General features: G+C 35.4%; 4 protein-coding genes and 1 non-coding gene across 5 annotated transcripts; 3 read left to right on the top strand and 2 right to left on the bottom strand.

Annotated features, from left to right (window-relative positions):
- Window positions 1-7,009: 7,009 nt before the first annotated feature.
- LOC141483540 (C-type lectin mosGCTL-1-like) lies at window positions 7,010-9,563 on the top strand. Its single transcript, XM_074178212.1, has 3 exons — window positions 7,010-7,103; window positions 7,166-7,274; window positions 9,204-9,563. Exons 1-3 carry the CDS (start codon window positions 7,086-7,088, stop codon window positions 9,446-9,448), a joined length of 372 nt encoding a protein of 123 aa, XP_074034313.1. The 5' UTR covers window positions 7,010-7,085; the 3' UTR covers window positions 9,449-9,563.
- A 7,853-nt stretch (window positions 9,564-17,416) lies between these two features.
- Window positions 17,417-101,705, bottom strand: LOC111504682 (uncharacterized). Its single transcript, XM_074178373.1, has 10 exons — window positions 101,563-101,705; window positions 81,774-81,802; window positions 76,583-76,685; window positions 62,468-62,958; window positions 58,594-58,702; window positions 30,471-30,800; window positions 24,611-24,769; window positions 22,631-22,674; window positions 22,467-22,575; window positions 17,417-17,835 (listed from the first exon to the last, which is right to left on the bottom strand). Exons 1-10 carry the CDS (start codon window positions 101,639-101,641, stop codon window positions 17,615-17,617), a joined length of 1,674 nt encoding a protein of 557 aa, XP_074034474.1. The 5' UTR covers window positions 101,642-101,705; the 3' UTR covers window positions 17,417-17,614.
- On the top strand, window positions 25,230-25,336 carry LOC111504684 (U6 spliceosomal RNA). The gene has a single exon (XR_002722038.2). It is a non-coding gene; the product is annotated as a U6 spliceosomal RNA (small nuclear RNA).
- On the top strand, window positions 48,353-51,110 carry LOC141483608 (uncharacterized). Its single transcript, XM_074178371.1, has 2 exons — window positions 48,353-51,012; window positions 51,069-51,110. Exon 1 carries the CDS (start codon window positions 48,430-48,432, stop codon window positions 49,666-49,668), a length of 1,239 nt encoding a protein of 412 aa, XP_074034472.1. The 5' UTR covers window positions 48,353-48,429; the 3' UTR covers window positions 49,669-51,012; window positions 51,069-51,110.
- Window positions 101,706-114,552: 12,847 nt separating the features above from the next.
- LOC141483530 (uncharacterized) lies at window positions 114,553-117,790 on the bottom strand. Its single transcript, XM_074178206.1, has 2 exons — window positions 116,547-117,790; window positions 114,553-114,577 (listed from the first exon to the last, which is right to left on the bottom strand). The coding sequence occupies exons 1-2, from the start codon at window positions 117,788-117,790 to the stop codon at window positions 114,553-114,555; spliced, it is 1,269 nt and encodes a 422-aa protein (XP_074034307.1).
- Window positions 117,791-144,179: the final 26,389 nt, after the last annotated feature.

The raw sequence follows: 144,179 nt of genomic DNA on the forward strand, positions 1-144,179 counted from the left end.
TCCATTATGATGATACACCGTGTCACAAAAAAAACGAAGGCAAAATTGCATGAAGTGCAAACTACAGGAAAAACAGTATAGACACTTACTTAGTACGGTGACTTTTTGAGTAATTGAATGGAACTGTTTCCAAAAGTGAAGCAGCGGTTGATAGAAAATCGAAGGCTTTTTCCAATGAGGTATCGCTCGATCCTCGTGTTTATTTTGAAAAATTTTGGGATTGGGGAAGATTCCACGATACTTTTTCTCAAATTTCTTCTACTTCACTGAAACATCATTTATATTTTCTCGTGTCTGCCTATCATTATTTTTTTTTTGTATTAAGTGTTGAAAAAAGAGAGTAAGTTGTATAAACCACTAATTTGTTCAGATTCAAATGTCTCAGAGATCAGAATGATGATAGATATTTTCACATCGGACGATTGACGATCGGCAGATCGTGGTTTCGATTCCCGCCTTGATCAGACATTTTTCTCAAGAGAATGTATCTGGTTGAAGCGGGGATGATTCTGCAACCGTGTTAGGAATCACACGTTAAAAGGTAAGACCTCGTTAGTCCTCAGCTCGCACAAGTTCCTCAATTTCTGAGAGTTGTCGTTCGTATGGTGGCGACAGCTGATTAACGGAAATACAGATTTTAAAACAGATTCTTTTTTTACACAACGACACAATATTCAATATTGAAAATATATAGAATCGGCACGTTTGCCTCTCCATGCTTTACAGAATTACTTTCAATGCATTTCTTGAAATTATCTGCTGAATTCAAGTTGAATTTGTTTTCAAGTGTTTCATTATTTAGACAAGCGATCAAGTTTTTATTCGAATAACGATAATTATCAAGCTTAAAAGGCTGTTGTGTTTCTGAGTATTAAAAAAATGTATTTCTATGATAACTCCCACTTAAACACCGTTTCACTTATCATTCCGTTTCAAAGCTGTGGGTGCACCAAGCAGTAGGAGTATACAGAATGGTCCAACGAAAAGTATGCACCTTGCTCTTCTCCTTTTTTTGTAACTTAACGCAAAAATTCTCGGACAGGTCAATTTTGCTTTTGAGGGGGACACATTTCAGATGTATTTTTCTACCTGTGCCTTCAACCCCCTAGCGAGGATGAGTAACAACCCTGAAATTTCAAATGGAAAGTGGGATCGATTGATACATCATTTGAAAGGGCACAAAATTATCTTTCCAATGATACCTAATTTGTTGTATTTCACTCAAACATGTAGGTATTATGAAGAAAAACAACTACAACCCAGTACTTTGAAATGTCTAATTGACTTAGTAGAATCCTACTTCAGCAAGTGCTGAAAATGTGACCCATTTGCTTACATATAATGATACAGATTTTGTTCAAATCTATTGTTAACATTCTGAAGCATATCAGGTGTAATTCGTTGGCGAAGATCTTCTATGGAATCGGGCTGCGTAGCAAAACATTTATTTTTCAAATGTCCCCAAAGGAAAAAGTCTTAAGGCAATAAATCAGGTGACCTGGCAGGCCATTCGATGGGGCCTCTCCTTCCAATCCACCGTCTGCTGGAAATGAAGCAGATCATCATTATGATTATGGTTATTTTCAATTATTTCTGTTATGAGAGGATCAATTGTATCTTCAAGCATGTTCAGGTAGACCTCACCAGTTAAATTCCCAGGATTGAATAGTGGCCCTACGATATGACTAACTAATATGCCACACCTGACATTGATTTTTTGAGGGTACTGGGTATGAACCTCTCGGAATAAGTGTGGATTACTATCATCCCAGTAACGGCAATTAATTATGCCTATTCACAGCTCCATTAAAAAAAATGTACTCTCATGGAAAAGCATGTGTTGAATGATAGGTGCGGATCATCAATTAGTAGCTGGCTCAGTTGTTCACAAAATTGCGGCCTCTCATCAGGATCATCTTCATTGAGTTCCTGTACTAATTCAATTTTGTACGGATGAAATTTATAGGCTTTTAATATCCGTATTATGGACGAACGGGAGACACCTGAGGCTGCAGCAAGCTGACGGGTACATTGAGTATGATCCAATTCAACATGTCTCAAAACAGCGACTTCCACTGCTTCATTTCTGATCGGTTTCCGTGGCTGGTGTTTCACATTACAGACACATTATCGACAAACTTTTGGACTAACATGGCAACGTACGAATCATTCACATTTTTTCCGGGATGACTGTTATCAAAGAGGCGAGCAGTAAGTCTTGCACAACTATTATGTTGATAATAAAGTTCAACAATTTCAACTCGTTCAGGAATGGAATAAACCATTTTTACAGTAAAGTTGAAATAATTTCAAAAGCAACCGAACTGAATCAATGAACGTTTGCCTAAATTATGTTTGTACACTTATCTGTTGTTGTTAATTGAACCAAAAAACGCACGAGAGAAATTGAGGAATGTAGTAGTGATATAACTATTCAAGTAAATACAACAAATTAGGTATCATTAAAAAGAGAATTTTGTGCCCTTTCCATTTGAAATTTTAGGGTTGTTACTCACCCTCGCTAGGGGGTTGAAGGTAGAAAAATACATCTAAAATGTGTCCCCCTCAAAAGCAAAATTGACCTGTCCGAGCATTTTTGCGTTAAGTTACAAAAAAAGGAGAAAAGCAAGGTGCATACTTTTCGTTGGACCACTCGATATAAATTCGAATTATCATTTCATACGACACAGTGCTCTGAAATGCATTTCATTTCCCAATATTTTGCTCCATTGTTAACTACAGTTTGTTTTATTTTGGCAATAGGTAGTTTTGAAGTAGCATCTCGTGAAAGTGAGTATTGATGTTTTCGAAATGTAGTGGTGGATGAAAATATTCAATTATCAAGAACATATAACGAAAAATATTGGAACAATTTTTGGTTTGCAAAAATGTTTTGCATTTTTTTCATCTTATATACCAAATACAAAAATCAAAATGAAGCTTCTTCCATCCGGCATATTATCAAAAATCAAACCAGAATTGATTCGATTGATATATTTCTTTGCAAATATTCTGTAGTGTTGCTTGACTAACTGAATATATTTTAATAATTGTTCACGTAGTCTCCTTCAAATTATCCAAACGTGAATTGATCAATCAAAAGTATTCAATTATTGAGAAATTTTTGAGCTGCTTCAAAATAATCTAACTAATCCGATATGAACAAATAAACTGAATTTGTTCAAATATTATAGAAATCTTTTGGCCTCCATTTTATCAATATTGATAAAGCAAGAATCAAGAAATGAAAAACATGAATGACATTTGTTGTAATGATTTCAAGTAATTATGATGCATTGTTTGGAACCTTTGGTGTAGTAATGAATATTACTAAACACCAAATCGTTATTTGTAAACCTCGACATGTATTTCGATCACCAAGTGATCATCTTCAAAGAGGAAGATTGAAACTTTTTCAGTTTCAGTTTAGTTTTAATCAAAGAGGAAGATTAAAACTGTTTTAGTTTTAGTTTAGTTTTAATCTTCCTCTTTGAAGATGATCACTTGGTGATCGAAACACGTGTCGAGGTGTTAAAAATAACGATTTGATGTTGGGAAAAAACTCTAGTAATATTCATTTCAAGTAATCTCAAACCAAAGGTTAGTTTTTCAGATCAGATTTTGTTTAGGAAACTATAATAGATTTATTTCAGGAGTAACAACTTTAATTCGCGAATGGACGTAATTTGCCTTATCCTCGAGGTGCCTACTATACGGTAGAAACGGTACAATATATTTGTTTGAGATTATGGCTTTGGGTAATCAACTCATTGCGTCAGTCAGCAGAACCCAATTGAATGATTTAAAAATTGGTGACAAATTACTTTATTAAAGTTCATTTTTGTTATAATTATGTACATTTATAGTATAGTTACATTATTACAATTATCTAATGATATTTCGCCGTCGATGTGGGAGGAAGACGGTCTTATTCCGTTTTGTTTAGAATTCGGAACAGTGGGAAACAAATGTTTTCAACACTATGTATGAGTAGATTTGATGTGTTTGTCATGGATACCATAAAATGATCTACATAACTTCTGGCCACGGTCTTACTTTTCCAGCCAGCGCTTTAATGCCATTAGATCACCCCACCATCAACTAGGATGGTTTTGGGTGATCTTCTGAAGCAGTGTTCAGTATATGTTTCTGAATTTTACAAATGTAAAAGTTTGGCAATTATTGTTTGGTTGGTCACCCAACAACCTAACAGTCCAACAACCTAACGAGTGAATTTCCCATTTTGATGATTGAAAAAATTTGGTAGCTGTCAACATTTTATGGTCTTAGGTTCATGTATTTTTTACGAATATATTATAGAAATTGACAAAAACAATAAATGACATTTCGGTTTTAGTTTTTGTGTCCGGTACTTTGATGTATAGCTCTTGGCCCATACCTTTAATATCTATCTATCTATTTGCATATCTTTCAGTTCTTTTTTTTTCGGCATGCTTCAGAAATAGTGATAATCATTGTAACCTAGAAATAAATTCAAATTGTTATATCATTTCATTTTACCACTACTCTCCGAGAAATATTACTAATATATAATTATATCATTCACGTAAAAAAACTTCTAGGGTAAATTTCCGTTATGAGGGCACCCGGCGATTTTGAAAAAATGTTTGAGTGTACTTACCTATTTCGATGCGTAGATTACGAATCCGAAAAAAAAAGAGGCGCTCTCCCTTTTTTACAAAGTTACAGCCCTTCAAAGTTGAGAAAAGGGCGACTTTTCAGCCTTCTTTTTCACAAAATAAACTATTTACAAACACAAGTATTTATTCACTAGGTCACCTTTACACCTTATTCCTCCTTCTTTGACACTTTTCACTTCAATAATCAACATTTTTCCAATAAAAATATTAAAAAATATGTTGGAAGCCATGGAAATTACCAAATGAATTAAAAACCAGAAATAGGTACCCCTAAACGAGCAACTCGATTTATGTAGGTCTCCACTCTTGAATTTATGAGTTTAACAACCACTATAATCTTCAATGTTGAATTTTAAAGTTGTCACCCTGGTTCGTTTGAAAACCTCTCCTTACATCTCACCTAAAAACTCCCGATATAACCGAGTTTTCAAATTTCATATTATATATAAATAAAATTAACTAGTGGTAATTAGATGAAAGTGTCGTTATCTAATTACTAATTATATCAATTGAATTTAGAAGCTTCATAGATAGCTGCTCATCTTCAGCTTTTGGTATCTGGTATCAGAAAATTCGATTCTCAGGCTTTCAGGGCCTTCTGTTGTACAAAGTGGGGAAACTTCTGTTTTCAAATTAGATAGATGAACACTGATGGCTGTGTCTGAAGGTCAAATTTAATGACAATGTCAAAGGTGAAAACCGCATATCGATATCTATCATCTATTTTTTTCATAAGACTTTGAAACGGATACTTTGATCAAGTAGACTTTGGACGATGCAGCAATGAAACAAAATGCAAATCTTTACTGGTAGCTGTTAAATTTTGATTTGAGCAGTAAAGACGCTCTTCAATTATTGTATCACGAGAGGTATCCAGAGGGAGGACAAACTTTTAGAGACATTTTCTCACATTGAGACAAAATCTAATTGATGGTGGTCAATTTGTAAAAAAATACCAAAATTATATGAATCAAATAGAGATAAGGAGTTAGGAGAAATTGTCGTTTTAGGAGCTGTTGAAAATGATCCAAAAAAATTAACGTTCAACAACTCAGACTAGGAGATTTTGAACTGGGTCCTGGCAAGTTGTAACCAGAAGTGTTATTTTTCATTTAATTGTATTGGGACAGACGAAGTTCATGTGAGCAGTGCCGGCATTTTCAACCGCTACAATAATTAACAATTATTATACTTGGGCACAACATAATCCTCATTCTGTTGTGGAGTAGAGAAGTCAAGGAAGATTTGGATTTAGTGTGTGGTGAGGTGTTGTCAGGGGTAGAGTTATCGGCCTGTTCATTTATAATGGTACTCTCATATCTCAGAGGTATTCAGACATTTTAAGACAAACTATTGAACCCCTTGTTGATGAATTGCCACTAATGGAGCTCAAAAAAATATATTTTCAACAAGACTGAGCTTTATCTCACAACACTGCATTTGTCACAAGTTTTTCGGCTGCAAATTTCAGTAACCAAGAATCCAACTGTTAGCCGGCCAAGTCACCGGACCTGATACCTTTGGATTGTAACCTCTGGGGAAGGTTGGAAAATCTCATTTGTAAATTGCCTACCAATTCTAGATACGAATTGAAAGCGGCAGTGATGCAAATTTTTGTCTCTCACTCCTATTGAAACAATTAATTCGAAAAAAAACGTTCAGAAAAGGTGTCGCCTGTGTGTAGGAGAAGCTAGCAGACATTTCAAATACCTTCTCTAAAAAATATATTTCATTGTTTATTCTTTATCATTATTATTATACTATACTATTATTCTATAAATTGTTATCAGTTTTATTGAAACTATGTCTTTCAATTACTGCTGTGAAAAGCATTCTCAACGTTTGATAGCTACTACTGAACTATTTCTTTCTCTTTTATCGCAGAAAATAACTCTAGCAAAACATCAAGTGAGCTACATTTTTGGAAAGGTGATTTTAATTGCAGGAAATTTGCAGGAATATACAGGGTATCTTTTCGAAAAAAGCAGTTTTTCGTCAATACATATTTATATCTCATTTAAAAAAAATTGAATGCTACACAAAAAACCGTTTTGTAAAAGTTAATTTTTGACAGAATAAAAGTTACAGCAACTTTTTATAAATGCACTTTTTCGTAAAACATGTTGTAACTCAAAAACGATGATAGATATCAATATGCAGGTTTCACCATTGAGTTTGTTATAAAATTTGACCCTCAGACATTGCCATTAATTTTCATCTATCTCGTTTGAAAACAGGAGTTTTCCTTTGGAAGTGTCCAATTTGGCACACTCTGTGCAATCATATACAATTCCATAAAAATTTTGAAAAACACTCAATTCTTACATTGATTGTCATGTTACAGATAATGGCTGGGAAAAGATTTTCGAAAACCAACAATCATCTGTCATACCTCTCCATCGCTATGGAGAAAAAAGCTATTATATGGGTACAAACTTCTACGTAAGTGAAAACTAATTATACTTATACTTGCTAGAAAAGTTATTGAAAATCACTCGTTTCAGGCAACATATCTCGAAGCTCTCACGTTTTGTAGACAAATTCACATGAATCTTTTGTCAATACGTTTTGAGGAAGAAAACGAGAGAATTTATAAATATATCAGAGAAGCCAGTAAGTAACAGATATTGTTAATGTTGGATGAAAATCATTCGCGGGAGAAACTGAATTTGTTGACTTCTTTGGATACTTCTGGGTATTTTTTATATTTAAAAAAAGGGAACAAAACAAAAATCGACAGTTTTTGGCTTTCTACTACTCCATCTTGATATAGAAAAATCTGTGAATCTTCCAAAGAAAGGAAGCAAGTAATCAATTTTAAAAAGAAGTAACTCTATACATAGATGTGTAGATCATGCAAAGAAGTAACTATCAGACATGAATCTGGAAGAAAAAGCATTTCTGAAACAGTTACTTTCATATAAACAATGAATTACACGAAAGATTATTTCGGAACAAATACTTTTATATGAACACTGAATTATAAAGAAAACACTTTTTTCTACTCAGTTTGTATTCCAAACATTCGTTATGAAATTAAATCAGATATCATTCACAGGGTTTCTACACTATATAATAAATTATAATTGAAATTTCACTAACATGGAACACTGTCATGCTCACTGGTAGACATCGATGTTTCGCCGTAAGACACTTGCTCTTCAGTACCAATCATTTACATGATCTACACATCTATGTATACAGTTACTTCTTTTTACAATTGATTACTTCCTTCCTTTCTTTGGAAGGTTCCCACATTTTTCTATATCAAGATGCAGTAGTAGAAAGCCAAAAACTTTCTTTCCAAAAAAATTAGTCACTCCTAAAAATATAACCCTTTCAAATTAAAAAAATTTACAGTTTTGATTTTTTTTCGTATATTTTGAAAACGCCTCATTATGTTTTCGATTTCAGCACACTGTTTGAATGACTTTCGAAATATGCAACATTTCTGTGATTTGACCAAAATCAAGATGAATTCGAGAATATAGTTGTCTTTCGACCAGATGCGCACCACATGTTTTTAGCCCTGTAGGTGTTTTTTGGATCAGACATACCGAGGCATGTGGATTGTAAGAGACGTTCCGTTAGAAGGGCCTGCTCGTTCACCAGATGTGACGCCTCACAATTTTTTTCTTCGGTGTTATATCAGATGGAAAGTTTATGCTACACTTTCTGGGCAATACGGTAACTCAGAGACAGAATTGCCGGAAAATGTGCTAGTATTTCCCCAGAAACTTTCCAAAATGTTAGAAAGGAGTTCGAGAATATACTGTTTCACTATATGGAAGTTCAAGGAGGAAATTTTGATCATTTGCTCAATTGATTTTTTATCTATAAGATAAATAATAATAAACATTTATTTCAAAAAATCTGTCCCAAAAATAGTCCCAAATAACTCCGCAAGCGGTTGTCAAAATTTAAAATGAAAGTCGTTGTATAGAGAATTGAAATACTTTCCATACAAAATATCACCACACCTCCTTTTCTATTTCAACAAAAAGTACCGAAAGTTGTATTTATTGTATTCATTTGAAAATGTCCTTCGAGGGTGAAACTGCAGTAACGTTACTTCTCTTTTTTCATGGTGATCTGCAACCACGTAGTAACGGCTACATCCATCAATCAATTGAAAGGAGACCATTTAGCATATATCTAATTCCAACACCAACTTTGCTCAGTTTTCTGACTCAAATGTGTACCATGAAAAGTGAGAAATAAAACTTTCTGTTTTTTCACCACTTTTATGGTCGTATGAGGACATTTTCAAACAATTTAATGTAATTATTCGAGAATGTCTTTATAGGATAAAACTGCAGTAACAACATGAGTTACGAATAAAAGTAGTGAAAAAACATAGAAAGTTTCATTTCTCATTTTTCATGATGATCTTCTACCACGTAGTAACGGCTGCATCCATCAATTTATCAAACGTGTATCTTTGGCGACTGTACTGAATCAATACCAAAAAAGATATTTCACTCACTCCTTATACAGAAATATTTCAATGCTTGAACTCTGAATGATTTTCAATGATTTTAGGCAAAGGAACCGAATACTGGACAGCTGATACTCGGTTAGTTGATGGATTCAACTTTCTATGGCTACCCTATGGAGAACCCGTCAACTACACCAAATGGTCGAATGGGCAGCCTTCTGATGTGAATGAGAAGTGTTTACAATTGTGGGTGATAGGAGATCGCCTAAAATGGAATGATAGGCCCTGTGATATCAGATTCAATTTCATTTGTGACAGATTTGACTGTGAAACCGCAGCATCAGTGTAGATCACAATAATCGAAATTCAATATTGAAATCAGCTGATTTATTCTTTTTAATGAAAATATACTGTTATTTCTTCACTATATCTCACAAAAAGTAATTGCGTTTTGTTCAATAATGCATGAGATTTTGCTAATTCTGTGAAATAAAAATATCTATAGTTTCCCTTTCCTTTTTTTTCAAAAAATTGGGGCATTATATTCTTTTTGCCAGCCACTGACGCTAGTAATATTTGAACCATGTGATTTTTAGTCAACACAAACCTTCAAAAGACAAGGAAACAACAAGTTTGTTTCACAGCTGTCGGACTACCAGTTTGTGAGATAGAATATTTTGAATATTTATGCATGAATATTTAGGTATGCGAAAGCTCTGTTCAAAGAGGGTGCCGCGCGAGCCCACAATTAACCAAAAACAACACCGAATTGATGATTCTGAGCAGTGTTTGAAGCTGTTCCATCATAAAAACCTCAATTTATGCGTCGATATATGACAATTAATGAAACATGGCTCCGTCATTCCACGCCAGAATCAATACGATCGTCATCTGAGTAGACTGCACATGGTAAACCGACTCCAAAGCGTGCAAAGACGCAACAGGCGGCTGGTAAGGTTATGGTATCAGTATTTTCGGAAGCGAATGGTATAATACTCATCGCCCTTTTTGAAAACGGGAAAACGAAAAACCATCAACCGCGACTATTACATAATGTTATTGAAGCGTTTGAAGAGCGAAATCGCGAAAAAAACAGCCCTATCTGAAGAAAAAGGAGTGTCGTTCCATGAAGATACCGTGACACAAATCAATGAGAACAATTACGAAATTGTATGAATTGGGCTTCGAATTGCTTCTGCATCCACCGTATTCTTCAGATCTGACCTCCAGCGAGTTTTTCCTGTTCTCAGACCTCAAGGGAAAGCTTTTTACAGAAATTCAGCGCCGACGAAAAAGTAATTGTCGAAACTGAAGACTACTTTGAGGCAAGACAAATCGTATTATGAAAATGATATCGAAAAATTTTATGACCCCTATAATTATTATATCGGCCTAGAAGGCAACTATTGTGAGTAATTGAATCAAATTTGATGAATTTTTTTTCTATGTTAGCCTACGAACTTTTCAGCAAACTGTTATGTATCATCACCATCGTAGAAATTCTTACTATTGATACGGCGTTTTCGAACTATTTTTTCTAGCGTTAAATAAGTATTCTCATAATAGTTTATATCCTGATTTTTGTCATCTGATGATCAGTCGAACACTGATAATAATAATATAATGCTTTTCAATTTGTTTGTTGCACTGCAAATCATTATGAATGGAATGTCATTATCCACTCAATTTGACATTCAATTTACGTTTAACTATTCCACATAAATTATTTCCGTTACTAACAATCGTACGTTAAAATTCAAGACCTCTTCAATCGTCAGTTCAATAAGTTTCCACTTATGAGAGTTGTTGTTCGTAGAAGAACGACAGCTGGTTGATGGAATAACAGATTTCAATAGTTTTTTTAACATAAATCATTTAGCTCAGTAATTTTACATTCAACATGGTGCGAACTACACATACTTTAATCACGTTTATAACTTTTTTGTTTACTATCTCCCTGAAAGCATGTCTTGAAGTCAGCCGTTGATCTTTTCCTGAAAATTTTTCTTTTGAGAAAGTTTATATTAGTCTCCTCCTTGCTCGTGTACCCAAAACTGGTTATCTTGGATTTAGTTACATCTAAGATTTCCTAGTAGCAACATGTAAGTCAATTGGAATTCTCCAGCACTTCAAATGATTTACTGCACAAGGAATTCGACAGTGAAATACTCACTTGACAATTAGAATTGTTTTCTGAGTACTTCAAATACGTGAACAATATTATATAGAAAAATCCCAATAGTCAGAAAATAATGCGAACCTTTATTTTCTTGAGCCTCCTTTTATATAAGAAATCATGTAGCGATTGAGCTAATGAAAACTATGACAATCTGCAGATACATATAGTTATAAAATGGAACTCATAATTATATCTTGAATTAGCGACCGCCCCCGGGTTCAATGCTGATACTAAATATACTACAGAAATTTTTCATATACAAAGTTCACAGTTTTTTGTCAGTAAACAATGCAAACATGCTTACTTTAGAGGTTACTGTCAAAATAGTAACATATAATTGGCCCGGTTTCATCGCTGTAAAACTTTATTTTGATGGCTCAGCCTACAAATTTTTCATCATAGTTTGGAGGAAATAATCCATGCGAAAAACGTTAAGTTCCTCATCGATAACTGGTTTGAGATGAAGAATATGTTTAAAACATATTTAAAATATGTTTTTTCGCTAACCAACTGTTGCACCCCTACGAATAAAAAAACAGCCTGCGGCTCATATCACCGACTAACACTTCGGTCGATTGAGTTTTTTTTTCAAGGACAAAACACAAACACTACAGGAAAATCCTTAAGGCACTCTCAGAGCGAGCGGTGCCTGTGCGAAAGTAGCGATTTACATTAAATTTGAATCGCTGGAGATTAAATCCATTTGGAAAAACGTTCTCAGGAAGTTTATTTCACATAAACGCAACTCTCCAGGTGAAAGAGTTCTTCAACAGTAAAGTTCGACATGTACTGATTTGAACCTCAAAACGATAAGCAGCCACAGTCCGTTGCGAATTTCTAATATGTACCGCTCTTGGTGGAATCAAATGTGACAAGTCACTTGAACACTTCACGTGAGAGTATCTATAAAAGAGAGACCAATCTCCAACCTTTCTTCGATGTTCCATGCTATCAAGGTTGCACGTGATGTTCGCGTCTCCAATCAGGCGGATGGCTCTTTTCTGGATGGAGTCCAGCAACTTCAGAGTATGCTTGGGGGACAGAGCTCCATACATAAGAACAATACTTCAAAGCTTTATAAAGCATCAAAAGTTGATGACAGAAAGCGGGATTGTCTGACCTGACATCATTATATCCGGTTCGGAGACATTTATATTTTTGGAGGAAACCGATGCCTGGGTTTTTGTGGCATTAAATTGAACGTGGTGACTTTCACCCCAATTCGAAATCACTTCTAGATCTGTTTGAATCTGTTCAAAATCTGTTTTTCTGTTAACCAGCTGTTGCTCCCTTACAAACGACAACCCTCAGGAGTCGAAACATGTGATAGCTAAGGATTAACGAGGTCTTATCTCTTAACGTGTGATTCCTAACACGGGTTGGATGATAGCAAATGCAAATCGATAATTCAGACTAGGGCTTGAACCACCGATCAACACGGCAGTCAATTTGAGTGAGTGAACAAAGCACCTGCGTCGAACCGCCTGGCCACCGACCGACCGATCCCCATTAACATATGCAACCTCCTGCTGCCAGTGAAGCTGTACCTCCGTAGCCGATGTCCTAGAATCCAAATGGAATAACGAGACAAGTGTGCTGTCTTCAGCAAAGAAATATATTGGATTCTTGGTTTTTTTCAATAAGTCGTTGATATACAATAAAGAGAGGGTTGGAGACAATATGGATCCCTTGGAAACACCAGAGTTGTTGGTGAAAGTATTCGAGAGATATCCATCGACAGCCACTTGCAGATAACGTTCTCTCAGGAAGCCGAAGAGAATATACAAAAACGATCTGACAAGCCATATTATCGAAGTTTGGCCAGCAAACCCTCTTGCCAAACACGGTCAAAGGCCCAGCTTTGGGATTCTTCATGTTTGTCGATTGCGTTATTCCAAATATGGGTGACATACGATAGAAGGTCCCATGTATTCTTTGTTTCCGAAAGACATATTGATGATCGCTCAAGATGTTGAAGCCTTCCACATATTTGAGGATATGGTGGTTCACGACTTTCTCCATGATTTTTGATATCACTGATAGCAAAGCGACTGTTCTATAATCATTTGGAAGATTTTTTTGCCCTTTTTGGGAATAGGCTGAACGCGAGCAATCTTCCAACAAGAAAGAAAATCCCCTTTCTGGTAAGACACTTTTTTAGTATGATGATGAGCACTTCATCAGGGCCTTGTTGATATTGAGCAAAATTAGCCAGACTAGACGCTGTCAAAAAGCAATTTCCGGCATTGTGGATTCTGGTGTGGAAATAGTGGGTGGTGCTTTTCCCAGAAAATCGACTGTGGAGTGGGACGTAAATTGTACAGCTAGTAAATATGCGTTTTCTATGGCTCTTGCTGCAATTGAATCATCCACTTGTGTCAGTGGTGGAATTGTGGATTTTGTAAAGTTCTGATTACGGCTTCAGCTATCGACCAGAAGGATCTAGACCCGTTGGGATTGGCAAACAGTTCTCTGACTGTGAACTTCTTTGCTTTCCCTTATCCTAAGTTTGCAGCTGTCGTGAGCATTGACAAAACCTAGTTCGATTTTCGGCACTGAGGTTTTTGCGCCACTACCTGTAGGCGAGATATTTGGAGGCGCAATTGCTCGCAATTTTTATTGAACGATGATTTGTCGTTTGAAGGACGTTTCATTGAAAAACGAATATATGCATCCTTAGATGATAGAATAACTTCCGTGATTTTATAAGCACAAGTTGATGAATGTTTAAAGCTGAAACAAACATCTAACCACGGAAAATTTCAGAAATGGTCTTGAAGATCCTCCCATTCAGCTGATCTGTACTGCCAAACTGCGCGGCTTAGATTGTTCACCAATATTAAACGGTAATTCACTCAACACTGAAATGAGTTTGTGTTCAGAAGATCCCAATGAAGACATTAAGGTGACTGTAAATTTCTGGATTGGTTGTTAGGTATAGCATTCATAATCTGAGTACGTCCGCTGATTAATGCGAAAGCCTCAGCTTCACGACCTTGTTCGTCGTTGAGTCATCCGATATTGTGGACATTGAAATCACCGAATATAGAAATTTCGGCACTGGGATGATTGATTTGCAGAAAGTCAATGGTGTTTGCAAGTGAAAAGAATAGTGCCCTATATTGTGTATCGCTAGGTGATCGATAAACGCAGCATATAAATTTGGTGATCTTCTGAGATATTATTGCGAACCAAATAACATCAATGTTTTGGGGTTCCAGCAAATCCTCTCGTTGACAGCAGAGATCGCTTCTGCCAAAAAAATATTCCAGAGTTACGTTTGAATCGGGAGAGGAAATCATAGCCACCAGGATATAGAAAATTGACGGGGTCTGTTGAAGCACTGATTTTGGTTTCTGTAAGTACAAGAATATGAGGAATATTTGATTGCAGATGCACTGAGTTTATATTTGAGTTGAGTCCTCTGATGTTGCAGAAATCGTTTTTAAAGTGGCTAGTGGGTCTCTTAGCAACTGCAGTTACCATGCTATTTCCCTGTGGACTGATGTTAGGAAGATCCTGCTGACTGTCAGAAATAGTGGTTTTCGAATAACTTCTGCAGGATGATGCCCTTGAATCAGCCCCCACCCGGAGATACGATTGGGGAGCTATTTTACCTCCGGAGTATTTCGACCCTAGGGGCGCCATCATGCATTTTTCCTTATATTTCCACTCTTGAAACCAGAAACAGCGGCACAGCAACGAATTTTTTGGCAATAAAATGAAATATTTTTTTTCAACCCCTTAGCTGCAACCCTCCTCAATTTTTTTTTCAAATGCAAGCCTATGTCGTGCATGGGCTCATTTGAAAGCTCGTAAAAATGGAATATGACCATACCCTTTATTTTTTTTACTCATGCGGTTACCACGAAATGAGAAAAAACTCTTTTAAAACCAAAAAAGTTGGAAATACATAATTAGTGCTATCTACGGATGATTAACGTTGCAAAAAACAAATAAGTGGTGATGTTCATTGCTCAACAATTGGTAAGGATCACCAGTACCTACTTTCTAAAAGTTTACAAATCTTAAGAACAGACCAACCGGGCCAGGCACCACAACAAATTTTATTGATTTATATGTAAAACTGATAACCTAATGTAGCATCAACATTCTGTGGATTTTATTTTTTCACCAATAACTTACACATAAAATTAGTTCCATCCCAAGCAATTGTTGACCAGTGTACCTCAAAAAGAGAAAAAGGTTGTTGCATTTTTTTGTACCAAAATGAATGCCTTGATAAGAACTATCGTCTTGACTCAGTTTTAAAATTGTGGCATTTCTGGGTGAAATTGAAAATATGTATGTTTAATTTATTAATTGAGTACTTTCAAAGTGTTCTTTCTTAATTTACTGAACAAAAATTGTATTGTCAGAGAGGCAGCGTATCGAAGTCTTGATATTGTTGGGATGTGGAGATAGAATGCGGAGTCAAAGTGAGGTGTGTACTTTATTTAATGCAAAATCACATTTCCCAGGCTACTGTGAGTAAGAACTTACACAAATTTGAAGAACATGGTACAGTGAAGGACTTGCCCAGTGGCCGGCCACATGTTTTAGATAAAGATCAAAAATTGGACATTGCCGTATCTCTGCAGGAAGATCCACATTTGTCAACGGTTTCATTAGCCCAAAACAATCCTGCGTCTAGACGTACGATTGGGAGGTTTTTGAAAACCGAAAAATACCACCCATATAAGGTATGTCTTGTCCAAGAGCTCTTGGAAGATGACTATGACAGGCGTTTGCAATTTTGTGAGGAATGAGGATGTGACGAGAATAATGGGTTTCCACTCAACATACTCTTTTCGGACGAAGCTACTTTTTATTTACATGGAGTAGTTAACAGGCACAACTATCGATTCTGGAGTCAGGAAAACCCACACTGGATATGCGAAGCTGGTACGCAGCGTCCTCAGAAAGTAAATGTATGGGCAGGCATCATCAACAACAGAATATTAGGGCCATACTTTTTTGAGGGAAACCTTATAGCTACACGCTACTTAGACTTTTTACGCTTTGAATTAGTCCCTGCTTTTGCTGTTATGTTTCCCAATAAAGCAGATCCAGATATCCCCAATACCAATGCCAGATATTCTCTGACATTGGTATCAATGTCAGAGAATATCTCGATGACATATTTTCAGGACACTGGATTGGCCGCCAAGATCCCCAGACTCAACGCCATTAGTTTATTTTCATGGGGGATAAATGAAAGACAAGGTTTATCAAAATAGGCTGGCTAATATTGAAGATCTAAAAAGCAGAATTAGAGTGGAATTCGGAATTCCGTAGACGAGTTTTACCATCGCCTAGGAGTCTGCCAAGTAGAGGGTGGAGGCCAATTTCAGCATCTGTTACATTAATTCACCCGTATATAGCACTAAGTTTCGTTGTAACCACAAAAAAAATTAAGAGTATGGTCAGAATACATTTTTACGAGGTTTTCAATGAGTCCATACACGACATAGGTTTGCATTGAAAAAAAGTTGGGGAGGGTTGCAGCTAAGGGGTTGAAAAAAAATTTCATTTTAGTGCCAAAAAATGCATACAACGTGAAATCAACTGACGTATTTCAGCGTTTTTTCCCTAAAATACTGGTTAAAAAGATATTAATTTTATTCCGGACTTTTGCGCACCCCTGTATTCCTGCCTTGTTATAAGTAGCTATAATCAGTTGATAATTCAAACGAATGAACTGAAACTCCTCAATGATTTTGTTAAACACAATAAATTCATTCATTAGTAATATCATATTCGACAAGTAACAGTCTCATAAATGAACTCCAACAGAGTTAGAGAACTCCAACGTCGTAAGAGAAGTGCAAAGACTCCATGTCTTTCGAAGATATCAACTACTTGTGAGAAACTTTCTCCAAATGAACAACAATCTCCAAAATGAGAAATACATTTGAAACTGACGGCTCTACTGAATTATCATATTGTGAGTTTGTTGGACGTCATACTATTTCACTTCCTTCACAATTTACACAACACTAACATTTGATGCTGACGGCTGTTTTGACATACTGTGTCGAAACAAACAGCTGAAATTAATTTAACATATTAGAAGCCGAATGTGTGGAACAATATTTCACTCACTGATACCAACTAGTCGATTCCTTGAAAAATAAATAATGGTAAATAATTTTAATCACTTCAGACGAAAATTTCAGCAATATTTCTTGAATCAATAAACGTAACAGTAGGTATTTACATAAAAAAAATCTTTCTCAAGCGAAAAGTTTTTTGGATTCAATTTATATAAATTCAATGAAAAACAGTTCAAGATTATATTAAATCATACGAATTCATTTTGATCATCTCCATGTTCTAATCCAAACTTTCGCATATTACAGGGTTTTTGTCAATGCAATCTTGATCATTCCATCTGGCTTTGTTCCATGGTATGTATATTTCCAGGCACGATTCGTTTCCATTTTTATTATCAGGTTGTCCTTTAGCCCAGTTTTGGTAAGACATCTCTTCTTTTTCATTCCAGTACCAAATACCGTCAGCAAGATATCCAGAGGTCCAGTAAAAATGGTCTATATCTAGAAAAAAATCGATGACACTGATTTAAAACATGCATGTACATTTTTGTTGGAGACATACAGATATGCATCCATAAAATGAAAAAACACAAAATATTCCATTCATCTGAAGTGACATTTTGAATTTCTAGATGTACACTATCTTGAAAATGGCCACTCGAACGGTTTGAATAACATGAATCAGTAACTAAATGGTGAAGCTGTTATCTGATAATACAATAAATGAAGTACGTATGTTCAAAACATTAGGTGAACGTTCTAATTGTTTGTATATTCGGGGAATTTCTGCTATCGAAAATAAATGGATCACAGAATTTGCATCAAATTTTGTATGAAAATGGAGAAACACTTGAAATGTTGACAGTATACGATGATTGTACTCTGAGTCAGAAACGTATTTACAACTAGTAGAGGCTTTACACAGAAAGTCGGGAAGATGTGAATGACGACGCTCACCCTAAACGCCCCAGCACATCAACAACCGATGAAAATATTGAGAAAGTGAGGAAAATTGTTACGGAGAATCGTCGAATCACTATTAGAGAAGTTACTGAGGATATCCGTTGGCTCATTTCATGCAATTTTTTCGTACATTTCGGACATGAAGCATGTGACAGCAAAGTTCATTCTAAGATTGCTGAATTTTGACCAAGAAAACCATCGTATGAGTATCGCTCACCAATTGTTGAATGACGTCAACGTCAATCCAGATTTGCTTGAAAGGGTCATAATTGGTGATGAATAATGGATATATGGTTATGAACAAAGTCCAATCGTCACAAGGAAAGAGCCCAAGAGTGCCAAGACCAAAAAAAAGCATGCAAAGGTCGATCAAAGGTTTTGCTCTCTGTTTACTTCGATTACCGTGGTGTAGTGCATCAGGAGTTCATGTCACATGGTCGTACGGTCAATAAGAAGAATCATCATGAAGTTATGCGCCGAGGGGGGCTACTTTGAAGGGAGCAAAATAGAAATCGTGAATGAAAATATATTGTTTGAGAAAAATGCCAATTTAATTATTATTCAACAGACCTCGTATAGTAGATATTAGTGTCTTGGATGAAGAGTTGATACAGTGTATCAATTTGTAGTTATGAAATTCGAGTAGTTCGGATTGGAAAATCATTATCTTATCGAAGAAAATTTGAGTTAATCAAATTTAGTACATATTTACATAGCTTGAATATTGTACACAATATTATGCCAAATGTTTATTCAATAACATTTATTGAAACGAAAATAAATGAAGTAGTGATACAGAAAGAAAAAGCACATGTTCTCACAAAAAATAATGTAAAAATTTAAAAGTATAAATGAAAATAATTTAGGAATTCATGATCTACACCAGCTTTATACGTATATTTGAACTTTCATTCATATGTTCTAATTCACATCTGTCATTATTGTTCACCATATTCTGTACTGTTGCAATATTTCTGAACAAGGACTTACCCTATAGAATAGACAGCAATTCTACAAAAGTGCAGTCATCAAGGACCATATTAAGAACAAAACATTGAATGAAATATAAGACTTTCAATTACTCTACGTATATGGTGAGTGAATGATGAATGTTATGACCGATAGTTCAGTTTGTAATGTTGTTTGTTCACTGATTCATGTTCATGATATCTTTATTTATTTTTCCATTTCAATTGACATCACACACAAAACGCCTTAACTTAGTTTATTATTTCAGTTTTTTTGTCATACACAAGCTGAGTGATGAACTAATGGAATGGGAAATAGTACAGTTACTAACTTCGAAATTGTACAACTGATTCTTTTTATATATTTTTTCTGTCGATTAAAGTTCAGGTTGAATAATGCGATCCTTTTATTTATTGAGCCTTATTGATATAGCGATCAAACTAATTAAAACTGTGACAATCTGAAGTTACATATAAACATGAAACTAGTTGAGATCAGAATGTGGGAGGACGTCCCTATCACTATGTTACTTCTCTATGGCTTCTTCTTCTTTATTAAAAAGCTGTGATTCTTTAAATTAATTCAAAAGAAAATGTAGTGAATATATTTCAAGTAATAGTCATCAATAATTCGTCTTGTTTTCTAGTTTCTTGTTTTTGAAATGTGACTTGTCTCTATTTTTATATTTTTTTGTTTTGTATTTTATAAGTGACTGACTTGACTATGAAGAGCATTATTTGCTAACGAAGAGTAATAATATAATATATCAATTACTAGTTGTTGTCCGCGACTTCGCGTAGAATTTGGTTTGTCACATTGAGTTTCGTGACAGACCATTTTAAACAAATAGTTACCATATTTTATTATCAACCCAAATCTTCAGGTTTACAAATTCAAAACTGACGTAATTCAATACAATCTTTGAACCCCTATTTTTCCCCCTTGGAGGTGAAAATTTCTGATACCCTTTCTTTATGGTTATTTACGCTATACAAAAAACCTACCTGCATTTGAAGATTCTAGGTTCACTAGCTACGGCTGTACGTTAATATAAGAGCAAACAACAGCTAAGGATTCACTTTAAAAATACAGTAACTGAAAAAATATGCCAACTGCACTAAGTAATGAATAGCTTCGATAATCAAATTATGTTACCTATTAAGAAATTCGCAAAACTAACATAACCGTCAACGACGTCTACCCTCACACGTCTGCCCGCGTTCAGGTCGCGTTCTCGGCGATGGCGCTTGCGCATGTTTTGCCGTCGTCTTATAGTAGACGTGACGCATAGTGCCTTACTGCGTTGCGCCAGGTTAATCTTAACGTGATTAGTTTCAAACGATTCTTCCAAATTACTTAATGTAAAAGATAAAGTGTGTGTATATTAAATACTTGATAGGAAAATTGTGTCAAATTTTATAAGAATTTGACAGATATTTTAAAATGTGAATTGTAAAAAAAGTATTCAATTTAAATGTATTCATAGCTCAGTATTTTCCATATAGTGTCTACCATATAAGAGGTAGATATATAATATCGTGGACTTTTATGCAGAACGGTTTAAGATAAACAATCTTATGGTACGGTATGTAACTCCAACGGCATAGGCAACGCATGCCAAGATAGCTCTCAGGTAGCAAGAATTTTTCCGATTTACTTAATACTTATCGTTATATTATGTCCCAAATTACACAAAACCTTCGTAAATTGTAGCCTATATGTTATCCTGATGTATAAGCTGTATTTATGAAAAGTTTTATTTAAATCCGTTCAGACGTTTAGGCGTGAAAGAGTAGACGGACCTACAGCTGCCGGACTGAGTCATGTCCGGTGAGAAGCCCCTTCAATACATTAAGTACGTATGTACAATTTCTCCCACCGGCCCATTACTCAGTGCGGTAGCTGTACATACATCCATCTTCACAAACTTTCACATTTATATTAGTATAGATAGATTAGATTTTAACAATTAAGAAAATGCTTGTTTCAAAATGTTTGTTCGTTTGTCTCCATGTCTCAATAAATATTAATTCTACTATGTCGTGATATATTCTGATCGATAGAGAGTTTTATACTCGATACATAGATTCCGGAGACCAACAGTAATCCAGGACAAGGATTTGAAGACCCTGATAGAGACTAACCCATCACAAATTGTATGTGGGTTGACGAATGAACTGGACGTCAGCTCTCATGTGGTTTTCAATGGTTTGAAACGTATTGGAAAGGTCGAAAAGTTCGAAAATTGGATGCCCCGTGATTTGAACGATCGTCAGAAATTCGAAGTATGTTCTTCTTTGGAACGGATTGTCACTTGTGATTTAAAGCTGATCCTTGACGACAATAGCAGATGTTCAGGACAGTGGTTGGACATCGATGAGCTACGCAGGTGCTTCTCGAAGGCGAAAACCAATCAAAAAGAGACCACGGTTACTGTATGGTGGTCAGCGGCTGATGTGATTCACTATAACTTTCTATAACCGGGCCAAATCATCACAGCAGAGTCCTATCGTGAGAAAATTGCGTCAACAGCAGCAGCTCACCTACCATACTGCCCAGAACTCTCGCCAACCGACTTACATCTTTTCAAGGACTTCGATAAAGGTAAAACCTTCGACAATCAGGAACAGGCAAAAACCGCCTCCGACGATTTCATCGAATCCCGAGCTCACAATTTTTAAGCTGACGGAATTATTCGACTTGTGTTACAAAAGTACACTGATTCAAATGTCACTTATTTCGGACGAGTATCTACTGAGATATTACAGTGTGAATTAGATTCATAAAAACTTCTAAAACAACACAATAATATATAGCTGAGATGACATTATTTGACTGTCATTCAACACTGTGGTGGCATGATAAAATATTCTTTTTTTTTCAAACATTCAACAAAGCATCCTGAATGCAGCAATTCTTAGATACGGCCGCTGGTCAGTTTATATAAAATGTCATACATGCATGTTTATGAAAATAAATATTTGAGTGATGATGAAAGAATCTTCATTCATTTAATTATGTTTATGTATGGGATCATTACACGGGGTACGAAAACTCCAACAATTATATTCCATAATTCTCTATAAGATATCGAACTTACTATTCAAATTCTTACTGGGACACAAATTCCAACTATTACAAACGCGAATTATCACATGAAATAACAGAAAATACAATTGGAAACTTTATTTTTTTCTTACTCCTTTTTAACATTTCCTCTTCGATCTTCATCTGTTCCTTTTCATCTTGGATGGAAAGAAGCTGCATTGAACGTTCATTGCAGAATTCCATTGCTCCATTATAATTTAACTAAAAATGAAAATTGATAATGTTTATTTTCTACAGAAAATGGCTATTAACAAACCTCAGGCTTTATTTGGAAGAGGTAGGTCTTTGGACAGCTGAAACCTATAATAGTTGCAGATATAATAATTTATGTTTTTAAAAATGTATAAACATGTGAATTACTTTTTTGGGAAAGAAAGTTTTTGGCTTTCTACTACTCCATCTTGATACAAAAAAGAAGGATGAGGGAGTCTTTGGGAGACTCCCTCATTATCAAAAGCACTTTCCCCACTGTCGATAAAATTCGAGACATCTGCAAAAGATTATCTCTGAAGACAGTTGAAAATATGTAATGGAATTAGCCCATTAGCCGATTTGGAAAATTATTCGGCAAACAATAAACATCAAACTGAAATTATTCGACCAAAACTGCTTATTCATGAATTTTCAGTGTTTCAAATGCAGTTCCAAACATCATAACCACTTCAAGAAGACTGAATGAACTTTCAAATCAGAAAATTTGATTTATCAAATCGAGTTGTAATAATTACAATCCTTTCATCATGTCTTAAACAACGAACACATCCTTGATCCTGCCTTGGTTCTATTACAGAGTGGGAAGACTATCATCTTCAATCAAAACTAGTTGTCTTACTTTCAGGTTTTCTCCATTCCAACTCCGATATCTGGCAATTTGAATATTTCGCTATGCAGAACACTTTCATGTGAACAATTGATTACACTGATGAAAACATACTTTCGAAACAACTACTTTCATATGAACATTGAATTATAGAAAAATCACTTTTTTCCATTCAGTTTGTACTCTAAACTTCCGTTATAGAACTTAAATGGACATCATTCATAGAAACACTACACAATATAATGTACGAAAGTAATAATAAAACATTTCACTAACATGGAACACTATCATTCTCAATGGCGGACTTCGGAGTTTCGGAAGGAGGAATTTGTCTTATCGTCTCATAAACACCAATCTGTATAACACTCAATTCATTCATAATATCACGCCTTTATATTGGAGATGAGTTAAATCGACTCGTGTCACGATGACAATACGTAATGACATTAATACCCTCATTTGATATAATTTCAGTTTACCACATTTTTAAAGTGATAACTTCTTATGGGAGGGTAAACCGCTTTGTAACGTAACGCATCAGTATGTCTGGCTTCCCTTTCTCCTCACTGTTGTATATTATAATCATGTAAGGTAAGCTGAAAAGTACCAAACCTTTAGTATTGAGAAAACATTGGAATACGAGTTTGGAGAACTGTCGGTTTACTGTCAAATAAAAAATAAAGTTGTAATGTGAGATAATTCTTTGTAAGAAAGTTTAATCTAAAAGTATTTGTTCTGTATCCGAAAATACATAACACTCACTTTATCGCGACGGAGAAGTATCTCGCGTGGGCACGAGATACTTGATCAGTCGTGCTGGAGTAGTGTCGTGAGTAATATGTCACCTCATCGTAACATATCGAACTATTGGAGCCAAGTCTACCAATGAGAATGGAGTTATTATTACCTAGAAATGGTATTCTCTCTCTCTCTCTCTCTCTCTCTCTCTTATTGTATGAAACGTAGCTTAAAAATGATGACAGGTACTAATTTTGTCTATGTACATTATTAGTATCATTATTTATTCCTAGAAAAGTAACAATTAGCTTATGCAGTAGCTATAATATATGTAGATACATATACAAAATGATCAATAAAAGATTTTGTTAATAAATAACCTTTTCCTACGATATCATATTGATACACATGATATTTTAAGTAATAACCTAAGCTTTTCTGAAATTAAACAATTTCAATATTGAATACTTTAACTTAGATTAGTTTAAGTTATCACTTTTATCGGAGACACGAGACGCACAAGTTTTTTGTATAAAGATGACGAAGTTGAAAGCCAAAACCAGTATTTCCCAAAAAGACCAATTACTTTAACCATCTCATCTGTGGTCATTCTGGCTACATTAGTGACGTCTATTAATTACTTGTGAGACTATTCTACACCAGAGAAAATTAACCCACCTTTTTCTGTTGTCTTCATAATAACGAAATCGATACCATTAAAGTTCTCTGGTTGGAAATTTGAAGGAATAACGAGATGTTCACTGACGTCTGTAACATCCTTCGAGAAATATTTAGTCTGGAAGAGTACTATCGTAGAATGGTCCGATTTATTGTTTCCTGAAAATAACAAGTAACAAAAATCGTCAACAAGAAAGCTTACGATTACGATTTGGTAGAAATATAAGAAAAAAGGCAATATTAAAATTTTATAACTAGGTATGTGGAACAAAAAATACAAGCGTACCGTTCCATGTAACATTGAAAGTGAAACAACCGGAAAATGCTTTGGGCCTTTTGTTTGTCAGATCAGTGCATAAATATCTAATATCCTTGGTATATTAATAACTATTTTCATGAGAAAAATTCATAATGGAAGATTCAATATACGAATATTAATGCTAAACGAGGCTCCCAAAGGCAGTCTGTTGCGAAGCCAAATTTCCATATTAACCATTTGGTAATATGAAACCACACTCATTGAGTGTGGTTGTCAAAATGTCTCAGAAGCAGAATGATTCAAGGGTTTCATTTAACAAGTATTCTTCAGAGTATTCTATAAATATATTCTATTAGTATTGTACTCGCTTCGGCGGTGCATATACTGAAATTGGAATGATACAGAGTAGATTAGTATGGCCCCTGCGCAAGGATGACACGCAAAATCGTGAAGCTTTCCACAATTAAATATTTTCGTTCTGGTTCTGCTGGTGGTTTAAATTCTTTCCGCCCTAGCAACATGCAAGACCTCATTAGTCACAGCTCTGGAAATTCAGGACAGAAATTTCTTCTGTTATAAAATTGTAACTTCATTTTAACTGATAGAGTTACTCCAGAAATCTGTCCTATACTTTTTGATCCTTCACTGTGTCCTCTTCGGAAAAAGAATGGAGGAGTAAGACTGATTGTTGTCGGTACCTTTTATCGTAGATAGGTAGCAAAACTTGGTGGTATGAGGATCAAAGACGAACTAGGATCAATGTTACGTCCACTACAGTTTGGTTACGGTACTGCAGGTGGATGTGAAGCTGTAGCTCATGCTGCTCGTAGATATATCAATCTTCATCCAAATCCCGATTCAAAAATTTTCCTGAAAATAAATTTCAAAAATGCCTTCGACGTGACTGATAGAAACATCATGCTTCGTAAGGTTAAAGATTCGTTTCCAGTATTATACTCCTTCTTGAGTCAGTGTTATAAATCAGCTTCCTATTTGAGTTTTGGTGAACATCTGATTCTGTCTGAGAGAGGTGTTCAACAAGGTGATCCTTTAGGATCTGCTCTTTTCTGTCTGACTATCAACGAAGTCACTCAAAACTTATCATCTAAATTCAGTTGTTGGTATTTGGACGATGGCTCAATCGCTGGCGATGAAAACATTATTTCAAAGGATTTACAAAAAATCATGGATTATTCAAAATATATTGGACTTGAACTGAATTTTGATAAATGCGAGTTGATTACTCTTTCAATTCTGAATAATATTTCCGAATCCATCATTTTGAAATCGGCTCCTGGTATAAAAATTTTGGAAAAGTCTAAATAGAGTCTTCTGGGTGCTCCTCTTTCTGAAGATTCACTTTCATAACATCTTCGAGAAAAATGGGGATCACTGAAATCGCTGACCACCAGATTGAATGAACTTCCTTAACACGTTGCATTTTTTCTTTTCGAAAATTGTTTGGTGGTTCCAAAACTCATGTAAGCCCTAAGATGTTCCCCCACTTGGTCAAGTCAGTTAGAGTTTGACAAATTTGATGATTTACTCCGCAACACGACGGAATATGTTACAAACAATCTATTCAATAATTATTCATGGCTCAAAGCAACGGTTCCTGTAAACCTTGGCGAACTAGGGCTACGTTCGGCTTCTTCCGTAGCTTTACCAGCATTTCTGTCGTCAGTCAATAGTGTTTCTGATCTTATCGATCCCGTCCTTCCTTCCATATTTATCGATATCAACGACGTTTTTATGCTGAAACTGAATCACTTTGGCATGCCGCAACTAATATTGCTCCTCCTACAGATAAAAAGAAAATACAAAGTTCATGGGACCGACCTCTTCTGAACATTATAACTGATAAACTTCTGAAATCTACAATTGTATATGATAAGACTCGTCTGAAAGCAGCAATGATCAAGGAATCGGGTGCTTTGCTGACTGCTTCACCTATTGCATCTCTTGGAACACTATTAGAGGATGAATCTTTCAGAATAGCAGTAGGACTTAGGATGAGTTTATCTAATTTGTGTGCCTCATACTTGTGCTGCTGGAACCGCACATTGTCTGGCGAAAAATTGAGACGAAAAAAATACCAAAATCTTGGTAACAACTAAATGTTCCATCCAGTAGTGGTTGAAATTTTTGATGTTAATGGCCCGGAATCTCTCTAATTCGTTCATGAATTTAGAATAGGGCAACCAACGAAAGATCACCGTCCGTCCTCTTTTTTGATAGAAATAATTACTATTGCTATTCAACGTGGAAATGCTGCTTCCGTTCTTGCAACTATTCCTCTGTCACATAGTTTTGATGTGATCATGCATTGCCCTTATTTCAGTACGGAACTAAAATCTCTTTGAAACAAGCCGAAATATGTGAATATTTATCAGTGTCCTATCAAGATTAATTCGCAAGTGATTGATCCACCTTCTTCTTTTTCAGTGCGGTCAATGGACTTAGGTCATTATTGCCCCCCAAATATGAGTTGCAGTCCTCGTGGTTCTAGTTCCCTTTCAGTGGAAGAGCTTAATGAAGGAAGAGCCAAACTGATTCCTCTACAAAACCCTTCATCACTTGGAAGGATCGATTGCAGCTTGAGAAATGGTTCTGATACAGATTTTGTGAAATATGTTTTTCCTTACGAATCAGTAGACAGTTGTCCTGAAAATCATGAGAAGAAATTTGGGTTAGATAATTTAGGAAACACTTGCTACATGAATAGCATTTTACAAGTGTTGTTCATGACGACGAATTTCAAAAAAGTGGTTTTAATGTTGAACGAGAATGTTTACAACTGTTTGAGGATTTGAAGAAATTAATATTTATTTTGTTTCCTTTTTCAATGTTTTTTGTTACGCCAATGTTTATTGATATAATTGAAAAACGTCACGTAATTGTCAAACAATTAATTTCGAATTGTACAACATTTAGGAAATAAAAACAGTTTTAGAAGCTATAAGCAGCCCAGTTTCTTAGTAGAACAACGTAAGCGGTTCAGACTTTAGTTTCAATAACATAATTTGGTAGCAAAACGTGGTAACCGCAATAAAAAACATAACACCTACTTATTCACCAAATTCAAACAGCTCTTCATGCAGCTGCAGGTTTGTAAGCGATTTCCTGGAGTCTTTGAAATCCACTAGATACTCGTTAGGACAACAAGAGGATTGTTCCGAATTATCGGGGTTCTTGTTGAATACTTTTCGTGAGCAAGAAAATAGCAGAATCAATACTCCTGACCGCTCTGGAATGAATGATTCCGTACAGTCTATCTCGTCTTGTGTTTGTAAATCTTTTGCTGGAAAAATCCTCACTTGTTTACTTTGTAGTAAATGTTCAAGAAGTAGCAAAAACGCATGTGAATTTCTGGAACTTCGACTACCGTTTCCTAATATGACTAATAACCAGTCCCTGCAAAGCTTATTGTTAAATCACCTGAAAATGGATGATGATGATCGAATGTATTGCCAAACATGCGCCAAACTAACTGACTGTTATAAGAAAACAAGTTTAGCTGAGGCACCAGTCAATCTAATAATAACACTGATGATCTTCAAACATGACTCAACCTCTGACGGAAGCAGCAAACTCTTACGAAGGTTCGAAATAGATGAACACTTCAACCTAGCAGACCACTATAATAATCTTCATGCAATCATTGTTCACTGTAGTTCTGGCGTTGAATCTGATCATTATTACGCCTTGGTCAAAGACGAAACGGACTGGTTTAAGTTTGACAATAGTCGTGTCACTAAGTGTTTTGGCGATGTATTTAATTTATTGGAGCTTCTGGAGACACCCTATATTTTGTTTTATGAGACAGAGGGCATTGGCAGATCAAGATCTTCAGATGATGTGGTGCTGCAAGTTTTTCCGGGTTTTCCTACAGCTGAAAAAGGAAATGTGCCACTGGAATCAATGAAGTCGTCCCGAAGCGCCAATTAATTTTTGTTGTTGTTTTTATAATTTCATGATTTGTATTTTGGAAGAGTTTTAAATAATTATTTTTTAATGATCTATATGTATCTTCAATTTTTTCAAAATTATCAAGTACTTTCAGAATTATTGCAAACATTGAAATAAAATAAAAAAATAATTATGATTACAGAAATTTGTTAAAACACATTCAAAATCTAATAAGTAATACTCTTCATTTATTGATAATGTATTGAAAAAACATCAATATCAAGTAACTAGTTTAGTAATCCAATAATGTTTCTGAAGAATCATTAGTTGTGTAACAGGATACATTTTTCTTTAAAAAATGATTGTTTTCTTGCCGACGTTTCAAATTCAATTGAAATCTTCTTCAGAGCTCTGAAGTGCATCACCTTGATGGAACAGCATTTTCGTTTCTGTTGAAAAAATGTGTAGAAATCTGTTTTTCAGTTAACCAGATGTCGCCCTCCTACGAACGACAACTCTCAAAAGTCGAAATTTGTACGTGCTAAGAACAAATAAGGCCTTTTTGTGATATCGTCCTTCAAATGCTCCAGTACCGCTATGTAATACTGGCTATTGAGGTTTTTTTCCTTTTCAAAATAGTCGATGAATATTATACAATGCGCATCCCAAAATACTAATACCATAACCTTACCAACCGACTTTTGCGTTTTGCACGCTTTGGAATCGATTCACCACGTGCAGTTCCTCAGATGAAGATCGTTTCGATTCTGCTGTGAAATGATTTATCGATGTTCCATCCATTGTCTTTTTTATGGCTAAACAGCTTCAAACACTACTCACAATCATCGTTGTTGTTTTTGGTCGATTGTAAGCTCCCACAGAGCTTTCACATACACAAATATTCATGCACGATACGTTCAACGCGTTCTTTTGATATCTCCGGAGCCTTAGCTATCTCGATCAACTTCACTTTTCCGGACTTTTTTTGTTTTCGTCGGTAACATAGTTTTTAGGACGTCCATTGCGTGAATCGTCCTCGGTGTTCATTTCACCTCAGTTAAACTCAGCAAACAACTTCTCAACGGTTGATTTTCCTTGTTGTCAAAGTCTGAAAGTGGTTTTTCTAGCCAAGCCTCTCCCTCAACAGTATTTTTTTCAGCACGAAATTCTTTTTTATCCATTTTCTCCAAACTAACAAAAGTTGCTACACTCAAAATGGTCTATGTCACAAACGAATAGTCCGATAGCTGTGAAATTTGTACACGTGTCCTTTGAAGGTTAGGATTAACTAAAAATCATATGAATTTCATACTGAAAGCTCCACTTGTGTATTAGCTTACGAACTTTTCAGCCCATCTAATATACGGCTCATATTATCACGGTGACAAATAAGAGGTTCTAAAGGTGCCGCCTATGTTCTGAAAGCATAATATGAGTTTTAATTCCAGAAATGAGCCTCTGAAAGTTTTTTAATTTTTGACTGGCCATTCTTATGGAAGTGAAATCAACTGACATTGATTCGTGAAAAAAGTATTCACCATACAAAAATTGAAATTTGGCTCGTGTAGGTACAAATTATAAAATTTTACCTCATTTGTTGAACTGGTTGTTGATAATTACTTTTTTAATCATTTTGAAAATATGACAGTTATTTCGTATTTTTTTATTTTTATATCACTTAGGTATACTCACCATCCATACCAATGTGTACTGATATACTAGGTGTTTGAGCTACATTGATACTGTAATTCTTGAATATCAGCTCTTTGTCGACAAAGACTTCAACAGTTGGAAAATTGTCTTTTGGAATTACCACACTTTCACAAATATATGGAAGTTTTGCCTCACATATGTTATCGTTCCAATACCCAGTCTTCCATATTTCCATGCAGTATTCATTGCCTTGGTCGTTATTTGGTTCTCCTGTGAACCAATGAAGGTAACTAAATTTTTCCGAGTCCGACCAACGCCAAGTCTTGTGATTGGCTATTTTATTTCCTGATGTCCAGTAAATTTCATGTTCTGTAAGAATTACAAAATTGTTCGTGAAATGCCTCATACCATCTCAATCAACAATCAATAATAATAAACTATATAAACATTACTATCGATATTTCCAACAAAGTTGCTCAATGTCTAAACACAATCGAAGTCAGATGCAAATAAAACGCTTCAATATTACCAGTAGTTCAAAAAATAAGACATGTCTGATCTTGAGGTGTTGGGAGTGGAATTTCTGTTTTTACAAGCTTATAATCACTGATAGTTTTGACTTTCGTGAAACCTGACAAAATGAAATAGACATCAGTTCATTAAGAAAGTATTATCAACTATACCGTATCTAGGTCTGAACTGTTTCCGCTCCTGATATGTACTAGATTCTTCGATATACCAGATACGTTATAACCTTTGCTTTCATAGGTCTCATTTATTTTGTACATCAATATAACAAGAAAAATGTCTTCCAGAGACATATTTCAGATTGATCAAGATTATTGTCCCTTGTATAAAGGAAAACACGCTTCAATTATTTCATACCATAATAGAGGATGCGTCGTTTTCATGATATTGAAAATTGAAATGAATTGCTTTCTGATCGTCATTCCACCCAATATTCTGAATCAATGTTCATTTCATCATCATCAAAATAAAAATAAATCTACAGAGCTGAAAAGTGGCATTCCTAATTCAAATTTCTCAGCAAAGTAGTATCAAATATTGGACAAAAGTCACTTTCTGGGAATTCTCACCTTTCCCAGCAGCAGAAGATTTTGAAGAAGAAGTATCATTGGTGAAATGCATATCCAGATTCGTTCGTGAACTCGATAATGAATGAGATAGAAAACAATGAGTTTTCAACAACCAAATGACTTTACGTACAGCAACACCAATTCAATAGCCACTAACTCACTCAAAACCCAAGCACTATCTGAAAGAGTATCACGAAAAATTGCATTTATGACAAACTTTGTTCTCACAGTGAATTTTATATTGAAATCCATTGAAATTGCGTAAAAGTAAATATAGAGATCACGTCAGAAATAGACAATCAACGGGACCAGAACTTTCCGAACACGTTTTGAAATTAGTATACCAACGTCTAGACCAAAATCTCTTTTTTATAAAAAATATGTCGATGACATTATCATATCCCTTCCTCAAGATGGAACATCTGAGATTGTGGACATCTTCAACAGTTATGACCCTTACATACAGTTCACCATCGAACCTGAGAACAACGAATAATGAGCTCATTTCCTTGACACGAAGGTTATCAGAACACCAGATAACACTCTACTCATAGATTGGTATCGCAAGCCTATCAGTTCTGGTAGGTTCTTGAACTATTGGTCATACCACAAGCAGTCAACGAAAATTAATTTGGGCAAATAAATGAAAAACCGCATTCTGCAGATTTCCGATCCTACTTTTCATAAAAAGAAATTAAATATACTTTTCCAATTATTTATTAATAACTCCTACCCGGATCCTCTACGTAAGAAGATTGTATTCAGTACGTCAACCATTGACGTTCAAATCAACAATAACAACCAGTTGGATATAAATCCTTTAAAGTCTGACAATATCACAATTGGGGCTGAGCCACCTCCAATTCCTATACTTTTCTCGTCTTTACTATACATATGTGATATGACACCCAAGTTATTCAGAATTTTCAAAGATTTGAATGTAAAAATAGCTTTTAGAACCATACTCACCATACTCTGAAAATATTGCGTTAAAACAGCTCTAAAATGTATTGAATGTACGAAATGTGAGGCGGTAGCTCATCCAAGCTGTGCCAAGAGAATAAAAAATGTAATTTTGTGTGAAGATGGTATGATCTGCTGCCAAGTGAGTGAAGGTGAATATGATATGAACTGTAACCCTAACCAATTTGAACAACTAATCTCGTCGGTGAGTGATGTTAATTTGAATTCAATTTGCTCTAACGAGATTGAAAATATGAAGGAAAACACATTGAAAAATGAAATACAGTATATCAAAATTATCATCAAACATAAAGATTTCATGAACTACATGAAAAAATCATGTTGCTGCAAGAAATGAAGTATGAACAGATAAAAAGTGTAAACAATGCTTCTCCTGCCTGCCCTTTTTCGGAACCCGAGTCCAGTGCTGTTAAATCGGGAGTGTCTACGCGTCCGACTCCGAGTTCAAACAAAACAAGAAAATAAAGTGAACACAACAATGGTCATAATCGAGAATTAGGACCAAAACAACAACAAATTACATCAAAACAAGTTTGTTCTGCCATCTTAGAGGCAAAGTCTACCACAACAATGACGAGTCTTCAAAATGTGAATCCTATCGATAATGAACATGAAGACAGTGAAGGCTGGCAACAAGTCCAACATAGAAGAAAACGCAGATACCTGGTAGGTCGAACTGAACAAGATTGGGTGGTGGGAACAGTTCCAAGATTTGTGTCTCTCCATGTAACTGGGCTGAAACCAAATACTAATTTTGATGAACTGAAAAACTTTCTGCAAACAAATCTTCCAGGTGTGAGGCCCATCCTTCTAAAAGGCCCGACATATATGCATTTGCAAAAGTTACAATCAATCGTGAGCAGTTGAACAAGGCATGGAGACGAGAAGTGTGGCCAAATGGAGCATTGGTATCTTTTTTTGCCAGGAAGAGGATGCAAGTAACACAAGAGGATCCTCTACATCAAATACCCATCTAATTCAAAAAATAAACTATGAAACAAACCTAAGTATAAAAACGTCAAATAAATCTACCCGCAACTGTGATAGGACAAAGGCTAATACCACAATCAACCGTGGATCTCTTACCCGTGATCTAAATCATGATGCTGAATTTGTTAAAAACTCAACATATGTCACTAAGAAAAATGTGAAGCAAAAGACTTTCCTCTCCTGCTACTACCAGAATGTGGGAGGTTAAAAGTCTAGTCTTCAAAATTTTAAAAAATTCGTCCTTTAAAGTAATTATGATGTAATAATATTATCAGAAACTTGGTTATCTGATGATATAAGTATAATAGAATCATTAGTTCAAGGTTACTCTATCTTGTATCTTCCGCTCATTCCAGTGAGAAAAAAGGAGGTGGGGTATTAATAGCTATTGAAATTATTTTGAACCCAAAATTTATTGTGACGAACGTTAACTTGGAGCTGTGTTTTGTGCAGATAGTATATGGTATCAGCAAAATCATTATTGGTGGTATCTACATCCCTCCAAACTCCACTGTAGATAAATATTTGGTACATGCGGAAGAAGTTGAAAAATTAATGCAAAACCATGTTAACCACAATTTTTTTAATTTCTGGTGATTATAACCTACCACAGGATGTGTGGTCCAATGGTAATCTTGGAGTTACTGCTCAGTGTCCTATAAGTTTATCGGCTTTAACTTTATGGGAATATTTCAGTTTCTTAAATCTGTTTCAACACAACGGTTTTCGCAATAGTCGTAATATTCTACTTGATCTGATTTTTTCTAATCTGGAATCAGTTACGGTTACAACTATTGATCTGTTACATCATAATAGCATACACCATACTTCCTGTTTTTTCTATATACCTACAAGTAATCTTGACAACATATTAGTAACTGAAGAAGTTGTTTTTGATTTCAAAAATGGAGATTATAATTCAATTAACTACCACTTATCCATGATTGAATGGGATAATTACTTGAATATGAATGACATTAATACTTCCATTGCCCAATTGTGCGATATACATATGGTGAATGAATGTCATTACGATGTCATCGATGACATACGCAGATCAAGCTTATTCCGTGACATTAAAAATCGTAATTCATGAATGAATTGTGTGTATTTTCTATAATGTTATCCAATTTGGTACTGAAGAGCCTTGGGGCAAGTGTCCTAAGGCGAAACATCGATGTATACCAGTGAGGATGACAGTTTTCCATGTGAGTGCAATTTGTTACCATTCATTCAAAGTAGAACAAAGTATAATTCAGTGTTCATATAGAAGTATTTGTTTCGAAAGTTTTTTTATATGAAAGTAGCTGTTTCAGGAGAACTTTCTTTCAGTTTGTGTCTGAAAGTTACTTCTTTGCATGATCTACACACCCATGTATTGAGTTACTTATTTTCAAATTGATTACTTCCTTCCGTTCTTTGGAAGATTCCCTCATCCTTTTTTTGTATCAAGATGGAGTAGTAGAAAGCCAAAAACTTTCTTTCCCAGAAACTATTTGCTTTAATGCACACCTACATTCCTACTGAAATTCTGAAACCAAATCCAAAGTTTCCATGTTGGTATAACCCGGAGCTAAAAAGCAGCATATAAAAAAAATTGCCCATGAATCCTTTGAACATTCGAGTAATCATGAGGATTATATTAATTTTTCAAATCTACGAATTGAGTGTAAATTGCTTTCCAAGGAGTGCTACCACCTCCATTTATGCGAAATAGAAGAAAGCTTAGCAGCTGATAGTAAGTCCTTTTGGCGTTTCGCTAATGAAAAATCAAGAAACAATTTCCCAAATGAAATGTACTTGCATAATAAAATAAGTAAGAGTGGTTCTGACATGGCTCATTTATTTGCTGAACATTTATCATCTGTATACGTTAAATCAGATACTCATTTTTCGGATGTAAAGTATCATTGTAATGTTAATGTCAATAAGTGTAAAGTATCATTGAGTGAAGTGTTTGATAAAATTTCAAACCTGAAAGATTGTTTGCTGTGGTCCTGATAGAATCCCTTCATACTTTTTAAAAAGGTGAATATATTCTGTGAGTATTCCAATACATTCAATTTTTAATATGTCCCTAGATCAAGGTATTTTTCCAGATTTTTGGAAATATAGCTTTATAAGACTAATCTTCAACAAAGTTTGTATTGAGGATATCTCAAATTATAGGGGTATTTGTTTACAGTCTTGCTTGCCTAAAATGCTGGACTCTTTTGTCACAGACTATCTATTATGGGAGTGAAAAATGTCAGTTATTGATCAGCAGCATCAATTTAGCAAGGGGAGATTCACAGTCACCAGCTTACTAACTTTTCAAAATACAATATCAAATGCTTTCGAGAGGGGGTGTCGAGTTCACTCTATATACACTGACTTCTCGAAGGCATTTGATAGAGTAAATGAACTATTAATTACTAAACTGAAGGCATATGGCATCACTGGCAATCTACTGAACTGGCTCCATAGCTTCTTAACGGGTAGGTATCAATGGGTTAAAATTAGCGATTACACTTCAGATAGTATTGAAGTTCATTCTGGGGTTCCCCCGAGAAGTCACTGTGGCCCCCTACTTTTCAACCTATTTGTCAATGACATTGCCCTAAGTATTGAGTTTTCTCAAATTGTACTATTTGCTGATGATTTAAAAATATTTAAAGTTATTGAAAATGAATTAATTGTCATCAACTTCAGAGTGATATCAATAACCTTGTACATTGGTGATGCAATTCCAACGGAATGGATCTGAACCTCAATAAATGCTTCTTTATAAATCACAATAGAAATCATACTTCCATAGACTTTTCATACTCTATCAATTCATTAGACCTAGAACGGGTATCTCAAATGAAAGACTTGGGGGTTTTATTGGATGATAAACTATCGTTTTCTCAACACATTATAATGATCTCCCTGAAAGCACGCAAGATGCTAGGTTACATCAAGAGAGTATATCCACAGACCTTTCATTCAATGCCTTTAAAGTTCTCTACTGTGCATTCGTCCGTTCAATCTTGGAATATGCGTCGGTGGTATGGAACCCTCACTATCAAACTTATATTAATATGCAGGAAACGGTTCAACACAAAGTTTTAAGATCTTCTGCATACAAATTAGGAATCAATGTAGACAATTATGACTATGATTATCCAGCCCTATGTTCATCTTTGAACATAACTTTTCTGGTGAACAGAAGAATAGAAATTGACTTATGCTTTTTGTTCAAGTTGCTAGCTGGTGAAGTTTATTCACCAGATCTCTTGTTTCACATTGATTTTAAAATTAACACCTCTGGTATAATATGTCAAATAACACCTTTCATAATAAACACCATTACCGTAACTATAGATTCCACAGCCCTTTATCAACAGTGGTAAGGAATGCAATTAAAGTAGATTTGAACTACTTCGGCATACCCTATTCTACTTTCAGACGAGAATTAAAAAATATAAAAGATAAAGGCATACACTTGGCCTTATGATGCTGTTTGAATGAGTGATCTCCTTATTCTCTTAAGAGTATATTAATGTGCAGTGAATGAATATTTTATATGTATGTGTGTATTTATGTATTTATCTATATATAAGTATATACACTTTATTTTCATTCTTTTTATTTTTATATTTTATAAGACCACAATTAAAAATGAATGTATATAGCTTTCCTCTGTAGTAAAATTATCAAATCATCTAAAAGAACAATTCGTTCAATTCTATACGTGATAGTAAAATTATGTTTTGTAGGTATACATATTCAGGGCCGCAAATTTTATATCAATGCTATAATGCTATAATGGACATTCCGTAAATAAATAAATAGATAAATAAATAAATAAATAGAACAGCAGATGTCTCTGATCACACTTGCACCATAAACAATAACGATTTTTAGTAAAATTTCAATGTAATTTTCTTCTTTGTATCCTGTGTTGAGTCAACCTCTTTTAATTAGTGACTTGTTTATTGTATTGACATGTTTCAATTGTTCAAAGATAACATTCTTTTCGTCACGGCCAACCTCACTAACAGTAAGTGTGACCTTTCATATTAATATTATCATTTTCCAGCAGCGTGACTGCATTAAGCCACCGGTAGACAGCTGTTTCAGCCTATTGGGCATCGTCAGTACCGGGCAGGCGGTCCTCGATTGGACAACTTGGCAAGTTGACTTGGGTGTCACACAAATAGGTGGTTTCACTTATGTTTCACTTGCGTTTACGCAGTTATTTTCATCAAGTACTTTTCTGGTTTTTCACATTTTGTCTTCAATCGAGGACCGCCTGCCCGGTACTGACGATGCCCAATAGGCTGAAACAGCTGTCTACCGGTGGCTCTTAAATTGAAATCAATATGGGAATTGTAATATACTGAACTCAATAATTTGATGGAACTCAGAATATTCACATCTAATAATAATATAAATATTCGTTCTGGAATAAAAAAACAAGATGTTTTACTTTTCATATTCTATTTCCCACTGACTGGAATGTCAATATAAAAAATATATACAAAAAAAAGTAGTTTAACATTCCCGTAAAAAAATATACCACCGCTCGATGTACATACAGAGTGTATCTATAATGAATATCTTACATCTCCTCCCTTAAAAAAAAAATAAAAAGTTGTATTTCATTATTATTAAAAAAAAAATGTATTGATAAGTTAATCTATCTGGAGGTTTAATTAATCGTCTTGGTCTACTGCTAACTAAATTGTCACTATTTAAAGAAACAGTTGGTTGTCCGTCATTTGAACTATGTTCCTCATTTTTAATATTTTCTGTTATAGAAGACGAACGAAAATGAAATTTTTTTATTTGGTTTAAATGACGTCTCCACTGTACATTACCTAAATCTGGCACTCGTACTACATATATTGTTTTGCCAATTTTCTTTACAATTTCCCCTTTTATCCACTCTCTCGAGTTTTGTTTTCGGTAATCCCGCACTGTCACTTCTTCCCCGGGTTCGAACACCAAAAATCTCTTACCATTATGATACATTTTTTGATTATATTGTGCCACTGACACTCGATTTCTTATCTCTGTTTGATCTTTCGGTAACAAGATATCAAAACGAGTTCGCAAATCACGACCTAATAACATTTTCGCCGGACTCTCTTGGGTAGTGCAATGCGAAGTTGTTCGATAATCGAATAAAAAATTGTTCAATGCCAAGTTAATGCAAATATTCCTATTTTTGCCGAAAGCATTTCTCAGTACATTTTTCACTGTTTTGACGGCATTTTCCGCCGCTCCGTTAGAGGAAGGGTGAAAAGGAGGACTCGTGCTATGCGTAATTTGATTTTTCGACAGAAAATTTTTAAATTCTACCGAACAAAAAGTAGTACCATTATCAGTTACTATTTGGTTAGGAAGTCCAAAACGGGCAAAACAAGATCTTAATATTTCAATTGTCAATTTCGAAGTAATCAAAGTCATAGGAAAAACTTCGATCCATTTACTAAAAGCATCTAAAATGATTAAAAATTGTTTACCTAGAAAAGGTCCCATAAAATCTAGGTGGATTCTAGACCAAGGTTTGTTAGGAAATGGCCAATGGTGTAATTTTGCTTTATCGGGAGATTTTTTATTTAATAAGCAACTTTCGCAAGATTTACAAATTTCTTCAATTTTGTGATCCAGGCCAGGCCACCAAAAATATGAACGAGCGGGGCTCTTCATTTTAATGATGCCCATATGGGATAAATGAAGACTTCTTAAAACATCTGCCTGTAAACTTGCTGGAATGATTACACGATTATTCCACAACAAACAATTTGATTCAATGCTTAAGTCGTTTCGAATTTTGTAATAACTTCGCAAACGTTCATCTGAATTTTGCCAAATCCCACCTTCTCTGATTTTTTTAATAACTAAAGATAAAATTTCATCCTTGGCCGTGGCTTCTGAAACTATCTTAAAGTCAATTTGAAAATGTTCATTCCCCAAAAAATATGTCACGTAATTTAACTCTACCTCCTCAACAGAGGATTCTTCTATGCTTTGAGGAAGTCTTGATAAAACATCCGCCTTGTTTTCCTCGGACTGAACTACTTCTATATTATATTGATAAGCCGATAATAAAAGTGCCCACCTGCGCAGTCTATTGGCTGCCAACTGGGGTATACTTTTATTTGGATGTAAAATATATGACAATGGCTTGTTGTCTATAACTAAGGTAAAAAATCTTCCCCATAGGAAATTATGGAATTTACATAATCCAAAAATTATCGCTAATGCTTCTTTTTCTAAGGTACAATATTTTTTTTCCCTTTCTAATAATGTTCTTGAAGCATACGCGATGACTTTTTCAACACCATCAGACATTACATGTGTTATCAATGCTCCCACCCCATAGTCACTTGCTTCCGTAATAAGGCGCAAGGGTAGTTCCTGTTGATAATGTACCAAAACTGGTGTCGAAGACAAAATATTTTTTACTTTTATGAATGCAGATTCACAGTCCTCCGACCACTCCCATTTTGTTCTTTCTTTTAAGAGATTATATAATGGATGCAACAATGTTGACAAACTTGCCATAATAGTTTATCAAACCTAAGAAAGATCTTAATGTGGTTAGGTCGGTAGGCCTAGGCGCATTCTGAATAGCAAAAATTTTTGTTTCAGATGTATGTAAACCTTCTTGATCAATATCATAGCCCAAATAGGTAATTTTTGGTTTAAAAAACTGACATTTGCCTAAAGCAAGTTTTAATCCTGCTTCTTGGAGTCTGGATAATACTAATTCTAAATGAAATAAATGTTCATGTCTGTCTTTTCCAGTAACTAAAATATCGTCCAAAAAACAAACTACACCACTAAGACCTTGCAGAAGTGTTTCTAGAATTTTCTGGAATTTTGCCGGAAGACTCGCTATTCCAAAAGGAGCACGGTTGTACCGGAACAATCCTTTATGAGTCGAAATTGTCATGATTTCCCTGGATTTTTCATCCAAACTAACTTGTTGGTATGCATTAAAGAGATCAAGTTTAGTGAAATGCACACCACCTTGTAACTGAACAAATAAATCGTCTATTTTGGGTAACGGGTAAGAATCGACCTCAATAAACGGATTAACAGTGACTTTAAAGTCTCCACAGAGACGCACAGAACCGTCTTTTTTCAAAACAGGAACAATGGGTGTTTCCCATTCCGAAAAATCAATCGGTTGTATAACACCCAAGCTCAATAAGCGTTCTAGTTCTTTCTCCACTTTTTCTCGCATTGCAAATGACAATGGTCGTGCTCTGAAAAATTTAGGAGGTGTAGATTCCGATTTCAATCTGATTGAAATTCTGCCTTTTTTAAAATTACCCAGTCCCGGTGAAAATAAATTATTATATTTATTCAATAAAAAATTTAAATCTTTGGGGAGGTCTACTCCTTCTAAATTATAAACTGATAGATCAAACAGATTAAAGAAATCGCGCCCCAGTAAAGGTGGACCCCCATTTTTTATTATGAAAAAATTCAAAGTGGCAAATTTTTCCTTATATTTAATATTACATGTTATGAAACTTAAAGGAAATATTTTTTGACCATTATACAGACTAAATACTTTTTCTGTATTTTCAATGGATTTGCCGATGAAATTTTGTTGATAAAATGTTTCAGATATTACGCTATAACTAGCACCTGTATCTAAATTAAAAGTAAATTTTTTATTATCTATGAATAAATCAACCAGTACTGGATCAGTTTTACCATCGACATTAAATAAAGAAAATTCTTCTGATTCTAAAAAATTATTCCCGGCCGATGATTTGTTTAAAGATTTTTTATTTGGACACAATGGGGCTAGATGGCCCTTTTTATTGCAATAATGGCAATAGCAATCTCTAAAAAAACACTTATCTGATACATGATTTCGACGGCCGCAAACAGTACATTTGGAAAGTTTACTCCCTCCTGCTGCTTGAACTTTTTTTCTTCCTCCGCTGGAACTGTTGACCTCACCTGTTTGTGGCCCAGCTGACTTAGACGTGGAAGGGCGAGCATGCGCGGAATTTTTCGTTGCCTTGAAATAAATTTCCGGTTCCTTCTTTACAGCACTAAAGCAAGATGGCTTACTAGCACTTTTTGAACAAGCAATTTCCACTACCGATGAAAATGACACCGTAGCTTTTTCTTCAAACAACCTATCTTTCACATGTCCGTTTTCGTAACCTATTACAAAACGGTTCACTAACGCGTTTTCAATTTCCACAGCACCTCCGAACTCACATTTGGACACTAAACTTCGCAAACGGGCTGCCCATTCTCTTGGGGTTTCGTTTGTTTTCCTTGACTCGAAAAATTTTTCTCGAAAAGAAAACACCGATGCTACTGACTGAAAATGTCCATCCATCATTTTTAATATTTCCGCATAGGACTTTTTTCGGGCTCCGCAGGAATGCACATATCATACAATAACTTATAAGCCTCTTCATTTAAAAGACTCAAAAGTATGGCACGTTTACGATCCTCTTCAATGATCGAATTTGCCGTAAAATAGTTTTGCAAACGTTTTTTTATAAATCGACCAGTCCGACACTGAAAATAAAAACTCCTGAATGTGACCGGTATACTGCATTATTTTATCTGCCATACCACCGACAGAATTCACCACTAATTTCCTCGTCGCCACTGTAATATACTGAACTGAATAATTTGATGGAACTCAGAATATTCACAACTAATATTAATATAAATATTCGTTCTGGAATAATAAAACAAGATGTTTCACTTTTCATATTCTATTTCCCACTGACTGGAATGTCAATATAAAAAATATATACAAAAAAAAGTAGTTTAACATTCCCGTAAAAACAATATACCACCGCTCGATGTACATACAGAGTGTAACTATAATGAATATCTTACAGGAATGATCAGAAAATACTCATCTATTCATATTTTGATTTTTATGGAATTATTTTACAGCAGCATGACTGCTATATATATATTTGTGTGTGTGTGTGCGTGTGTGTGTTTGTGTGTGTGAGTGTGTACCTGTCGCGCAATAGTTGTGTGGCCACATGCCGTCTAGCAACAAGCATGGTGTGGCCTACCTACTTTGAGCGGCCATTTTTCGAGGCCACTAAATGCGGACCTATTTTAAACGAATCTACGCGGTCTGCTGATCACAATGGTACCTACTTCTCTATTTGACCCCAGAGTGATGGTTCAGGGATGTGTCAAAAGTTGTGTTAACTCATCAAAATTTTCTCTACCCTATGTGGCCATCACTTTCGTCTACCCAGTGCTGCCTCTACAATAACATGCATCTTGGAAACTACTTTCAAGGACTCCCGATTTATTTATCGAGCGGACTGAAGCAAAATTGAATTCTCGCAACTTGTGTTTAAAAGTGCCTTGTGTGGACAATCAGGTGTTCGTTATTTAGTAAGGCCAAGAGGTTTTTCTTACGATCTTCAGAAATGAAACTTTCTTGTTCACTAGTTCAACTAGTGAGCTATTGAACTAGTTTTTTCAAAATTTGTCAAACAAATTCTTCAAAGAAGACTAACTACCTACAATCAAATTGTTGCCACTAAAAAGCTGGGGGTTAAATAAATCCCAACGTCCACATCCCAAATATTGGGATGGCTTTCAACAAAAAATCATACAGATCGTAGAAATTATTATTCATTAGCCTTTTGAGACATGATTCAATCAATAGAACATAGGCAGTATATCTAATTGTATCATTCCAGGATAATGCAAAACTGTACAGAAATATGTACAGATTTTCATAATCAGAATAAAAATAAAAGATTGTCCTTTCCACGTAAGACAATCGTTGAAGAGTGTGGTAATTGATGATCTTCACAATATTGACTATATATCTTTCAAAAATGAACTACTCCAAAAACCAATAAGGAAGCCTGTTGACGTTATTGTGTAAGAGAACAAATATTACGGGTTTATTGAACTGGTTGTGAAAATCTCACGAAGTTTTGTCAATAAAGGTTTTTAAAATATATGAATCATTAGGAATTAATTGTACAACACCGCGTTTGAATAATTTGCGACTAAAATACTCCTCAAACTCGTCAGTTTCTCAGTTCATCGTATCTTATAAAAAACTTTGAATAAACATAGTGCTTTATCACTTTTCCCGAATAGTAGGGATGCTGAAGTTGTAATAAGTTTTGTATTACTTGCAAAAGAAATTTTGGCGATTGTGATAAAACTTGGTAAAGTTATCTGATTGATATAAGTGGTGAAAATCAATATTCATCACCAGTTTTATACAACTCGGTTATCAATATCATAATGAAGAATTGAAAATACAATGTCATGCTCTCATGTATTTTTGTCGTGTCACTTTTCGAAAAAAAATTAAAAATAAAAAAAAAATCTGTGCACGCCCTTGAGCCAGGAAGCAATATTATAAAAATGCCTTGCAAGTACTTACTAATGCTCAAACGGTACTATGAGAACTCTTAATTTTTTTAAATTTATGCCAAAAAGTACGCTTTACTTTGTTACAAGGTGGTTTATTAGTTACATTAATGGATATACAAGTTGAACTGAATTGAGTAAGCACCATTATTGACTTTGTTAATGAAGAAATGACATTAGCAAATGAGTGTTGTTTACACCCATCAACATGCAAGGAATAACAAAAACTAGTTGAGCATTGCCTTTTTAATTTTTAGGTAACATTTCTTGTTCTGATGAAAGGCCCTTGCATGTATTTTTTTCTGGTAGAAAATGAAATTTCAATAATTGAAAATATTGAAAATTTTTTTTCCTAAAGTGAAAAATAAGGGATTATTGGGACCTTGACAGTGAAAGTTACCTCATTTCAGGCAGACTGTGAAGTCATCACAGCAGCCAGGTTGCCTCTCAGCTCGCCATACAAGGCGACAGACTACCCAGTCAACCAGAGTACACCAAATTGTTACGTGATATCCTGTCACCCAGCGGTGAACCAATCAGAGTCTACCAAGTAGGAGTTACCTCATTTCAGGCAAACTGTGACGTCATCACAGCAGCCAGGTTGCCTCTCAGCTCGCCAATCAAGGCAGACAGATCACCCAGTTAACCAGAGTATACCAAATTGTCACGTGGTGTTCTGTCACCCAGCCGTGAACCAATCAGAGAGTACCAAACTGTCACGTTGCTCGCCAGGTAATCAGAGCACGCACTTCTACATCTCAGAACATCGTGGCGGGAGATTTGAATTTTCTGTGGACATGACTAATTCAGGCAGACAGACGACCAGACGTATCACTCAACAAGACAGACCGCCCAGTCACGGGGCGCACTTACGTCAGCTCATCTTGCTCAGCACAGCTTGCATAGGTTCCTAGGCAGGTTGATATTTCTGTACTGGGTCTACGACTGAAAATACCTGAACCATTCCGCCCCACTAACTCATACTCATAAAGAAACTAAATATGTTTTACTGAACAGTGATCATAATTCAAATGTAAAACAATTCGAAAAGCAATAACCGAGGCCATCATTACCAACAGTTCGCAATTACTTTCAATATCTAACGGTGGTGTTGAGGCTAACGATCGAAACAAAAATATGTTGAGCGAAAAGATGGACAAACGTAAGCGCGCCACGTGACTGGGCGGTCTGCCTCGTTGAGGGATACGTCTGGTCGTCTGTCTGCCTGAACTATTTATGTCCACAGAAAATTAAAATTTCCCGCCACGATGTTCTGAGATGCAAAAGTGTGCGCACTGATTAGCTGGCGAGCTGCATGACAGTTTGAGGACACTACGTGACTCTGATTAGTTGTTGACGATCTTATTTTAAAATATGACAGTTGTCAGAAAATTTCTTCAAATGCTAATATTTCCCTTATTTCGATGAAAACTGGCCGAACTGCAAATTCTGTGGATCTCTCTTTTTGTTATAAATTGTGAATTATTTCGGCAGTGAAATAATTCACAAATAATCTATAATAAATTAAAATATTGAAAATCCCAATGTGTAATATGGAGTCAGATGCTAAAAGTCTATTCAAAATGAGTTAGAAAACGGATTGTACAAATTCCTTCTCGACTCGTTATCTCTCAAATGCTAACGTCCCTACACTAATAAGCCACTTCCCGACTCTGACATAATTGTTCTTCTCAATACATCTTCAAACAAAACTAAATATGTTTTACTGACCAGTGATCATAATTCAAATGTAAAAACAATTCGAAAAGCAATGACCGAAGACATCACTATCAACAGTTCGCAATCACTTTCATAATCTAACGGTGGTGTCGTGGCTAACGATCAAGTCTATCGCATCAAAGACCTGCGTTCACTTCTCCAACGGAATCTTTTTTTATGACGTCATGAAACAAAAATGTGTTGAGCGATGTAAGTACATCACGAGACTGGGCGGTCTGTCTCGTTAAGGGATACGTCTGGTCGTCTGTCTGCCTGAACTATTTATGTCCACAGAAAATTAAAATTTCTCGCCACGATGTTCTGAGATGCAAAAGTGTGTGCACTGATTAGCTGGCGAGCTGCGTGACAGTTTGAGGACACTACGTGACAATTTGGTACACTCTGATTAGTTCACCGCTGGGTGACATGACACCACGTGACAATTTGGTATACTCTGCCATTTATAGCGAGCCTAGAAGCACCCTGACTTCTATGATGACGTCACAGTCTACCTGAAATAATAATAATAATAATAATAATAATAATAATAATAGAGAGATCACCTTACTTCTGCGGAGACACAGGGATAAGCCAATGCATGGGGTCTTCTTCAATAATATTGAAGACCTTGGCTTATCAAAGCGCCTGACGTTCGCTTTTCTCAGGTCGAGTGGGCTGAAGTCGGAAACTGAGGGGTTCATCATGGCTTGCCAGGATGGTGTCTTTAACACCTTAGTCTACCGCAGTCGCGTGATGGGTATAGAGGTTCCTGACACAAGGTGCAGGGCCTGCCGCGAGGCGCCCGAGACCCTAATGCACTTGCTATCAGCATGTCCAGCATATGCGGTCTCGGCCTATATCCATAGACATAACGCGGCCCTAAGGGTGCTATATTATCATCTACGGCACTCCTACGGTATTGACGAGACACCGGTGTTGCCCTACGCTCCGGGGGATATTGAATCCGTTGTGGGGAACGAGAAGTGCCGAATTTATTGGAACTATTCGTTCCCCACCCTCAGGCTCATACAAGCTAATAAGCCTGATGTAGTTCTTCTCGACCACCAGATCAAGACGATATTTGTCGTGGAGTTTTCAGCTCCTGGCGAGACGAATATCGTCAGAAAAGAGGAGGAAAAACGGATAAAATATCGAGATTTTCTCTTCGAACTCCGCAGACTCTATCCAGATCACTCTGTCAAGATGGTCGTTCTGATTGTTGGAGTCCTTGGTGGAATGATGTCTTCTCTACTCTCGAATCTCAAAATCATACCGGCTTGCCGCATTAAGGCAGAAATCTTAGCCGCACAGATGCAGAAGGCTGTCATTCTTGGCTCACTGCGTTTGCTCAGGGCACATGATTCTCGGACCCAATGATCACTTACCCCACGGTGTGGGGAGTGGTCATTGGTTGATTATGCTGGCGCGCCCTCCCGAATGTATCGGGGCTTCGGGGGATAGGGCCTGACCAGCGCACACTACGGTGAAAAAAAAAAAAAAAAAAAAAAAAAAAAAAAAAAAAAAAAAAAAAAAAAAAATATACGTCTCTCCGGCATCCAGATGGTGTAGGATGCTTCCATCTACGAGCTGCACATCCTCTCCGTAGTCCCCGCATCGTCCTCTTTTGAGATGAACCATTGCACATTTGTCTATCCCGAATTTCATACCGATAGCATGCGTGTACTCTTCCACCACCCTCAAGGACTGATAGAGATCCTTCTCTCCAGAGGCATAAAGTTTAAGATCATCCATATAAAACAGATGGGTGACCTTGTGCCTCCGGTTTCCGGGGGTGCCACAGTTATATCCTCGAGTCTTTCTGAGCGCAACGGATAATGGCAATAGTGAGATGCAGAATAGAAGGGGGCTGAGGGAATCACCCTGAAATACACCCCTTTTGAAAGTGACCCACCCTGTTTGAACTCTTGCTTGACCAGATGTTATGGTGAAGCGAGTTCGCCAAAGTGGTGTCAGTTGTTCAATGCATCTCACTATGTTGTCGGGTACCGCAAGGCATCTGAGCAAATGCAAGATGAGCTCATGCGAAATTGTATCAAATGCCTTACGGTAATCGATCCAGGCCATAGAGAGGTTACGCTTATATTGTATCGAGTCCTGCGTTACACATCTATCGATGAGCAGGTTCTCTTTACATCCAGCGACTCCTCTCTTCGACCCTCTCTGCTCATATATCCGTTCGAACACTCGGTCAACTGCGGTGAGTATTCGTGTGTATAAGATGCTTGTAAACAACTTATAACACGAATTCAAGCATGTTATCGGTCTGTAATTCTTAGGAATCGACAAATCTCCGCTTTTGGGGATAAGAACGGTCCGCCCCTCGACAAACCAATCCGGAATCGGCTGCTCTCCATCGAGCCATGAGTTGAAAACTCTGGCCAGATGGTGGTGGGTACTTGATAGTTTTTTCCACCAATAAGTGTTCAGCCCATCTGGGCCTGGAGCAGCAAAGTTCTTGGAACCAACGAGGGCCCTTCGAACGTCATCCGGGGTTATCGGGTTGCGCAGTTCATTGGGCTCAGGCTGTCGAAGCTCTCTGTTGAAAGCTTCGAACTGCGCTAGGGCTGGAGTGTCTAAGTTGAGTGGCTGCGGGTGTTCATAGATATCCTTCCAGAAGGATTCCACCTGATCAGCGGTCGGCGGATTATCCACAACACGTGGAGGCTCTTGGAATAAGCGAGAAGGTAACTGCAGTGAAAGAGGTAACTGCAGTGAAAAACTCTCTCCGCGGCAAGTATCAGCACAAACTTCGACAGATCTGGTCATCGGAACTGTCGGGGAAGAACAAAGTAGCTGCAACAAATATGCTTGCCGTTCCAATCTTACTCTACTCCTTTGGAGTAGTGAAGTGGACTCGGGAGGAGCTGTATCAACTCGACGTAAGGACCCGAAAAATGATGCATCTCTATAGGAGTTTGCATCCCAAATCGTCCGTTCCACGGTTGTACTTCCCCCGACAACAGGGAGGTCGTGGACTTTTGAGTTTGGAGTGTCTACATGACAGAATGATACTGGATACAGCCTGTAAAGTCGTCAGGAGTTCGGATCCCCTTCTCTGCATGGTCCGTGACCATGAGAGAGCAGGAATTGGAGCATTTCTCCTTAGGGCAGCTGCTCGAGCAGCTGATGAACTCGGTATAGTTTTCGACTCTGAACAAGGTGACTACAACTCTGTCACCGAGTTGGAACCCGTTCAGCAAAAAGCTCAGATAAAAGCCGCAGAGATCACCTTACTTCTGCGGAGACACAGGGATAAGCCGATGCATGGGGTCTTCTTCAATAACATTGAAGACCTTGGCTTATCAAAGCGCCTGACGTTCGCTTTTCTCAGGTCGAGTGGGCTGAAGTCGGAAACTGAGGGGTTCATCATGGCTTGCCAGGATGGTGTCTTCAACACCTTAGTCTACCGCAGTCGCGTGATGGGTATAGAGGTTCCTGACACAAGGTGCAGGGCCTGCCGCGAGGCGCCCGAGACCCTAATGCACTTGCTATCAGCATGTCCAGCATATGCGGTCTCGGCCTATATCCATCGACATAACGCGGCCCTGAGAGTGCTATATTACCATCTACGGCACTCTTACGGTATTGACGAGACACCGGTGTTGCCCTACGCTCCGGGGAATATTGAATCCGTTGTGGGGAACAAGAAGTGCCGAATTTATTGGAACTATTCGTTCCCCACCCTCAGGCTCATACAAGCTAATAAGCCTGATGTAGTCCTTCTCGATCACCAGACCAAAACGATATTTGTCGTGGAGTTTTCAGCTCCTGGCGAGACGAATATCGTCAGAAAAGAGGAGGAAAAACGGATAAAATATCGAGATTTTCTCTTCGAACTCCGCAGACTCTATCCAGATCACTCTGTCAAGATGGTCGTTCTGATTATTGGAGTCCTTGGTGGAATGATGTCTTCTCTACTCTCGAATATCAAAATCATACCGGCTTGCCGCACTAAGGCAGAAATCTTAGCCGCACAAATGCAGAAGGCTGTCATTCTTGGCTCACTGCGTTTGCTCAGGGCACATGATTCTCGGACCCAATGATCACTTACCCCACGGTGTGGGGAGTGGTCATTGGTTGATTATGCTGGCGCGCCCTCCCGAATGTATCGGGGCTTCGGGGGATAGGGCCTGACCAGCGCACACTACGGTGAAAAAAAAAAAAAAAATATTATAATAATAATAATAATAATGTTTATTGTGCAAAAACAGGTTTTATACACAAAGGGAAAAGGGTTAGCCGGAGGCTATCTTCCACCCGTCCCATAATTAGGAAAAAAAATAAGCATACAGTAAGAAAGACTACCTATAACAATAACAATTACAATAGACACAAAAATAATATAAAACAAACTATTATGAGATTATAAAGATAACATAAAAGATTACAATCGTTTTTGAACATCTAAGAAATTAATTTTCAAAGTACTTTTGAATTGATATATAGACAAATGCATATACGGTAATAAATTATTTAGATACTTTGGTGCAAAGTAAGAAAAACATCCCTCAAATTTGGTGGTAACATGATATGGAATGGTAAATGTATCTTTTCTTAAATTGATAGAATGATTATCAGATCGCTTACTAAGTAATCTGAACAAGTAATTAGGAGTTTTGCTTTCCAATAGTTTATATAAGAATACAGATATGAGATAACGAATTCTAAACTCAATATTCAGCTGATCTAATTTCAATAAATATGGAGTTACATGATTACGGTAGTTTATGCAGCACACAAATCTCATACAAGCATTTTGTATACGTTGAAGTTTGTGTTTATTATAGTCTGGTAAGAAGTTGTAATACACTGAGCTGCAATATTCAATATGGGGATAAATCAATGATTGAACTAATTTCAGCTTTGTTTCTTGAGAAAGCTGGAACTTAAACTTGTATAAGGATTTCAGTTTAAAAAAACAAGTTTTGTAAATGTGTTTAACGTGCTCGTTGAACGAGAGATTGTTATCAATATATACCCCTAAATTTTTTGCTGAACTCACCCAGTCAATCGGTTCATTGTCAAGAAAAAGATGAAAATTTGTTTCAACTTCATTTCTTTGTAGATCAGATCCCAAACATAGGGCTACTGTTTTATTTGGATTAATTCGAAGGCCATGATTTTTGGAAAATAGAAATGTATTTTCTAAATCCAAGTTCATCCTGGTGATAGCATGGTAAATATTATTAGATTGACTTGACAGATATAATTGAAAATCATCAGCATATAAATGTACGTCGCACTGGGATAACGTGGCAGGAAAGTCAAAAATGAAAAGAGAGAACAATAATGGACCTAGAATGCTACCTTGTGGTACACCAGAAGAAGTTTCCTGAAGAGATGAGCATAATTGACCATTATCCAGTATAACCCGTTGAGCCCTTCCTGTGAGATAGCTTCTCACCCAATCTAAAGAACTGCATTCAAACCCAATGTATTTTAGTTTACTCAGCAATAGTTTGAAGTTTACCAGATCGAATGCTTTGCTTTGATCAAGCATAACTAAAAATGAAACCATCGATTTGTCCCGAGAAGTAGTGATATCATTGATAACCTTCAACAGAGCAGTGTTGGTACCGTGTTTCTGTCGGAATCCAGATTGCACTTCTGGAAGTATGTTAGCTGTATCCAAGTATACTTTAATTTGTTGTGTTATTATTTTTTCAAAAATTTTTGAGAATGCTGGTAAAATACTTATTGGACGTAACTCGTTGAAACAGGTGGGTGTAGGTATTTTGGAAGTGGGTAAAATATTAGCAATTTTCCAAAGATCAGGAAAAATGCCTTGCCTCAGAGACTCATTAAAAATATGTTTTACTTCATCTATGCAATATGGAATAATGAATGAAATCATTTTAATATTGATATTATCGATACCGAAAGCATTTGATTTTATTTTATTGATAGCTTCAAAGATATCCTTATTGGATATTTCCATAAACGAGAAACTTGCATTGACATTGAATCTGTTATTACTATAGAATAATAAAGTATCACTGTTAATTGTAGAATTTCCAGTGACATTAAGAAAAAAGTTATTGATTTCTTCTGGATTACGCAGTTCTTGCGGTAGTCTGTTGATTTGTGAAGAACTCTTTGTATTCACACCCCAATATGACAAATTTTTCCAAATTGCTTTAGAGTTTTTTTTATTTTTGTTTAAAATATATTGCATATATGCTGTTTTTTCACGTTTCAGAGCGTCATTAACGTAATTCCGTAGGGTTACATAATACTTCCTTGAAGCCGGTGTTCTCAAAGTTAAATATGTTTTATGAGCTTTATCCCTGGTTTGCATCATGAGCTTGAGGTTGTATGTGACGTAAGGCAGAAATTTCTTTTTACAATTCAACCTGCGGATAGGAGCATGTTTATCAAATAAATGTATTATACAATCATTTAAAAAGTTTACTTTAGAGTTCATGTTTTGTAAATCAACAATAGTGCCCCATGGCATGTTCGCAGCGTCGTTATGAAAATTAGTGAAATCGAAGTTTTTGTAACTCCTGAAGTATATTGAATCAGTAGGTAATTGTTCATGTTGAAAGCTGGTTACACAGCTGACCATTAAGTGGTCTGTAATACCATTCATATCAATAGTATTAAAACTTCTTACCAGTAATTCCTTATTTATACAGATGACATCTATGAGGCTTTCAGATGTATTAGTAATACGAGTGGGATTCTCTACAATTTGACACATATCAAAAACAGAAAGCAAATTAATGAACGATTGAGTATTGAGGTAACTCCTACTCTTAACCATTAAAATGTGTTTATATTATTGAAGATGATCACTTGGTGATCGAAACACATGTCGTGGTGTTGAAAATAATGGTTTGGGTTGGGAAAAAACTCCAGTTATATTCAGTATGAATATGGTTGGTAGTATTTTAGAACTGATTCATTATTCGTGCTCGAGAAAGCTATCGTATAGCAAAACACGTGTCGAATCGTGAAATTCATACAAAAATTTGTATAATTGAGTTTTTCTCAAGCTTATGCATGTACAGATGTGGAATATAAATATCGGAACATATAAAACCCAATGTATTCTGGACTATGTCCGCGAAAGCAGTCGACCAGTTCAAAATTAGATATTTGTTCGCGATGGAATATCAACTATTTAATTGAACCACCGTTCCCCTTTCCGCACTGTTGCGACTGATCGTCAGTACTCGCAGGTAACAAGTCAGTCCATTGAAAGGAGGGAGAAATACAAATTTTATTTTGGTTATATCATGGAATTGGCCGATACTTGATGAAAATCAAAAACTAATGTATTCAAAAACACACTTTATTGTGAGATTTTCACTGAAATAATTTTACAAAAACGCAACACGTGTTTCCCATACAAATTTTTGATGAGTGATCATTTTCTTCACATATGAAACATAATCCATCATCCATTGTTTGATATTGGTTTCGGGCAAATCAACAGCTAGGTATTTCTGTGCGTACTCAGTAACCACAAAAAGTCAATGTTTGGACAGGAATATTAGGATAGTATATTATAGGTCCCTTCTGTATTTATAGTAGCCTAAATGCTGTCAAATCCCTAGAAATGATACCAGCAAATAATTTCCCGAAAACAATGAAGCTTCGGGGTCTCAAAATATTTCTCAAAGTCAGACATACACCCAAACTCTATAGTAGCCCAAGTTTGATAAGCGAAATATATTCTAAGCAGTTGAACATAACCGCTTATTCATAACAACTTCAACACGCGTTATTCGGAAAAGCAATTTAGTAAATTTCACTTTCAATTGAAGTGGAAGTAAAAACTATTTTTGATTTGAATGGATTCAAATTATGAACTACTTGATCATAAAACAATATTTTCATAACACATACAAACGTTCTTGACATATTGTTTAAATTGCAGCAAGCATATTGACACACTATTTCCAATAGAGATGTATCGACGTACCTGATCAAATTGGGAATAGTTCAGATAGTGAGTATTCACAATATCACTCGACAGTGACAACACCTTTAATTAATACCTAGCGAAAATAATGTATGCTAATATACAGTGTGTCAATTTGAAAACTTCCCACCCTCAATATCTCCCTTCCAGTACATAATATGAAAAAATGGTCAGACAGGTCAACTTTATTTGCAAGGGGGACACTCTGAATGAATATTTTCAACCCTCGGGGTTCAACCCCCTAGGAGGGGTGGATGTTACCCTCAGAATTTCAAATGGAAAGGGGGGTCAAGTGGCACATCATTTTGAAGGGCATTCAATTCTCTTGCCAATGATACCTTTTTCATTAGTTTTTGATGAGCAGTTTTTGAACAATAACGTTCCAAACGAACGGTGATTAGAAGTGAATAAGAATAAATGATTAAAACTCGCCCGCACTAGATGTTTGGTATTCAGGTTGGTATTCAAAACAAATGATTGTAATGGACTATTGGAAAAGGTGAGCATCGTACTAGGTAGCATCGTTCCAACCCTTGAGTAATATTCGAATTCGTGGATGTGAGAGGAATGTAGAACTACTTAGTTAACGAAATACGCATCGAGTGCAAACAAAAAATACTAAATTGCAAAAAACAAATTTCAACCATCTTGTTACGCTTTATCTGATAATATGTTCAAAATGTTGTCCATTCTGCTCTAAACAGTAATACAGTCTGTTTTCGAACTCCTCTCGAACATTTTGGAAAACTTCACCACTAATTGACCGGCATGCTGCTGTAATTCGTCCTTTGAGGTCATCCATATCAGTGGGCTGTGTTTTATAGACGACAGATTTGAGATATCCCCAAAGAAAAAAATCTAATGGAGTCAAATCCGGTGATCTCGGTGGCCACTCAATTGATCCCCTTCTGCCAATCCATCTCTCCCGGAATCGCTCGTTCAACCATTGTCGGACGGGGCGAAAATAATGAGGTGGCGCACCGTCCTGTTGGAAATGTAACAAATCTTCCTGCAACAGTAAATTACCGTGTGCATCAATTTGAGTTTCGAGCTCGTGAGTTATAAGTGGATCGATAGGTGCTTGAAGCATATCTAGGTACAGATCACCATTCAAGTTTTCTTCAAAAAATAAAGGTCCGATAATGGCATTTCCAAGAATACCAGCCCAAACATTAACTTTTTGTGGGTGTTGTGTATGTCCTTCTCGAAAATTGTGAGGGTTTTCGTCACTCCAATAGCGACAATTTTGCCTATTAACATTGCCATTCAGGAAAAATGAACATTCATCACTGAAACAGATATTGAACAGAAGATTAGGTAAAGCATTGATTCGAAGAGTCATGATTTCACAGAATTCTATTCTTCTGTCATAATCATCCTCATGGAGCTCGTGGAGAATCTGCATTTTATATGGATGAAATTTGTGCATTTTCAGTGCTTTCCTTACAGTCTCGTGTGACATTCCCGTCTGTTCTGCTACTGATCGTAAGGAGCTAGTCGGCTCTGCAGCAAATGTTCCCAACACTTCAATTTGAGCATCCTCATTCAGTACTCTGGGGTTATTCCTTTTTTTATTCTTCACCGAACCAGTTTCGGAAAACTTTGTCACCAAATCAAGCACATACCGGTGACTTATATTAAGATTTGGATTTCTTTCATTAAAAAGAGATGCCGCCCTTCGTGCGCACTTGCCCACCTCTCCATAAATAAAAATTATTTCAATTCGGTCTTGGATAGTGTAAACCATTCTTACAATTTATACACTTTCTAAGGTATCGCTGATCAGCTCAACAAATGAAACTGAAATGATAGTACTACCAAATGGCTTGAATGCGATGAACACCTTTTTTGCTCAAAAAACGATACTTTTTATAGCAGAAGTAACAAAAAAGGGATAAGAGTTTTAAATCCGATAATAAACCCAAATGAAAGTCACCGAAATCAGATAACTAATCAATGTAAATTTTTTGAGGCTTGTCTAATTTTACCCCTGATGGAAAGTTGAAAAGCTGACCCGTCATCACAAGTTTTACTTATAAGAGAGTCAATAAATTGTATTTCTTTGCATACTAACTTGATAACCAGGCATTTTAGTATAGGCCAATTCTAATTACTTCTATTAGTTTAGAACTACATTTTCGGATACTGCTGATCGGAAAATAATAAATGAGGGCACCGTCGGCAAGCGAATTGAATGCCCTTCAAAATGATGTGCCACTTGACCCCCCTTTCCATTTGAAATTCTGAGGGTAACATCCACCCCTCCTAGGGGGTTGAACCCCGAGGGTTGAAAATATTCATTCAGAGTGTCCCCCTTGCAAATAAAGTTGACCTGTCTGACCATTTTTTCATATTATGTACTGGAAGGGAGATATTGAGGGTGGGAAGTTTTCAAATTGACACACTGTATATTCTAAATTCGGGAATAAACATATTTCTTCAATTCAGATTTTTCAAACACCGGATCTGTCTCTCATACAATGTAAAATTATGGCCGGGGGATCGAGAGTGTTTATATAAACACTATTCATCAGCGTCTTTTGAGAAGATGCACAGTCAGATATATTTGTCACGTAGCTCAAGATGTAAATATGGGCATATCAATATCCAGCATTGAAAGTTTTGTCAATTCAGCTAAATAGGTTTTTCTGAAGACCCCCGTCGCACGTGGACGACGTTTACTAAGAACTGTTTGAGGAATGGGAGGGACTAAGCACCCGTGATTTTTTCCTGGCTTTTTGAAAGGCAGAGAAGACAGAAGGTAACATCCAAAATTTGATGTGGAGAAATTCGCCTGTTTCAACGCTATTAATGTATGAACTCCAGTATGAAAACTTAATATTCAACACACTCAAGAAGTAAAAAAAAAATAATGAAGACTGATAACGTGAAATTTCTATAATGGTTTTACTCAATTGTTTGCTTTCACGCCAAACAAATCTGTATTGTCACCAGGGTTTCTAAACATCTTGAGCGGACGGTAGCACATTCGTCAGTCTGGTTCCTAACTAATTGTAATGAATCAAATTTAAAAATTTGAAAGATTTTTCCATTATATTTCACATTTTGAATTACGTTTTTCAACTATTTAATGAAATCAAAGTTGGGAATTCCATACCTTGAAATAAATCAATAAGACAATTGTGATGACTACATTTTATGCGCATGCTCAATTCCGATTTCAATTCATGGAATTTCAATCCACTTTCAGTGGCCAGGAGTTCATTATTTTTATTAAGGCATTCGGGCACGACTGTGTATGAATGGCCACATGATTATTTTGACCACAAAATGATATCAGTAGGTTGATATGCTGTGTAGTTATTTCCGATGATAAGTCGAAAGCTTTGGTGTGTATAAAAAAAACTAAATAAAAAAAGTAAATGAAACCAGTGTTTAATTGTCAGAATAAGGTTGATAAATCGGCAACAATATACGATCGATTACTTTTCAAAGAACATATCCAACTTCTTGTATTTTCAAATTCTGAGCTTGATAGAAAATATGTTCAAAATAGTGAGATCTAATTTTGAGTGACCACTTTCCAAAGGAATTTGTACAATCCGTTTTCTAACTCATTTTGAAGGGATTTTCAGAATCTTACTCTATATTACATATTGGGATTTTCAATATTTTAATTCATTATAGATTTTGTTTCGATAGATTTCGAAGTAAATTATGAAATTCACTCTGGGAATTGTAGTACAAATGAAACTAATGAAGATTAATTGATTATTGTTTTATTAACGCAGTTGGATATGACGGTGTATGGCCAGATAATGATACCTCATCCCTTGGAGATAATAAACTTGAAATTTTAACGTGTGTGAAGTGTGTATGTGGCCACTAAGTGGCATCAGTAGATTGATATGGAGCGAACGGTGCAGTTGCCGACTTTGGTGTTTGTAGAGAAACCAAAAGTACCAGTTGTTTCGAAAATAATCGAAATAAAAACAATAATAACTTTTATAAAAGATCAATAAACTGGCTTTCTTTGCCACCGAGTTGAACTTCGCATTTTATTTTCAATTGATTCAACATTGACTAAACAATTGTTAGAAGAAATATATCCGAGAATAATGAAGACAGTATTATTATTATTTTTTTATTCATTTTCAGTATCTTCCCAATCTACTAAGATTTTTCAGTGAATCATGTATCGAAATTCATTACATTGAAATATACTGCATGAAATCAATGGCAACTACTGCATTATCGGGAGCAAATTTTATTCAAGATTCAGCAGTTTACTTTCATGAAAAACTTTTTGTAGTATAAACAAGAGACAGGTGAAAATAAACGTTCACTAAATAAAACAAGCATCGATTATAAAAGTATCTATATCAAAATCTTTTTTTTTTATTTAAAATGCTCGATTATCATTTGTAGAAATGATCCATTGACAAATAAAATCATTCCCGTTAGAGTTTTTAATACTTTCAGTTGTTTCTAAAATAATCGAAATGAAAAAATCTATATTGCCAGCATTCAGGAAATTTTCTATAATTGTATATAAACACTATATAAAACAAGTGTATATGGCATAATGATACCTGAAATAATGTCCTTGGAGATAATGACCTTGAAATTTTGAGGTGTGTGAATTGTGTATGTGGCCACAAAATGACATCAGTGGGTTGACCTGCAGTTACCGTTGAGGTGTGGTCATGGCCACAGATGTCTGTTTTGATGAAAAGTCACTGGCTTTGGTGTGTAAAGAAGAACTGGCAATAGCTGTGTATTCACCTAATAAGCCTCAACCGCCTGGTCTTCGAAAACCCCACAATTCACACCAGGGCGTGGTGTCCACACTACTATTGCGCGACAGGTATGTGTGTGTGTAGTTGTCAAGACTTGCCGAATTTATTCAAGCCAAAATTTTTTTCCCGATTGTACTTCCTGATAAAAGTTGGTAGTGGACAGTTACCATATACTCTTATCGTTCGCGCATCTCAGAGGCACAGCTAGATTTGCCAAGTAAGTCGGTATTAACGCATAGTTCCTGACGCTCAAACTATAACGACATAATGAAACTCACGTTCTTTTTCCATAGCTTCCACAACATCTTTACTTTCATCTTCACTCTTTATAGTTAATAGCCGGGTGCCTCTTTCGGAGCAATCTTGCCTGGCTGTGAAAAAAGTTGCCTGGAAAAAAGATTGAGATTTAGCATTGAATCTATTCAGAAAGTGGTAAAAATTCACTAATGAAACAGATGCAATGACAAGTTTCCGAAAAATTACATGCAAATCATTTAAAGTTTTGTTTTCGAATAATACATACGGAAATGTATATGGAAAAAAAACCAGCTATCACTTCAACAAATATTCATTCATATAATCAATAGAACAAAATGAATCCGATTTATCATAGCTGACGTTTAAAAAAAAATGATGTTTGTAATAAAAATGCAGTTTTTGCTATTTTTCATCGATAGCAGAGAAGAATAATATTTATACATCATTCTTCTACAGGGTGTTCCTTAAACACATGCTAATATTTAAGGAGGTAATTCTTAGACCCATATTAAGGGTGGCAAAGTTTTCAAAAATAATCAGTTTTTTAATAATAACTGAGATGATTTTGTAGACATCTTTGGCATATTTGATACATGCTCCATGCCTCAAGGCGCATTTTCTGATGTACAATTTTCCTAATTTTTCTCTGCCAGTGGCGTACGTACGAGTTTTGAAATGTATATTTTTGGCGAAAAAAATACTACGCCACTGCTATATCTTGAATTAAAAATTTTTTTTAATATCTCCATACATTTTTGAGCACATTTGATTTGCTGGGTTTTCTTTGTACGACGCATGGTTTTCGCTCAAAAAATTAAAAATCGCTTTACTTAAGGATAAATTTCTTAAAAATCTGATGCGGTATCGTGCATCGACTGAAAGCAAACTAAGATATCAGATTTGTTGCAGAATAATCGAGGATCTAAAAGGTATTTGTTTGTTGTCAGATGCACTGTTCTCAATTAAAATTACGTCATAACGCAGCACCGCTTAATAATTTTTGAAAACATAAATTTAGTTATCCGGGAATATATGACGTGTAGCAGAATTTATTTACTGCACCTCTTGGAAATATAGAGTTTGTCGATATGTGATTTCTTTTAAAGATCAAAAGCAGAAAAAACAGCGTACCCACCACCACCAGCGTTAATACTTTAGAAGATTTAAGAGAGCGAATAGTTGCCTCATGTGAAACTATACGAAATACGCCGGGAATATTTGAACGGGTGCGTAATTCCATGCGTAGAAGGGCGGAAGCATGCATACTAAATGCAGGTGGCCACTTCCAACAATTTTTATAATCAGTTTTGGTATTATTACTAATTAACAAATTTGTGCTATTCGTTTAGACTTACTGCAACAAAATAAAATAAAACTCGTTTTTGTGAAAAATTTATTTTTCTGCATATTATGTTTTCAAATATTATTAGGGAATTGGTAATGCGTTATGAAGCAATTTTCAGATTCTCATTCATTTTAGAATTGATCTAATTTCTTAATTTGCTTTCTGTCGATTTTTATTTTTTTGAGTGAAAATCATGCGTCGGACAAAGAAATACCAGGAGATCAAATTTTCTCAAAAATAAATGAGGATTTAAAAAATGATTTTATTTTGAAAAGAAAGCATTGGCGTAGTACTTTTTCCCCAAAAATATTCAATGCGAAACCCGTAGGGATGCCACTGTTTGAAAAAATACAAATTTGTGTACATCAGAAAATGCGCCTTGAGGCATGGAACATATGTATCAAAGATGTCTACAAAATTATCTCAGTTATTATTAAAAAACTGATTATTTTTGAAAACTTTGCCACCCTGTATCTCAAAAGTTAAGGCGTTTAGGACATACGTCCTTAGGAAGTTTTTTTCTTAAAATGGGTCTAAAAATTACCTCCTTGAACATCAGCATGTGTTTAAGGAACACCCTGTATATTTAGCATCTCACAGTGTTCTGACTGAGACACTAATTCTACTTATTATTTTGTTCACAATTGTTTTCTCAACTGCGAAACCAGTACAGATAATTGGATTCTATAAAGAAAACGAAAACGATCGATGTTGACAAAAACACACTGTGACCATGAAGTTCACACATATTGAGTAGCCAAACGTGTGGGCTAGAATGTATTATAACTGTGTTGTTGTCATCTTTGAGGAAAAATGTATTTGCACATTTCACAATACACTGTCATTGACAAACATTGACAAACATTCTGAAGCATAGTTACCCTTACAAAGGCCATGAATTACCATTTCAATATCAACAATATGGGGTACCTATCCCTTGTATCTTTATGTTTTGAATGAAACCTTTTATGCATGGTAGTTGGATTGGTCGAAGGAAAACAGTAAAGAGGTCTATAAGGTTACCCGATTGAAATCCATCAGATATTTTAGTAAGTCACTCAAAACCAACCTTTCATAGAGCTCTTCTTTGAACTAAAATTGTTCTACTGTGGAAACAACAGTCACAGTTGAAGTTAAAATTTCAATATCAACAATATGGGGTACCTACTCCCTGTATTTTTATGTGAGTGAGTATTTGAATGAAACTTTCTGGCAATGGTAGGTGAATTGGTCGAAGAAAACCAGTGAAGAGGTCTGGAAGATTACCCTATTCAAGTCCATCAGATATTTCAGGAAGTCACTCAAAACCAACCGATCATGCAGCTCTTCTCTGAACTGAACTTGTTCTACTGTGGGAACAAAAGACACAGTTGAAGTGAAAATTTCAATATAAACATTATGAGGTACCTACTCCCTGTATCTTTATGTGTGTGAGTATTTGAATGAATCCTTTTGTTCATGGTAGGTGGATTGGTCGAAGAAAACCGGTGAAGGGGTCTTTAAGATTACCCGATTCAAGTCCATCAGGAATTTTAGGAAGTCACTCAAAACAAAACATTTATGAAGCTTTTCTTTGAAGTAAACTGGTTTTATTGTGGGAACAACAGTCAGAGTAGAAGTAAAAATTTTGTATTCAAATGTCCGCTCTGTGAATGACCTCTAGTAGTCGGTTAGCGAGATGCCTGGGGGTATGGTGGGTGAGGCAGAATTTTGACGCCCAATTCGTTTAATTTTTGAACGGTGATTTATGAAACGTGCGAATGAGTGTTGTTGTGAAGCAGGATTGGACCTCTTCTGTTGACCAGCGCTGGTTGCTGCTGATATAATTTTCGATAGATTCCGTCCGTTTTCTCAAAATGCGACTCTGCTGTGATGGTTTGACCCGATTGCAGAAAGTCCTAGTGAATCACACCAGCCGCTGACCACCATTCGGTAACCATGGTCTTTTTTGGTGGGTTTTCGCCTTTGGGAAGTGCATGAATGGCTCATTGGTGTCAACCACTGTCATGAACATCTGCTATTGTCGTAGAGGATCAGCTTTTCATCACACGTGACGATCCAATCGTTTTTGTTGCGTGAAAAGCAAAGAATAACAGAACTCATCTTTGAGGCTAAATTCTCTGGAATTAAATTTCGCAAACCAATGTCGAACACTGCATTCATTAACACCACCATTGCCAAACGTCTGGTTAATTGTTTCGATAGCACTTTGGTTCAATTTGAATTCGTAGAGAAAAATTCGCAGAAATTCGCCTAACGACATCATATAGTAATAAACTGACAAGTGGCAAAAATTAAAATTTGGAAAAAAAGAGAAGCATCAATGTATAGAGTACAAAATTTACTATGGATAAGTTTATACCACGATACAGTAGAATGCATATTTATTGAGATATGGAGCAACTAAAACACATAACATTAAAACGAACAGAACTTTAGAAACAAACGAGATGTCACTTGACCGAAATGTGAGAGACGTTTTGATATATGCAACAATTCTAAACAGTCATGCATGGAAAAATCACAAGGCCTAATATTATTATACTAACCGGTTCGGAAACGAAAATATATTTTTTTTCAATCTTGAATTGGTGATCAGTAAAATAACTTGAGTTTGCTTTTATATAAATTTCAATTTTTTCCTTTGGAGGTTCTTCTTTTCCAAAGTCATTCATATTGGTTGAATTCGTAAAAAGCAAATCTTCGTTCAGATAAACTTCTAATACTGGTTCACTACATGACTTTCTTTTCCACTCCTTGGCAAGATTTACGAAAGCGTAAATATTTTTCGTTTCCAGTGACCTCTCAGATCTAATTTTAATAACTTCACTTTGGGATACACTTTTCTGAATAGTGAATTGATCTTCATCGGATATATATTTCGTACTATTCAGCTTGCTAGTATTGTCGATAACTCTCAGTTCAAAATAAGATTCATTTTTTGGGTTCCAGCTGAAATATACCGCTGGGGTTCCTTTGTCCATACACCAATTCCATTTGGCCAACGTCTTGCCAGAAAGCCAAACATTAGCACTAATACCTAGAAATATTACAAATATAATATAAATCACATAGTGTAGATTCGATATCGATGATAATAATAATAATCATAATTGACAAAATGGTTTAGACTTTCACGGCTGAGGTTTTCAGTGTCGTTGCTTTTCGAGTTTGAAAGCCATGGGTTTTTGGAATTCCTTCCTGGCGTTGCTCTTTCGCGAATGGTTAGCTTCTTCAAAGGTTTAACCATCATGGCTTGCTGTCTGATGACTACCCTTTTAGGCTTCGTAAAGCGTATTTATGCCTTGTCAGGTAATCAGTTGTATTTATACCTGAATTTGTACCTGTATTCGTACCTGCACTTGAACCTGGAACATTGACAATCTTGCTGCCTGTTGTCCTGTTCGTTATTCTCGCATTCTTTAGAATGGGGTTCCATATTTAATTGAGGTTCACCGCTTCTTCTTTTCTGTTAAAATTATCCGTGTGTTTGTGGATCTCTATTGCCTCCCGTACCAGTCGGATATGGTATCCCTGGTTGGGGGCAATTAGTTCTGTGTTCTCAAACAAAATTCTGTGGTCTCTTTCACTCAGTGCGTGTTCTGCCACAGCTGACCTGTCTGTTTGGCCTAGTCTGCACTTCATTTTATGCTCTTTCAGTCTTGTTCCCATGGATCGTTTGGTGGTTCCGATATATACCTTTCCACAAGGGCACGGAATGCGATAGACCCCTGCTGCTGATAATGGGTCTCTTTTGTCTTTAGCCGACCTGAGGCTTTGTTGTATCTTCCTCGTGGGTTTGAAGATTGTTTCGATATCGTGTTTGCCCAATAGTTTTCCAATTCTATCCGTGACCCTAGGAACAAACTGTAGATATGCGTATGCAACCATCTGATCCTTTTTCGCTTTCTGAACCGTGGTGCCCTTCGGTCTCATGGCTCTTCTGGTCTCGGAGGCACTGTATCCATTCGATCTCAAGGTCACTTCCAGGTATTTCAGTTCCCTCTCCAGATGTTCTGGTTCACATATTCTCCGAGGCCGTTCCGTTAGAGTGGAGATAACTCCTAGGATGGTGGTTCGATAGTGCGTGCAAGTATCTATCCGTGTGTGTGGGTTTTCGATACACTTTGTGGGTTAGTCTGGTACCACATCGTTCTACTAGTACAACTAGGAAAGCTATCCGTTAGTCTTGCTCAATCTCCATGGTGAATTGTATGCTCGGGTGTTGGGCGTTCAAGTGGTCTAGGAAACGGTTCAGTGTGTCTCTTCCGTGTTTCCAGATGACGAAGGTGTCATCCACGTAACGTAGCCATAAGGTCGGCTTCAATTCCCCCCTGAGGGGGTTAGCCCACGTGTTCCCGAATGACATCGTCGAACTCTTTAGAGCATGTCTTACAGGAAGTTACTTTCAATGGGGGGGAAACTTCTATGAGCAACTAGATGGCATTGCGATAGGGAGTCCACTTAGCCCAGTGATAGCTAATTATTTCATGGAACGGTTTGAAGGGAAGGCGATAGACACTTTTGAATTGTAGCCGACCTAATGGCTACGTTACGTGGATGACACCTTCGTCATCTGGAAACATGGAGAGACACCCTGAACCGCTTTCCTAGATGTACTAGTAGAACGATGTGGTACCAGACTAACCCACAAAGTGTATCGAAAACCCACACACACGGATAGATACTTGCACGCACTATCGAACCACCATCCTAGCCAAAAGAGAGGAGCTATCTCCACTCTAACAGAAGGGGCTCGGAGAATATATAAACCAAAACATCTGGAGAGGGAACTGAAATACCTGGAAGTGACCTTGAGATCGAATGGATACAGTGCCTCCGAGACCAGAAGAGCCATGAGACCGAAGGGCACCATGGTTCAGAAAGCGAAAAAGGATCAGATGGTTGCACGCGTATATCTACCGTGTCCCTGGGGTCACGGATAGAATTGGAAAACTATTGGGCAAACACGACATCGAAACAGTCTTCAAACCCACGAGGAAGATACAACAAATCCTCAGGTCGGCTAAAGACAAAAGAGACCCATTATCAGCAGCAGGGGTCTATCGCATTCCGTGCACTTGTGGAAAGGTATATATCGGAACCACCAAACGATCCATGGGAACTGCAGACTAGGCCAAACAGACAAGTCAGCTATGGCAGAACACGCACTGAGTGAAGGAAACCACAGAACGCAGAACTAATTGCCCCCAACCAGGGATACCATAGCCGACTGGTACGGGAAGCAATAGAGATCCATAAACACACAGAAAAGAAGAAGCCGGTAAACCTCAATCAAATATGGAACCTCATTCTAAAGAATTCGAGAATAACGAACAGGACAACAGGCAGCAAGCCATGATGGTTAAACTTCTGAAGAAGCTAGCCACTCGCGCCAGCGAAACGTCAGGAAAAAATTCCAAAAACCCACGGCTGTCAAACTCGAAAAGCAACGACAGTAATCATAATTGTTGTAAATCATCTCCTGAAAAAAATTACGCCGGCCGCCGCTGGTCGTCATAAATCAATTGTGACGTGGCCAAGATCGCGCTCAACTTGACTTGCGTTTCGCGAATGTTCTGGGTGTCGCGTCGCTTCGAAAATAAGACTAAGACTTGGCATATATAAACTCTACACGCGCGTCGATCTGAGAGAGCGAAGTCAAGTAACGGTGCGGTGCGGAGAGAATCATTTGAATATTAGTTGGAACTTTAAGTTAAAATGTTTCGTTGTATTGACAGAGGAATAAAGTTGAGTTTTATCATTGAACAGTGTCGTCAAGCCCACGGGGAAAACGTAACAATATCATTCGCAGAATTGTACATGAATAATGAGCATAAATCAAGTAATCGAATGAATAAGATAAAAAACGAGGTTGAAACTGTGCGTGATTGAGAGTTGAATTGAGCCCACTCATATCCTAATTTGTTTTGCAATATAAGTAATATGAATTTGAAATTTTACTTGTCAACGTTTTCTATATATGTGGAACGTCATATTTTCGTTACGAAAATTATTGTTAGCATCCTGTCTGTATAGCTCGATTACAATCCCAAGTGATTATTTCCATCCCGACGGTCATAAAATAGCAGTCTACAATTCAATGTTACACAGAACGTTCTCGTTGCCTTTATCTGCTAAAAATCTGGCTAAAGAAATTAAAACAATCATACAGATCGGACATAATAATGGTTTCAACACAGACACAATCCAGAAGTTAGTCAGAAAACAAAACCTTAAATCTACGTACAGACCAATATTTCTCCAGATTAAACAATCAGAAATCAAAAAAATTTTAACATCAACATATTTTGGCAAAAACAGACAATTGCGGGATTTTTCAGAAAAAACAATGTGGAAGTGGCATTCAGGCCATATGTCAAGTTATCAAATTTACTTTTTAATGTCAAAGCCAAAGTGAGCAAGATAAAGAAATCTGGAGTTTTTAAGCTTTAGTGAATCCAAATTCTAATTCTAAATTCATAAATATAAGCATTGCGGATGTAACCTACTAAATGACCAAATTGATCTTATTTACTCGCCGGTTTACATATTGGCGTAGCCTTATTGTCACACGTAATAAAGTCATTACCTGCTATGGTTATAAAAGTTTATATGGTGTAAATTGTTGAGTATTTCAGTTTATTGTATTCGTTCGAAAATGTCCGTATAGGACGAAACTGCAGTAACCTTAGTTACAAATAAAAGTGGTTAAAAATATTGGAAGATTGAATTGTCATTTATCAGAATTGAAATACCTTCCATACGAAATGTCACAAGACCCCCTTTTTTGAAAAAAAAATTGATAGCGTCCTCTTGACGACAAGTGATGTCACTTTATTAGCTTTTCCATCACCAAGTACTGGAAAAGGTTCTCTGATATCTTGCCCCGTTCGAGGGTTGATGAGGGGAAGACTAATGTCCGCACAATACATGATCACGAATATATAATTTATAAGTCGTTTCAAGATAATCGGTCATTTTTATATTCCTGAAATAATGTCTTCAAAATGAACTTGAAATTACTAATAACTTTTATCTCCAAATGTTACTTGTTCCTACATCAGAGTAATCTTTCTCTCAGTCGTTATGAATTCATGGCATATAATGGATACGTTCCGATTCAACTTTTTCTCTTCGAAAAAATCATACCGGTGTACGAACTAATAATAGTTGAATGACAGGACAACAAATCTGACCTGAGATAAACCTTTGGGTAATAAAAATATATCAAATTTCAATCAAGTATATGGCTCTATGAAACTGTTTCGTAATTGCGGTCAGATTATACATACAATTCGAAATTATGTCTGGTAAGAATGACTCAATCAACTCTTCGATAAATAACGGAATTTCCAATATTACTGTAATCAATTTTACAGATGCGATTTCACGGTTCACAGATAAATATGAACCCAAAACACATATAAAAGTCAATGTTCCAAATAGATAATCCTCATGAACAATTGCCTTTGGAAACGAGCGATATGAGAAATATTCATTATGTGTTTTATTACAAGAAGAACTTCCAATTCTTTATGGTGCTTTATTACTAGTTCTGAAGAATAAATGTGGTGGTCTAAGACCTATTTTTTGATGCTAGGTAGCCAAAATTTCTTGTTTTAACATTTCGTCCCATACGATTCGGATTTGGAACTTCCGGAGGATGTGAAGTAGTTGCTCAGGCATCTCGCCATTTCATAAATTATAATCCGAATTTGTCTTCAACAATTTTTCTGAAACTAGATTTTCAAAACACATTCATAATGATTCAATGAAAAGTATTTTCGGAAAGAATCATGGATTTAACATCTTATTTTTTTCACTTCATCAACCAGTGTCATCAAAAGCCACCTTTCTGAATTTCAGAGACAATGTCATCATGTCGGAAACAGGAGTTCAACAAGATCCTCTGAGTCTTGCTTTTTTCTGCTTATCCATTAATCGTTTGAAATCAATTCAAACTGATTTCAACTGTTGATATTTCGATGATGGGCCTATAGGTGGTCATGCGAATATAGTTTTCAATCAAATCTAAAGAAATGAACTTTAAATGTTCGAACCAGTCTCGATATACCCACATAGTAGGTTGGATGGACTGACGCCTATCAGAAAACAACTACTCCCCTAGCTAATACCACGAAGGGCGTTGGATTATATCGAACAGGCGTCAGTGCAGGAATCTTCACAGAAAATTTACTGCATATGCAATTGACAATACAACTGAAAGATTCGACCTTCAATTTTGGAACGGGCACACTTGCAGACCGGTTTCGGGCTCATTAGCCCGAAACCGGTCTGCAAGTGTGTGGAAGATAGTGACCATCATCGACCTAAAGTCAATGATATTCCACAATTGAAAGACTGAATTCTTTCAGAGTATTTCATTCCTCTTCCTAAGGAGCGAACAACAAAATGTCACTCCATCTAGTGGACGAGATACTAACCAACTGCATATCCGTAATTTGCCCGATTCCTCTGAATAAGGGAAACACTTTCCTATTAGTCAGTGGGCTATGCTTGAAGACTGGCACTAAACAAATCAAAGAAATGAACTTAAACGTTCAAGCCAGTCTCGATATACCTACACAGTAGGTTGAATGGACTGACGCCTATCAGAAAACAACTACTCCCCTGGCTAATACCACGAAGGGCGTTGGATTATATCCGACAGGCGTCAGTGCAGGAATCTTCACAGAAAATTTCCTGCATATATTTCGCTCGCTCCAACTTTGGAAGAGGAATAAAAAATTCCTATTTTCAAGTGTGGAATATCATTGACTTTAGGTCGATGATGGTCACTTTCTTGCACTAACGCCCTTCGTGGTATTAGTTAGGGGAGTAGTTGTTTTCTGATAGACGTCAGTCCATTCAACCTACTGTGTAAGTATATAGAGACTGGCATGAAAGTTTAAAGTTCATTTCTTTACATTTGTTTAGTGTCAGTCTTCAAGCATAGCCCACTGACTAATGAGAAAGTTTTTCTTCCTTATTCAGAGGAATCGGGCAAATTACGGATATGCAGTTGAAAAGAGAAATGAAAATTTCTATATTTTTTACCACTTTTATTTGTATTAGCCAGCTGTGTCGGTATATCGAGACTGGCTTGAACGTTTAAAGTTCATTTCTTTAGATTTGTTTAGTGGCAGTCTTCAAGCATAGCCCACTGACTAATAAAAACGTTTTTCTTCCTTATTCAGAGGAATCAGGCAAATTACGGATATGCAGTTGAAAAGAGAAATGAAAATTTCTATGTTTTTTACCACTTTTATTTGTAACTAACGTTACTGCAGTTCGGTCTTATAAGGACATTTCAAACTTATACAATAATTGTATAAGTTTCATAATGATTTTCTACCACGTAGTAACGGCTACATGCAGTTGGTTAGTACCTCGTCCATTAGAAGGAGTGACATTTTGTGATGCTCGCTCCAACTTCGGAAGAAGAATGAAATACTCTGAAAGAATTCCGATTTTCTATTGTGGAATATCATTGACTTTAAGTCGATGATGATCACTATCTTGCACTGACGAGTGGCTAATGAGCCCGAAATCGGTCTGCAAGTGTGCCCGTTCCAAAATTGAAGGTCGACTCTTTCAGTTGTATTGCCAATTGCATATGCAGGAAATTTTCTGTGAAGATTCCTGCACTGACGCCTGTCGGATATAATCCAACGCCCTTCGTGGTATTAGCCAGTCAGTCCATTCAACCTATCATTGACTTTAGGTCGATGATGGTCACTATCTTGTACCAACGCCCTTCGTGGTATTAGTTAGGGGAGTAGTTGTTTTCTAATAGGCGTCAGTCCATTCAACCAACTGTGTAGGTATATCGAGACTGGCTTGAACGTTTAAAGTTCATTTCTTTGGATTTGTTTAGTGCCAGTCTTCAAGCATAGCCCAATCAGTTCAAACATATATTATCATCCTCTGAAGAAATTGTATCAAACTTGAATTTTGAAAAATGTGAAATATTTTTTTTTTAATGACAAGATGCATCAATAGCACTAAAATTTGACAATTTGACACCTGGAATAATAACGATGAATAGGTACGTATTGACTCTACTTGGTGCACCACTTTCAAAAGAATCTTTGGCTGAATGTTTGAGACAAAAAACGACTTTCCTGAATTTGATGGCCTCTCATATCAAAATCATTTTTGCTCATATTGGATTATTCTTACTAAAGTACTCTTAAGCAATTCCTAAATTATTGAATACCCTAATAAGTAGCCCTAATGGCAATGTCATAGCGAATTAGTCCTATTTGATACAGCACTTCGAAAAATCTTCGAACAAATCTCTAATAATAACTTTCAAAACGAACCATGGATCCAAGCTTCACTTCCGGTGAATCTTGATGGTATTGGCATTCGACAATCATCTTCATTTGCTTTACCTGCTTTTCTATTCCCCTTCAATAGTGTTGAGCATCTGATTCATTCTATTTTATCAAATTTCTGCTCTGATATTGATGATTCACTTTATTTGGAAGGTGAATGAATATGGATTGAAAATCGAATTCACCAACACTTGATAACAAGGGCTCTCAAAATCATGAGATCTTCCTTTATTGCCGATGTTATTTACAGAACTCATTGTTGCAACCAAGGACTACCTTTTATATCAGGCTTGCCTCAAAGCTGTAACAACTGAGGCGCCTGGCTCAACACACTTCCCGTTGTATCTTTGGAAACATCATTCGACGACAAATGTTTCAGAATCTCAATAAGTATAAATTTGGGATATTTCATCTGTGTTATTCACCTGATTGAACGTGCATTGTCAACAGCGAATATCTCTTATCTGCTTGAACCTCTGGGAATCAGCCGAGATGATGGAATGTCTCTCATTCCTTGCAGACATGGAGAACTTTGGTATGAGACTTCACCTGTATTGATACTTTGGCACGCTCTCATCTCCATTCAACTACGCAAACTGTTGGTGGAGTCACTCAATATACCGAAAAGATGAAACAGCGGAAATACAGTTATCTGGAAGATTGATACATTTTCTATCCAATCGCCATTGAAACATTCAGTAGATTTGGTTCCTTTGCTTCCGATTCTTTCAGAGATGTTGGTCGAAAATTAATTACAGTAATAGACGACTCTAGAGCAAGATTTTTTTGATACAAGGAATCGGCATTGCAATTCAGAGAGGAAATGCTGCATCGATTCTTGTCACTATTTCTCCTTCTCAATATATTGATAAAATTTTCTTTCACCCACAAAATTGGTCTGATATAACTAAGTTTCCTGATACAACATATTTCTCCCCAGCTTCTCCTATTGAAAATAATCCAAATGGTAATAAAAGTAAAAATTTTGTGATAGAATACTTAAGAAGCAAACTGAGCACTAACAGTTTCAACATTATAAAACTACAAATGGAGAAGTGAAAAAATGTCCAAAACCGGAAAGATTTTGTGGTTCTTCAACCAATTTTCATCTTTTGACTACCACCCGCACACTCTGATCTCCCTTACGATGAACCTCCAACATCCGCCTATGATCATACAGCCAATCCGGTCCTGTCCTCATCCCCAATCGAGCGTCATTTATTTCAATGCTCTTTTTCCAATGTTCCTTTCTAATTTTTGTGTTCTTGCACATCAGAATCCTGCCTTTCGTGGTTATCCTCACGACAGTAGATACGAGTATCAGGAGACAGTGCAAGAATCAGCCATGGGCAATGTGGTGGAAGACCCACAAAAGAACTGTCAAGCTTTGCCGGAAAAGGAAGAGGGGATTCGAAATGAGCCTTAACTAAGTCTTTAGGCTGATTACTTACAGTCCCTAAAATAACTAAGTCCCAACGGAGTTGGAGTAACAAACCCTACCCCTTTCGCAAAGTCGTAGGCAAGTCTTTTCAAATCCGACAACGCCCATCTTACGTCTAGACCCGTCAACAGTTTCAACAAAGCCCCTCCAAATACTCCAGAAGGTCCGACCAGTTTGTAGATCCAAACTGTTATAGGATTGGGCGAGTTTTTATCTACATACAAGATCTTTTTTTATTAACTACACCTTACAATCTGATCTTCACAAATTTTATTTTCATAAAATATATCACATGTTTCGCTATCGCAGTAGCTTTTTTGCAGTGAATGTACAGTGAAGGTACTCGTCTCACTGCGTTTGCCAGGTAGGGGGACTACCTGGCAAACCTGTTCATGAGCAAAATCGAAATGGAAACCAAAGAAAAGTCAAAGTATTTTCCCAGGATATGGCTGAGGTATGTGAATTATATTTTTGCAATGTTCGATAACACAAGAATCGAACATTGAGGACTTTGTTTTCTTTTTAAATAACAGATTTCCAGCAATAAAATTCACGTATGAGTCAGAAAATGAAGGACAACTTCCATTTCTTGGCGTTTTTCTAATGAGGTGCCAATGTGGAAGGCTAGAATACGATGTATTCAGGAAGGGAACAAGCACTTACAGGTATATTCCTGATAGTTCACGGTGGACAGCACAACGTGCTGCGCTGAATTTTCTAGTGCATCGTCTTTTGACGTTTCCTCTCAAATAAAAGATTCACAAAAAAACAGCAATACAGATGGAGTAGTAGAAAGCCAAAAACTTTCTTTCCCAAAAAATTAATCACTCCTAAAAATATAACCCCTTCAATTCAATATCATCAACTTTCACTTCTCGAGAAACCGTTACTCACTGTTATTTCCTGTATTGCTGTTTTTTTGTGAATCTTTCATCTGAGAGGAAACGTCAAAAGACGATGCACTAGAAAATTCATTGCAGCACGTTGTGCTGTCCACCGTGATGTGAACTATCAGGAATATACCTGTAAGTGCTTGTTTCCTTCCTGAATACATCGTATTCTAGCCTTCCACATTGGCACCTCATTAGAAAAACGCCAAGAAATGGAAGTTGTCCTTCATTTTCTGACTCATACGTGAATTTTATTGCTGGAAATCTGTTATTTAAAAAGAAAACAAAGTCCTCAATGTTCGATTCTTGTGTTATCGAACATTGCAAAAATATAATTCACATACCTCAGCCATATCCTGGGAAAATACTTTGACTTTTCTTTGGTTTCCATTTCGATTTTGCTCATGAACAGGTTTGCCAAGTAGTCCCCCTACCTGGCAAACGCAGTGAGACGAGTACTTTCACTGTGCATTCACTGCGAAAAAGCTACTGTGATAGCGAAACATGTGATATATTTTTTGAAAATAAAATTTGTGAAGATCAGATTGTAAGGTGTAGTTAATAAAAAAAGATCTTGTATGTAGATAGAAACTCGCCCAATCCTATAACAGTTTGGATCTACAAACTGGTCGGACCTTCTGGAGTATTTGGAGGGGCTTTGTTGAAACTGTTGACGGGTCTAGACGTAAGATGGGCGTTGTCGGATTTGAAAAGACTTGCCTACGACTTTGCGAAAGGGGTAGGGTTTGTTACTCCAACTCCGTTGGGACTTAGTTATTTTAGGGACTGTAAGTATTCAGCCTAAAGACTTAGTTAAGGCTCATTTCGAATCCCCTCTTCCTTTTCCGTCAAAGCTTGACAGTTCTTTTGTGGGTCTTCCACCACATTGCCCATCGCTGATTCTTGCACTGTCTCCTGATACTCGTATCTACTGTCGTGAGGATAACCACGAAAGGCAGGATTCTGATGTGCAAGAACACAAAAATTAGAAAGGAACATTGGAAAAAGAGCATTGAAATAAATGACGCTCGATTGGGGATGAGGACAGGACCGAATTGGCTGTATGATCATAGGCGGATGTTGGAGGTTCATCGTAAGGGAGATCAGAGTGTGCGGGTGGTAGTCAAAAGATGAAAATTGGTTGAAGAACCACAAAATCTTTCCGGTTTTGGACATTTTTTCACTTCTCCATTTGTAGTTTTATAATGTTGAAACTGTTAGTGCTCAGTTTGCTTCTTAAGTATTCTATCACAAAATTTTTACTTTTATTACCATTTGGATTATTTTCAATAGGAGAAGCTGGGGAGAAATATGTTGTATCAGGAAACTTAGTTATATCAGACCAATTTTGTGGGTGAAAGAAAATTTTATCAATATATTGAGAAGGAGAAATAGTGACAAGAATCGATGCAGCATTTCCTCTCTGAATTGCAATGCCGATTCCTTGTATCAAAAAAATCTTGCTCTAGAGTCGTCTATTACTGTAATTAATTTTCGACCAACATCTCTGAAAGAATCGGAAGCAAAGGAACCAAATCTACTGAATGTTTCAATGGCGATTGGATAGAAAATGTACCTATCAATCTTCCAGATAACTGTATTTCCGCTGTTTCATCTTTTCGGTATATTGAGTGACTCCACCAACAGTTTGCGTAGTTGAATGGAGATGAGAGCATGCCAAAGTATCAATACAGGTGAAGTCTCATACCAAAGTTCTCCATGTCTGCAAGGAATGAGAGACATTCCATCATCTCGGCTGATTCCCAGAGGTTCAAGCAGATAAGAGATATTCGCTGTTGACAATGCACGTTCAATCAGGTGAATAACACAGATGAAATATCCCAAATTTATACTTATTGAGATTCTGAAACATTTGTCGTCGAATGATGTTTCCAAAGATATAACGGGAAGTGTGTTGAGCCAGGCGCCTCAGTTGTTACAGCTTTGAGGCAAGCCTGATATAAAAGGTAGTCCTTGGTTGCAACAATGAGTTCTGTAAATAACATCGGCAATAAAGGAAGATCTCATGATTTTGAGAGCCCTTGTTATCAAGTGTTGGTGAATTCGATTTTCAATCCATATTCATTCACCTTCCAAATAAAGTGAATCATCAATATCAGAGCAGAAATTTGATAAAATAGAATGAATCAGATGCTCAACACTATTGAAGGGGAATAGAAAAGCAGGTAAAGCAAATGAAGATGATTGTCGAATGACAATACCATCAAGATTCACCGGAAGTGAAGCTTGGATCCATGGTTCGTTTTGAAAGTTATTATTAGAGATTTGTTCGAAGATTTCTCGAAGTGCTGTATCAAATAGGACTAATTCGCTATGACATCGCCATTAGGGCTACTTATTAGGGTATACAATAATTCAGGAATTGCTTAAGAGTACTTCAGTAAGAATAATCCAATATGAGCAAAAATGCTTTTGATATGAGAGGCCATCAAATTCAGGAAAGTCGTTTTTTGTCTCACAGCCAAGTGTGAAGGATAGACAACACTTGGTTGCAAGAAAGGGGCCAAACAAAGCAAGCGGATTCATCATCAGGGGCCAACTGCGATTTCGTGTCATCGTTGGAAGACCTTGTGATTACAAGGACTAACTCCCAACTTCGTCACGGGAGCAGCTATAGCAACCTGCGTGACATCCAGGTCCAAGATAAATAAATAAAGATAGAGGGATATTGAGTGAGATGGTATTATCAATGGAAAAAGTTTATTGGACATAGCACTCATAGGAAGGTGGACAAACCGCAGACACGTGTTTCTGGCTATTTAGCCTTTGTCAGTACGGTACAGCCAAGTGTAAAGGATAGACAACACTTGGTTGCACGAAAGGGGCCAAACAAAGCAAGCGGATTCATCATCAGGGGCCAACTGCAACCAAGTGTTGCCTATCCTTTACACTTGGCTGTACCGTACTGACGAAGGCTAAATAGCCAGAAACACGTGTCTGCGGTTTGCCCACCTTCCTATGAGTGCTATGTCCAATAACCTTTTTCCATTGATAATAACATCTCACTCAATATCCCTCTATCTTTTTATATATATATATATATATATATATATATATATATATATATATATATATATATATTGCAAAGGTGGACAACAACTGGTTACCAAAAATGGAAAAAAAAACATCACATATGCACGGTGTCACCAACAGGAGCCAACCGCACATTTGTGGTTTCAATTAGAAGACCCAGCATTCCCAGGTATCATCTAACATCACCACGTAGGCAGCTATAGCTACCTGCGTGACTTCCGGGTCCAGGATATAGATACAGAGATATAGATATTATTGAGTGTGTATGATATAAATCAAAAGGAGGAAATTCGTGGACATGACACTCAAGAAATATGGATGCAAACCGCGGACACGTGTTTCTGGCTATTGGCCTCATCAGCGCGGTGCAGCCAATTGCAAAGGTGGACACCGTGCATATGTGATGTTTTTTTTTCCATTTTTGGTAACCAGTTGTTGTCCACCTTTGCAATTGGCTGCACCGCGCTGATGAGGCCAATAGCCAGAAACACGTGTCCGCGGTTTGCCTCCATATTTCTTGAGTGTCATGTCCACGAATTTCCTCCTTTTGATTTATATTATACACACTCAATAATATCTATATCTCTGTATCTATCTATATATATATATATATATATATATATATATATATATATATATATATATATATATATATATATTTTGATTGATGCAACTAATTTTCCTTTATTTTGAGTATTTCAATATTAAATTCTACAAAAAGGATTATTTGAAGCTTTATACCTTCTTATATTTGATTTGAAGATTTATATTACAGTCTTTTGATGTATATCGAAAGAAAACCACAAATTTTCATTCAAAGAGATTTTTTCAGGAAATTTGTGAGTTGGAAGCGGCAGAAGACTGTAAAACAACCATTCCTAGGCAAAAGCACAATGTGAAGGTTATTATGTCCTTTGATTTTGTAAACACACTCACCTTTTTTAAGAAGCAGCTCATACAAATCTTCGTTTATTGTTAACTTGTTGATAATGTGTTCCAATACATCGTGACACTGTTCGGATATGGCATTGCTTGATACCTGTTAAACCAATATGAACCTATTATCTACATGACATATTCACTTCATTGTGGGAGTTTCACTGAATATTTATTGACCACCGACAACATTGCTCGTTTTTTTGAAGGCTTGGACATGGCTTGCAAAACAAATTATGATTTTAGCATTATAATTCAAGTTGTTAAAAACAATATGGTTGAATAGCTCAAGAGTTTATAAGTTGACTTGTGATTCTTGCCCTAAACTTTATATCGACCAAACCATGATAATATTTCTGCCTAATATAAAAGAGCACAGAAGTAGTAAAAAAATGTAGAAATCTTCCGAAGAGAGGAAGAAAGCGATTAAAGGTGAAGAATTACAAAGCGAAATCATTTCTTTCCCAAAAATTAATTTCTCTTAAAAATATTATCCTTTCAATTCAAACAAGACATGAGTAGATTTAACTCATTCGTGACTCAAAATCGTAATTTCATGAATGAATTGGGTGATTCATCTTATAATGTTATCCAGATTGGTGCTGAAGAGGCAATGAGATAAATGTCTAATTTCGAAACATCGGAGGCCCGCCTTTGATGATAATGCTCTATGTATGTGAAGTTTAACCTCTTTTATATACTATATTGTGTAGCAATATTGTGAATAGTATCTGATTCAATTACATAACGAAAGTTTGTAGTACAAACTGAATATGGAAAAGTGGTTTTTATATAATTCAATGTTCATATATGAATAGTTGTTTCGAAAGTATTTTTTTGTCTTATTCAATGTTTTCATGAAAGTAGTTGTTTCGAGAGTGCTTTTGGTCTAGTTTTTGTCTGATCTTTGTATGATCAAAAAATCTCTGTAAAGAGTTTATTTTGAAATCGATTGCTTTCACCCTTTCTTTGGAAGATTTCTACATTCATTTGTATGACGATTGATTATGATTAATTCACTCCAATAAACAATCAACCAGAATGTTAGTCATCAATAGAGAATTTTATTCAAAAAATCAATGAAATTATATACCCAGATATATACAATTGGTAATTGTTCATATACTCATATGTTTTTGTTTTTTTCCAATTTTGAATATTATTCAAACATAATTATTATACTTAGTGAATATGACGTGGTAAAAAAGTTTGATGTTTAATAAAACGTAATAGATCAATAGATCGAAAACCATTTCCTGAAGGTTAACAACGTTCTCTCGCTTGCAGAAAATGTTATTTTTATACTACCGGGAACGTACCAAAATTAAGAAAGGATTACCGTTTTTGAGAGTACCTTAGGGTTAAATTTTACTGTCTTGAACGGAACTGAAAAATGCAATTATTATTCATAAAAATGCTCAAAATACTGGAAGATAAATAATCCAACAACAACACCTCAAAACTGCTATACTTTTTCCGTCAACATTGGTTTCATTAGGAGATGAACTATACTGTACATATTATAAATAATAGATAGATAAATCGTACACACAAGTGATCATCTTCAAGAGAAAGATCAAATTAATCATACTTACCAATGTATCCTTATTTATACCATAGATACCTGATCCAGGTACCTGCGTCCTAAGTGCCTTGAATTAATTTCACATTATTGCCTTATCTACTAGGGTTAAATTGAATTCATAATGTGTCCTTATGTAATAGTCAGGTAAATTTAATTATTGAAATATAATAAACTATATAAAATTAAATTCACAGTATTGTGTTACCTACTAGTTGAATTATGTGCGGAGAGATTGGATAAATCCAACCTCACTCACAAGTCAATAAAAATATTCTCGGATAGTCAAGCGGCGTTGGAAGCTCTTGGCTCCCAACGAGCAACGTCTAAATTGGTAGCAAACTGCCAAAAAAGACTCTCCTCAATAGGAAAACTAAACAGATTGTCTCTGGTCTGGATTCCTGGCCATACTGGCCTGGAAGGCAATGAAGCTGCTGACTCTCTTGCAAAGGAGGGTGCTGCAAGTGGCTTCATTGGACCAGAACCTGTCATTGGCATCGCTTTGGGCTTTGCCAAACAAACATTTAACACCTGGATGGCAAGAACAGTAATGGACTTCTGACAGAATCTTCCAGGATTGGCTCACTCCAAGGCGTTTATTCACCCTTCGAAGCTTGATTCCAAACAGTTGTTTGGATAAACTACGATGTCTAACAGGCCTCCTTACAGGTCACTGTCATTTGAATCACCACATGAAGAGACTTGGACTGTCGGAAGACAGTGTGTGTCGCTGTCTGTGTCTGTGTCGCTCTCACCATCTGACCTGAAAGACCACTCACCATACAAACTAATCGGCTTCGTTGAGAAGCTGGGTTTATTTGGGCGAGTGTGAATAGGTTTGAGCCACAATAAACCCTTATGGGTTGCGGTGAAGGGTCGAATAGATCCAGTCACTTTAGACCTACCTACCTACTGGTCCTAAATTAATTTTACAATGTTTTCTTATGTAATAGTCAGGTAAATCTGTCATCCCCAAAGTATGCACTATATGGGAAACTTATTTATTAAGGGTTTTTCGACAAAAAGTTATTATAATAAAAGTTTATGCATCCCCTAAAACTAAACATGCACCAACAAAATACAGTTAAACACACGTAATATACGAGGAGCCTTCAAATATTTGATTTTGAGACAAAAGTGAAGTACTCTTATTTTGAGAAATCTCGGGAAATCTTATTTGAAAAAGTTGTTCAGTATTGAAAAATACATCTAGATTTGAAGTAATGAACATCAAAGGAAAGTTTTATTTTTCACCCATTTTTTTAAATGACTACGAAAAAAAAATTTCTAAAACGATAAATAGACAGCGTCCTGTATACGACGATTCATTTTGGAAGCCCGTAATATTACGAATCACACAACTATGCTGTCAACCACAGGCAATTTTTTCGAAGAGTGAAATAATTTTCAAATTTTTTGGTTAAAAGTTATTTTCATTTTTTGTTAACATCGAAAATTACTCAAAATTGTACTGTATTGTAACAAGAACTTGATATCCAATAATATAATACCAAATCCCAAAACATCTAAATATTTTGGAGAATTATTTTGAACAAGAAAATCTCCAGAAAATCAATGAGTTTGTTCCGAAATACCTATTTCATTTTGATGTTTTGTGATTTGATATTATTGATTATAAAGTTTGTGCATCCCCTGAAACTAGACATGCACCAACAAAATACAGTTAAACACACGTAATATACGAGGAGCCTTCAAATATTTGATTTTGAGACAAAAGTAAAGTACTCTTATTTTGAGAAATCTCGGGAAATCTTATTTGAAAAAGTTGTTCAGTATTGAAAAATACATCTAGATTTGAAGTAATGACCATCAAAGGAAAGTTTTATTTTTTACCCATTTTTTTAAATGACTACGAAAAAAAAATGTCTAAAACGATAAATAGACAGCGTCCTGTATACGACGATTCATTTTGGAAGCCTGTAATATTACGAATTACACAACTATGCTGTCAACCACAGGCAATTTTTTCGAAGAGTGAAATAATTTTCAAATTTTTTGGTGCAAAGTTATTTTCATTTTTTGTTAACATCGAAAATTACTCAAAATTGTACTGTATTGTAACAAGAACTTGATACCTATTCAATAATATAATATCAAATCCCAAAACATCAAAATATTTTGGAGAATTATTTTGAACAATAAAATCTCCAGAAAATCAATGAGTTTGTTCCGAAATACCTATTTTATGTTTTGTGATTTGATATTATTGATCATAAAGTTCTTGTTACAATACAGTACAATTTTGAGTAATTTTCGACGTTAACAGAAAATAAAAATTACTGCACCAAAAACTTTGAAAATTATTCCACTCTTCGAAAAAATTGACCGTGGTTAACAGCATAGTTGTGTAATTCGTAATATTACAGGATTTTAAAATGAACCGTCGTATACAGGATGCTGTCTATTTATCGTTTTAGCAAATTTTTTTTCGTAGTCATTTAAAAAAATTGGCAAAAAAATTAAACTTTCCCTAGATGATCATTTCTTCAAATCTAGATATATTTTATAATGCTGAACAACTTTCCTGGATAACATTTCCCGAGATTTTTCGAAATAATAGTACTTTACTGTTGTCTCAAAATCAAATATTTGAAGGCCCCTCGTATATTACGGGTGTTTTACTGTATTTTGTTGGTGCATGTTCAGTTTCAGGAGATGCACAAACTTTTAGCAAGAATAACATTTTGTCGAAAAACCCTCGGCTCCTCGTATGTTACGGGTGTTTTACTGTATTTTGTTGGTGCATGTTTAATTTCAGGAGATGCACAAACTTTTAGCAAGAATAACATTTCGTCGAAAAACCCTCAGTAAATAATTTTCGCATTTGGTGCGTACTTCAGGGATGACACTGGACACATTGTAGCATCAATTTAAGACTAGTAGGTAAGGCAATTTTGTTAAATTAATTTTATACAGCTGATAATATTTTAATTATTAGATTTACCTGACTGTTACACAAGGACACATTGTAAAATCAATTTAAGACTAGTAGATAAGGCAATATCGTGAAATTAATTTAAGACACATGAGACGCAGGTACCTAGAACAGGTATCTATGGTATAAATAGATATAACTTTCCAAGTATGATTAGTTTGATCTCACCTTGAAGATGATCACTTGGTGATCGAAACACATGCCGAGGTGTTAAAATAACGGTTTGGTATTGGGAAAAAAATCTCCAGCAATATTTATTACTGTACTAAAGATTTCAAACAGTGCATCACAAGTGGAATGGTGAAACGTAATCTGATCAGTATAGTATAGCATTGTATAGTATAGTATAGTATAGTATATTATAGTATAGTATAGTATAGTATAGTATAGTATATTATACTATAGTATAGTATAGTATAGTATAGTATAGTAGGTATAGTATAGTATAGTATAGTATGGTACAGTGTAGTATAGTCTGATTAATCTCCAACTTGTTTAGTAAAACGCACATCAAGAAGAGTTTTGCAGTTATGACATGTGGGAGCAATGTTTACGTTGAACTGATCAAGGTAGTCTTATCCTTTTATTAATTGGTTTTATCAAATAGCTTCCCACACATTGTTAAGAGATTAACACCAACTCAAAATACAAACCTTACTACTTTCAAGTTCTGTCCTGCCTCCTGAAATGAAAAGAACAACGATTACTAATATTTTCTCACCACCAACGTATCAGGTGAAACACATTATTTTCCACATTATTTCCCACCTTACTCTTTGTTTATATTTTTCGTGTTATATTTTGCCAAAATCAGACTTTTTGAATGCATCGAGTTATCTATCAACAAACTGAGTAATGTCGCTTGATTTCATGCCACTCTGAAAAAATTGCAAACTTTGAAAACGTGTATTGTGCAGACAAAATATAGTCTATTATTATTGTTGTATTCATCATTTTTTTTCATAACTCAAGAAAATAAAACTCTAAAAACATGTTCACCGTTTGCCCAAGGTTTCGGACTCACAAAAAATGAAAATTTTCAGGTTAGGAGATTTTAAAATCATTTTCACGTCCAAACAGGGCCGGAATTGGGTGTTCCTTGGAGTATCTCAGTCTATGTGGCTATTTTTTTTCTATTGAAATACGAATAGTTTCTGAGAAACAAGGGTTATTCAAAAGTAGCTAGAAAAAGCGAGAAAAGCTCAAACATTACCAAAAAAAAAGTTGTCGATCTGAAATTTTGTTAGTACCCACAATCAAAACGTCGTGAAGTAACTTGACTTGAAATCTTTTAACTTCTTTCATTTTCATTTCAATTGTACAATTTTCATTTTTTTGATTATTTTTATTCCTTTGCAATTTTTACTTCATGGTTTTTTGCTTAATATAACTTTCATTCCCAGCAATTTTGTTTATATTTTCAATTTCATTTGTTTTTTCAGAGGTTTCAAATCATATTATAACATATTAGACAACGTAATTTCTGAACCTAGAATTTTGAAATATGCATGTAAGTTTTCTGTATAACATAAGTGTCACAAACCAAATTCTACGCGGGTGAAGCCGCAGGCATCAACTAGTAAAAAATAAATGAATAAATAATTTGAATTTCGCATTAACCCAATTTTTGTTTCTGTTATAAATTCCATTTTTATTCAAGTTTCAGCTACAATTATTGTTTTTTTGTACTCTCAACTCAGCTCTTTAATTTTTTTTTTTTGTATCATACCAGTCTGACCCATATTTGGCATGAGTATTAAAATTGGACCCTCAATCGTGATATCTCTCCTTCCCTCTATTGCTAATATTCGGCAACTTATTCAAGAGAGCCAATTTGACATTTTGTGTATATCTGAGAGTTGGCTACACAATGGTATTAATGATGAGCTGATCAGTATGAGGGGCTATAGAATATATAAAAAAGATCACCTCCATTCAAGAGGTGCTGGTGTGTGTATATGTTCAAAAAATACCCTAAACACTTCCATGATAAATTCTAGTTATCATATTGAACAACTAGGATGTAATCAAAAATAAAAAAATAAGATATCTTTCTTGGTGTAATCTACAGGCCTCGTTTCCAGGAAAAGATATTTCTTCTGTTTGAACTCGAAGATACAACCGAAGACGTATCTGTAGCCACTCCCAATGTCGGTTGCGTGAGTGATTTCAACTTGGATGAATTATGTTTGGAAAATTTATATGTGATCAACCTGTTATCAATATTTGAAACTCATCAACTCAGTCAAATAATTGACTCGCCGTCTAGAATAGGTCTCTAGAGCTCATCGCTTATACATTTAATATCAGTGTGGGTAGTAGACAAGGATGTTGAAGATGTAGATATTTCTGACCATTCTCTCACATATTGCCTTATTGAAGTAGACCTCACGGTTAAACCGGTGAAATTCCTGTAATATCGAAATTTCAAAAATGTCAACTATGCAGCTTTTAAATTCGATTTGCTTTTTCAGTATTTATGAAACTGAATTGGACACAAATAAACATTCTTATTGACAGTTTAACTCAATTATTCAACCGGCATGTTCCCTTTACAATCTCTAGAATAACAAAACCTCCGGCACCGTGACTAACAGATCAAATTAAAAATTAAATGAAATTGCGAGATGAGGCTTCACTTAAATTCAAAATATCACCAACGAGTATATTATAAGTAGCTACGGAATTTCACAACACAAGTTATCATGAGAGAGAAAAAAATCCTTTTTATCAATCAAACATGATGATTGCAACCTTAAACAATGTTGGTCGATACTGAAAAATAATAATATAATTCCTTCAGAAAAACATGACCAGCTAACACACTTGATCGATGCCAACCGCATCAATAATTTTTTTGTGAAATCTATTTTAATAACCCCACCGTCAAATGTTTTACTTGATGAATATAATAACCATACCCTACTCGATTCCATCTACCAGCTCATATCAGTTGATGATATTTGCGTATTACGAATAATATCTTTGAATAAAAAAAATCCATCGGATGTGATGGAATCAGTACAAAAATAATCTCATTGTCTTTCCCTTTCATTCTTTCTTATTCGAAGAACATCATCAACTTTTGCATAGAAAATAACGTTTTTCCGACTATATGGAAAGCAGCATTAATAACTTCAGTACAACGATACAACAATAATCCAGTATAACTGGATAGTGAATCTCACTTAGATAGTGATAGAATACTACCAACAGTACAGTCGGGTTTCAGGCGTGATGACGGCTCTACTACAGTCCTTCTGAAGGTAACCGATGATATTTTCAAGTAACCGAAATGAATGTACCGTCCTGGCTCGTCTAAATTTCATCTGGGAATTTGACACATCAATCATGAGCTATTATTATCGATCTTACACTACATTGGCAGGTCAGATGATTCAGTTCTTTTTTTTTACGAAACTTTCTACACAACAGACGCCAGAAAGTTGTTATTGACGGAGTACATTCCACACCTCTGAATTTAAAGACAGGCGTTACTCAGGGTTCAATTCTAGGCCCTCTCCTATTTTTGATACAATTAGTGAAATGCATTCAGTATTGCAGTATATATTTCTATGCCGATGACACCAAAATCTACTATTTTTTTAACCACACGGAGTAGATGACGCTAATAGACAGATCAGTCATGATCTCGACACATTCTCATTCCTTGCTGAAAATATTATGTGCTCAGTGTGCTAAGTTGAAAATACTAATATTTGGTCCAGAAAATAACAGAGATATTGTTGAACAACTCAATATTAGTATATGCTTTAATGGACTGGAAATTGTTAATAAGGAAGAAAACTTCCTTGGGATGGCTATAGACAGTGGTCTTCGATTTGACTCCCATGGTAATAAACTAATCCAAAAAGCTTACCTCTCACTCAAGCTGATTTGCGGAATTCGAAAATTTCTTCCTAAAAACACAAGAATTACTTCATGTGATAGTCTCGTTCTTTCATCACTGAACTATGCAGCTGTACTCTATGGACCAAGCCTTACAATTAGGAACAAGAAAAGACTGCAAAAAATTCAAAACTCCTACTTTCGCCTCATTCATGGGGTACGTAGAAGGAACAGAATATCATCAAAGCTATTAGAAACTTGATGGCTCAATATGGAAAACCGAAGATCGCTATACTCTGCGTGTACCTATCATAAGGTTATCTGCAATGAAATTCTGACTTATATATATATATAATAAAATTATATTTCGGACTGACGTACACAACTTGATTGTACGACATGAAGGGTTATTAACTTCTCCGATACACTCACGAATTTTTCAAGCTATCATTTCCGCATCAGATAAGCAACGTTTACCATAAACGTTTCCCATACTACGTTCAAAACATTTCGAAAAAGGTATTATAGGTAAAAATGTATAACCGAACTACTAATTGAACAAACTTGACCACTGAATAACTTATCTCAATGTATATTTTTTTATCGGTACTTATCGATATCAGTTACATATTTTTTTTTCTATTTTTTCTGGCTGTGGAGGTTAACTGGTAAAACAAACCTGTAGTGTTCTACACTGTTTAGAACGAGAACACAAAGAATGAGAAAATCAACCGGTTTTTCTCTAGCGTATTAAAGTTCTTAATAAAGAATACTCAATAGCTAATAATGAACCAGAATGTATTTCTGTACATAACAAGAATATTCTGGGCTAGGTACATTGGCGACTGGAGAAGGAGAATTTGTGGACATAGAAGGGTTAATGTTCGAAGTTGTGGCAGTAGGTTTCAAGTGCCATGAGTTTCTCTTACAGATAGCCCATCTTCTGTTCGTACTCCTGTTTTCCTGAGTAATACCTTTTCATGACTTGTAGTTTTCTTATTTTCCTTCTTTTCTCTGTCCGATTTATTTTTCTCTAACTCTTTATTTTTTTAGCTTATTAGTGATGTTTCTTACTATTTTAGGAGTAAATAGTTTTTCATTAGTTGGGAGTGAAGTTTTTGTTCTTCGATTCATTAATTTTCGAGCGGGAGAGATCTAACATCCAAACGGGGGGTGTTCCAAGGCCAAATGCATATCAGAATTGTGTTCAAGGCACTACTTCATTAGATTCTTGGCTTTTTGTACGCTCCGCTAAGCCATTCGAACGAGAAAACTTTGTACTTGAAATTCTGTGTTCGAATTGCCACAATTCTTGAAAAATCTTAAATTGTTGACAGTGATATTGTTTGCCTCCATTTCACATCGTAATGATCCAAACCAAGATTTTAGTTCTTTTATGATGTTAAAGCTTGTAATACTTGTCAACTCCTTGAAATCTAAAAATCCTGTGTAATGATGGAACACATCAGTGTGGTCGCTCCTACGCACTTTGTATCATGATTGGGTTGTCTTTATGTATCTTAGCACAAGCATAACAGTTTTTAATGTAGTTGGTCAAGTCAGTTGTCATTTCAGGCCAAAATACATTATCTAAGGCTATTCTTGGTTTTCCTTGTATCCCTTTATGGCTTGAATGACATTGCTTCATTACTAGAGGTACCATAGTTTTTGGTACAAGTACTCTGTTGTTTTTGAATATGATGTCATTGTACACGCTGAGTAATTCTCGATAGTACCAATATTTCTTCAAGGTCTCTAGGACTTGATCTATTTTTTCCAAGCATCCCTTGAGTATCATCTTCTTCAAATCAGTAAGTTCTTCACTTTCATTTGTTTTTTTTTTTCAGTTCTTCTCTCCGAGTCTCGGTAAATGGTACTATGACACAAATTTGATGGTTTTCTGTATTTAGGTCTTCGCAACTCAGATCTTCACAATCTCTTATGAGAGTATCTGCGACATACATCAGTGATCTGTTTTTGTTGTATGGTGAGATCTGGTATAGCATTCTCTGCAGTCGAGGTGGTGTATCTGTCAGGGTTTTTTTGAATATTGTGTTTCAAGTGGCTTATTTCAAGTCTTCACAGCCCCATATGTATATATGAAATTTCTTGCATGCTACCAATATAGCATTGGCTTTCTTGCGTCCTTTTTCAGCTGACTATAGCCTTGTTCTGTTTTGGTGAACGACTTGACCCAGTAGGCAATGGGCTTTCCTTCCTGAATCATAACTTCTCCACAGGCATAGCTACTGGCATCAACTGACAATATGATTTGTGCTTTCAGATTGTAAAAACCAAGGACAGGTGGTCTTCGAATAGCTCTTTCCGTTTTATGAATGCTTCTGTCTTAATGGGCTGGTAACTTTTGCCTTGTCCTGTATGAATTTCGACAGATATGTAATCAACCCGAGGAAGCGTTGAAGCTCTTTTATATTTGCTGGGATAGTTTCCATCTTCGCTGGGTCTGGTTTCAAGCCTTCGTAGGTGACAATGTGATCTAGAAACTTCACTTCTTGTGTACTAAAAACACATTTTTCTTTGGTAAGCTTAAGGCCTACATTTATAAACTTGTTAAGTACTTCTTGTGTGATCTTCTCCGATTCTTCTTTGATGGGAGCATGTGAAAGTACATCATCCATTGACACTTCTGTATCTTGTATGTCTGCAATCAGTGAACTCATAACTTGCTGAAAGACTTCTGCAGCCGATGGCAGACCAAAAGGCATTCTTAAGCAGGAGTAACTTCAGAATGGTGTGCTGAATGCAGTGCGTGGAGTCACTTGCAATTGCTAAAATCCTTTTTTACATTTCAAGAGTGTAAACCATTTTGATCAATGAATGGATGCATGCCGTGATCTCTTCAACAGTATTCAGTGGCTAATATTTTCTTTTCTGATTTTTATTAATTTCTGATGGATCCAAACAAATTCTTATTTTCCAATAAGCTGAATTGGAGCATGTTTTGCGAGTATCAGACATTCTCCGAAAGTCTGATGGAACGATATTTTGATTTGCTAAATTGACAGTACGATTTCCAATACCAGAGACTATCAGAAGAGTTCGTTTTGCAGCATTTCGACAAAATAGATCGTTCTGGATTATATTGCAATTTGCACTTATCATAGGCATTCATCGACCAATGATATGTCTTTCAGTGAAATTCAAAATCGATATGGTTTTGAATGAATGGTTTGATGAGGATCAGTATTTTTGTATCGTTTCAATAAAATTTTATATTTCCTTATGATTGAACATATTTAATTTTCCTACCCTTTTCAACAATTACCCAGCAACCACACTCCAGGAATGTACCCCTGGTAGTAGAAGAATGGATACTCAGATGCTCTCTAGTAGAGCAATAAGTATTAATGTATTTAATGGCCATGTTACGATTGCGCACGGCCGGTGTAAACTTCGAAGTAGGAATGGGTCAATTGAGGCTGAGCCAATGGCGGAAAGCGCTTACTACGTAACCTCTGCTACAGGCAACCAGTGATGCAATTGAACCCATGTTAGTGTTTAATAAACCCTACAAGATACAAATAAAACAGAACAGAACAGAGTCAGATGCTACGAATGCGATACGCACATAAATAGGTGGCTCAAAAACCAAAGAAGGCTCAGGATGTGAAGTGTACTCCAGATCACTAAGCCTAAGGATCAGGTGGGGAATGGGGAAAAATACCAGCGTAGTCCAAACAGAACTGGCTGGTATCTCAATCGCCACAAAAGAAATAACCAGCATTGCATAGCCCTATTAGCATTATTGATTTGTTCATCTTTTTATTAGTTTGGTTTTATTTATTGAAAATACGACCCTGTAGATAAAAAACAAAATGTTTTATATAGTTACTGATAATTTTTCAAAGGAAAAGTCATTAAAAGTTTATCCCGACTAAAAGTAGGATTTATTGGGCATTTCCGAGTTTGATAGTTATCAAGGAAACAACATTTGGTGACCCCGACGTGATCACGATATGGAGAAACGTACGTTCAAGCGAGAAGGTGCAGGTCTGAATCAAAGTCTGTCATCGGACTACGTATGGCCAAACGGATTTGGAAGTCGTGAGAAACCAGAATCCAGTCTAGACAAACTACCTGAAAAAGTCGTTGAAGATAAATCCGGCGAGTCAACTTCCTTGATACATGAGGTTCACTCAAAGCAGTCTGTTCATTCGAGAGCCTCAAGGGATACCGGATTATCTCGACGAAGTAGTTTGGATTTGAAAAAGAAAAGAATAGCTCTTAAAATAGAAAGACAAAGACGGGAGCTACAAAGAAAATCCAGAGAGCTAGAACTGGAAGAACAACAACTAGAAGAAAAGAACCGTAGAGAGTTGAAGAAGAAGGAAATAGCTGATAGTTTACACCTTCTTCAACTCGAAGAAGAATTGCATGAAGCCGAGATAGATGCCCAAGAAGAAGGCAGCAGTTACGTTCAATCAGAAGCAAGAAGCGAAAATATCAGGAGAGAATTAGTTGAAGAACAAGAACAAAGAAACAGAGTGTCTCAATGGGTAGATTACACATCTGAACAATTTCATTATGATAGACAAGAAAATCTGTCACGTATTCCTGAAAAAACTGAGAAACCCAATGATGACATACCCAAGGTCGAAGGACAATTTTCCGAAGAGAAACCAGGAAATATCACATCACAAGACATACAACAGCTTTGCGGAACTGTTGCAAACGTTCTCAGAACGTTTTCTCACCCAGCTTCAACAACTCAAAACCCAACGTCACTTGAAGTAATGAATCCAGATAAATTCCACATGCGAAAAATGTTAGAGAAGGATTTTCCACAGTTTGATGGCAGTCCCCAAGATTGGCCCCTGTTCCATAAGTCTTTCAAGAATCTTCGCAAGTTTGTGACTACAGCAATGAAGAGATCATGCTAAAGCTGCAGAGATTTCTAAAAGGGGAAGCAAAGACAACAGTTGCAGGAATGATGTTAACTGCCGATAACGTAGATCTTGTGATTGAAACTTTAGAGAAACGATTCGGAAGACCTGAATACATCATAGATATTTTGATGAACAGAATCAGCATCCTTCCTTCCATAAGAGAAAATAACTTTGAAAAGCTGATTCATTATTCTGCAGAGGTGAGCAACATGGTTTCGATCATGAAGAGTCTAGGAAGTAAACGTTATCTCGAAAATCCTCAATTTATTCGTGAATTACTGACGAAAATTCCGGATTCAATGAAATTATCCTGGGGTGAAAAGTTGGAAATGAAAAAGGGTGATATCAATTTGGAAGATTTCTCTTTGTGGTTGAACGAGAAAGCAAGCTTTGCGTGTAATGTTAGTACCCCACGCAATGAAACATTCTCACAGAAATTCACAAATCAAATGAAGAGAAATGAAAGAGTATACAATATTCACACCCAAAACACTCACAAGACATGTGGTTACTGTGACAAAATACATCAAGAAAGCATTTGTCCGCAGATGAATCACGATGACCTGAATAAGAGATGGGAAATGGTAACCGGAAAAAAACTATGTTTCAGTTGCCTTCAAAAGAATCATCAAAAATTCAAATGTAAAAAGAGGAAGATTTGTGGAACAAACGGCTGTAAACTTCATCATCATCCTCTATTACACAAAGAATTAGAAGTCAATAGCAATCAGGAAGCGACAGGAAGAGATACTAATGATGATAATCGAGGAAGAGTATGCTCTGTCAACAAACCTTTCACTACGATTCTTCTGAGAGTGATTCGTATAAAATTATACGGTCCACGAGGTGTTGTCCCTATTCTTGCTCTTTGTGATGAGGCGTCTACGGTGACATTATTAGATGCAGAAGTAGCAGAGACACTTGGGCTAACTGGAACGAAGAAATCACTTTGTCTACAATGGACAAACGAAAATGTCATGGTTGAAGAAAATTCCGTTCGTTTAGACGTGACTGTTTCCAAAATTGATGACAGCAGAATGTTTACTATGAAAAGAGTCAGAACTGTCACTCATATGTCGTTACCAGAACAACACATCAACATATCCGATTGGAAAAAGTTTTCACATCTAAAAGGTGTTCCAATAAAAGATATCGATCACGAAAAACCTTCACTGCTTATTGGACAAGATAACATACATCTGATACTTGCGAGACAGATAAGAACCGGCCCAGAAAATCTTCCTGTAGCCAGTAAATGTAAGTTAGGTTGGGCTGTACACGGACCAAGTCCAAATAGCGGGGAAAACTCTTTCAAAGCCCATACTTTACACATTTGTGAAAAAGAGACGACTGATGAAGAACTGCAGAAGATGGTAGAGAAATCTTATCTGACCGAAACATTTGGTACTTTGATCGCAGCTGACCAACCATCTTGTGAAAGTTCACGAGCATTAGAACTGATGAGAAACACCTTGAAGTATACTGGAGAAAACTACGAAATCGGTTTATTGTGGAAAACCGATAACATACAGCTACCTGAAAGTAAATTCATGGCACTCCAAAGACTAAAATGTGTCGAAAGAAAATGTCGTCTGAACGAAAAATTTGGAAAGGATTATTGCAAGAAAATTATGGAATATGAAGAGAAAGGATATATAAAGAAGTTGACCTTAGAGGAAGAGAAAATTGACAATCCTCATCTTTGGTATCTACCTCATTTCGCTGTAGAAAATCCCAACAAACCGAATAAAATCAGGCTAGTCTTTGATGCTGCAGCAAAATCAAGAGGTATGAGCTTGAATGATGCTCTACTCTCTGGTCCAGATTTGTTGCAGTCATTGGTTGCAATTTTATGGAAATTTCGACAAAGGCGATTCGGTTTTTGTGGAGATATTCGAGAGATGTTCCATAGAGTAGGAATACAAGAACGAGATAGATGTGCTCAACGATTCCTTTGGCGAAATTTGGAAAGCGACAGACCTCCTGATATTTATGAAATGTTGGTCATGACTTTTGGAGCAACCTGTTCGCCCGTATGTGCTCAATTCGTAAAAAACTCGAATGCTGAAGAATTTTCTACGAATCCAGACATCCGAACAGCTATTATCAAAAAATTCTATGTAGATGACTATTTGGATTCAAAAGACACTGAAGAAGAAGCGCTAGAAACGATAATAGAAGTATGCAAAGTCCAGAAGGTTGCAGGATTTGAAGTAGTCAACTGGATGACAAACTCCCAACTGATTCGAGATAAGCTATCTGATGATATGTTACTGGCGGCTACAAAAAATATCGATGACACTTCCTTACATCGAATATTAGGCTTATGGTGGGATCCCAGAAACGACGAGTTTTCCTTCAGACTGACTTCAGAAAACTTAGTGGCGGAACAACCTACGAAGAGGAAGGTTTTGCAAGCTTTGATGTCGGTATACGACCCGCTAGGTTTGATCTCTACTTTCACGGTGAGAGGTAAAATTCTGATGCAAGATATTTGGCGAGTAGGAATCGATTGGGATGATTTGTTACCTGAAGAACTTCTCATCGCTTGGAAAGATTGGTTGAGTGACATGGAGAAAATTGTACTGATCAAAATTCCAAGATGCTATAGTCTATTGATTCCATCAGCATTACGAATCGAAATTCACACATTTTGTGATAGTAGTGAGAAAGCATTCTCAGCAGTTAGCTTTCTTCGCGTCATTGGAGAAAACAGAACTGATGTTTGTCTTATCTCAGCGAAAACGAGAGTTTCTCCTCTGAAACCTCTTTCCATCCCTAAGCTTGAACTCCAGGCGGCAGTGATGGCCAGTCGGCTGGCTCAAGTGATAAGGAATGAACTCGAGTTCTCCATAGATGAAATGTTTTATTGGTCCGACTCATCATGTGTCTTGAATTGGATACGAGGGGACGGAAGAAACTACAAACCGTTCGTATCACATCGAATCGGTGAAATTCAAGAATTGACACGTATAGCGGAATGGCGATGGGTCCCAACTGAACTTAATATCGCGGATGAAGCTACACGCAGGAAAAAAATCAACGGAGTAATTTCAAATGAATGGTTTTCTGGTCCTTATTTTCTCAAAAATTCAGAAGAATCATGGCCAATCGAAAATAAAAGACCTTCCTATTTGAATGAAAATGACGTAGAGCTGAGAAATCGGAAAATTAAAACATGTTTTGTCATTTTTCAAAAATATGAAGAATGCCTCCCAGACATACGACGATTTTCGAAGTGGAATAGACTGATCAGGACTACCGGATGGTGTTTGAGATTTTTTGAAATTGTAAGAAACAAAGAAAAATTTCCTCCAAACCTAACAGTAGAGGAAATCCTGAAAGCTGAGAAGATATGGCTGAAACATGTTCAACAGGAGTGTTTTCCAGAAGAAATACAAAAACTCAAAACTGGAAAATCTCTGGGTGGTCAAAGCAAACTAGCCTGTTTATTTCCAGAAATGAAAGATGGAATTATGGTACTGAGTGGACGAACGAATTTTACAGAATTTATGGCGGAGAGCACACGACAACCCATCATTCTGAGTCCAAAACATGAATTCACCAAATTGTTGATACAAAATTATCACAAAAAATTTCATCATAGAAGAGTAGAATTAGTCATAAATGAAATCAGACAGAAATACTGGGTGATAAACTGTCGAGCTGCAGTCAAATCAGCATTCTCAAGCTGTTTGAAATGTAGGATTGAGAAAAGCAAACCTTCACCACCTCTAATGGGTCAACTACCTGAAGCACGATTAAAGAGAGGTGTTAGAGCTTTTATTAACACTGGAATGGACTATTTCGGCCCAATTATGGTGAAGATTGGTAGGAGATGCGAAAAAAGATGGGGTGTGCTATTCACATGCTTGGCAGTTAGAGCTATCCATCTAGAAATTGCACATAGTCTGAGTAGCGATTCCACGATTCAAGCCATACTAAGAATGTCGGCTAGAAGAGGACAACCTCAGGTCATATTTTGCGACAATGGAACAAATCTGAGAGGTGCTGCACACGAAATTCGCCAAGCCATGGAAGAAATAGATCGAACAGCGATTATTGATTCTTTGTCGTCAAGAGGTATTAGCTTCCAATTCATTCCACCGTCTGCTCCCCACATGGGAGGAATATGGGAGAGGTTAATAGGTTCAGTGAAAAGTGTCATCGGCAAAGTACTCTACGACTCGTCCCTGAAAGAAGAAACTTTACAAACCTTTTTTGCGGAAGCGGAGAAAATCGTTAATTCCCGACCATTGACAAAAGTTTCAATGGATTCAGCTGACGCAGAAGCACTCACTCCTAATCATTTTTTGATTGGCTCTTCCAACGGAGAAGGTGATTTGGTACCAATCAATCCAGATGCGAATACTCTGAGAAGAGAATGGAAAATTTCTCGAATGCTAATTAATTCGTTTTGGACTCGCTGGACAAGAGAATATCTGCCAACCTTGTCGAAGCGAAGTAAATGGACTAATGACTGCAAACCCATAGCACTCAATGACATGGTCATCCTGGTCGACGATCAAGCACCACGCTATAAGTGTAAATTAGGTAAAATAACGGCTGTTCATCCAGGAGTTGATGGCAGAATTCGAGTAGTCGACGTAAAAACCTCAACTTCGGAATATAGGCTCCCAGTCACGAAAATTTGCAGATTGGAGCTAGAGAAAAAGTAATTCCTCCAGCGGGGGGAGAATGTTATATTGATTTGTTCATCTTTTTATTAGTTTGGTTTTATTTATTGAAAATACGACCCTGTAGATAAAAAACAAAATGTTTTATATAGTTACTGATAATTTGTCAAAGGAAAAGTCATTAAAAGTTTATCCCGACTAAAAGTAGGATTTATTGGGCATTTCCGAGTTTGATAGTTATCAAGGAAACAACAAGCATTGAACAGACAACGTGTTACCTCAGGGCTAGTACTAGAGTGCCACCAAGATTTAGCCAATTCCTCAGTAGATAATAACATTATCCTGAGGTGGGTTAAAGGGCACGACAGAAATCAAGATGATCGCATTACCGAGTCTTAGTCCAGCCAAGGAAGCGGCTGGACTAAGAATTTTTTAGGATGACTTCAGCAAATGCGGAACTAGCCAAATGTTACACTCATGCTCAATCCCTAAAGAGATGGGATGGAATAAAAGGATGCAATCTTGCCGGGATCATCCTGGTCGACCCTGGGAAGCGCGTCGAAGAAATATCTGGCGATGACCAGGAAAAATCTACGCTTAACAGTAGGATTTCTGACTAGTCACTGTCAACTAAGGAAACACCTCCATAATACTGGGACACACCTCTATGTAGGATGTGTGAATAGGAAAATGAGACTGTCAGGCATGTTCTATACAAGTGCCCGGAGTTATCGTCAATAAGAGAGTGTATTCGGCGAGTCTTGGCCTACACCTGCCTATATAAAGGAGATGTCTCCAAGGGACCTGTCCACGTTCCTGGAAAGGACAGGATGGACGATGACCTAGGAGGACAACTCCTCGGGAGGATGTACAATGGATCACATATGGCCTAAGTGTTGTGGGCTCACACTCACCCTCCCTACTCTACAGATACAGAACAAGAATATTCTTTAAACTTTTTTTACATTGTTCCATTATATTCGATTGGACCTCATCGTTGCTAAACTTCGATGATTAGTTACAATTTAATTATTGAAATGACAATCTGTAATATATTTGTAAATACACTCTGTATAGATATTCCTATATGGATGCCATGCGCATATATTAGTTTTTACACTCATATATGGAACGAGTGGTTTTTGGATTTCTGTATCGAGGAGTTGGTATTTCAATTTTGAATAAACAGGTTGTTGAAACGTAGTAAATTCTTTCATACAAAACCCACGATAAAAAGTACCGTACACCATAGTGGCGACGAGGTATATAAAAAACTGATCGGAATCACAATTTTTTTTTAAGTGATACTAATCAAACAATACGTCTGTTTACACATAAAATGGCGATGTCGTATATAGGCTGTTTAAGGGTTTTTAATCCAAGTGAATGTGATTGGAGAATCTATAAAGGACAATCAGAACAATACTTGTCAATAAACGGAATAAAGGAGGAAGAAAAACAACGTGGACTATTGTTAAATATGTGCAACGAATCGGCATATCAATTGATAAACAGTTTATGTTTGCCGAATAAACCGTCAGAGAAACCATTCAAGGAATTGATAGCGCTATTTGACAAGCATTTTACAACAGCCAAGTTAGTTTTTCCAGACAGAGAAATATTTTATTCCGCTTCGAAAAATGAAGTTGAAACGGTACAAGAATGGGCAGCCCGGATAAGACAGCAGGAAAATGCGATTTCAAAGATGAACTAACAGTTGTAATGCGTGATCGATTCATATGTGGTTTACCAAAAGGACCTATAAAGGACAGGCCTTTAGAAGGAAACAGTGAAAATTCCACGTTCGAGAAAGCTATCGAAATAGCTTTAAATAAGGAAGCTAGCAGTCAAAGAAGTCAAGCGGTAGTAATTAAAAGTGAACCCCGAGCAGAGCAGGAAGTAGGAGGTAGGAAGTATGCAGGTACAGCAGGAGGAATGAGATTTGAAAGCAGTAGCCATCCGCCGCAGCAAGATAGGAGCAACTTCAGCAAGAAGTTCGTCCCGACGGCAGCAGGATCAGGAAGAACATCATCTGAAGTGTGTGGTAAAGTACCTCCACCACCATGCAGGTACAAAAATTGTTTTTGTCGAAAATGTGGTGTCAAAAGTCATATTGCAGTTAAATGTTCTAAACTTAAAAATAGCTCTAAATCTGGATTTAGAAATAATAGAAATTATTATTTAGAATCATCTGATGAAGTTTTTGATTTGTACAATCTAAATCAGAATTCAAAAAATGTTTAACCTATTATAGTAGATATTATTATCAATGATATTTATTTTGAATTTGAGTTAGATACTGGTGCCTCTGTTTCGGTAATTTCAAAAGAATTCAAAATTGCTCATTTTTTCAATGTTACATTAGAAAACACTCAGAAAATATTGAGAACTTATGATGGAAAAAGTATTACCCCTTTGGGAAAAATGCTTGTAAATATCGTCTATAAAAATATGAATGACAATTTATATTTATATGTTGTAGATACAGGAGGACCACCATTGTTAGGTAGAGACTTTTTCAGTAAATTTCAATTGTCAGTTAATAATTTAGAAACGGATTATGCCGAGTATTTTCAAAAAGAATTTCCATCTGTCCTAAATTCAGAGTTAGGTTGTTTCAAAAAGGGTTATCTTAGCTCAACTTTAAAAAAGGGAGCTCACCCGAAATTTTTTAAAGCTCGTACGCTTCCATTTGCATTAAAAGAAAAAGTTGAAGCTGAAATCGACAGACTAATTAAAACAAAAATGTTATCACCAGTGGAATACAGTGAATATGGAACACCAATAGTTCCGATAATAAAACCAAATGGATCAATTAGATTATGCGGTGATTACAAAATAACATTAAATCCAGATCTAGAAATCGACAAATTTCCTTTACCACGTATAGAAGAATTATTTGCTAAATTACAGGGGGAACTCATTTTACAAAACTTGATTTATCAAATGCATATCAGCAGGTAGAATTAGATTCAGAATCTCGCATTTTAACAACAATTACAACATCTAAAGGTCTTTTCTGTTATAACAGGTTACCATACGGTATACATTCAGGTCCCGCGAAATTTCAGAAAATTATGTCACGGTTGTTAGAGGATATTGAAGGAGTAGCTTCATTTCTTGATGATGTGCTCGTTACCGGAACCACCAAAGAGGAGCACATACTTAGAGTAAAATCAGTAATGAAAAAGTTTGCAGAGGTCGGTTTTACATTAGAAAAAAGGAAATGTGAATTTTTTAAAGAAAGTGTCACTTATTTGGGGTTCAAAATAGATAAAGAGGGTCTCCACACAATGGAAGATAAAGTGGAAGCAGTATTGAATGCACCGCTTCCAACAAACGTAAAACAATTGAAATAATTTTTAGGTCTTGTTAATTATTACCATAAATTCATACCTAATAGTTCAATAGTGTTGAAACCTCTTTATAATTTATTACAAAAAATACTTCATATGATTTTAATGAGAGGTGTATTATGTCATTTAATAAAATAAAGAAAATATTAGCATCCGCTGAAGTTCTAGTTCACTTTGATCCAAAGTTAGCCATACAACTAGCAGTAGATGCATCTCAAACAGGAATAGGGGCAATGATAACGCCCTGTATACAAGGAGTTCAACGGCCGATAGCTTATGCTTCCAGAACTTTGACTAAAAGTGAAGAAAAATTCAGTCAGATAGAAAAAGAGGCGTTGGCTATCATTTTCGGTGTTATGAAATTTTATCAATATTTATTTGCTAAAAAATTTATTTTGTTGGCCGTTCATAAGCCTTTAGTAGCTATTTTTGGCACTAAAAAGGGAATTCCTATATTTGCTGCAAACAGACTACAGAGATGGGCTCTCATATTGGCTAATTTTCAATTTGAAATCAAGTATGTAAAATCTGAAAATAATTATGCAGATTGTCTCTCACGATTATCGCTTCCAACAAATTCAGCAGAACCTGAGGATTGTTCATTTATGATTAAATATATTTCACAAAACGAAAATATTCCTATAAATTGCGAAAAGATAAGGGAACTGACCTTGCAGGATACTGTCCTACAAAAAGTGTCAGAACACATAAAAACAGGTTAGCCAAAAAAGGTAGACTCTGAACTGAAACCATATCTCACAAATAAAAATTGTTTTTCAATAGTAAATGATTGTATTCTGTTTGGGTATAGAATTGTAATACCAGAAAATATACAGGGACAAGTTTTAGGCGAAATTCATAGATCCCATTTAGGAATCGTTAAAATGAAGAGTCTGGCACGAAACTATGTTTGGTGGCCAGGACTAAATATCGATATTGAAAAAACCGTAAAAAATTGCAAATCGTGTTCAAGTTTAAGAAATAATCCACCTAAAGCTAAACTGATAAATTGGAAATATCCAAATAATTGTTGGGAAAGAATCCATATAGATTATTTGGGCCCAATTAAAAATAAATATATTTTTGTAGCAACAGATGCTTTTTCAAAATGGTGTGAAGCTTTCATAGTGAGTGAAATAACTTCATCTAGTACAATAAAAATTTTAAGGGGTCTTTCTGCACGATTTGGCATTCCTCACATTTTAATTTCAGATAACGCGTCATATTTCGTTTCTTCAGAATTTCATTATTTTTTGAAAAATAATGGTGTCGAACTAAAACAGCCCACTTTTTCACCCAGCTACGAATGGCTAGTCTGAAAATTCAGTAAAATCGATAAAGAAATATTTATTAAAAAGTTCAAATTCAGGTATTTCTGATTTGGATTTATTGTTGAATCGATTTTTGATGGATTACAGAAACACTCCACACTGTACTACTGGTATAAGTCCCGCGGAGATAATGATTGGTCGTAAAATTAGTACTAAACTAGATTTCTTATTGCCAGAAACAAAAGAGGGGAAAGACGGAAATAAGTTTTCTGGAAAAGTGTTTGAAAGTTTGAATCGTCAAAAAAAGTATTATGGGGGAAAAATAATAAAAACTTTCTGTATAGGAGATATAGTATTAGTTAAAGATTATAGGGAAGTGAAAACAAAATGGATTGAAGGAAAGATTAAAAAGAAAATTGGTCCCAGAACATATTTAGTTTTTATACCAGATATAAAAAAACATGGCACCGGCATCTGAATCAAATTCTAGAGTATGGTGGATTGAATAGTGATAGTGAACATGTAGAAACTAATAAAAATAACGAACATCCACGAAGTGATGAAAATGAACAATTAGGTTTATCAGATTTGTTTAGATCACCTGAAACCCAATTTGAAAATGAAAATGACATAACAGGAACTATGATCCGTAAGGGTTCTCGTAAAGGTAAACCTCCTGAAAGATTGGAATATTAGTTGCGTCATATTCAAGATCAAAAAGGGGGAGAAATGTAATATATTTGTAAATACACTCTGTATATATATTTCTATATGGATGCCATGCGCATGTATTAGTTTTTACACTCATATATGGAACGAGTGGTTTTTGGATTTCTGTATCGAGGAGTTAGTATTTTAATTTTGAATAAACAGGTTGTAAATAAACAGGTAGTAAATTATTTCATTCAAAACCCACGATAAAAAGTACCGTACATCTTACAATCGAAACCACAACAGAAAATCATAATTTTTTTCTGTATTTCCATTTCACAGACTCCTTAGTGTCTTGATTCATTCATTTTCCAGATAGTGGAAAATTAAAAACCTAGAATGACTCTAGTACTATACACAATAACTCCTTCATAAGATATAATTTTTAAGGAAGAAGGTAGAAAAATATACCTCTCTATCTATTCAGGTAACAATTCGTTAAATCTTGAGTGGTATGCAGGCAAGGCAATCAAATAAATATATAAATACCATTGATTGTATTATTTTAGTTATTACTCATGTTATATTGTAAATGATTGAATGGTACATTTTTCGATAATCTAATTTTTTTATATGTGTGTATTTGATGTATGTATTTCATATATAATTTATTTTTATTTACCTGATTCATTTGCTTTCCAGATTATGGAAGTTTTTTAACAGTGACATTTAATGAGAAAGTTTGGCGTGGATTTTCAGGAAATGTTTAGAACGAGAGCACAAAAAATACAGAGTGGTGCAAAGTGATTGCTACCGACATGTTCAACAGATTTTTTATTTCAAATCACAAAAATGGTGGGACTGCAACACATCATCGATTGGTAGCCGGGCGGTTCGATGTGTTTGCTTTGTTTACTCAGTCAATCGACCGATGTGTGGGTCGGTGGTTCTAGCCGCAAGCTGTACGATCGACTCTCATTTGCAATTGTCCAACCCGTGTTAGGAATCACACGTTAATAGGTAAGACCCCGTTAGTCATTAGATCTGAGGGTTGTCGTTCGTAGGAGTTCAATAGCTGGTTAACGAAAAAAAACAACATATATGCGAGCCCTTGGTGTGTTGGAAAACATATTCATGCATATTAGGTTGCTCCATTGGAGATCCCCTACATAATTGAATTTCAATTTGAAATATTAATGTTATTGGTTATAGATAAAGTATAAAATTTTACTCGTGAAAAATGGCAATTACTCACTGAAATGATTTACGAAAAACTTCATTCTTTCGAGAAAGGGCGACATTTTTCGTTCTATACATAATTTACTAATTCTAGATACTTTCAACGTCCTGAAGATGTCTTAGTATAAGTAATTCAGAAATCATCGTGAAGTATAATCAATGTATCAATTTCAGTATGTAATTAGGTAGACAGATTTATTGAAGTTTTCGAATCAAACACATGAATACTTAAGTCAAGAAATCCACTTCTATCCCTTATTCGTATTCTGTCAATTTTGAAGAATCTAAAAAACGAAATGAATTGAAATGGAAATTACGTTTGAATGGAAGTATTATTATAAACTACTAATAAAAAGCTAGGTACAAGTTGAAATTTTAGAGTTATATTAAGATCAAACCATTCAGTGAAACCACCTCCCATTTGGGGAAAAGCCCTTTATATTTCAGTATATTTTCGCAATGAAAAATATTATCGCCTCAGCTCGAAAAAAACATTTCATTTTACTAAGTAGCAATTATTTATCTTCCTCACCGGTATCAATCGACGGAAATGAATAAATTTCATTAATGAAGAAAATAATCCATAAATGTAAACATGTTAAGTTCTTCATTTTTTAAAACTGAACTATTCACTGAATTTCATTTAATAACCAACTGACAGGCCCAACATTTGTATCCCAGATTAAACAGAAGTGACCCCCACAGAAAGGTCATTCGGATATTATATCTTTATTAAATACATAGTGATCATTGAAAGTATTCATTTTATTTGGAAAACCCAGTGTCTGATGGTCTAGAATTGTTGAAGCTTGATGATATTTTGAGATTCCTACCCAGTCCAGGCCTTATCCGCAATTGAAATTTCAGTTCGTTTTTCAGTTCTCAAATAGCATATACAACAGGATCTACAAAATATCCAGATTAAATGTGGATATAGTCATTTTTTCCAAACACTTCATTGTGTTTGGACAACGTCTAAAGAGGCTGTTGTATTGCGGAGCAAGTGTTGCGTTTTTGTGAAAGTCTTTGAAAATCTCACGATAAAATGAATACTTTATATATCATCATCAAGTATCAGCCGATTCCATCACATAAATGTGTATAATCAGTAACAATAAATTGATGGCTGTAGCCGTTACTATGTGGTGGGAAATCATCATGAAAATTGAGAAATTAAACTTCCTATGTTTTATACCACTTGTATTTGTGGTAGTTTCTGCACTTTCGTCCCAAAAGAAAATTTTCAAACGAATACAGTAAAGTGAACAAATACTTTTTTTTGTGTTTTGATGGAGATGCGGACTCAGATTCAGTGCGAAGTTCATCGTCATTGCATCCATTTAATTGAATTTGATTGCCTTGTTTAAATTGCATATTTTTGAATAACATACCTTAAAGTTTGAATATTGTGTTTTATTAAAATCCTTTTGAAGTATACTGAATAACAGTGTGTTTGCTCCTTGGACATATTCCGAAACGTTTGGTGTATTGTTTGAATATTCGCTTTGTATTCGTTGTGTATTCTTTATAGAATTTCAGCTGACTTTATATATCAGTTTTAGAGTTGTATATTTTTAAAATTTCACCATTTGATCATTTTTATACATATATTTTTCCTTTTTTATTTTTTATTATCTATTTATCTGTTATATATATATATATATATATATATATATATATATATATATATATATATATATATATATATATATATATATATAGGCTGATTCACGGTGGATGGCACATTAGACGTTTCTGGTGAACCAGACAACGGATCACTTTGAAAATTTAATGGAGGGCATATTCGGACATTCTCTAGCCAACTAAAATATTTTCGACAATGCGGTGTTGCCGCTTCTATTAGAAAGCAGTAGCAATTTTGATTTTTCAAATGGAACACTCTGTATATAATATTATTTTTGGAATCTCCAACAATTGCCCGACAACTTTTCTTGATATTTCCCTATACCTATCTGTTACCGTTTTCGAAATAAATATTAATTTCAATTTTTTTCTTCGAAAATCATGACTTCTAAAAATGCCGATATCTTTTAGTTAAGAAGTACAATGATATCGAAATTTGGTTTGGAGTTAGGTGATACTTGGACACTTCCCATACGTCAGCCTAATCTCCGTTACTTCAATACAGGGTGGTAAAAAAATACAGTTTTTTCGTTTGCTTGAAAAAGTTGCTGAAATTTGATTATTTTAAATGGAACACCCTGTATATCATTGAAAATTCGGAAAGCTGCTGAAATTTGCTTTCTTTCTATGTATATCATACCTATACCTAACTAGTCAAGTTTCGGACTTATGAACATTTATTTGTGAAAATGTCCCTTCAGAATGGTATTTCTATTCGGTATTTGGTAAGCAGGCCATGATTACTATTTGACAGTAGCGTTGTGACATTCTCTCAATAATATCGACATTTTCGTCACTTCAGAAGTTGCAAATACCTTCAAAACGATGGAACAAAACTATTCAAACGAAGTTCTTATGAATTTGTTTATTATTTTTGGACAGTGTGACAAAATTATCAGCAGAACATGTAGAAAGTTCAATGAAATGTATCCGAATCTACCGCCAATGAACCTCAAGAAATTTATACGAATTCAGAACAATTTCAATATGTTTGGATAAACTTTAAAAGCACCAAGAAACTTGCCTCGACCCGTAACTTTCGAAGACAACCAGATTAATGTCTTAGCATATTTTCACGCATTTCCCGAGTCATCGATAAGAAGTGCTGAAGAAGATTTGGGTATAAAATATTCATCGGTTCAAAGAATCTTGCGAAGACATAAAATGCATGATTATAAATTCACCAAAATTCAAGCAATGAAGTCTCAAGATCCTCAACAGAGAGTAGAATTTTGTGAAATATTGTTGACACGCATTCAAGAAGATCCACTTTTTTTAAATAAAATTATTTGGACTGATGAATCGAAATTTTCGAGAGAAGGGATTTTCAATAGAAAAAATCGTCATTATTGGTCCAGTCACAAAAGAAGCCGGATTTCAAGAAAAATTTAGTTTTAATGTCTTCTGCATGTTGATGGACAACAAATTGAGGTACATGATATACGAGGAGTCATTAACATCCAGAAGCTACCTGAATATTTTGGAGAATACTGTAGACAGTTTCGTGGATAATCTGCCACTCGAAGATTATCGAAACTTTTGGTACCAACTAGACGGAGCTCCTGCACATTGCACAAGAGAAGTGAGCGCAGAACTGGATAGACTATTTGACGATCGGTGGATGAGGCGCTTGGGACCATGGAATTGGCCAGCGAGATCACCCGATCTTAATCCATTAGATTTTTATTTGTGGGGAATGTTTAAAGAAAAAGTTTACAAAATACCCGTGCGTTCGAGAGATGAATTGTTAGAAAGGATTGCCCAAACATTTGAAGATTTGGATCCCAATGAAATCAGATCTGCCACCACGAAAGCAGTCAACACCCGCATTTTAAAGTGCTTGGAAGTGAACGGCCAGCGATTCGAACATATTTTGAAATATTCCACATGATTGTTTTACTTTTTTATAATTATTCATATCAATATTTCCAATTTCAAGTTTCTTGGTGCTTTTTTAAAGGTTATCCAAACATATTGAAATTGTTCTGAATTCGTATAAATTTATTGAGGTTCATTGGCGGTAGATTCGGATACATTTCATTGAACTTTCTACATGTTCTGCTGATAATTTTGTCACACTGTCCAAGAATAATAAACAAATTCATAAGAACTTCGTTTGAATAGTTTTGTTCCATCGTTTTGAAGGTATTTGCAACTTCTGAAGTGACGAAAATATCGATATTATTAGAAGAATGTCACAACGCTACTGTCAAATAGTAATCATGGTCTGCTTACCAAATACCGAATGGAAATACCATTCTGAAGGGACATTTTCACAAATAAATGTTCATAAGTCCGAAACTTGACTAGTTGATATACATAGAAAGAAAGCAAATTTCAGCAGCTTTCCGAATTTTCAATAATATACAGGGTGTTCCATTTAAAATAATCAAATTTCAGCAACTTTTTCAAGCAAACGAAAAAACTGTATTTTTTTACCACCCTGTATTGAAGTAACGGAGATTAGGCTGACGTGTGGGAAGTGTCCAAGTATCACCTAACTCCAAACCAGATTTCGATATCATAGTACTTCTTAACTAAAAGATATCGGCATTTTTAGAAGTCATAATTTTCGAAGAAAAAAATTGAAATTAATTTTTATTTCGAAAACGGTAACAGATAGGTATAGGGAAATATCAAGAAAAGTTGTCGTGCAATTGTTGGAGATTCCAAAAATAATATTATATACAGAGTGTTCCTTTGAAAAATCAAAGTTGCTACTGCTTTCTAATAGAAGCGGCAACACCGCATTGTCGAAAATATTTTAGTTGGCTAGAGAATGTCCGAATATGCCCTCCATTAAATTTTCAAAGTGATCCGTTGTCTGGTTCACCAGAAACGTCTAATGTGCCATCCACCATGAATCAGCCTGTATATACATATACAGGGTGTCCCTGGACTTCCTCTTTTCCTCTCGGGAATGTATAGATGGGGTCAAAATATCACCAGTACTTCATATAACTTTTTTCCTAAAAGTCTTCGTAACCAAGTTACGGGCCCTCGAAGTTACAAAATGAAAAATGTTTTTCTTTGATAACTTTTCAAGTGAATATTCAAAATCATCCAAATTTTGGTAATTGACTGAACAAATGAATTCCGTCGATGAGCTTTCATGCAGGAGTCAGTTGTTTTGCTACAAAGTCAGGAACGGACTACCCCCGATGGTACACACCCCAAAACTTTGAAATGACAGATATTTTTCAATATTTTTCAACAAAATAAGGTTACTTGGACAATTTTATGAATAAAAGTACTCGTGTGGAAAGTCGATCGGAGCAACGAGTCTTGATAAAAATGTAGTTCTACTCGACGACATCAAACCCGCTCGTCCACCATTATTTGAAATGAATAATTATCAAAGCAGAAATAATAATGATAACGTTAATTCAACAACATTTATAACAGGAATAATACAAAGTATGCTAAAATGAAGTCGTAAACAAAAAGTACAGTACCTATATGGAAGTTTAAGTCACAATTGTGATAGCAGATATTTTTTCAAAAGAAATATCAAGTTCTGTAGATTCGTGGTGTTTTTAAACTAACAAGCTACTCTACTATGAAATATCGAATTCATTCCATATTTTGTATGTACATAATACGTGTGGAATAATCACGTTTCGTGTTGATCAGTTATCTGAATCTCATGAAACTCAACATTCGAATGTTTCAAATTCTTCTTCACAGCTAAACTGTTGAGGAGTTTCACTGATAATTATAATTTTATGGGAGAAATTCTTTAACACGAATCTAAATTTAGCTGAAAAAACGCACATCGGAAAAAATATTTACTATACTAATAAAAAGCAAACGAATGAACTACAAAAACGGCTGCACATGATCAGGTGAAAAATATCCAGGGAATAATATTTCTTTCACAGATGTTGACAAAAAAACCTTTTAGAAAGTTTTGATAAAAAATGAGAAACTGGAATGCGATTTTGTTTTGTTGAGTGGTGCGTTGTCATATGACTATCATTGTATTGTCAATATTCTATAGGATATTTTGAATTTTTTTGATATGGCCGAACAGTTTACATTCAATGAATATGCAGATATGCATGTATTTTATGGACGAGCATTTTGTAATGCTGCAGAAGTTCGTCGTCAGTATTCCGAGCATTTTCCCAATCGAACGGTACCGTCAAGAGAATCATTCGAGCGTGTCGATCGCAGCTTGAGGGAGACAGGTGTGTAATAATTGATAATTAATTTAAGCACGTTGTTTTATTTCGATATTATTGTAGGTACAGTTTTGCCAAAACGAGGTGGTGAGGGCGCTCCTAGGACTGTACGTACCGTTGTATTGGAGGAAAATATTTTGGAAGCCGTCGCTGATGATCCTTCAATGAGCATCAGAAATCTATCAGAACAGTTCCATACATCCAAGTCCACTATTCATAGAATAATTAGGGAACAACTGCTCCACCCATTTCACATCCAGAAGGTACATGCCATGACACCTCAAGATTTTCCAGCACGACTGGAATATGCCAATTGGTTCATGGATAGGCAAAGAGAGGATATGACTTTTATTAATCGAGTTTTATTCACTGATGAAGCAGGTTTCAGTAGAGATGGAGTTATCAACTCTCATAATCTCCATATATGGGCCGAAGAAAATCCCAATGGGATATTGCAAACCAAACACCAACGGTAATTCAACGTGAATGTTTGGGCTGGTATCATAGGAAACCATCTTATAGGACCATTCGTTCTACAGGACCGATTGAATGGAGAACGTTATTTGGAGTTCATTCAGAACGATTTGAATGGACTTTTGGAACATGTTCCATTGCAAACCCGAAGAGATATGTGGTTTATGCATGATGGCGCTCCTCCTCATTTTAGTTTGATTGTGCGTGACCATCTGAACCATATTTTCCACAATAGATGGATTGGTAGAGGTGGGCCATATTCATGGCCATCGCGGTCTCCGGATTTAAATCCATTGGATTTCTTTCTGTGGGGGCATCTAAAAAGCCTTGTTTACGCTACACCTATTCACACAAGAGATGCATTGTTGAATAGAATAACATTACATTGTGAAGCCATACGAAACGACCCTGGAATGCTATTTCAAGTACAGAGAGGGTGTCTTCGCAGACTAAGAAAATGTATAGAGAGAGAAGGTGGTCATATCGAGCAGTTTCTGTAGCGGATTTTTCATTTCTGTTTGCTCTTGAGGCTCTTGAGTTTCGTTAGTTAAACGTGTTTGCATTATAAAAATTCGTTATGAACATTTTACCTATCATTTCCATTTTCCTTAAAAACTAATATTTTCGAATAATGGTAGATATCTCAGGATAAATGTTGTTGAATTAACGTTATCATTATTATTTCTGCTTTGATAATTATTCATTTCAAATAATGGTGGACGAGCGGGTTTGATGTCGTCGAGTGAAACTACATTTTTATCAAGACTCGTTGCTCCGATCGACTTTCCACACGAGTACTTTTATTCATAAAATTGTCCAAGTAACCTTAATTTGTTGAAAAATATTGAAAAATATCTGTCATTCCAAAGTTTTGGGGTGTGGACTATCGGGGGTAGTCCGTTCCTGACTTTGTAGCAAAACAACTGACTCCTGCATGAAAGCTCATCGAAGGAATTCATTTGTTTATTCAATTACCAAAATTTGGATGATTTTGAATATTCACTTGAAAAGTTATCTATTATATTATATATTATATTATATATATATATATATATATATATATATATATATATATATATATATATATAATTTTTTTTTTGATTGATGCAACTAATTTTCCTTTATTTTGAGTATTTCAATATTAAATTCTACAAAAAGGATTTGTAGAATAATTAATAGAAGATATAAAGCTTCAAATCCTTTTTGTAGAATTTGATATTGAAATATATATATATATATATATATATATATATATATATATATATATATATATATATAATATAATATATAATATAATAGATATACAAGATATATAATATAATAGATTATATATCTTGTAAAAAATATATAAATATGGAGAACTTACTAACGTGAGAATAAAATATAAAATGGTTCAAAAACAGATAGAAAAACATTAATAAATGACAGTTGATAAAAATTTTGGCTGACAATGTCAAGTGGGAAAATTCTGAATGATACTCGAATTACTAGATTTTTTATTTTCTTTATCATATTTCAGTAGGTACGTGTAAATTTTGCTAAGACTATCAATATCAGTTCGTTTATTCATTGAATGTTCTTCGTTATTAATATGTATCATTTCCAAAAATATTCTTTTCGTTGTATTGGTTTCTCTATCTAAAATATTTGGTATAACGTTGTTATGTTCAACTTCTTCATTATTATTTTGAAAGTTTGTTCTTTCACAAAATAAAAATCTGTTTACTAAAGATTTAGGATAAGAATTTTGGATCAGAATTTTACTGAAATTAGACAAACTTTGGTTTCGTAAATCGGGATGGGTAATTTTGATGATTCTGTTTTTTAATGATTTTATTAAATTGATTTTCATTTTATTTGGATGATAGGAATGGTAATTAATAAATCTATTACTTGATATTGGTTTTCTGTACCATTCAGTGATGATAATATTTTGTTCTTTATATATATATATATATATATATATATATATATATATATATACATATATATAATAAATTAATAATGTTAATAATGAATGATTTGTAATATATATATATATATATATATATATATATATATATATATATATATATATATATATATATATATATATATATATATATAAATAGATAAGTACTTTTTGATCATTCCCATATTGATTTCAATTTAAGAGCCACCGGTATATAGCTGTTTCAGCCTATTGGGCATCGTCAGTACTTAAATTGAAATCAATATGGGAATGATAAAAAAGTACTTATCTATTTATTTTTTGATTTTCATGGAATTATTTTCCAGCAGCTTGACCTTTCTAGATTATATATATATATATATATATATATATATATATATATATATATATATATATATATATATATATATATATATATATATATATATATATATATATATATATATATATATATATATATATATATAAAATCTAGAAAGGTTAATGCAGTCAAGCTGCTGGAAAATAATTCCATGAAAATCAAAAAACCACCAATAGGTGGTTCCACTTATGTTTCGCTTGCGTTTACGCAGCTATTTTTATCAAGTACTTTCTTGGTTTTTTCTCATGTTGTTTTCAATCGAGGACCGCCTACCCGGTACTGACAAATAGGTACTCTTATATGAACATTGAATTATTCGAAAACACTTTTCTGTATTCAGTTTGTATTCCAAACATTCATAATGGAATTGAATCAAATATTCACAGGATTGCTACACAATATAGTAGATGAAGAACGTATAATTTCACATACATGTTCACATCCTCACCGGTGAACATCCGATGTTTCGGCATTATCGGCCGTATCGCCTCTTCAGCACCAAATCTAGATAACATCATAAAATGGAGCACTCAATGCATTCATAAAATTTCTACTTTATTTAACGAATGAATTTAATCTACTCATGTCATCAATGACAGTACATAATTACATTCATTAGCTTATTTCGTTAAATCACAGCCATAGAAATCATGTTCAAATTGAAAGGAGCATATTTTTAGGAGAGAAAGGTTTTGCGTCCTACTTCTCCATCTTTATATAAACAAAATATGGAAATTTTCCAAAAACAAGGAAGAAATAGCTTGCTTTCAGACAGGGATGAAATGGTGCTATGGAGAAGAGAATATTCAAAATCATCAGGTGGACAACGATAAACTTTATTTTCAATATGTACCCAAATTCGGCCACCGAATTGAAACATTATTACGAATCAAATGCTTTCTTTTTATGTTTTCAAAACTAATATCAGGATCCATAATGGTGTGCATGTTAATAATTTTGAAAATTACATTAACTGTTCAGTGAAATACTTTCGTGAAGTCCGAGTGAATTTGATGAAAAAAAATATAAATATCCATCCCCATTCAATCTCTTCTAAAAAAAAGTATATCCCTATGAAAATTCCATCCAATATACCAATCCAAAATAGATACTAAAATATTCTTTATATCACAGTTCGACGTTTGTTCTAGTCTCTACAATAAAATGATCAATTTAATTGCATATGATTTTATTGGTGAACCTACTGTCAATTGTTCACATAATTTTGAAACCAGTCTTACCGTCAATGCGATTCTTCTTTGACAACCATCTACAGTATGTACCTAATCATCAGATTTTAAATTATATCTTCACCATTCAAATTTTGTTTGAGTGAAACTATTCATCAAGAATTGTACGTACGCTACGTTTCGATAAACCTGAATATTCTTCAATTTCTCGCAGGAAAACTTCTTCATCCACCGGCTATAGCCAAGAATATTTTTGTATGGATTGGTTTGAATTTCTTTGGCAATTTGGAATAAAGAACAATTAAGGCTACCAATTCGTCGTCGGTTAATTCCATAATGGTCTGATCATTTGATCTCGACTGATTGATTCAACTTCTAATAATTTGGGAAAAAAAGGTTAAGCTTTCTACTTCTCCGTTTGAAAAAATGTGGGAATCTTCCAAAGAAAAGAAAAAAGCAATTTAATTCAAAATAAACTATATACAAACACGTGTAGTTCATGCAAAGACACATACACAAACTGGAAGAAAAAGCCCTGTCGAATAAATACTTTCATATAAACATTGAATTACACGAAAGAAAAATACTTTCGAAAATATTACTTCCATATAAAAAATTATATTTGTTAGTTTACAAATGTTTATATGAAAGTAGTCCTATCGGAGGGCTTTTTCTTTCAGTATGTGTCTGAAAGTGACTTTTTCGCTTACTGGAGTACACATCTTGGTATATAATTTATTTTAGACCCACTTTTTTTTTCTTTTGTATAAAGATAGAGAAGTAGAAAGCCACACCTTTTCTTTCCCGAACATTATTCTCTTCTAAAAATATGCCCCTTTCACAGGGCAAGATTTAGAAGTCTGTAGACTCTGGGGCAACGAAGGAGTGGAGTCGTCTTGAAAATGTTCAAAAACGGGGAAGGGGCGAAAATCAAAAATTTCTATTGAAGTGATTGCTTCAAATAATTTTCAAAATGTTGGCTCGAAGAAACGAGAAGTTGTGAGGATAATCTGCAGGGTCAACCGTTTTTCGGATTTTTTTACTTATTCCATTTCTCTCAAGTCATGGGTACCAATTTCAAATTACACATTAAAAAAGAAAATTGCCACTGAAATGCTGGGTAAATCAAAAATTATAGTAAACGTAAACTTGAAATCAGGGCTTTCTGATTCATCGATAGCAATATTATTATGTTTGTGGAAGTATTCTTAGTAAAAATGAAATAAAAAATGTTTGGGAGGAGAAACGTAAAAGTTGCTAAGACATCTCATGTGGAGGCCCCTGGGAAGTAGCCCTGTCCTTTCAATTCTAATGGTTTATTTTGAAAATTTTAAAATTTGTAATACTTTTGTTTCATGGCATCTCGATTGTTTCTAGGTTTCGTGCTAGGTTAGGCGATATTACATTTTCTTAAAGCATTGTATGATTTTATTCCCAGGCATATTAATACAATAATTGGAACATCAGCAGGCATAAGGAACGTTTTTTCAGATTTCATTTGTTGAAAACTAACTAACAAATCAAATTCGAGGAAGACATTATTTGTACAGGAATCTTTGATGAATAGTAACATGCTTCCTACCTCCTTCTGCATGGTTTTGTCATAAACTCCGTTTCATGATGAGACATAGGTGATTTCATAACATGGAGTTGAAATCAGGTCGTTATTTCATTCTTGTCTTTCATTGGTCAAACCATGATGACGGTCACTGTGGACAGAAACGGTTGACGATACATTAAGTTTGGTACACGGCTGAATACAGGATAGGAATGGCTACACAGAAATAAACAGGTCCATCCCTGAACAAGATGAAAGCAGCTATCATTGAACGAAACGTCTTAGCAAAATTTATTCAAATTCAATCAAATTAAAGATGAAACTGTGAATGAAATACTCAAGAAATTCCTTTTTTTAAATAAGATCTCGGAGTCATCAAAACAAGAAGTGTTTTTCCAAAGTAATAGTGTTGTCTGTTGAAGAGCAGAGTTTTGATTTTTTGACTGAGAGACCCCGTTAGTCCATTTTCTGTACATTTCTCCATTCGCTAAGATAATCCATATATGTGGCACAGCATGAACGGATTCACCAACAGGAGCCTGCCGCACATTTGTTTTTTTTTCCCTTTTGTGGCAACCAAGTGTTGTACATCTCTGCACTTGGCTACACCGCGCCGATGAGACCAATAGCCAGAAACACATGTCCGCGGTTTGCCAATAATTTTTCTTGAGTGCTGTTCCGACTAATCTTTTCTTTTTTGAATTAAATCATAAACACTCGATAATACCTTCTCTTTTATATTTATATTCTGGACCCGGAAGTCACGCAAGTAGCTGTAGCTACCTCCGTGGTAATGTTAGGATATATATATATATATATATATATATATATATATATATATATATATATATATATATATATATATGGACACATATTATATGGTAACATTGCTATATTCTAAAGCGTAACAGATACAATTACTAATCGTATTTGTATAGGAAAAAAGTTAACTGTCATCGGGAACAATACAATGGTCAAAGAAAATTTACGGGGAATCTCGCCCTTCCGGGGTTTTAAGGGGAAAACCAAAAATACTGTTCTTGGTTTTTTTCGAATGGATTTGTTATTTTGGAGAATATAAAAAATGGAAAAAAATGTTATTATATTCGAAGTGTACTGTGACGATTTAATAATAAAGATTCGATAAAACGTTTTGTATCAACATGGCCAACTTTTTGAAAATACGGACCTGTATTTTTTATTTCAGATATTGATAAAGCAATAAATTCACAAGCCAAAGGTATATCACATTTGATAATTTTATACCGTTTCATTTGAAATAACTACCATCATCAGAGAAACCAATTTCAATTACGGTCCTGTCGTGACTTCTTTTGTGAATTGTTTCGATTTCTTCAAAATATAATTCAGACAACCCAATAAATTCGACAGGTAGGTACTGTAACACAATAATGAATTTTCAATTTTATAGAAAATTCGTTGTTTTTATTGACTTTTCAAATTCTATAAATTTGAGTTGACTCTTTTTTTGCGTTTAAATTCCTATATCTCAATGTTAGGAATTTTTCTCAACACCTCAGGTTCATTCTTGCTCAAATATAAACATAACTTACCAGGATACAGCAGGATCTGGAGATGTACCTGGAGACAATCGAAATATGAATACAGAACAATTTAATAAAAGTGTAAAAGAATGAAAAATTATAAAAGTTCGCAAAGCATCAATCTAGCCTAAAAATATGTTCTGTGCGGAACCCGAACTGTGAATTGAATACGGAACGCACTTTATTTTGTGGAAACGTCAAGTATTAGTTCTGACACAAATCGCCTTTTCGTTATTTGCAAATGGAAGAGATATTCATGAATATGATTTCAAATTCATTGTCCTTATTGTCTATTGGTCTATATGTTTCTGAAATCGAATAAACATCCTTGATGAAAACATGGATGAGTGATATTTTTTATGCTACTCTTCATTAACCTTTTTAAGTTTGTTCTAATATTATTCGAAAACTCATATCCAAAAGCATTAGTAAATAAGCTACATTTTTGTAATACTAGACACCATCCTATCATACCTACGTCAAATATATAATTCCAAATTCATCGAGTTATCAAAATAATACAATCATTTACAGGTCATTATGAACATTCAGAATCTCTCTTCCAAATTAGTAAATGTTTTCAAAAATAATAAAATTATACAGCAGAGTGAAAACTCCAACTGAAAATGAAGAAAAATCTAATATAGTTTACAAAATTCCCTGCATGGAGTGTAATAAATCACTTATTGGACAAACATCAATAACTCTAAAAAGTCGCATCGTTTCTCATAAAAGTGATTGCAGGAGGAACATAAACAGATGTGCATTATCAGAACATGTTAATGATAATGACCAGAAAATGGAATACAATTCCACTGTCCTTTATACAGAATCAAACTAATTGAAGAGTTTTGTCTGGAAATGGTATACAGTAACAATGATGATAGAACCATGAATAAAATAACTAATTTACATAATCTCAGCCAAATTTATACTTACATTCTCAAATGTCAAAAAGAAAAAAAACTCTCCTAATCAAAATTTTCCTCCTTAAAATTATCATCACTATCAGTCACTTCCATAAAAAAAAATGTTTTATGTTTTGTAGAGATACTTAGACAGCCGGTAGACAGCTGTTTCAGCCTGTTGGGCATCTTCAGTACCGGGCAGCTTGACTGCATTAACGTTATTACAAAGGTGGACAACAACTGGTTACCAAAAATGAAAAAACATCACATATGCACGGTGTCACCAACAGGAGCTAACCGCACATTTATGGTTTCACTTAAAAGACCCAGCATTCTGAAGCATCTAACATCACCACGAATTTCCCCCTTTTGATTTATATCATACACACTCGATAATATCTATATCTCTGTATATATATATATATATATATATATATATATATATATATATATATATATATATATATACTGAGCTGTTTTCTCGGGTTTCGCTCCGTGTTCTGTGTATTTTCTCCCCATAAGAATTATTTTCACAACGTTTCGGCAAAGTCTCATTTGCCATCTTCTGGTGATGTGTGGTTTTTTTCAACTAGACTGATTAATTCGAACTCTGTGTCTCAATTTATAGGGATGGATGTTTCCCTTTACCTGCGTTGCTGCCACTACCTGTGTTTGCTCGACTACCTGTTTTGGTCTTATTACCTGAGCTGCCTCTCCTGTCTCTGTTATTGTACCTGTATTGTCATGTACCGAGTTTTGCCTCTGGAGTTGAGCCGTCTGATTGCTTGTGCGAAGTGATAAAACGGATCTCCATGTTGATGGTAATCTTTGCGCATCATCCCTCTTGTTCATATTATTAGGTCGTTTTTCAATTTCGATTGCCTCTCTGATTGTTCGTGAGTAAAAGTTTTCGTTGCTTGCTAGCATTTTTGTGTTGTCGAAATTGATGTTATGTCCTGTTTGAAGTACGTGTTGGAAGAGAGAAGACGTGGTGACTTTTCCCTTCACTGCTAGTTTGTGTTCATCTTTGCGAATGTTGATTCGTCTGTTGGTCTGGCCGATGTAAGTCCTGTCACAATCATGGCATGGTACTTCATACACTCCTTGTGATTCCAGTGGTATCTGATCCTTGGGATTACGAAGCATGGACCTAATTGTTCGTTCTGGTACGAACGAAGTTGATATGTTATGTCGGTGAAGTATTCTGCTGATTTTATCTGTTGTTCCTGCAATATATGGTAGTGTGGTTGTTATGACCGGTGTATCTCGAGTTTTTTGTTGTTTCCGTGTGGTCTTGGCAGCCGCTTTTATACTTCTTTCTGAGTAGTTATTCATTTGTAGCGTTGTTTCGATGGTGTTCAACTCTTGTTGTCTGTGATCGTTGTCTGCCAGCCTCCTCGAACGTGTAATGAGTGTTTTTGCCACCGCGTGAATTTGTTTTGGGTGGTGGTGTGAATTTGCGTTTAGGTACCTGTTCGTGTGTGTTGGCTTTCGATATACCGTGTGACCTAATGTTCCGTCTGGCTTTTTCATAATCAGTACATCGAGAAATGCGAGCTGGTTGCCTTCTTCAACTTCTTTCGTAAATTTGATGCGTGGATGGATTTCATTCAAATGATTAAAAAACCTGGAAAGTTCCTGGTGACCATGAGACCAAATCACGAAGATGTCATCGACATACCTCAGCCAGAGTTTAGGTTTCAAGGGTGACGTTGCTATTGCTTCGGTTTCGATTTCTTCCATAAAGAGGTTGGCAACAACGGGTGATAGTGGCGAGCCCATTGGTGCCCCTTCAATTTGTCTGTATCGTTGGTCATTATAGATGAAGTAAGTGTTTTTGATGCAATGTTCCGCCAATGTGATGATATGCTCTTCCGGTTTGTATTTCTTTTTGATTATTTCTAGTGCCTCTCCGGTGGGTACCTGGGTAAATAACGAGGTTACATCAAAGCTGACAAGGATGTCGTCCGGACTAACCGTTTGTGTTTTCAATATGTCTATGAGGTGGTCGGCATTGCGCACATATGAATCGACCTTTTCCGCATGTGGTTGAAGTACATGAGCAACGTGTTTCGCTAATTGATGCACTGGTGAGCCTACCGAGCTCACGATTGGCCTGAGTGGTGCCCCTTCCTTGTGGACTTTGGGGAGTCCATAAAGTTTAGGGCACTTAGATGATTTCTCTCTTGGAATCAGATGTCTTTTGATTTCGTCGTCGATAGGAGAATTATTGATGGCAGTTTTTGTGGTTTTCTCTAGATAGGTAGTTGGATCTCTAACTATTTTCTTGTAGGCTGGATCCTCTAGTAGTTTCATCATTTTGGCTTCATAATCTATGGTGTTTAACACTACTGTTGCATTGCCTTTGTCTGCTGGTAGGATGATGATATCCTCATTCTCTCGTAGATTTTTCAGTGCTTGGTATTCCTTATGGGGTATATTTCTGGTCGGCGGTTTTGCATTTTTGAGTATGTGTGCAATGTCCTGTCTAATTGACTCTTGCGTCTCCTTGTCGTCTATTCTATTCAGGGCTGATTCTACATTGCTAATTATATTTTCAACCGGTATGCGGCCTGGTGCGACCGCAAAGTTGAAACCTTTAGCTAGCGCCTCAGTGGATGCCTCATCTAGGTGCTGGCTAGAATAGTTGTAAACCACTCTGGTGGCCTCAATCCTTGGTATGTTGTTTTTCCTTGTTTGTGTCAGACTGAGACGGTTGAACTTGTCCTTCTGTTTCTCTGTTGTGATATCGAAGTCATTTTCCGCTCGGAATTCCGCTAGTGTGTCAATCTTATCCCATATTAGTGGATGAATTATGTTGCTTAAAGTTGTGTGTAGTCTAAGCCGTTGTGTGTCTATTTCGTTTAGTTGTCTTCTGGCGTCATGGATGTTGGCTCGTAAGAGTGCAAAACTTGTTCTTCTCATGATGTTTTCTGTGGCCTGGGTCTTGAGGTGATAATTTATTTTTACGCAGTTTGGAATTATTTTTTGGTCTCTACAGCGTCGAAGGAACGTGAGTTGGCAGAGAAGCCTGGACCTCTTTGTTCGAAGTTTCTCAAATGTTCTTGTTTGTTGGAATACCTTCTCCCCGTAAAGGTATATATATATATATATATATATATATATATATATATATATATATATATATATATATATATATATATATATATATATATATATATATATATTAATATTAACGTATGTCACAAAACGGATTTGAAGCTTTATAACTTCTATCAACTTCTATTTATTATATGCGAGCGCTTTCGTTATCTGGCTGTGCTGTCATCTTCAAGGCTCTGCTCAAACAGTTTATTTGTCAAACTTTTAAAGTAAATCTGTTCATTATTCGATATCTCATTTATTTTATTATAGTTCTTTATAAAAATTTTTATTTCAAGTTCGAGGATACTCATATCAATATCCATGAGGAAAATCTGTTTGATAGTTACAATTTTTGAAAGGACTTTTATTTCAATTTCTATAGTGGCCCTGACCTTTGCTATTTACGTCAGAAGGTTCAGTATTATCAGGTTCTTGCCTGTAACAAAGGTGACACTCCTAATTCTTTAATGTAAATTATTACAACTTTCCTTTTTTATTTTTCATTTCTACTTTGTTAAGTTCTAAGATTTTTGTAATAATAAATGGTCCCAAAAATTTGTTGTTCTTTTGATTTCTGTTTTTGGGATTTTTCTTGAAAATTTTCGGATTCATTTTAAATTCCTCGTTTGGCGCCAGAGGTTCCAGTACGAACTAACGAGTTAAGATGGTTTCCAGGTCAACGGAACTAAATCTATACCGTAAGTACCCAACAAAAATTAGGTTAATAAATGTAGATATTTGGTTCTTAAAAACATGTCTCTGGAAATCAGTCTTTACAAATTTTGTTCAAATTAATGTCAACAAAATTTCTCCTATTGCTGATACATGGATTTAGAAATCAAGTATTTGTACAGCAAACGGAATATGCTTGAATTAAAAAAATATGAAATTTAAAAAAAACATATAAGCTAGACGAAACAGAACAATGGGATAATTTTCAAAAACAAATGTTTCTTGTTATCGAATCAAAATTCGTCAAAAAAAATGTCACGTTTAAATAAAAAACTCAAAAATCTTGAAATTGCGAAAACGAATAATAAATCGGAGCAAATTATCAACATTGTTGAAAATCTTTCAAGTCAGTCCTTTGATAATGAAGAACTTGACCTCCTGAACAAGGGTTTAAAATTTCGTTTGGCCTCTCCGAAGGAAGTCTTGCAAGATGTCGTGGTTTGTGTTGAAAGTGCAATTCAGCGCTTGCCGGAGGCATCGAAAGGTTTCGTTCATGAAGCTTGCAAAAAACAAATTGCTACTAATGCGAAGAAACAAATTAATAACAATTTTCAAAGAAAAGAAAACAACATCATCAAGAGACTGAAAGCGAAAGATGTTTTCTATCTGGAAGCAGGCAAAGGCAATATGATTGAAGTCATGGACAAGTCTGATTATTACGATGGAATGGATAATTTAATTGAGAATGGCCCCTAGAGGAAACCTCCAAAAAACCCATTGCCTAAGATGGTTTCAGAAGTGAAAGCTACACTCAAGAAGTGCAAAAAAGTGATCACACCAGATTTGGGCAGAAGTTTGCAAGTATCCAATCCCACAGTACCCAAAATAAACGGTTTGCCAAAAATCCATAAGCCAGGCAAGTCGGTGCGACCAATTGTGTCAACCATAGATTCCCCAACGTTTAATATTGTCAAATGGTTAGTTCGAAACCCTATCGATTTCGCAACCCAGCTGAAGTGTTAAGAACTCGCAAGAATTTATCGAGAATATCAAAGATGTAAGGTTGCGAGAAGGAGAGATTAGTACCCTTTGACGTATCTTTGTTATTTCCAAGTTTGCCTGGAACCAAATTGCTTTCAGTTCGCCAACTGTTTTTATGGCCAACATGAGAGTATGTCTCCTTTCGTGGCTGATCTGTCCATGAGCAGATTTGAAATGGAAACAAGGAAAGAGTTCGATGACTCTACACGAACCTGGATCTGATACGTGAATGATGTATTTACCATTTCTATACGAATATGAGTAAGGTAGAGAATTTTGTATTTTGCCTCAACAACAGATTTGCAAGTATAAAATTCAAGTATGAAATTGGAAATAACGAAGAACTACCATTCTTGGATGTACTAGTAATTCAAAATATCGATAAGAGTCTAGGGTTTGATGTATACAGGGCTTTTCATGATGAGCGTTAATTAGCCGTTTTTGACAAACTATTCGAAAGATCAACCTGAAAATTTCACAGTATTCATAAATCAATATGCCCAACACGCCTGAAATATTCCAGACGAAGCGGCGTTGTCGCTTCTACTATAAAGTAGCGACTTCTTTGATTTTTCAAATGGAACACCACCCCGTATATAATATCATATTATGATTCATTATCACTTTGTTAACATATTCATATACTATTGCCCTATACCTATCTATTACCGTTTAGAAGATATAAATTAATTTCGATATTTTTTTTCCAAACATGAACTTTCATAAATGCTGATAATCTTGAACTATCTTGCACTAAAACTATCAAATTTGAAATGGAGTGGAGTAATACTACGAGGATCTTCACTCCGAGTCATATTTTCATTTGCATCATACAGGGTCTTCAAAAAATGCAGATACTTTGATCTCATGAAAAAATGAGTGGAACTCAATTTTTTCAAATGGAACACCCTGTATATTTCAACATTTTTGAGCTCTACATCCAATTTTAGATTAACTTTGTTCAGATAATACTATTTCTATTTTGAACCGTTTTCGAGATAAACTGTTTCAAACGGAAACTGACGTGGTTTTCTTGCTCGTTTTTTGAATTCATCACTTATTTTGCATATTCAACATTTTTTTTTTATACTTAGTAATATTTCTTTCTGATCCAGTTTTTAACTGTCTCAGATCAGTCAATTCGAAATTGGTATGTACCTACCTTAGAAAAAGTTACAATTTGTATACATTGAGGTATTGGTCTCTAACGTACAAGAGTACACATTAATATTTTTTAATAGTGTGCTTTGGAAAAATAAATAAACCAATTATTCAACGTCAGACTTTCGTTGGTGGTTTTGACTGATTGTGATAGCTACCAATTATAATAGAATAATGTCAAGATTAGGTTACAGTAATGAAGATTTCTTGAATTTATTAATAATTTATGGTGAGTGCAATAGAATTGCAAGTAGAACATGCCGAGTATTTCATGAAAGATATCCACAACTTCCGAAGCCGAATAATAATGTGATAAATCGACTACTAAAAAACTGTAGGTTGAATGGAACCTTCTGTCCAAAAATCATTCATAAGAAGACTAAAGTGGATGATGATGACAATGGTATAACAGTTTTGGGATACTTTCATGCATTCCCAAATGCTTCTCTGCACGAGGCTGAAAGGGAGATAGGTATACCCTACGTGACAATTTGTCGAATTCCTAATAAGCATAAATGGCATCCCTATAAGTTCTACTGTGTCCAACATTTGAAAGAGACTGATTCACCTCATAGAGTGGAATTCTTTGAATGGTTACTTGTCAAGACTCAAGAGGATGAACATTTCCTTGACAATATCATATGGACAGATGAGGCCAAGTTCACAAAAAATGAGTTTTCAATAGACACAACAGTCATTATTGGGCGCCAGAAAATCCCCATGTTGTCCGCCAAAGGTGTTTTCAAGAAAGATGGTAATTCAATGTATTTTGTGCCATAAAGAATGAGTAAATTGAGTTTTATGATGATAATTTAAATGCATCAAAATATGAAGATTTACTGAGGAATAGAACTCAAATGAATTTAAATAATAGACCAGGAAGAGAACGTGTATGGTACCAAATGGATGGTGCTCCACCCCATAATTCTCATTCAGTCAGCGAAGCTTTAACCGAAATCTTCGAAGACAGATGGATTGGTAATAATATACCTTTTCGTTGGCCTCCTAGAACACCAGATATCAATCCATTAGATCATTTCGTGTGCGGTTTCATTTAAAATATGGTTTACTCTACTCCAATAACAACAATGGAAGATATGAAATCGAGAGTTACAACTGCTTTCAATAGTTTGACTCCAGACTTGATCAGAAGCGCTACACATGACAATCTTTTGAAGAGATTACATGTTTGTTTAAGTAGAGGTTGGACATATTCTGAAATACACTGACGATTGAATCAACTCATTAATTTATGGGTTTATTATTTTCAGTTCGTGTTTCAGCGTTAATAAAACTATTGTTTGAAGAGAAGTTTCATTCGATGGTTGAGGAGTATTTTAATAATTATCTTTTCATTATATTATCTGTGACTAAAATTAATTGAGAAACATCAAACGAAATCTGTTTTACAAAAATGAAGGAAGAACAAGGAAACCATGTCAATTTCCGTTTGAAACAGTTTATCTCGAAAACGGTTCAAAATAGAAATAGTATTATCTGAACAAAGTTAATCTAAAATTGGATGTAGAGCTCGAAAATGTTGAAATATACAGGGTGTTCCATTCGAAAAAATTGAGTTCCACTCATTTTTTCATGAGATCGAAGTATCTGCATTTTTTGAAGACCCTGTATGAGGCAAATGAAAATATGACTCGGAGTTAAGATCCTCATAGTATCACTCTACTCCATTTCAAATTTGATCGTTTCAGTGCAAGAGAGTTCAATATTATCAGCATTTATAAAAGTTCATGTTTGGTAAAAAAAATATCGAAATTAATTTATATCTTCTAAACCAGCTATACTCTAAGTGTGTTCCGCGGAACCCTAGGGTTCCATGATACCTCTGTCGGGGTTCCGCAAGAATTTAGAAAAAAAAAAATCAAAACACCTCTCTCTGGTCGCTCCGCGGCCGCGCGGGGACAAAACGCTATGAACGTTAAACAAATACAAATAAATAAATAAATAAACATGTGTTACAATAGCTGGTACAATATCTCATAAGTTTGGTATCAACAATTTTATACTTGTACAACCCGTTCGCTCTAAGTTTGCCGGTCTGTGGAATGCGCGTACCCTCCCCCACGTGACAACAAAACTTATAATGTGTCATATTTTTACCCAAATATGTATGTACACAATTTTTATTGTTACAATTAAATAAAAAATATTTTTATATTATGTTTTGCTGACGCTACTTTTCGAACGTCATACCTATCGCCAGCGGCAAACTTAAAGCGAACGGGTAGTATACTTGTGAGCGCGCATTCTCTTTGATAAAAGTCGCCTCTGAATTAGACGCTATAGTTGTCAACAAGCGACTTTCGACTCTAACTTCAAAGGATAAAGTCGATATCGTTTAAAACGCAATTTTTAAATTTCTGTTTTAATTTTTGCTTTTTGTTTATCAAAGGTGCAGGAGCAGCAGGAGCAGTGTCACGAATGAAAAATAAAGCGCCTAATTGTAGTTCCAATCATTGTATTCTGCATAGACAAGCACTTGCGATGAAGCAAATGCCGTCAAATCTAAAATTAGTTATGGATGAAGCGGTAAAAATAATTAATTTTATCAAATCACGACCACTACAATCCCGATTGTTCTCATTATTGTGTGAAGATTATGGCAGCAAACATAAAACACTGCTGCTCCATACAGAAGTGCCATGGCTGTCTCGGGGTAAAACTTTAACAAGGCTATTTGAACTTAGAGCCGAGTTACAAATGTTTCTTTCAGCAGATACTTCTTTTAATTTGAAGGACCGTTTGTATGATAAAACTTGGTTGTTCCGATTGTCTTTTATGGCGGATATCTTTCAAAAACTTAACGAATTGAATTTATCGTTGCAAAAGGTAAACAGACAACAGTGTTTCAGGCCTATAATAAAATAACTGCTTTTGAAAGAAAATTAGATTTTTGGATCATTTGCATTGGTAAGAAAGAAATAGAAAGCTTTTCGTTACTCAGTGAGTTTGTTAGCTAAAACGACTCAGAAGTGTTTGAAGATGATGTGTTTGAAGAATTGGTCCAATATCTCAGTTCGATGCGCGCATCTTTTGAAAAGTATTTTCCCGAAGAACACAATACAAAAATTAAAGTGAATTCATGGATTTATAATCCTTTTTTACTCAACTTGGAAAATTCTGAAAACATGTCATACGAGATATATGAATCTCTTTTAGAAATGTCATCAGACACAAGTATGGAGTCACTGTTCAAAACGACGCCTCTCAATGATTTTTGGTGCAAAATCCAAGCTGAATATGCAATGCTTGGCCAAATGGCTCTGGATATTCTTCTCCCGTTCCCAACTACATATTTGTGCGAAACAGGATTCTCTACCTACGCAGCCACGAAAACAAAATATCGCAATAGACTGGACGCCGAAGCTGATATGAGACTCCAACTTTCTTCCATCAAATCTGATATCAACCAAGTGATGAAAAATAAAAAACAGTTTCATACCTCCCACTAGTTAGATTTATTCTTTTTTAATGTTCTCTATTATTGTCCTTGGCAAGTGGTGAAGTAAATAATAATTAGTAACTGTTACAGTGTACTTTTATTATGCTGATTAATAAAGAATACACTTATAAAAACAATTGTTTTATTGTAGGGTTCCATCAAGTATTTTGCTTCCCAAAAGGGTTCCGTCAATAAAAAAGTTTGAGAACCACTGTTCTAAACGGTAATAGATACGTATAGGGCAATAGTATATGAATTTGTTGACGAAGTGATAATGAATCATAATATGATATTATATACGGGATGTTCCATTTGAAAAATCAAAGAAGCCGCTACTTTATAGTAGAAGCGACAACGCCGCTTCGTCTAAAATATTTTAGGCGTGTAGGTCATATTAACTTATGCATACTGTGGAATTTTCAGGTTGATCCGTTGAATAGTTTGCCAGAAACGGCTAATTAACGCTCATCATGAAAAGCCCTGTATAGAAAGAATACAAGCACTTTCAGGTATATCCCTGACAGCTTCCATCATTGTCCACAACAAAGAATGGCAGAACTACAAATGACGTGTCCCTAGACTGCTCACATTACCCTTGAGCAAAGAAAGTTATGAGATTGAGAAAAAAGTTTTTAGGGAGGTGGCTAAAAGCAATGGGTATTCATCAAACATAGTAGATAAATCATTTAGAAAACAAAAATTCAAGGAGTATCTTCGTAACGCCTCGACTTTTCAAAAAGGGAAAGATTCAAAATTCATAGTACTTCCATATGAACCCATACACACCAATGTGTTGGTTCAAACATTAAAAATATTGAATATAAGAGTGCTTTCAAAACTGTGCGTACACTTCAACATGTGTTGGGCAGTCTGAAAGACAAGACTGTGGAAGAAGAAAAGTCTGGGATTTACGAAATAAGCTGCGAGCATTATGATAAGAAATATGTTGGTCAAATCAAACGGACTATATTAGCTCGCTATAAGGAACATGTTTCGCATGTTCGGTTTCATAGACCGGAGAAATCTAGTGTCCTTCAACATGCCATAGAGAACGACCAAAGAGTAAGTGAGAAATGTTCAAAAATGTTGAGACCGGTACATGATAACAGGTTTCTGAATGCCGTTGAAATCTTGGAAATCGAAAAGTGCGGAATGAGTTCTATGAATAGCGGCAAAGATCCTATTTCGAACAGTCCTTTGTTTGGTCTTATACGAAATAATTCTAAATAAAAAACCGATAAATATTAGAGATGATCACTAACATAAAGGAAATACATAACAAATTAGTGGTATTAAAACAGGTAGTTTAGCATAGGATCAACACCAGGTAGTAGTGATATAATACTAACCGATTTAGTTAGGTAATACTAGTGGTTAGGCCCCTATGAAGTTATCCACGTCCACAAAGTACACTGAGAAAAAAATATTGAATTATTATTTTTTCATTTACCTGCTCTGTACACCCACCATGTTTTAATATGATACGCTTATTGACTGATTCAGTGAAAAAAAATAACCGTCCTAATTTATTGAAGTGTCAGAAGGGGTGAAAATAGGGTGGAAATATTTTCGAAAATTGTAACATGAAAAATCGACTTAGTACACGTACAAAATTCAGATATGTTATTCCTATTCCACAGAAAAAGTATTACGTCATAGTTTTTCAGGCCGTCTGAGGGGGTGGAAAGTTTAAAAAATCTTATCTTCGAAAATTGAATGTGTACACCTACAAATTCGAGATATGTTATCGATGATATTCTATTCGACAGAAAAAACTTCACGTCATAGTTTTCCAGGCCGTCTAATGGGGTGAAAATAGGGTGGAAATATTAAAAATTTCGTAACATGAAAAATCGACTTTGTACACCTACAATATTGAGACGTTATTCCTGATGATCTATTCGACAGAAAAAACTTCACGTCATAGTTTTCCAGGACGTCTGAGGGGGTGAAAATGTTAAAAAAATTCGTAACATGAAAAATCGACTTTGTACACCTACAAAATTGAGATACGTTATTCCTGATGATTTTTTCGACGAAAACAACTTCACGTCATAGTTTTCCAGGCCGTCTGAGGGGATGAAAAAGGGATGGAAACTTGAAAAAAGCGTATCTTCGAAAATTGAATGTGTACACCTACAAGTTTGAGATATGTTATTCATGATGATCTATTCGACAGAAAAAACTTTACGTCATATTTTTCTAGGCCATCTTAGGGAATGGAATTATTGTGAAAAAATTTTAAAAATATACTTATCTGGCGGGTTCGAAATACTAGTGAAGTATATTAAACATATTGATAACTAAATCTACGGGAACACTGAATTTATTTCATTATATAGAATTTTTTATAGCTTCATACCTTCCACAACAAACCGATGTGTGTGACATAGGCCTGTTCAATTCAAATATACCATTGTGGTAACGCTGAGAGTCCCTGTTTATTCTTCAGCAAGATCACGCAATTTTTTCAGTATGTTTAATCAGTCGGAGTGAACTCTTTCATATTACGAGTATAAATGAATTGCAGTGACAGTGACCATGTTTCACCAAAGTACGAATAAGACATTTTCACCCCCCTCAGACGACCTGGAAAACTATGACGTTGAGTTGTTTTCGTCGAATAGATCATAAATAATAACATATCTCAAATTTGTACGTGTACAAAGTCGATTCTTCATGTTACGAAATTTTGTAATATTTTCACCCCATTTTCACCCCCTCAGGCGGTCTGGAATACTATGAAGTGTAGATTTTTCTGTCGAATAGATCATTAAGAGTAACACGTCTCTGTTTTGTAGGCGTATAAAGCCGATTTTTCATGTTACGAAATTTTTTAATATTTTCACCCCATTTTCACCCCCTCAGACAGCCTGGAAAACTATGACGTGAAGTTTATTGTGTCGAATCATCAGGAATAACATGTCTCAATTTTGTAGGTGAACAAAGTCGATTTTTCTTGTTACGAATTTTTAAAATATTTCCAACCTATTTTCACCCCTTCAGACAGTTTAATAAACTAGGACGGTTTTTTTTTTCACTAAATCAGTCAATAAGCGTATCATATTGGAAAATGGTAGGTGTACAGAGTCGGTAAATGAAAAAACAATAACTCGATATTTTTTTCTCACTGTACCTTGTGGATGTGGATAACTTCACACTTTTGAAATATAAAAATGATGACCTCCTAAGGACGCTGGGGGAAAGTGAATTCAATAGGTAAATGAGGCTCCTCGAAGCGGTCTATTGCAAAGCCAAGCTTCGACATCGACAACCGACGAGATTCGTCCTCTGATTTTTACTGCAGTTTTCACTGCAAGGCAACTAGTCAAGAATCAGAGCCCAAACACAAACGCATTTTCAATTCAACACCGGACAGCCCTTTTACGACCCGCCATAGTCTCATCAGTGATACTAGACTAAACCACAAATGCATGAGAACGATCTCATAGATGGCGTCTTCGTAAGGTTATATATCTTCGCCCTTACTTGGGATTGTCATTTAAGGACAGTTCAGTCCAGCAACGCATTTGTGGTGGTTCAGCCTAGCATCGCTGATGAGACTTACGGCGGATCGAAACAGCGCTGTCTGGTGTTGAATCATAAATGCGTTATGTTTGGACTCTAGTTTCCAACTAGTTGCCCTGCAGTGAAAGACAGAAAACGAATCTCTTCGGCAGTCAATGTCGAAGCTTAGCTTTGCAACGAACCGCCTTGGGAAGCTTTATCTTTGATATTCGAAGATTTAGTTCTCTTTATTGAAATGAATAAAACACTTTTGCCTAATTTCCACTAGTTAATTTGATTTTCGTGTTTAACCCCATTATCAAGTATAAAACTAAAATGTGAAATTTGAAAACTCGATTATATCGGGAGTTAGGAGATAGAAGGACAGGTAGTTAAACGAACCAGTGTGCCAACTATAAATATAACTATAAAATTCAACAATGAAGATTATAGGGGTTGTTAAACTTATAAATTCAAGAGTGGAGACCTACATAAATCGAGTTGTTCGTTTAGGGGTATATATTTCAGGTTTTTAATTCATATGTTAATTTCCATGGCTTCCAACAATTTTTTTTTCCTTTATTACATACGTGTAGGATTTTGTGTTTTAATTCTTGAAGTTATTCATACATTGTAGATTTTTTGTCCAAACAGACGTGTTCACAGAGCTTTACGTCAAAATTTCTACCGGTTTGGCCTATACTGCAGAGCATTCGCCACACTCTCTTCTATATATTAATATACCTGATTTTTTTTCTATCTCGTTTGGGTTCTGCATTAAACAGAGTTCTGACTAAATTATTATCACTCATGAAAGTTTTTGTTATTTTTTATTCAGAGAAGTAATTTTGAATATTTTCTGAAAGTTTCACCGAGTAGTTGATGCTACTATACTTACATACAGTGCTTTTCTTTAATGTCCCCCCTTTTATTTTTTGAACGGGTCAACTCAAAAAATTTAAATTTGGGATAATGAAATTATAGTCTATTTCAAAAGAGTGTAGAGTAATAAATCATGAAGTGTCATAAAATTTGCCTGAATTTCGTTGTCGTCCATGGGCGTAGGCAAATCTTAGGATTATTAAACTTAATAATTAAAGTAAATTAAAAATTACAGACATAGATAATAATAAAAGGCCATTTTTGGGAAGTAATTTGGTCTAAAACTAAGTACCTACATGTATTTAGGTAAGTAAAATTTCTTAAAAAAAGATTAAGATTAATTTTAGTGGTTCTTGTAAACTTATTTAATATGCAATTTGGGTTCATATACTTGAGCATGATTTCTCAATAAAGGGTTAACACTTAGTTCCGAGGTGCCATGTCATTATAATAATCCCTTTTTGACCCTGCCCACCAATCATGCAATACCTATTAAACCCAGGTAATTAAGAAAAAGGGTTTAAATATATTGTAATGGTGTCTTAAACATTCGAGTTTTAATAGTAATTGTTACTACACCAATTAAACGTACAGTGATATTGTGATATAGAAATAGTGAAAAAGTTATAAAATGGGGACATTTACTCCAAAGAAAAGAAGTGTAAAAAATTCTCCGCTATCTGTTTGCGAAAAAGTTATAATTTTAAATGTATATGATTGCATAAAACACGATCACCCTAGTTTGTCTGTGCAAGAAAGTGTTGAGCGATGTGCCCGAATGACTGGAATTGGACAGTCCACGATTTTTAAATTATTGCGAGAAAGAAAGATATCAGGCCAGGTAAGTCCATGCAAGAGAAAATCAGGAAGACCAATAAAAATCTTAGATGAAGACACCAAATGTGACATTCGAAGAAAAGTTCATTCGTTTTATTTTAAAAAGGAAATACCCACTCTTGAAAAAATATTTATCGAGATAAGCCAAGATAACGATATTCCTTTGATATCCAGAAAACTTTTATGGAAAACTTTAAAAAGTATGAATTTTGCCTGGGAAAAGCACAATCGAAAGGCACTATTACTGGAAAGTGATGAAATTGTTTGCTGGAGACGAAAATATTTGACAACTATAAAGCAGTACCGCAGAGAGCAAAAGAAAATTTTTGATCTTGATGAGACGTGGATAAACGAAGGTTATATAGTCAAAAAAATGTGGCAAGATAAAAATATAACAAGTTCTCGCCAAGCTTTCATAGAAGGCCTTTCGACGGGTATTAAAGTGCCTTCGGGAAAAGGGAAGAGGCTTATAATTGCTCACATTGGAAGCGAAGACGGATTTTTAAAAGAAGGTTTGTTAAGCTTTGAGTCGTGCCGGACGGGAGATTATCATGAGGACATGAATTCGGATGTCTTCGAAGACTACTTCGGGGAAATGTTAAAATTTCTTTCAGCTGATTCGGTCGTGGTTATGGATAATGCAAGCTACCATTCAAGGCGCTTAGAGAAGGTACCAACTTCAGCTTGGAGAAAGCAAGAAATTATTAACTGGCTGTCAAATAAAGGTATTCAGTTTGAGACGAATTCAGTAAAGAAGGAACTACTAGCCATAGTAAAACAACATAAATCTCGCTTCATGAAATATGCCGTAGAAGATGTAGCAGAAAAGTATAAAGTAACTGTGCTGCGCCTACCGCCATATCATTGCGAATTAAATCCTATAGAACTTATATGGGCACAAGTTAAAGGATATGTTGCAAGGCACAATACCACATTTAAAATGAAAGATGTCAAGGTATTGTTTGATCAAGCCATTATGGAAATCACATCAGAAAACTGGCAAAAAGCAATCCAGCATGTTTTAAAAGAGGAAGATAAAATGTGGGAACTGGACAACTTGGTCGATCAGGTGGTTGACCCTATAATTATAACACCAGGGGATGATGACAGTTCTTCGGATGAAGACTATACTGATGTAGAATAATTTAATTGAATTGTAAATATACTGTAGCGGGATAAGCAATCTGGACAGAGACCAGTGTATCAGTGACAGTGACACTTTTGCTTAGGTTAGGGTTTAGAATTAAGGGTAGTCTGAATAATTATTTTCTCGGAAGGTTCTCGAAAATTGTACCTAGGAATCTCTAGAACATTCAATTAGGGTATAAATAGAGTGTTGTTAAACGTTAAGGGAAGTTCACAGTTTTAGTATTGTTCGAGTGTCAAATTGTAATAACGTATCCAGTAAAGTTCTTGTCGTTTTTGTGAATAAATTGATTTAAAGTCCCCACAAGTGTTTCAATACGTAAAGTTCGTTTGTGTGTGTTTGTGAGTATTTCCCGATTTCGGTTCGTATATATTTTATTGTTACATTTTATATTTTTTTAATAACACTGTTCTGCTGTATTAAATTTTTATTTCCTTTAATATAATTTTTATGAATGCATATTCTTTTGGCAATTATCCCACTAGCGCGCCTCTGGCTCAGTATTTATCCGTCGATAACAATGGACAAATCCCTTAAAACAGGGTGATACCTACCTGCTCTTTATGAAACGACATAATTTTGCAATGCGGACTAGGGAAGTGACAGAATTTATTGACGGATCACCCTGTAGCGCTTTTGAATACTTAATGAGATTTTATTACTCTACACTCTTTTGAAATAGACTATAATGCATGAATACTTTATTTTGAAGTCAAATTGACAAATGAAACTTTCAAGATGCGACTGAGCGCCATCTGGGAAAAAAATTAAATGGAAAGGGGGTCTTTTAACACATCTTTTTGAAGCTCCTGACAAATGCTTCACAATTCTAGAATATAATATCAATATCTTCAACTACTACAAAATGGCGGAACTTTCAATAATTGCTTGAATATATTGACATTTAACTACATAATATGAGGTAATAAGCTTGAGGTCAGTTCAGAAGATGCTCGAAATGGTTGACTTGAACTTCTTGACAAATGAACAGCCTATCCGATATTTCACGCCGAACATTTTCGAACATTATAACGTTAATATATCTACAAATATTTATTATTCTCTGCCGTATATCCAATATTGAAGCAGGTTCAGTTTCATACACCTTTTGCTTCAAATAGCCCTATAAAAAAGTCCAAAGGTATCAAACCTGGCGAGCGAGCTGGCCATTCTGAAGGACCTCGACGGCCAATCCAACGACCCGGAAAAGTAGTATCCAAATAGTTTCTCACTCGTTTGGAGTAATATGGTGGTGCTACATCGTGTTGAAATACAATATCCATATTGAATTCATTAGAATTCGCTTTGACGATATCAGTGATGAGAGGGTCAACAGTAGTTTCCAGCATATTCAAATAAAGTTCCCCTGTTGAATTTTAATCAATAAATAGAGGTCCTACGATATGGTTTCTCAATATTCCTGCCCAAACGTTAATTTTTTCTGGATATTGGGTGTTTTCCGGAAAACGTGAGGGTTGGTGTCACTCCAATAACGGCAATTTTGTCTGTGAACATTGCCGTTTAAAAAAATGTACATTCGTCACTAAAACAAATATTGTGGAGATAGGTAGGATGCCTTGCAATGGTTTCTGTTATGATTTCGCAAAATTCTGTTTTTCGATCAGGGTCGTTTTCAATTAATTGGTATACCATTTTAATTTTGTATGTCCACACAGTAGAAGGATTCACCTCACAAACATTCGCTACGGAATAAGTAGACTGTTCAGGATCTACCATCTCACCAATTATTTGCACTTGCTGTTCTTCCGGAATGAACGGATGACCTGGGGGCTTTTTGTTATGTACACTACCGGTAGGTGTGAATTTGGATACAAGTTCCCTCAAATATTTTCTACAGATAGGACAATTCGGAAAACGTTCATTGAAAATCCTTTCGGTCTCGTGAAAGTAACGCGAATTAACTATCGACGGCACTAAACTTGCTTTTTAAAAAATACTTTCATTGTTACAAACTTGAAAATGAAAAATTACAGAAGTACAAATTAAATGAAATTATACGTGTTGTTGCTTTGAGGAATGAAATCTGACTGACTCTGGATGCGAAGCTTCGAAGATGTGCGCTCCTGTGAGTACTGTCTTGTCAGTATCTGGAACAGGGTGGTGGTACTGCTAGATCAGCGGGATTGTCCTAGGTGGTGAGATAATTCCTCCCCCTGAAGATTCAACTATCATGCGCAGCGGGGTAGTTGAACAGTGGATAGATCGGTTACTTCATTTACTACTTGTAATTGGTTCTCTTCTTGACTTGGCTTCTTATTGGTGCAACATCGAAGTACATTTTTCCTGTAGAAGTAAACTATCATTGATATGATCGCTAAGTAAATCACTAAAGTCCATATACTCGGTGATTGGTGAAGTCCGCCTTGGTTTAATGTTAATTCAGGATTGTTATCAATTAGCTGATTTTTCAGGTTTTGGAGTTCTTTCAAGTCAACGTCGTCCAATTGAGAGCTCATATTTACACTTCTTGGAGGGTTGCGATCTTGGTTAAATTAGGGAATCAATATTATTTGATTGCTATTGATCACATTTTCTTCATTGATTATTTCGATTTGATTCGCCTTGATTTTGCAGCCTACTGGGATGTCAATTAGATAGGATCCAATTATTCTTTGAACTTCCTCTTGTTCATTAGATTGTAGGTGGATTGTCGTTTCATTTGGAAATATCGCTATCCATTGGGTAGAGTCCTCCAGTTGGTTAGCTATTGGCTTAGTAATTCTAACATCGATTTGTCTATATGTGGAAGTGTCTTCCATCTTCAGGAGTTGCAGCTCACAGAGATTTCCAGAAATTTCTCTAATCGGCATTTTGTTGCAGACATAGAATTGTGGTTCTACTTTGACACAATCGTCGCTTTTAAATGTGAAATATTCTGAGTTCTTCAGTAAAAATGAATTTTTGAGTATAAGTGCCTTGAACTGACTTTGACTATATGTAGGGATTGTATATAAGTGATAGTAATCGAAAATTGGAACATGAAAAAGAAAGGTTATTCTATTATTCAGAATAAAACATTCGATATTTATGATTTTCTCTAATTTCAAGATCTTTTCTAAAGTAATATAAATAGGAAATTGATTCTTTGCAATAATTCCGTGTAATTTAAGAAGTTCGGCGTATAAGTCAGTGGGTTTCACTATGCTTGGATGCATAATGTTGAGTTTCGCGAATGCTATAGAATTTTCAATGTCCTGTAAGGCAGAGTTGACTATTTCAAACATATCAATCATTTGGTTGAGTATATCGTGAACATATGCTCTATTTTCTTCATAACTTTTTGTTTGGAATATGGCAACAATATGAACTATTTTTTCTTGAAGAAATTTTTCATTGTGAATTATTTGTTGAACAGTTTGACTGAATTTATTGATCAAATTGATTGAAACTGAATTTTGTTTCACAACACTAGAAGCCAATACTTTTTGGTTGTTTTAAAGTTCCCTAATACGTACCGCTCCCCGTCTTCTGCATCGAGGTTTCCTGTAATTGATTTAAATATCGAACCAATACCATTAATCAATCCTCTTTTGATTCGTTTGGTATTTGTGATTATTTCTTGCAATTTGGATTCAGTCTTGTTTTTTGTCAAAGTCAAAACTTTGATGTAATTTTCTGTTTCAGCTGAGGAAATATTGTTTTTGTTTATACTGAGTGCGTCTAAAGTTTGTCCGTATTGCTCGTTCAGTTTTTGAATTTCAGTTATGAATCAGTGTGTATGAGTATTGTTGAATTTTAGCATTGCCCAATTTTAAAGGTATCATACCAGGATTGTTTTCCAGGTTTTTCAATGTTATTCTGTCCTGAAGTCCGAATACAAAAGGTATTCTGAAAAGAAATGAAATGAACTATTTATTAAAATCATAGCACTTCTTTCTTGGTCTTTTTAAATTGTCCATGTGTACTTTTTCATGATTTTCTGTGGAAACTGTCTTCATAGATTCGTCTACTTTTGTGATAGTGGTCGGTTTTTCAAATTTGTTAACGTGTTTTTGTCTCAAGTGTTTTTTCACGTACGTTTTAGAATTAGGTTTGAACATTTCTGGATTATCGCGCGTTTCATTAGATTTTGAAATGAGCTTTTCTTTTCGATTCATTATTTTTCTGTTCTTCAAATTCTTCAATAACTGTATTTTTAAATTCAGATCCGTTGTCAACTATAGTTTGGATAGGTACGCCATGATGTGAAAAAAATATCAAAAATTTGTCAGCTATATCGGTAGCCGATAAAAAGGGCAAATGATATGCTTGCGCGTATTTCGAAAAACTGTCTATAATAGTAAGAAATTTATTTTTTTCTAAAGTATAAACGTCAATGTGGATAATTTCGAATGGTTTGGTGGCTGTCGGGGTTATATTCATTTTTGTTTTGATAGGATGTCTTTCGTATTTACTTTGACAGATTTCACACTCGTTAATAAAGGTTTGGATAGAATCTTTCATATTGGGCCAATAATAAAGGGTTTTGAGTTTTTGTTCGGTCTCGTCAATGCCTCTATGATTACTTTTACCTTCGTGATATGCTTGTATCAGTTTTAAAGCTTCTTTTTTATCTGTGACATCGATTAGTTTGAATTTACATCTTTTAAATTTTAATGAAGGCCGTTTGAAATTTCGTCTAATTACTACACAAAATCGTTCATAATTATCTGAATTTTCGAAGTAAAGATAATAAGGTATGTTAGGTGCGATATATTCTTTCACAAAATCGATTACGTCTCTTTCAAAGTTATTTAAAGAAAGTTGAACAGTCATTCTCTGTTTCTTCTCAAATAAGATCGTTATTTTTGGTTTAGATGGTGAATGAAAAACAGATTGGAAAATAATTTGGTTTTGACCAAAATTGACTGGGGATTCTGAAATGGGTAATTCAACAATTGGATGTTCCTCGGTATTAGTGTGTACGGTAACGTCATCAATTTCATCAATTGGGTTTAGTTCATGTTTTTCAGGAGTTTGAATAGATTCTGTGTCGGCATTAACTATCATAGAAATATTATCTTGAAGAGGTTCACCTATTTCTAATATATCCGAAGATGGTTGGTAGTCTGGGGTATTTAAGTTGGGGTTAACACTATTTTGGTTATCAAAAGGAATAGACTCTTCGATTATCTCGTCTAGTTCTTCCCAAAAAGTGTTTGACTCTTTTGTGTGTAGTTCAATGCGTGAAAGTGCATCAGCATTCGTATTGGATGGCCCTTTTTTGTAAATTATATTATATTGATATTCAAGTTTAATTCGCCATCTTAGCAATTTAGAACTCTGGTCTTTCGTTGAAAATAGCCATTGGAGTGGTTTATGATCCGTGACTATATTAAATTTCCTGCCAAAAAGGTAGGGACGAAAGTATTTGGTTGCCCAGACAATAGCCAATAGTTCTTTTTCTATTGTGCTGTAATTTGACTTGGATTCGTTTAGAATCCTTGAAGCGTACGCTACTGTAAGGTCTTTTTCAATAGGTTCTTGGCTCAAGACCGCACCCAAAGCTAAGTTTGAGGCGTCCGTTGTTAAATTGAACGGTTTAGTAAAATCTGGATACTGAAGGATTGGTTCGTTAATTAGTAAATTTTTGAAAGTTTCGAAACACGATAAAAATTCTTCGTCGTGGATGATCTGTGCACCCTTCTTCAAGCATTTGGTAAGTGGTTTCGTTAATTTTGCAAAGTTATCAATGAATCGTCTATAATATCCTAACAGTCCTAAAAATCTTTTAATTTGTTTAGTTGTTTTTGGAATAGGAAAATTCTTTATTGATTCAATTTGGTTTGACACCGTTTAGAGTAACAATATGCCCAAGATAAGCCATTTTTTTTCGTAAAAATTCTGACTTATCAAGTTGGATTTTGTAGTTTGACTCTCTGAGTCTTTGAAAAACTGCTCTTAGCCTTTCGATATGCTCTTGGAGAGATGTGGAAAAGATGATTATGTCATCTAAATAAACTAAGCATTTTTCGTTTTGAATACCTCTAAGGATATTCTTTATCACTCGTTCAAAAGTCGCGGGAGCATTCTTGAGACCAAATGGCATCCTGAGGAACTCATAATGCCCATTTTCGGTATTGAATGCTGTTTTTTCGATGTCTTTCTCACACATTTCAATTTGGTGGAATCCGCTGGCAAGATCTAAAGTCGAAAAATATTGGCATCTACCTAGTTTATCTAGTAAATCGGTTATATTCGGCAAGGCATACTTATCATCAATTGTTTTCTCATTAAGCTTCCGGTAATCTACAACTCGCCATTTTTGTTTACCGGAGGCATCCATTTTCTTAGGGACGACCCAAATTGGGGACGACCGAGGTGAACTACTAGCCTTATAATTTTTTGATCTAACATTTTTTGAATTTGTGTTTTTACTTCTTTTTTGCGAATGAATGGATATATGTATGTCTTTGTGTAAACGGGTATTTCGTCAGTTGTCAGTTATACAATGTTTAGTTTTATTTGTAAAAGAGAGCGGTTCATCCTCATGGTAAAAAATATCGGAAAATTCTGAACATAATTTTCCTATTGATTTTTCTTCGACATTCAAATGGTCAGTTCTAATATTAGATAAGTCCAGTTTACGTTTGTACGTCTCATCAAAATTATTAAAGTTAAATTCTTGTATGCATGTTCTATCAAATTTTCCAACGACAATAGGTTCAGAGAAATCTGGTGTGATCTGATCCGTACTGTTATTTGATATAGTTGTTAGTGCTTCTCCGTTTCTCGCGATCGACGAACTTTCTGGAATTTCGCAGTTGTGTATCTTTTGATAAGGAATTATAATTTCACCGTCGCGTACAGATGTTTTTATCTTAATTACTTGTTCGTTTCGGGGAAGTATGGTAATGAGGTTCAAATCATTTTTTATTTTATGATAATGCAATTTGATTTGTGAATGAGTTGTTGTCAAAAATCCTTTGCTCAAGTTAACATTTGCTTGAAGTAGTTTCAAGTTATCAATACCTATCAATCCATGAAATGTATTGTGAAATTTGAATAAACAAAATTTCAGATTTCCAGAAACATTAAATACTTTTGAAATTGGAATGAAAGCACTATGTTTGTGATAAGATTTTTGAAATACGGTTGATACTATGAAAGGATCATTTTGGATTCTATCGGGGTATAGATTATAAGCTAGATTTGGATAAATAAAAGATTTAGTCGAACCTGTATGGACTAAAAATTTCAAATTATATTCAGGTAGAATTATATAGGGTAATTCACTAGAATTACTTGAATTTAAAGATATTATCACTGGTTCTACGTTTGATTGATGTCTTGGTTTATCAATTGAAAATTTTCATCAGGATTACATTCAGTGTTTTCGAAATTTTCACACTGGCTCTGATTTTCAACTTCAGAATCTTGTGAATAATATTCGACATCATTCGTTTCTGTATTGAAAAGTTCCTCTGAGTTAAAGTTTCTTTGTTGAGGTCTACAAGGAAATGAGGGACCTGGTTGATTTCTGTTGAACGTTTGCCTTGTTGAAACACTCATAGGAGTTTGTCTGGGAAGATTTCGATTGGGATTTGGTTTGAAAACGTTCTGGTTATTAGTAGGTTGTTTGAAAACTTGAGAATTTCGGAAAAATGTTTGTTGTGGAACATTAGTTCTTAGTTGAATATTTATAGGCTGTGAAGGGAAATTGTTTTGTGGATGGAATTGATTATTTGAAGATCTATTTTGATTAAACGATTGACGATTTTGGAATTGATCGTTTCTTGTATTGGCATTAAAAGAAGTTCTTGGAAAATGAGACTGATTCGAATTTTGATTAGAATTTGATCTTATTTGGCTACTATTTTGTCTTACAGAAACTCTGTTTGATTGGTTTTGATAATAATTGATGTTTTCTTCTTGAATGATGAATTGCAAAGCTTCATTCAAGTCAATATAGGTCTCATACAACGAATTGTGGTTCCTAAAGGTTCTTTTGATCCAGATAAAAACGTTTTTAAAGCTAATGAATTATATAATTTGCGTTTTGAAACTTTCAAATTTTCGTCTGCTTCATGAGAATCAATATAGCAACAGATCAGATTGAGAATTTGCAGAATTCGATCAAAAAATTGTTCAGGTTTTTCAGCCGGGTATTGTTTCATCATAACCATGTCTCTATTCAAACAGGCTTCATCGCGTTGATCCGCAAAATTCCTATACAGTGTGTCTTTTAAAATATTCCAAGTTGTGAGATTTTGAATATTAACTACTAATTTAGCATTTCCTGTTAGTTTACTAATCAAACTATTCAATAGATATGTATTTTGGAAAGAGTTTGGATTTTCGGCATCATAAAAATGAGTAATTAAGCTATCACAATTGCTCAAATATCTATTAAGTTCATTTGGGTTCCCATCGAATTGTGGAACACAATTTAAAAATTCGGGTTTGAAAACATTTGCCATTTCTGAAGAGTTTGAAATATTCAATTCGAGGTTTTGGTTATAAGATGTATTATCACTATTGATTGGAATTGATTGAGATTGAGTTTACTAATCAAACTATTCAATAGATATGTATTTTGGAAAGAGTTTGGATTTTCGGCATCATAAAAATGAGTAATTAAGCTATCACAATTGCTCAAATATCTATTAAGTTCATTTGGGTTCCCATCGAATTGTGGAACACAATTTAAAAATTCGGGTTTGAAAACATTTGCCATTTCTGAAGAGTTTGAAATATTCAATTCGAGGTTTTGGTTATAAGATGTATTATCACTATTGATTGGAATTGATTGAGAAATTGAATTAGTTCGATTTAAAAAGGGGTTTACAAAAACTCGATTGCTTCTTGGATTTGGGTTGGAAATAGAATTGTCTGAGTAAGCTAAAGACAATGATTGAAAAATATTTTCAAGCGACATAAAATCAGAGTACTCACAATAAAAGCAAGATTTTGGCCATCGCTTTCTTAACCACTATAAGGTGTCTGCCCTGGTTCAGCGATTTTGTCTTCACCAAGTGTTTCTTCCTTGCAGAAGGGGACGATGAAGTTCCTCTTCTCGAAAACAGCTTCGGTACGAAGTTTTCTGCAGGTCTTCGATTGACTGGGTTTCCTGAAGTTCTAGGAGCCGCTCTGCTTTCAACACCAACTTGTTCTGTTCACAAAGGTTCGATTGCCAATTAATCGTTGAAACGAAAATCACTCGTACGATACGCGTAATTCTGACAATCCTACTGTCGACTGCGCCAATTAACTATCGACGGCACTAAACTTGCTTTTTAAAAAATACTTTTATTGTTACAAACTTGAAAATGAAAAATTACAGAAGTACAAATTAAATTAAATTATACGTGTTGTTGCTTTGAGGAATGAAATCTGACTGACTCTGGATGCGTAGCTTCGAAGATGTGCGCTCCTGTGAGAACTGTCTTGTCAGCATCTGGAATAGGGTAGTGGTACTGCTAGATCAGCGGGATTGTCCTAGATGGTGAGATAACTCGCGTCGCACCGTAAATAAAAATCGCTTCAATTTTTTCTTCGAATGGACGAGAATTGACCATTTTAGAGATTTTTGACGTGGTACCTTTCTACTAGTAAAACCGAAAACTAAATGAGAGTATTCTAACTGAACAATGATGTTCATTGTCGTACTGACATTTTTTGTCGTTTTCATAAACAAAAAATAACTCAACAAACCTTATCGGGTTGTTGGCATTGCCAAGTGGCAGATAAAAAGGAATATTTCTTCAGGAAATTATTAAATGTCCGCCATTTTGTAGTAGATGAAGATATTGACTTAATATTCTAGGTTTGTGAAGTATCTATTCGTCAGGAACTTCAAAATGATGTGTCACAAAAGACCTCCCTCTCTTTCCATTTAATTTTTTTTCCAGATGGCGCCCAGTGGCCATCATGAAAATTTCATCTGTCAATTTCACTTCAAAATAAAGTATTCATGTATAAATTTCATTATCCCAAATTTCAATTTTTTGAGTTGTCCCGTTCAAAAAATAAAAGGGGGGGACATTAAAGATGCACTGTATATTGTGTTCTCTGCTGTTTGGGTATAATTTGCTTATAAGTATTTTATGAGTTTTACCTGATATTATCTTTTCTATTAGAGAACCTGGTACCTGATTGTTTACTGCAATTTTTTTTTCACCTTAGAAATTTTTTTCAGGTAAAGGGATTGCGAGAGCTCTGTGTACCATTGACCTAAACGCGGATAACTTATATGAGAGTGGACTGAAAGAGTCAAAGGGAATTGTACAGTATGTGAATGTGTTTTTCCGGTTGATATTGAAAAAATAGTTTAATAAAATACCAATACCATAGTTCGAAAATTTTTATTTTGAATTACTATACACGAAAGCATTCGCCTGAAAGCAGAATTTTTAAAATTGGGGGATTGCATACATTTTGGTGTACAAGGGATATATGATCGGAAAAATTTTCAATAAATTACACTGAATTCACCAAAATAAAAAAATATCTTAATATCACAAATTCATCTTACATTTGGAATCGAGTTTTCTTCGTGCGGTTTCTTCCCATTATGTTACTCAATCCATCACAAAATGCAGACATCTCACCGAAGTGCACCCATTCCTATGAACGACGATATGTTTGTTGTAAATGATGGTAGCCGCTGCTAAAGAGTTTAGCTTTCTACTGTGCCGTAACCACTGTAGGTATAAAGGCGAGTTCATATTAGAACGATTGCGATAATATTTTTGCGTTTGCGCAAATTTAGCCCAATTGTCAAAATACCCCGTTCATGTTGAAGCGAGCAATATCTAGGGATTTTATTGTTGAATTTTAAATTTTATTACATGAACCTGAATGATGACATACGACTCATACGAATTACGACTTTTAAGACCAGACCCCATCATATCAGAAAATAGGATTAACAATTTACTCAAGTTTTGTTTAATAGGAGCGTGTCTTCAAACCACTTATCTTAACATTACAGTCAACTTAAATGTAGGAGCGAGGGGTTCTTTTGCAAAATGAGTTTTCTTTAATGAAGTGCCAACCAAATTCAATAATTTATTAAATAATGGAAGAGTCAGCCTGAAACAGTTGAAATATTTCTCTGGATCACTAATTCTCATTTCAGCTACAAGGTTGTGATATTCTCCATATTTTCTTCTGTTTTCAACTTGTTTACGATAAACACAACGCCATTTTAAATCGCACTTTTTATGCGATATTCGTTCCAACATGAACTAGCCTTAATGCTTTTCGTACTTGTGTCGTAACATTTCCAGAGAATAATAGTTTAAAATTTATATGTGGAAAGGGCATGTTGGTACGGAAGCGCAGAAGGGCCACATATTTTTATTATTTGTTTCATGGAAATTACGACTTTTAATCTCGAAATTTCGACTTTTATCTCGAAATTTCTACTTTAATCTCGAAATTTCGACTTTTATCTCGAAATTTCGACTTTAATCTCGTAATTTCGAAATTACGACTTCAAACTCGAAATTTCGACTTTAATCTCGAAATTTCGACTTCAAACTCGAAATTTCGTCTTTAATCTCAAAATTTCGACTTTAAACTCGAAATTTCGACTTATCTCGAAATTTCGACTTTAATCTCGTAATTTCGAAAGTATTACTTCAAACTCGAAATTAGACTTTGATATAACAGTGATTATATTTCACTTTATTTTGATTCCTTAGTGATCAATAGTGTTGGCAAAGGTAAATGTGAGTAGTTAAAAGCAACGCGATGAGTTCCAATGAAACGGTAAGTGATAATTTTCATGTGCGAATGTTTGTGGACAATTCAGTATAGAAGTATCTGCTAGGAAGGTTGAAGCTAGCTAAACATTTTCATTCATAGGCGACTGTTTATGTGAGAATGTTCATAGCATTCCAGTTGTTTTAAGACGAACTGGAAATTATCAATTACAAAGTATACCACAAACCACTTACTTTTATGAATATTACCTCACTTTATCCATTTTGTAAATCAATAAAGTGAGGTTATATTATTATTTAACTGTCTTGAACCACAATTTAGCAAAAAGACAGAAAATATTTCTCTATTGTGCCTTAAAAATCTAAAACAAAATATAATAACGCCTCTGAGTAGTAATTGTTAATTGACTTTGATGAATATAAGAGACAAGACCAGTACATGCTTCCACTGGAAAAACTTTCAGTTTCGTTTTTCTTAACTGGTGAGGAAGTGAATGAATATCAAAATAAAAAATGTAAATGATTTACACAATCCATTTGATTAAATCATCTAAAAGAACAATTTGTTCAAGCCAGTCTCAACTCCCTACACTGCAGGTTAATGTACTGACACCTATCAGAAAACAACTACTCCCCTGGCTAATACCACGAAGGGCGTTGGATTATATCTGACAGGTGTCAGTACAGGATTCTTTACTGAAGTTATTACATTTTTCAATTAAATTTAATTGAATTTTTCTCTGTAAACAAAACTATATCCGATCATATGCTTTCTTTATTTCATTTCAGAATCAAAGTACCGAGGATTTAATTGAGCAATTTTTTTCTTTGGGATTTCATCAAAAAGAAATATCATTTCTGAGAATTTTACATGGAAAAGAAATATCGCCTCGAACTCTGAAGAGAAAACTTTCGCATTTGAAACTATTCAGGCGCATCAACTATTCCAAAATAGAAGATATTGTACATTTCATAGAGAACGAAATAAATAAATCTGGTCAACTTCATGGATACAAGTGGATGCATTTGCGTTGTTTGCAGAATAATTTCGTTGTTACACAGCATGTTGTTAGAGATGTTTTGAAGCTACTCGATCCAGAAGGCGTTGACCTTCGTCAAAAAAGACGATTACGTCGCAGACAGTACCATAATAAAGGACCTAATTATTTATGGCACGTTTATTCGTATGATAAATTGAAGCCTTATGGTATTTGCATAAATGGTTGCATAGATGGATTTTCTCGGCACATAATCTGGCTTGAAGCAGGACCAACTGCTAGTGATCCAAAGGCAAGTATACCATTGAGTCCATTTTCAAACAGAGAAAATGTATTCAAGAACTATTCATGACTGTATTCAAGTGTAAACCCCCGAATATAAGTTGGATGAATGCTATTTGGGGAAGTGTATAAGTTATCCCTGGTATTTATGCCCAAAATACTTGTTTTCTGTAAAAAGTACGCCTAGTTGCATCAAACATAGGTATTTATTCAAGAAATTATATTTGACTTGGTACAACTTTGTACAATCTATATCTACAATCGTCTTCGGGTGATGGCTGGACTGATTCCTCCGAGAGATGACTATTTATAGGTCCATTTTCCGCTTCACTGTGAAAGTACTCGAACGACCTATAAATAGTCATCTCTCGGAGGAATCAGTCCAGTCATCACCCGAAGATACTAACAATCGAAACGTCGTGAACTAACGTGACTTGGAATCTCTCCACTTTTTATTTTTATTTTCTTTTTTCATTTCTTTATTTTTATTTATTCAATTGTTCTATTTTTACTTGTATTTTATTTCACTATTATTTCATTTCAGGTTTATTTT

The sequence above is a fragment of the Leptinotarsa decemlineata genome, unplaced genomic scaffold (genome assembly GCF_025532065.1).
Source record: "Leptinotarsa decemlineata unplaced genomic scaffold, Ldec_3_MD MMD2_tig00003736_RagTag_RagTag, whole genome shotgun sequence".
NCBI lineage: Eukaryota > Metazoa > Arthropoda > Insecta > Coleoptera > Chrysomelidae > Leptinotarsa > Leptinotarsa decemlineata.

What these genes read in the sequence shown, in the direction of transcription:
- LOC141483540 (XM_074178212.1), top strand. An exon ending in TAAATATATCAGAGAAGCCA is followed by an intron (nt 7,275 to 9,203) that starts GTAAGTAACAGA and finishes CAATGATTTTAG; the next exon opens with GCAAAGGAACCGAATACTGG.
- LOC141483608 (XM_074178371.1), top strand. Translation starts at nt 48,430, where the DNA reads ATGCTTGCCGTTCCAATCTTACTCTACTCCTTTGGAGTAGTGAAGTGG.
- LOC111504682 (XM_074178373.1), bottom strand. Translation starts at nt 101,641, where the DNA reads ATGAAGAACTTAACATGTTTACATTTATGGATTATTTTCTTCATTAAT. An exon ending in TGAGCTGCTTCTTAAAAAAG is followed by an intron (nt 62,959 to 76,582) that starts GTGAGTGTGTTT and finishes TAATATTTCTAG; the next exon opens with GTATTAGTGCTAATGTTTGG. An exon ending in AGTACACATTGGTATGGATG is followed by an intron (nt 24,770 to 30,470) that starts GTGAGTATACCT and finishes TGTTATTTTCAG; the next exon opens with GAAACAATAAATCGGACCAT.
- LOC141483530 (XM_074178206.1), bottom strand. Translation starts at nt 117,790, where the DNA reads ATGAGAAGAACAAGTTTTGCACTCTTACGAGCCAACATCCATGACGCC. An exon ending in AAACCTAAACTCTGGCTGAG is followed by an intron (nt 114,578 to 116,546) that starts GTATGTCGATGA and finishes CTTCATTTTCAG; the next exon opens with TTGGAGTTTTCACTCTGCTG.